General features: G+C 45.0%; 3 protein-coding genes, 1 long non-coding RNA gene and 1 pseudogene across 5 annotated transcripts; 1 reads left to right on the forward strand and 4 right to left on the reverse strand.

The window, feature by feature from the left end:
• Nucleotides 1-24,173: 24,173 nt before the first annotated feature.
• LOC123485343 lies at nt 24,174-26,127 on the forward strand (annotated as a pseudogene).
• Nucleotides 26,128-31,640: 5,513 nt separating this feature from the next.
• Nucleotides 31,641-33,713, reverse strand: LOC121559994 (F-box only protein 5-like). Of its 2 annotated transcripts, XM_045216257.1 has the most exons (4): nt 33,096-33,713; nt 32,880-32,967; nt 32,529-32,618; nt 31,641-32,226 (listed from the first exon to the last, which is right to left on the reverse strand). In XM_045216257.1, exons 1-4 carry the CDS (start codon nt 33,689-33,691, stop codon nt 31,981-31,983), a joined length of 1,020 nt encoding a protein of 339 aa, XP_045072192.1. In that variant the 5' UTR covers nt 33,692-33,713; the 3' UTR covers nt 31,641-31,980. The 2 variants fall into 2 exon arrangements, with proteins under 2 accessions (XP_045072192.1, XP_045072193.1); XM_045216258.1 differs by lacking the exon at nt 32,529-32,618.
• Nucleotides 33,714-48,156: 14,443 nt separating this feature from the next.
• LOC121559999 (protein piccolo-like) lies at nt 48,157-68,992 on the reverse strand. Its single transcript, XM_045216255.1, has 8 exons — nt 68,917-68,992; nt 68,120-68,638; nt 67,192-67,966; nt 64,975-65,045; nt 61,172-61,375; nt 60,938-61,098; nt 51,440-51,530; nt 48,157-48,328 (listed from the first exon to the last, which is right to left on the reverse strand). The coding sequence occupies exons 1-8, from the start codon at nt 68,990-68,992 to the stop codon at nt 48,246-48,248; spliced, it is 1,980 nt and encodes a 659-aa protein (XP_045072190.1). The 3' UTR covers nt 48,157-48,245.
• A 15,030-nt stretch (nt 68,993-84,022) lies between these two features.
• Nucleotides 84,023-106,886, reverse strand: LOC123485342. Its single transcript, XR_006658967.1, has 3 exons — nt 106,728-106,886; nt 106,489-106,520; nt 84,023-84,114 (listed from the first exon to the last, which is right to left on the reverse strand). It is a non-coding gene; the product is annotated as an uncharacterized LOC123485342 (long non-coding RNA).
• A 3,442-nt stretch (nt 106,887-110,328) lies between these two features.
• LOC123485341 (sodium- and chloride-dependent GABA transporter 3-like) lies at nt 110,329-119,636 on the reverse strand. The gene is made up of 5 exons (XM_045216256.1): nt 119,503-119,636; nt 119,159-119,261; nt 118,787-118,888; nt 110,516-110,694; nt 110,329-110,352 (listed from the first exon to the last, which is right to left on the reverse strand). Exons 1-5 carry the CDS (start codon nt 119,602-119,604, stop codon nt 110,329-110,331), a joined length of 510 nt encoding a protein of 169 aa, XP_045072191.1. The 5' UTR covers nt 119,605-119,636.
• Between the last annotated feature and the right edge of the window lie 17,966 nt (nt 119,637-137,602).

Below are 137,602 nucleotides of genomic sequence, written 5' to 3' on the forward strand. Positions count from 1 at the left end.
ACTCCAGCGCTCGACCACGCAGCAACTCAATCACAAAGGCTATCCTAGCCTTGTCTGTGGCATAAGAGTAGGGCTGTAGATCGAACACTAATCCACACTGCATAAGGAAGGAACGGCATCTTCCCAGCTCCCCCTCATATTTATCCGGCGTCGGAACCTTGGGCTCACGGAAGGACACAGCTCCAGAAGCGGCAGGCGAGATGGGTGAAACCGGTAGTGGATCCTCCACCGGAAACTTGCGTTGGTTCTGGACCTCCGTCAGACCGGTAGAAAGGTTCCGAACTGACAACGCGATCTCCTGTAGTACCGTGCTATGATGGCCCAACATCTTCTCCTGCTGGGTAATGGCATGGCGAACAGAGTCCAGGTCCGCTGGGTTCATTACTGGCCGGATCGTTCTGTCACGAGTTGCAAAGCCAGAACCCAGAAGCAGACCAGGACAAGGTAAGTTGAAACGAAGGTGAGTGTTTATTTACAATTCAAGAGTGATGCTGAATAATCCAGGGAACAGAGCGGAAGGCGTTGATTAGTTGTTGGGGGTGCAGTGGTTGATCCCATCATGGGTCGGCAGCCGCCGACCACCAGGCAGAGGTTGGATGAAGGTTCCGGACGGGTGACTGCAGATGGAACAAAACGGAGGTAAGTAAACAACAAGGTGCAAAAACAACAAAACTAACGCTAGGCTCTAAGACTGATACTCTGGTAAACCTACTGTTCATGGCTAACGATCCGGCAGGGAATGGATGTTAGGCCAGAGCCTAAGAAGGGTGATGATCAGGACCAGGTGTGCAGATTGCTGATGGGATGCAGGTGCGGAAATCAAGAGAGCTCCCCGGAGCGTTCCAGAACCCTCGGGAAACTGGAGATCACGAGCAGAAAAAACTAGTCCACAGACAGGACCCGACTCAGACTGCCGGGATCGTTACAAATGATGCTGTATACTGCTGTAACTAATGATGCTGTATACTGCTGTAACTAATGATGCTGTATACTGCTGTAACTAATGATGCTGTAACTAATGATGCTGTATACTGCTGTAACTAATGATGCTGTATACTGCTGTAACTACTGATGCTGTATACTGCTGTAACTAATGATGCTGTATACTGCTGTAACTACTGAGGCTTTATACTGCTGTAACTAATGATGCTGCTGTAACTAATGATGCTGTATATTGCTTTAACTAATGATGCTGTATACTGCTGTAACTAATGATGCTGTATACTGCTGTAACTAATGATGCTGTATACTGCTGTAACTAATGATGCTGTAACTAATGATGCTGTATACTGCTGTAACTAATGATGCTGTAACTAATGATGCTGTATACTGCTGTAACTAATGATGCTGTATACTGCTGTAACTAATTATGCTGTATACTGCTGTAACTAATGATGCTGTATACTGCTGTAACTAATGATGCTGTATACTGCTGTAACTAATGATGCTGTATACTGCTGTAACTAATGATGCTGTATACTGCTGTAACTAATGATGCTGTAACTAATGATGCTGTATACTGCTGTAACTAATGATGCTGTAACTAATTATGCTGTATACTGATGTAACTAATGATGCTTTATACTGCTGTAACTAATGATGCTCAATACTGCTGTAACTAATGATGCTGTATAATGCTGTAACTAATGATGCTGTATACTGCTGCAACTAATGATGCTGGATACTGCTGCAACTAATAATGCTGTATACCGTTGTAACTAATGATGCTGTATACCGCTGTAACTAATGATGCTGCATACCGCTGTAACTAATGATGCTGTATACCGCTGAAACTAAAGATGCTGTATACCACTGTAACTACTGATGCTGTATACCGCTGAAACTAAAGATGCTGTATATCGCCCAGCCTGCAGTCATACTGTACATCACCCTGTTGTCTGGTATCGTCCCAGCCTGCAGTCATACTGTACATCACCCTGTTGTCTGGTATCGTCCCAGCCTGCAGTCATACTGTACATCACCCTGTTGTCTGGTATCGTCCCAGCCTGCAGTCATACTGTACATCACCCTGTTGTCTGGTATCGTCCCAGCCTGCAGTCATACTGTACATCACCCTGTTGTCTGGTATCGTCCCAGCCTGCAGTCATACTGTACATCACCCTGTTGTCTGGTATCTGTAGCTACAGTGCATTCAGAAAGTATTCAGACCCCTTGACTTTTTCCACATTTTGTCACGTTACAGCCTTATTCTGAAATGGATAAGCAATCTACACACAATACCCCATAATGACAAAGTGAAAACAGGTTGTTAGTTCTAGTTATGAGTCTGTCTGGTGCTTCCTGAGGGGGAAGAGGCGTTGTCGTGCCCTTTTTCACGACTGTGTTTGTGTGTTTGGACCATGATAGTTTGTTGGTGATGTGGACACCAAGGAACTTGAAGCTCTCAACCAGCTCCAAAACAGCCCAGTCGATGTGAAAGGGGGGGCGTGCTCGGCCCTCCGTTTCTTGTAGTCCACGATCAGCTCCTTTGTCTTGCTGACGTTGAGGGAGAAGTTGTAGTCCTTGCACCACACGGCCAGGTCTCTGACCTCTTCCCTATAGGCTGTCTCATCATTGTCGGTGATCAGGCCTACCACCGTCGTGCCGTCGGCAAACTTAATGATGGTGTTGGAGTCATGCGCGGCCACGCAGTCATGGGTGAACAGGGAGTACAGGAGGGGACTAAGCACACACCCCTGAGGGGCCCCCGTGTTGAGGATCAGCGTGGAAGATGTGTTGTTGCCTACCCTCACCACCTGGGGGCGGCCCGTCAGGAAGTCCAGGATCCATTTGCAGAGGGAGGTGTTTAGTTCCAGGGTCCTTAGCTTAGTGATGAGCATTGTGGGCACTATGGTAGTCAATGAACAGCATTCTCACGTAGGTGTTCCTTTTGTCCAGGTGGGAAAGGGCAGTGTGGAGTGCGATTGAGATTGCGTCATCGGTGGATCTGTTGGGGCGGTATGCGAATTGGAGTGGGTCCAGGGTGTCTGGGATGGTGTTGTTGTGAGCCATGACCAGCCTTTCAAAGCGTTTCATGGCTATAGAAGTGAGTGCTACGGGGCGATAGTTATGGCCCTCCTGTATGTCAGTTGGTAGAGCATGGCGCTTGCAATGCTTGGGTTGTGGGTTCGCTTCCCACGGGGGGCCAGTATGACAAATGTATGCACTCACTAATTGGAAGTCGCTCTGGATAAGAGCGTCTGCTAAATGACTAAAATGTAAAAGAAAATGTAAATGTTACCTTGGTGTTATTGGGCACAGGGACTATGGTGGTCTGCTTGAAACGTAGGTATTACAGACTGGGTCAGGGAGGGGTTGAAAATGTCGGTGAAGACACTTACCAGCTGGTCAGCGCATGCTCTGAGTACGCGTCCTGGTAATCCGTCTGGCCCTGCGGCCTTGTGAATGTTAACCTGGTCCGCTGGAAGTGGATGTAACATTTCAAGAACCCTCCCCCCACATGCCCGTTGCTTCTATGTGCTATGTTCGTCACTGTTTTCAGACCTGGTAGGACACATTCTGCAGAGAGTTATTCGATATGCTAGTTTGCAAAATTGCATAAAATGTAAGAAATACTGGAGGAAAAACTGCATTGTGTTCTGCCAAAAGTGTTCTCTTGACACTAAATCCACAGACTAGATCCAGGCTACCAGCAGGCTAGATCCAGGCTACAAGCAGGTTAGAACCAGGCTACCAGCAGGCTATATGCAGGCTACCAGAAGGCTAGAACCAGGCTACCAGCAGGCTAGAACCAGACTAGAACTAGGCTACCAGCAGGCTAGAACTAGGCTACCAGCAGGCTAGAACCAGTCTACCAGCTGGCTAGAACCAGACTATATCCAGGCTACCAGCAGGCTAGATCCAGGCTACCAGCAGGCTATATCCAGGCTACCAGAAGGCTAGAACCAGGCTACCAGCAGGCTAGAACCAGGCTACCTGTAACGATCCCGGCAGTCTGAGTCGGGTCCTGTCTGTGGACTAGTTTTTCGGCTCGTGATCTCCAGTTTCCCGAGGGTTCTGGAACGCTCCGGGGAGCTCTCTTGATTTCCGCACCTGCATCCCATCAGCAATCTGCACACCTGGTCCTGATCATCACCCTTCTTAGGCTCTGGCCTAACATCCATTCCCTGCCGGATCGTTAGCCATGAACAGTAGGTTTACCAGAGTATCAGTCTTAGAGCTTCTAGCGTTAGTTTTGTTGTTTTGCACCTTGTTGGTTTGTTGTTTACTTACCTCCGTTTTGTTCCATCTGCAGTCACTCGTCCGGAACCTTCATCCAACCTCTGCCTGGTGGTCGGCGGCTGCCGAGCCATGATTGGATCAACCACTGCACCCCCAACAACTAATCAACGCCGCCCGCTCTGTCCCCTGGATTATTCAGCATCACTCTTGAATTTGTAAATAAACACTCACCTTCGTTTCAACTTACCTTGTCCTGGTCTGCTTCTGGGTTCTGGCTTTGTAACTCGTGACAGAACGATCCGGCCAGTAATGAACCCAGTGGACCTGGACTCTGTTCGCCATGCCATTACCCATCAGGAGAAGATGTTGGGCCATCATAGCACGGAGCTACAGGAGATCGCGTTGGCAGTTCGGAACCTTTCTACCGGTCTGACGGAGGTCCAGAACCAGCGCAAGTTTCCGGTGGAGGATCCACTACCGGTTTCACCCATCTCGCCTGCCGCGTCTGGAGCTGTGTCCTTCCGTGAGCCCAAGGTTCCGACGCCGGATAAATATGAGGGGAGCTGGGAAGATGCCGTTTCTTTCCTTATGCAGTGTGGGTTAGTGTTCGATCTACAGCCCTACTCTTATGCCACAGACAAGGCTAGGATAGCCTTTGTGATTGAGTTGCTGCGTGGTCGAGCGCTGGAGTGGGCTTCAGCCGTTTGGGAACGACAAGACCCCTGCATGGCTTCATACCAGGGGTTCACGGCCGAGATGAGGAAGCTCTTCGACCATTCCGTCCGAGGGAGGGACGCAGCTAGGCGCCTGTTTTCGCTTCACCAAGGAACTCGCAGCGTGGCCGACTTCGTGATCGAGTTCAAGACGTTGGCTGTGGAGAGTGGGTGGAATGAGGAGTCTCTGCAAGCGGCCTTTACCAGGGTCTGTCGGAGCAGCTCAAGGATGAGTTGATCTCCTATCCGGAGCCTAGTGACCTGGACAGCTTGGTAGCCTTGTCTATTCGGGTGGATAATCGAGTCCGAGAGCAAAGGAGGGAGAAGCAATGGGGTCCGTCCAATCGATCAGCTTCTCAGGTTCCAGTCGGGTCGGGGATTGGACCAGAATACGTCGATCATCGTCCACCACACAGGATTAGTGGAGAGGTCCTGTCTCCCGATTCTGAACCAATGCAAGTAGGGCGGCACGGGTTAACCAAGGAGGAACGCCAACTCAGACGTAGGACTAACTGTTGCCTCTACTGTGGTGGTTCGGGACATTACCTCGCCACCTGTTCCCGGCGGTCGTCAAACTGCGCGGCTCGCTAAAGTTGGGAGGACTTTTAGCGAGCCAGTTTCGACCTCTCAATACCTCTATCAGACCCCGTTTCCCGGCTACCCTTGTGAACAGGAATCAGAGCTTAGCGATTAACGCTTTTATCGATTCAGGTGCCGATGGAAGCTTTCTTGATGCCGAGTTGGTGGAACAGCTGGGGCTTTCCAAGGAGCAATTGCCGGAAGCCATTGAAGCGACCACTCTGAACGGCAGTAGTCTGGCACGTATCACGATGAGGACTGAACCGGTTAAGCTGCTGTTGTCGGGGAATCATTCGGAGATGATTTCATTCTTCATTCTGCCGTCTTCCCATGTTCCTCTGGTCCTTGGATACCCCTGGCTGAAGGAACACAATCCCACGTTCGATTGGGTGACGGGCAAGGTAACGAGTTGGAGCCTTGATTGTCATGCTAACTGTCTCAAGACTGCCTGTCCCCATTCGGTTCCCAGTCAGGTGATTGAGGCTAAACCCCCAGATTTGTCCCTGGTTCCCGAGACATATCACGATTTGGGGGAAGTGTTCAGTAAGCAGAAGGCTCTGTCACTCCCTCCCCACCGACCATATGATTGTGCCATCAACCTGTTCCCTGGAGCTGTCTACCCCAAGGGAAGGTTATACAGTATCTCCCGCCCTGAACGTGAGGCTTTGGAGACCTACATCAAGGAGTCCCTAGCTGCTGGTCTCGTTCGTCCTCGTCATCACCCCTGGGGGCAGGATTCTTCTTTGTGGGTAAGAAGGATGGCTCTCTTCGACCGTGTATTGATTATCGGGGGTTGAATGACATCACGGTCAAGAACAAGTATCCCCTGCCCTTGATGAGTTCTGCCTTCGACTCCTTACAGGGTGCTACGGTGTTCACCAAGCTAGACCTACGCAATGCGTATCACATGGTCCGGATCAGAGAGGGAGACGAGTGGTTGACGGGTTTCAATACACCGATGGGTCGCTTCGAGTATCAGGTGATGCCGTTTGGACTGACCAATGCTCCAGCGGTATTCCAGAGTATGGTGAACGACGTCCTGAGAGATATGATCGGTCTCTTTGTGTTTGTTTACCTGGATGACATTCTGATCTTCTCGAAGGAACCTTCCGACCACGTCCAGCATGTCCGGCAGGTTCTGCAGCGATTGTTGGAGAATCGCCTGTTCGTGAAGGCCGAGAAGTGCGAGTTTCACGCCCACACGACATCCTTTCTCGGGTACATCATCTCCAGGGGAGAGATTAGGATGGACCAGGAGAAGGTTAGAGCGGTTCTGGAATGGGCCCAGCCCGGTACGAGATTGCAGCTCCAGAGATTTTTGGGGTTTGCGAATTTCTACCGCAGATTCATCCGGGGATTACAGCCGTGTGGCCGCTCCGTTAACTGCCTTGACTTCCAGTATCAGGAGCTTCAAGTGGAATCCGGAGGCGGATCGAGCGTTTCTGGATTTGAAGAGGCGATTCACCAACGCACCGATTCTCTCTCAACCGGACACGGCCCGTCAGTTCGCCGTTGAAGTGGACGCGTCTGATGTGGGAGTTGGCGCCATCCTGTCGCAGCGATGCTCCACGGACAGTAAACTCCATCCCTGCGCCTACTACTCTGTCGCCTTTCGCCTGCGGAGAGGAATTACGATGTGGGTAACCGGGAGCTTCTCGCGGTGAAACTTGCCTTGGAGGAGTGGCGCCACTGGTTGGAGGGGCGGAGCAACCGTTTATTGTCTGGACTGACCACAAGAATCTTGCTTACGTGCAATCGGCTAGACGTCTCAACTCCCGTCAGGCCAGGTGGTCCTTGTTTTTCGGACGATTCAATTTTTCCCTGACGTTCCGACCTGGATCTAAGAACGGCAAGGCGGACGCCTTGTCTCGGATGTTCTCCAAGACGGAGGAGAGTGGGTCCAAGACCGAGACAATTCTCCCCCGGAACTGCGTCGTGGGAGCTGTTAGGTGGAAGATTGAGGAGGAGGTGAAGGCGGCCCTTCGGACGCAGCCCGGTCCCGGTAACGGCCCACCCGGTCGGTTGTTTGTGCCTGAGTCGGTTCGTCCTGCGGTCCTCAAATGGTCCCACGCCAGCAAGATGGCTTGTCACCCTGGCGTGGCTCGGACGATGGCGTTTCTTCGCAGACGTTTTGGTGGCCTGCCATGGCCGAGGATACTCGGGGTTATGTTGCTGCCTGTCCAGTGTGTGCGCAGAATAAGAGTACCAATCGGCCCAGCTCTGGACTACTTCACCCCCTTCCTATTCCCCGGCGACCATGGTCGCATCTGGCCCTGGACTTTGTCACTGGGTTGCCCGCTTCTGAGGGGAACACGGTCGTTCTGACTATCGTGGACAGATTCAGCAAGTTCGCCCACTTTGTGCCAATTGCCAAGCTTCCCTCTGCCTCGGAGACGTCCGAGATCCTGGTTAGGGAGGTTTTCAGGGTCCACGGTTTGCCCAGTGATATCGTTTCCGACCGTGGTCCTCAGTTTACCTCTGCTGTCTGGAAGTCCTTCTGTTTGGCCATTGGAGCTACAGTCAGTCTCACATCTGGTTTTCACCCCCAATCTAATGGTCAGGCGGAGAGAGCCAACCAGAGGATGGAATCCACGCTACGCTGCCTGGCCTCTTCCAACCCCACCTCCTGGGTCTCTCAGTTGCCTTGGGTTGAGTATGCCCACAATACTCTCCCTATATCTGCCACTGGGATGTCTCCCTTCCAGTGCCTGTATGGCTACCAACCTCCCTTGTTCCCTTCTCAGGAGAAGGAGCTCTCAGTGCCTTCTGTTCAGGCCCATATTCGTCGTTGCCACCGGACCTGGCATCGGGCCAGAAAGGCACTCCTTAGAGTTTCGGACCGGTATCAGCTCCAGGCGAATCGTCGCCGGATCCCCGCTCCCACCTATACCATCGGAGATAGGGTCTGGTTGGCCACACGGGATCTTCCTCTACGGACTGAGTCTAGGAAGTTGTTACCGAAGTTCATTGGTCCGTTTGTGGTGGAGAAGGTGATCAATCCGGTGGCAGTTCGACTCAAACTCCCGAGGACGCTCAGAGTCCATCCCACCTTTCATGTCTCCTGCCTCAAGCCTGTTTTCCTCAGTCATCTGTTGCCTCCTCCGCCTCCTCCTCCTCCTCCTCGGATGATCGGAGGTGGTCCTGCCTACACGGTGCGACGCATCATGGATTCCAGACGGCGGGGCCGGGGTTTCCAGTATCTCGTGGACTGGGAGGGGTATGGTCCTGAAGAGAGGAGTTGGATTCCGCGGCGACAGATCCTAGATGCTGACCTCATTCGTGACTTCTACCGCCTCCATCCTGGCGCTCCGGGGAGTCCGCCCGGTGGCGTTCGGCCGGAGGGGGGGTACTGTAACGATCCCGGCAGTCTGAGTCGGGTCCTGTCTGTGGACTAGTTTTTCGGCTCGTGATCTCCAGTTTCCCGAGGGTTCTGGAACGCTCCGGGGAGCTCTCTTGATTTCCGCACCTGCATCCCATCAGCAATCTGCACACCTGGTCCTGATCATCACCCTTCTTAGGCTCTGGCCTAACATCCATTCCCTGCCGGATCGTTAGCCATGAACAGTAGGTTTACCAGAGTATCAGTCTTAGAGCTTCTAGCGTTAGTTTTGTTGTTTTGCACCTTGTTGGTTTGTTGTTTACTTACCTCCGTTTTGTTCCATCTGCAGTCACTCGTCCGGAACCTTCATCCAACCTCTGCCTGGTGGTCGGCGGCTGCCGAGCCATGATTGGATCAACCACTGCACCCCCAACAACTAATCAACGCCGCCCGCTCTGTCCCCTGGATTATTCAGCATCACTCTTGAATTTGTAAATAAACACTCACCTTCGTTTCAACTTACTGTTATGATTTAACTGGATAGAACCCAAATGCAGACAAGTACACCAAGCCAGAGAAGTTTTAACAGGTTTATTATAATGTTCAATAGTCCAGGTTTCCAATAAATGGGGAAGAGCAAGTCCAGGTTACAGGGAGGGTACAGATCCAGGTCAGGGCAGGTGTGGTACCGTAATGTCCTAGTGTCCGCGGTGAGTCCAAAGGAGAGGCCCGATAGTGGAGAGCAGGATGGTGGTGGCAGGAGTGAAGCGGAGGCAGGAGTCAGGTTCCAAATATCTGTGGCACAGGAGAAAAAGTAAATAAACAGTCCAAAAAACACAAGAGCGAAAACAGACAGGTTGAGTCGGCAGCGAGACTAACATGGTTGTCTTGACTATGATCTGACGATGAGTGGAAAGTTTGACCGGGTCTTAAAGGCTGAGGTGATTATGGTGAATGAGCTGCAGCTGGAACCCTGACTCCCGCACACCAGACTTCACTCCTGCAATCAAGGACAGACAGAGGGGAGGGGGAGAGCAGAGAGAGAGCTACCTAGCAGCAGTAGGCCTAACAGTACCCCCCTCTACGGACGCCACCTGGCGGCCGACAGGGTTTATCAGGATGTAACCATGAAACTCACGAACCAGAGCAGGATCCACAATGAAGCTCCTGGGCACCCAGGAACGTTCCTCAGGACCATAACCCTCCCAATCCACCAGGTACTGGAAACCACGACCCCGGCGGCGAACATCCAGAAGTCGCCGGACAGTGTAGACCGGACCCCCACCCACGATCTTGGGCGGAGGAGGGGGACGAGAGGGCGGGCACAAAGGGCTAACCGACACAGGCTTAATCTGGGAAACATGAAAGGTGGAATGAACCCGTAGGGGAGGCAGGAAGCTGTAGCTTAACCGCGCAGGGGTTAACAATAGACAGTATCTTGAACGGTCCTATAAAACGAGGCGCCATCTTCTTCGACTCCACCTTCAATGGAAGGTCCCGTGACTTCAGCCATACCTCTTGACCAGGAGAGTAACCGGGAGCCTGGGACCGGTGACGGTTGGCTTGCCTCTGCATGTACGCCGAAGCTCGGGACAGAGCTACCCTGGCCTTCCTCCAGACCTTGCAGCAGCGGCGCATGTGGGACTGCACCGAGGGTACCGCAAGTTCCCTCTCTTGGGAAGGGAACAGGGGAGGTTGATAACCCAGGAGCACACAGAAAAGGAGACAAACCAGAGGAAGCGTTAGTCAAGGTGTTATGAGCATATTCCACCCAGGGGAGCATGGAGCTCCATGACCCAGGGTTAGACCCAGTGACACAGCGAAGTGCGGTCTCCATCTCCTGGTTCGCTCTCTCTCGGCTTGCCCGTTGGTCTGGGGGTGATATCCAGAGGACAGGCTGGATGTAATGCCCAAAGCTTTACAGAAAGCTTTCCACACCTGGGAGACAAACTGGGGACCCTGTCAGAGACAATATCCGTGGGTAGACCATGAGAGCGGAACACATGTTCAACCAAAATATCAGCCGTCTCTCTGGCAGTGGGCAGTTTAGGTAGGGCCAAAAAATGAGCGAACTTAGAAAAACGATCAATCACCGTAAGAATGACAGTCTTACCAGATGAGGGGAAGTCCAGTGACAAAATCCATAGCGATATGCGACCAGGGCCGGCTGGGTATAGGTAGAGGTCGTAGATGACCAGCGCTGGCCTGGGTGGAGTTTTTACTTCGTGCACATACCGTACAAGCAGCAATGAAGGCTCGAGTGTCCGCCTCCATCGTGGCCCACCAGAACTTCCGTCGCACAAAGTCAAGGGTCCGCGAAACTCCAGGGTGACAGGTAAGGGAGACGAGTGAGCCCACTGAAGTACCTGGGAGCGAGCAGACTCAGGGACAAACATCCGGTTAGGAGGACCCCTCCCAGGGTCAGCTTGATGATGTTGAGCCTGTCTAACAATCCCCTCGATGTCACATGTGATGACTGCAATACTGCAGGTAGGAGGCAAAATGGGTTCAGGGTTACTACCAGTATCAACAGCCGAATGAACACGAGACAGGGCGTCAGGCTTGACGTTGCGTGACCCAGGACGGTAAGACAGAGAAAAATTGAATCTCCCAAAAAATAGTGCCCACCTGGCTTGACGGGGTTGAGCTGCTTCGCTGACTGGAGGTAAGCCAGATTCTTATGATCCGTCCAAACGATGAAGGGTTGTTCCGCCCCCTCCAACCAATGTCGCCACTCCTCGAGAGCCAGCTTAACGGCGAGCAGTTCACGATTTCCAACATCATAATTCCTCTCTGCCTGAGAAAGTTTCCTTGAGAGAAAAGCACAGGGATGCAGTTTGTTATCTTCAGGAGAATGTTGTGACAACACTGCACCTACCCCAGTGTCGGATGCATCCACCTCCACGACAAACTGGCGGTCGGGGTCCGGCTGCATCAGAATGGGAGCCGAGGCGAAGCGATGTTTCAGTTCTTCGAACGCTGATTCGGCCCCCTTCATTCCAAGCGAACGGTCGTGAGATGGAGGTGAGAGCGGTGAGTGGCGCCGCAATGCGGCTGTAGTCCTTGATGAACCTCCTATAGAAGTTCGCAAACCCCAGGAATCGTTGAAGTTGTTTGCGGGTAGAGGGAGCTGGCCAGTCCGTGACAGCAGAGATCTTAGCTGGGTCCATCCGCAGCTCCCCCTGAGCTATGATGTAACCCAAAAAGAGGTCTCAGACACGTGAAATTCACATTTCTCCATCTTCACAAACAGTTTGTTCTCCAACAACCTTTGCAACACCTGGCGCACATGCAGTTCATGTTCCTGGGAGGACTCTGAGAAAATCAAGATATCATCCAGATAGACAAAAACAAACCGATTCAACATGTCCCGAAGGACATCATTGACTAGTGCCTGAAAAACAGCAGGGGCATTAGACAACCCAAAAGGCATAACCCGATACTCAAAATGTCCCAAGGGTGTGTTGAAGGCAGTCTTCCATTCATCACCCTTACGAATGCGCACCAGGTGATACGCATTTCGTAGATCCAGTTTCGTAAAGATGGTAGCACCATGAAGGAGGGGAAAAGCAGAATTAATCAAAGGCAGAGAATACTTGTTCTTAATGGTGATGTTGTTAAGTCCACGGTAATCAATACAGGGTCTGAGGGTCTTATCCTTCTTAGCAACAAAAAAGAATCCCGCTCCTACAGGTGACGAGGAAGGACGCATAATACCTGCCGCCAAGGAGTCCCGAATGTAGTTCTCCATAGCCTCCGTCTCCGGCCGGGAGAGATTGTACAGGCGACTGCTGGGGGAGCGGGGCTCCTGGCTGGAGGTCAATGGGCGCAGTCGTAAGGCCGGTGAGGAGGAAGAGAAGTAGCTCTGTGTTTGCAGAAAACGGATGCCAGGTCATGATACACGTCAGGAACAGCAGAAAGATCCATGGACTCCAGTGGAGGTTGAGGCACAGTACTGGCAGGAGTCTGAGCAGAACACAAACAATTCACATGACAAAATGTGCTCCATGAAACAATGCTACCTGTCACCCAATCAATGTGTGGATTGTGTTTTATGAGCCAGGGGATACCAAGGACCAGGGGAGTCTGTGGGCAGTCGATAATATGGAATTGAATGTTCTCCTGATGATTTCCCGACACTCTAAGACAAACAGGAACAGTCTGATGGGTAATGCGGGTCAACAATTGTCCATTTAGACCCTTAGCCTGCAGCGGACAGTCCATAGGAACAGTCTCCAAATCCATTTGTTGAGCCCACTCTCTATCCAAAAAGCTTTAGTCGGCACCAGAGTCAATCAGCGCACTAACAGAGAAATTCTGGAACTGCCACTGGAGGGATGCCTGGAGCAGAATGCGGGGAGAAGAGGAAGAATCCGCTGCTCGGCTCACCAAAACTTCTCCCATAAATGATGAGCCGGCCCTTTTCCCGGACGAACTGGGCAGGAAGGAACGAAATGACCAGCTTCTCCACAATACAGGCAGACCCGAGCCTGAATACGACGTGCACGCTCCTCTGAGGACAACCGTGCACGACCCACCTCCATGGCTTCGGGTTCAGTGCTCCTCGTATCGACTCGGGAAGACACGGCTCTCTCCGTAGGGACGATGCAGGGAGGAGTTTGTTGATGACAGACAGGTTGCTTGGAACTAACACTCCTCTCCCGGCGGCGCTCCCGAATCCGATTATCCAACCTGATAGTGAGTGAAATAAGATTATCCAGCGTAGGCGATTCATCATATGACACCAATTCATCTTTAAAGTCTCAGACAAAGCATTGATGAACACTCCTTGTAATGCCTCGTCATTCCAACCACTCACTGCTGCTAAAGTCCGAAACTCCACTGCCATCTCCGCCACACTACGAGCCCCCCTGCCGAAGAGAAAACAACCGTTTAGCAGCCTCCCTTGCCTCGTACGGGGTGGTCAAAAACCTTCCTCATCTCCGTGGTGAAGGCCACGTAAGCGTTGCAAATGTCCGACTGACTCTCCCAGACCGCGGATCCCCAGGCACGAGCGGAACCGCTAGTAGAGTTGATAAGGTAGGCAATACGGGCTCTTTCTGAGGCGTAGGTGAGGGGCTGTTGTTCAAACACTAACGAGCATTGAGTCAAAAAATCGCCACAGGTTCCCATGTTCCCGTCATAGCGCTCTGGAGCAGGAACAAAAGGCTCTCTGATCTGGGCTGAAGGGGTAGTAAGGGCAGACACTTGATTGGTGAGTAATTGAACCTGATTAAGCAGCACCTGACTGTCCTCAGCAATCGTCTTAAACAGGGTATCATGTTGGCCAAGTAGAATGCCCTGATTGGCTATGGCAGTCCAAATTTGAGTGCACTCTGGGGTGGTATCCGAGCTACTGTCTGCTGGGTTCATGTTGGTCAGATCATACTGTTATGATTTAACTGGATAGAACCCAAATGCAGACAAGTACACCAAGCCAGAGAAGTTTTAACAGGTTTATTATAATGTTCAATAGTCCAGGTTTCCAATAAATGGGGAAGAGCAAGTCCAGGTTACAGGGAGGGTACAGATCCAGGTCAGGGCAGGTGTGGTACCGTAATGTCCTAGTGTCCGCGGTGAGTCCAAAGGAGAGGCCCGATAGTGGAGAGCAGGATGGTGGTGGCAGGAGTGAAGCGGAGGCAGGAGTCAGGTTCCAAATATCTGTGGCACAGGAGAAAAGTAAATAAACAGTCCAAAAAACACAAGAGCGAAAACAGACAGGTTGAGTCGGCAGCGAGACTAACATGGTTGTCTTGACTATGATCTGACGATGAGTGGAAAGTTTGACCGGGTCTTAAAGGCTGAGGTGATTATGGTGAATGAGCTGCAGCTGGAACCCTGACTCCCGCACACCAGACTTCACTCCTGCAATCAAGGACAGACAGAGGGGAGGGGGAGAGCAGAGAGAGAGCTACCTAGCAGCAGTAGGCCTAACACTTACCTTGTCCTGGTCTGCTTCTGGGTTCTGGCTTTGTAACTCGTGACACTACCAGCAGGTTAGAACCAGGCTACCAGCAGGCTAGAACCAGGCTACCAGCAGGTTCGAACCAGGCTTCCAGCAGGTTAGAACCAGGCTACTAGCAGGCTAGAACCAGGCTACCAGTAGGCTAGAACCAGACTACCAGCAGGCTAGAACCAGGCTACCAGCAGGCTAGAACCAGGCTACCAGCAGGTTCGAACCAGGCTTCCAGCAGGTTAGAACCAGGCTACCAGCAGGCTAGAACCAGACTACCAGCAGGCTAGAACCAGGCTACCAGCAGGCTAGAACCAGGGTACCAGCAGGTTAGAACCAGGCTACCAGCAGGCTAGAACCAATCTACCAGCAGGCTAGAACCAGGCTACCAGCAGGCTAGAACCAGACTACCAGCAGGCTATATCCAGACTAGAACCAGGCTACCAGCAGTCTAGCACCAGACTAGAACTAGGCTACCAACAGGCTAGAACTAGGCTACCAACAGGCTAGAACTAGGCTACCAGCAGGCTAGAACCAGGCTACCAGCAGGCTAGAACCAGACTAGATCCAGGCTACCAGCAGGCTAGATCCAGGCTACCAGCAGGTTAGAACCAGGCTACCAGCAGGCTAGAACCAGGCTACCAGCAGTCTAGAACCAGGCTACCAGCAGGCTAGAACCAGGCTACCAGCAGGCTAGAACCAGGCTACCAGCAGGCTAGAACCAGGCTACCAGCAGGCTAGAACCAGGCTACCAGCAGAATAGAACCAGACTACCAGCAGGCTATATCCAGACTAGAACCAGGCTACCAGCAGTCTAGCACCAGACTAGAACTAGGCTACCAGCAGGCTGGAGCCAGGCTATATTCAGGCTACCAGAAGGCTAGATCCAGGCTACCAGCAGGGTAACAGCATGCTAGAACCAGGCTACCAGCAGGTTAGAACCAGGCTACCAGCAGGCTAGAACCAGGCTACCAGCAGGTTAGAACCAGGCTACCAGCAGGTTAGAACCAGGCTACTAGCAGGTTAGAACCAGGCTACCAGCAGGCTAGAACCAGGCTACCAGCAGGCTAGAACTAGCAAAATACTCTGACAGAAAGCCTCCACCTCTTCTGTTGGCCAACCAGAACAAAGGACTGAGTGTGGTCCAGACTCCATTCAGCCAATCCGTTGGCGCAGGGGTTGGTCCCAACTCCTCGGCATTCCATTTGTTGCCAGGCATAAGTTGCTATCATTATAACCTGTGGAGTCAGCACCCAAAAGACACCATTCCACTGTACTCCATGTTCAAGGACAGTTTCACAGACATCAAAGAGAGAGTGTTCGTATCTGTAAGAAATACAAGTCTTATCTGTCCTACCCCTAACGTTCCTTACATGAATAACAGCCTGTTATGTGAAACAATCCATATCAGTACAGTGCTCCTCATTAATGCATTCCTTCCAAGCTATTCATCACATACAGATCCAATTATGAGAAAAATAAAACCCAACACCTGGTACCTACTACCATACCCCGTTCATAGGCACTTAAATTTTTTGTCTTGCCTATTCACCATCTGAATGGCACATTTACACGATCCATGTCTCAATTGTCTCAAGGCTTAAAAATCATTCATTAACCTGTCTCCTCCCCTTCATCTACACTGATTGAAGTTGATTTAACAACTTACATAAATAAGAGATCATATCTTTCACCTGGATTCACCTCATCAATCTATGTCACGGAAAAAGCAGGTGTTCATAATGTTTTCTACACTCAGTGTATTAAAATATATTACATAAACAAATAATTATAAGCAGATGCTTTACAGTATATACTCAGATACACAAAATACATCTGGTTTCAGATCTAGAAGATTCTCCTCTTCAATAGTAATATCATCAATTCTGACCAGTAACTTACCTAGGGTCAAAGGTCACTGGTCCATCACTAAAATGTATAGGACGATCCATAGAGAAGTCACTCTTCATGGACAGATGACTGGGTACTGGAGAGACTGATCTCCGAATTTGGTTGGAGATTCTGGAAAACATAATAAATCCCCATGAAACTACATTTTAAAATATTTCAAAACTATATTTCAATAGATAAAATACATTACATGAAGCAATAAAACATATGCCATTACATAAAGCAAAAAGCATACACTGAGTATACAAAACATTAAGAACACCCTCCTAATAATGAGTTGCACCTCCCCTCTCTTTTGCCCTCAGAACAGCCTCAACTCGACGGGGCATGGACTCTACAAGGTGTCGAAAGCGTCCCACAGGGATGCTGACCCATGTTGACTCCAATGCGGCCCACAGTTGTGTCAAAATGGCTGGATGTCCTTTGGGTAGTGGACCATTCTTGATACACACAGGAAACTTTTGAGCGTGAAAAACCCAGCAGCGTTGCAGTTCTTGACAAAAACCTGTGTGCCTGGTACCTACTACCATACCCCGTTCAAAGACACTTAAATCTTTTGTCTTGCCTATTCACCATCTGAATGGCACATTTACACGATCCATGTCTCAATTGTCTCAAGGCTTAAAAATCATTCATTAACCTGTCTCCTCCCCTTCATCTACACTAATTGAAGTTGATTTAACAACATACATAAATAAGAGATCATATCTTTCACCTGGATTCTCCTCATCAATCTATGTCACGGAAAAAGCAGGTGTTCATAATGTTTTGTACACTCAGAATATTAAAATATATTGAGGGGAACGGCACCTCCGTACCTTCAGGCTCTGATCAGTCCCTACACCCAGGCGAGGGCATTGCGTTCATCCACCTCTGGCCTGCTGGCTCCCCTTCCTCTGCGGAAGCATAGTTCCCGCTCAGCCCAGTCAAAACTGTTCGCTGCTCTGGCACCCCAATGGTGGAACAAGCTCCCTCACGACGCCAGGACAGCGGAGTCACTAACCACCTTCCGGAGACATTTGAAACCCCACCTCTTTAAGGAACGCCTGGGATAGGATAAAGTAATCCTTCTACCCCCCCAAAAAAAAATTAAAAATTTGTAGTCGCTGGATAAGAGCGTCTGCTAAATGACGTAAATGTGCCCTTGAGCAAGGCACTTAACCCTAATTGCTCCTGTAAGTCGCTCTGGATAAGAGCGTCTGCTAAATGACTAAAATGTAAAATGTAAACATAATTCTTTACCTGCAATATAGCAATTCTAGGATTCAGAACCGTGGACAGCATATAACCAATTTACACTATTGGTTAATCACGAACTGGACACCATCACCATGTAGGAGAATCTAGATGCTCTCAAACACACGCTGGTCCCAAAATCGTTCCCCAATTCAAGTCACTTGCAGATCTGTAGGGTCTGGATGGCTATAAGCAGTACAGTGGTAAAGCTTCCACCATATTGCTTTACGCCTTACAGATCTGCAGAAACGAAGGGTTACAGAGCCGAGGGGTAGGGAGCGATTTGGGAACAGCCACTGATTACATTTCCATCTTCCTTTTGTAGACTCCATTGCATTATCATAACTCAACCAGTCCTCACTACATTGTAGTCTATGACCTACAGGTAGTGGACAAAAAAAGGTCAATAAGTATGCAAACATGACTCAATCAAAAAGCTATGAGATTAATTGACTTCCACATGAGAGGTGCATTCCTCCCAACAGTATTCCAGACCCTGGTAGACTATTCAACCATGCATAGTTTATAGGCCCTGAAATGTTCCACTTATTTTAGTGTTAGTACCAAGAGGTATATCATGGCCTCTACATTGCAGTCTCCGTCCAGATATCGCAACACCTGGATAGGGGTTTACATATTAGCTAACCACATCATATTATATAGCAATCTCATGCCTGACTGTGTACATTCACGACGTTGCATGCAACCTTTGGTTGCTGCATGCGGCAGGACTGCAATATAAATCAGCCTGGAACGGGACCAGTATCTTCATAAGCTACTTGATATATAAATCATCACATCTTGCTAATAACCACTGGTGGTCCAGTTTGAGGGTAATCAATAGTCCAAACTGGCTAGATGCTGTCCATGGAGCTGAACCTCGATTAATGTATTTACTAGAAAACACTTACTGTATACACTATGGGACGGTTTCGCAGACACATATTAAGCCTTGTCCTGGACTAACAAGCATTCGCAATGGACATTCTCCACTGAAATCACTTTTAGTCCAGGACTAGGCTTTATCTGTGTCTGGAAAACCGGCACTGAGTGTACAAAACATTAAGGGCACCTGCTCTTTCCACGACAGAGTGACCAGGTGAAAGCTATGATCCCTTATTGATGTCACTTGTTAAATCCACTTTAAAATCAGTGTAGATGAAGGGGAGAAGACAGGTTAAAGAATTATTTTTAAACCTTGAGACATGGATTGTGTATGTGTGCTATTCAGAGGGTGAATGGGCAAGAAAACATATTTAAGTGCCTTTTAACAGTGTATGGTAGTAGGTGCACCGTTTAATTGTAATTCTTTACTTTTACCCCTTTTTCATCCCAATTTCGTGATATCCAATTGCTAGTTACAGTCTTGTCCATCGCTGTAACTCTCCTACGGACTCGGGAGAGGTGAAGGTCAAGAGCCATGCGTCCTCGAAACACGACCCTGCCAAGCCGCACTGCTTCTTGACACACTGCTCGCTTAACCCGGAAGCCAGTCGCACCAATGTGTCGGAGGAAACACCGTCCAGCTGGCGACAGAAATCAGCTTGCAGGTGCCCGGCCCACCACAATGAGTCGCTAGAGCGCGATGGGACAAGGAAATCCCGGCCGGCCAAACCCTCCCCTAACCCGGACAACGCAGGGCCAATTGTGCGCCGCCTCATGGGTCTCCCGGTCACGGGCGGCTGTGACCCAGCCTGGGACCTAACACCTCAAGCACTGCGATGCAGTAGGCCAGGTGCACCGGTTTGTGTCAAGAATGGCAATGCTGCTGGATTTTTCACGCTCAACAGTTTCCCATGTGTATAAACAATGGTCCACCACCCAAAGGACATCCAGCCAACTTGACAACTGTGGGAAGCATTGGAGTTAACATGGGCCAGCATCCCTGTGAAATGCTTTTTTTAGCTGCTGCGGCTTATACTCCGGTGCGCCTTATAGTGCGGAAAATACGGTATTACCAATCCCACAAGGTATGACTCCAAACACCCAGAAAAGGCTACTCTCCTTGAAGTTATCCTCACAAATAATCCTGATAAGTATCCGTCTGGTGTTTTCTGTAATGACCTTAGTGATCACTGTTTTACAGCCTGTGTTCGTAATGGCTGCTCAGTTAAACGACCTGTCCTGATTTGTCATAGGCGCTAAAAAACTTTAATGAGCAAGCCTTCCTTCATGACCTGGCCTCTGTAAATTGGTATAGAATCAGCTTGATCCCCTCTGTTGAAGACGCTTGGACCTTCTTTTTTTATATTTTCAGTGGTATTGTTAACAAACACAACCCCATAAACAAAATGAGAATTAAAAACAGGTTCAGCCCCTGGTTTGACCGTGATCTGGCAGAGTTACTCCACCTCAGGAATTCCATTTGGCGAAAGGCTCGGCACATGCATACTCAGGCTGACTGGCTCTCGTTCAGGCAAATGAGAAATAAGTGCACTCAGGCTATCCGGAAGGGTAAAGTTAGTTTCTTTATGGAGCAGTTCTCGCTCTGTGGGTCTAATCCCAAGAAGTTCTGGAAAACGGTTAAAGACCTGGAGAACCCTCTTCCTCACAGCTGCCCGTGGCCCTTAATGTTGATGATGTGGTTGTTACGGACAAGGAGCGCATGGCTGAGCTCTTTAATCACCACTTCATTATGTCAGGATTCCTATTTGACTCAGCCATGCCTCCTTGCTCGTCCAACATTTCCTCATCTTCCAGCCATTCTAATGGGACTAGCCTCAATGCTCCTTCCTCTTTTTCCCCTACCCCGCTACAAAGTTTCTCCCTGCAGGCGGTCACTGAGTCTGAGGTGCTGAAGGAACTCCTTAAACTTTATACCAAAAAAAACATCTGGGTCAGATGGTTTAGATCCTTTCTTCTTTAAGGTTGCAGCCCCTCATCATCGCCAAGCTTATCTGACCCTCTCTCCTCTCTGGGGGCGTTCCCATTGCTTGGAAAGCAGCCACGGTGCGTCCTTTATTTAAAGAAGGAGATCAAGCTGATCCTAACTGTTATAGGCCAATTTCTATTTTGCCCTGTTTATCAAAAGTGTTGGAAAAACTTATCAATAATCAACTGACTGGCTTTCTTGATGTCTGTAGTATTCTCTCTGGTATGCTATCTGGTTTCCGCTCAGGTTATGGATGTGTCACTGCAATGTCTGCAGCATTGAAGGTCCCCAAGAACACAGTGGCCTTCATCATTCTTTAAATGGAAGAACTTTGAACCACCAAGAGCTGGACGCCGGGCCAAACTGAGCAATCGGGGGTGAAGGGCCCGATGGTCACTCTGACAAAGCTCCAGAGTTCCTCTATTGAGATGGGAGAACCTTCCAGAAGAACAACCATTGCTGTAGCACTCCACCAATCAGGCCTTTATGGTAGAGTGGCCAGACAGAAGCCACTCCTCAGTAAAAAGGCACATGAAAGCGCGCTTGGAGTTTGCCAAAAGGCACCTAAAGGACTCTGACCATGAGAAACAAGATTCTCTGGTCTGATGAAACCAAGATTGAACTATTTGGCCTGAATGTCAAGTGTCACGTCTGGAGGAAACCTGGCACCATCCCTACGGTGAAGCATGGTGGTGGCAGCATCATGCTGTGGGGATGTTTTTCAGGTGCAGGACTGGGAGACTAGCCAGGATCTAGGGAAAGATGAATGGAGCAAAGTACAGAGATCCTTGTTGAAAACCTGCTCCAGAGCGCTCAAGACCTCAGACTGGGGCAAAGGTTCACCTTCCAATAGGACAACGACCCTAAGCACACAGCCAAGACAACGCAGGAGTGGCACAGCCAGAGCCCAGCCTTGAACATCTCTGGAGAGACCTGAAAATAGCTGTGCAGCGATGCTCCCCATCCAACCTGACAGAGCTTGAGAGGATCTGCAGAGAATGGGAGAAACTCCCCAAATACAGGTGTGCAAAGCTGTAATCGCTGCTAAAGGTGCTTCAACAAAGTACTGAGAAAAGGGTCTGAATACTTGTGTAAATGTTATTTCATTATTTTATTTTTTTAACAAACATTTCTAAAAACCTGTTTTTGCTTGTGTGTGGGGGGAAAAAACAATTTAGTACATTTTAGAATAAGGCTGTATTGTAACAAAACGTTGAAAAAGTCAAGGGGTCTGAATACTTTCCGAATGCACTGTGTGTGTGTATATATATATATTTAAATTAAGTGAGCTTTATGCGGAACCTTTCCATTTTTGCTAATCTAGATTCTTCGGTTTTACACACCAACCAAACTTTTTTGGAAGAGCGTGATGGTCTACCAAAAGACGTCAATCTTAATTGTATCTCTTGATTCTTCGCATAATTTCCTCCCCAAGAACATTTTCATCAAATGCGTTTGAGAAGGAGGCGAGGAGAGAGGATTTAAGGAATGCGGGAAGTATGATTGAGATTCCCTTTAGGCTCAGTACTCTAAAATGGCTTCTTCTCCTTATCTCCTTTTCTTTGTGAACACAGGGGTAAAAGGAAAAGATACGTTTCCACTATATTGCTTTCCCCTGCCATGTCCTGCCAGATCAGAAATCTGCAGAGGATAGGATACGATGAAAGGTTTAAACTTTGAGACAGAGCCATACATACCCGACAGATTCAAAGGAACTGGAACAGCTGCTCACCTGGAATTGTGCTACGCCTACTACTGGAAGTATTATCTGTTGAGGCCTAGGAGAGAAATGGAGGAAAAAACATTGACTGAATAGCTTTGTACAGTCTGTTGATTCAATGTTGCATCTCTTAACTAAATACAGTGGATGGATTGGTAGAGGATCATCTCAAACTGATAAATATCGCCTTAATATTCATTTAAAAAATACAATAATATAATATCCTGTTGAGATGTAACCACACTTAGCACTCCCAATAGCCTACCTGCTGAGAAACAGTGACTGCAGCATGTCCCGAAGCATCTGCTAGTGTTTTGCGTCTGGTGCTGGGTATGGCAGAGGAGGATGGCTTCGAGGGGGCTAAAGCGACAGGGGCTGGCTTGGTCTTTGGCAGGCCAGTCAGCGACGGAAGCTGGGACACAGATCTCGGTGGGGGTAGCAGTGATTTGGGATTGGAGGTGACACTCTGGGGCTGAAGGAAGGTCTTCCTATTAGTGACAAGTTTAGAGATAGCTGGTGGTTTGGCTGGTTTTGGCAGGAAGCCCGGAGATAACCTTTTCCGCACATCCGAGGGTCTCTCTGGTTTCCTAAAAGCCTTAGACGTAACCATGGGAGTGGATGTGACCAGCAAGTTGGGATCCAACTCAAGGGTGTTGTCAAAGGTGAAGGTGTCACTTAATTTGTTCTCCAAATCAACACTTTGATTACAAAGACTGTCAGAGCACCGATCTCTCCCAGACGGGCCTGGTTGGGATTGTACCGTGTGTTCACTGACATCGACTTCAGAGCTTTTTGTTGGTTCGGGGTCAGTTTGAAAATTGTTGCTCAGAGGGTGTGCATTGCCAACACTGGTCACTTGCTCAGTAGTTGCATTGAGCTTCAAACAAGGGTCAGTTTGAAAAGTATTGTTCAGAGGTTGTGTGGTACCATCACAGGTCTCTTGCTCAGTGGTTGCATTGAACTTCATAAGAGGGCAAGCTTCAAAAGTAACATTCAGGGGCCTACTGATCTCCTTGCTGTCTCCTCTTCCACTCTTCTACTTTCCCATCCTCTTCTTCTTTTTGCTAACTATGTTCTGTCTCTTCTCTCTCTCTGTCTCAGGTGTTCTCCAAAGATGAGCTGAGGAAGTTCCTTCAGAAGATGAGGGAGTCGTCTCTTCTCTTATTGGATAAGAGTCTGGACCCGCTGGGGTACGAGATCCAACCATAAATACACCCCACCTGGACATTTGTTTTCTTTTCTTTTTTGTGTTCTTTTTCTTTTTTTTGCCAAATTTTATGTAATGGAGTGAATGATTTTCTGCATTTTTGTATACAATAAAAGTGACTTGACTGAAATATTGTTTGTCTTTGGGCCGTGCACAGGCTGGATGCAAATCCGTATCTGAATCTAGAAGAGTATAAGGAAGGTTTGAGAGACCTTGTATATGTCTAGAATAAATAGTTTAGGTTATCGCCTTCAACTTTCCAAAGTCTCCACGGGGAGGCGCTGTAGGGCACTGACGTGGCTAGTTCTCTTCGCAGAAAAAACGGAAGTAAAGGTCTCTTCATCCGACGTCACTACTCCCGTTAAGTTGCAGCCAGGCTCTTTTTTTTCCCTATATGATCAACATGCGATGGGAAAAGTATGAAAGCGTTGCACAACTGGCAGAGGGTAGACATTTTTACTTGAATTTGTTGGTTTACATTAGCAAGCTAGCTTCATACTATACAGTACTACTGAACCCTATAGGTAGATTTTACAGGACGGTTATCAAGAGGACCATGGCTAACCGACTTTCACACCTTTTCTCGAACAGCCGCCTCGTCATTGGATTATTGGCCAATTTGCTGTCGTCGATATGCATCGTTTTCATCAACAAATGGATCTATGTTCACTATGGCTTCCCAAACATGACTCTAACGCTGATCCATTTCGTGGTGACATGGCTTGGACTATGGGTATGCCAGAAGATGGACATATTTGCGCCAAAGAGTCTCCAACCCACCAAAATTATCTGGCTCGCTCTCAGCTTCTGTGGCTTCGTGGCTTTCACCAATATGTCCTTACAAAACAACACCATTGGCACTTACCAGCTGGCCAAAGCGATGACAACTCCTGTGATCATTGTCATACAGACTGTGTTACAAGAAGACATTCTCCACCAAGATCAAATTGACTTTGGTATGTAGTGGTTACAATGTACCAATGCTGCTGCCTGCTACAATGTAGCTAGCATTCCATACAGAATGGTCAGATTGGCATTTATTGAGATGACTTTTTTTTGTTTAAAAATTAAATACTTTTCTAATTGTACAAACATATACCGAAGTTGAATTATACATTCAAAATGAACATTTAGCAAAGTACATAATCAAGCACACAGGTTTAAGAAAACAAACTTTTACAAACATCACAGAGGTCTTATATACATAAAATTAGACATATGTATGTTTCAAAGGTAGCAGTGAGTTTCCGGTCATGTTTGTTTTTAACCAATCTTAATGATTGCAAAAAAAATATCAAGCTGTCTTTCAAAAAAATAAATAAAGGGGGTAGCCTTCAAAAATCTGTATTTGTGTATAAAGAATTTGGTTAATACAAATACATTTTTGACCATCTTGGAATAAACCAAATTTGACGACCTATGTGAAATTGGCAATAATAATATAATTTGAAAATAATAAATCATAACCACCCAGAAATTGGTAATATGATCACAACTAAATAAATTATGTTCCGTAGTTCCAATGTCATTCCCACAAAAATGTACAGGGATTACGCTCTACAATGAATAGAGATGATCGATATAATAATTAATAATAATAATTAGTCATTTAGCAGACGCTCTTATCCAGAGCGACTTACAGGAGCAATTAGGGTTAAGTGCCTTGCTCAAGGGCACATCGACAGATTTTTCACCTAGTCGGCTCAGGGATTAGAACCAGTGACCTTTCGGTTACTGGCACAACGCTCTTAACCACTAAGCTACCTGCCGCCCCTGGTCCGGCAGGTAGCTTAGTATATACTGAATATACTGGAGGCAGCTCTGCAGAGTGGTCACTAGCTGGCAAAGTCAGAAAATCTCTGTGTCCAGTATGAAGGACATTAGAGGTACTTTCACGAGCAGATATCCATAGACTTCTAGTCATTGCGCTAATGCTAGCTAGCGACTTCCTTCAAACTGCATGCATTAGCCATACAAATGGTATCCACGAGTTCATCTGACTCAGGGGAAGTAGATAAAGGGCCTCATTGCCAACATCCCCAAGTATCCCTTTAACCCTAACCACACTAACCCTAATGCCTAACCCAAACTTTTTTCATGAATTTTTATGATTACAGTTACAGTAACGCTATTTACCTGATGTGTCTGTCTTTTCCCACTACTAGGTGCCCATAACATTAGGTGTGATCCTGAACTCCTACTATGATGTGAAGTTCAACCTCCTGGGGATGGTCTTTGCCACACTAGGGGTGTTGGTCACCTCCCTCTATCAGGTGGTAAGTAGTGATGCTTTGAAGTGCACTTGGGACCTGGTGAACCCGGGATTCAACAAACATGGCTGTCTCCCAAATGGCACCCTATTCCCTATGAGCCCTGGTCAAAAGTAGTGCACTAGAAAGGGAATAGGGTGCTAGTTGGAATGCAGACATAGACTAGAACACGTTATTTATTCCTCTTAAAGGGGATTCCTCACCTTTCAGCATGACAATGCCCCTGTGCACAAAGTGAGGTCCATTCAGAAATGGTTTGTCGAGATAGAACTTGACTGGCCTGCACAGAGCCCTGACCTCAACCCAATCGAACACCTTTGGGATTAATTGGAACACCGACTGCGAGCCAGGCCTAATCGCCCAACATCAGTGCCCGACCTCACCAATGCTCTTGTGGCTGAATGGAAGCAAGTCCCCGCAGCAATGTTCCAACATCTAGTGGAAAGCCTTCCCAGAAGAGTGGAGGCTGTTATAGCAGCAAAGGGGGAGACCAACTCCATGTTAATGCCCATGATTTTGGAATGAGATGCTTGACGAGCAGATATCCACATGCTTTTGGTCATGTAGTGTATCTTGGTAATTACTTAGCTGAGTGTTGGACCACTCTTCGTAGACCAGTTTCATACGCTAATGATACTGTCTGTGTGTGGTGATTCAGTACTGACTCTCAAAGGATCAGAGTGTTTGGTAAGGGGGGGGGGCTGCTGATGTCAGGGGGGAAAAGTGCTGCTTCCTGGCCACCCCACTCCTGTTTCTGTGAGAGCATGGGGTCTACCTTTGTCTGTGTGACATATGGCTGGGCGACAGGAGCCAGTCACTCCTTATCAGTGTCACATGGTCCAGAGCTTTGTCATACACCAACCCGCAGATTGTGTCTGTACATGTGCATGTGCAACAACCACTGTTTGTGATATATTATGTATATTATGTAAATGGTGTGTGTGTGTGTGTCACCATCTCATACTGAGAGATATGGGGTTGAGAGAAGCAGAGAAGAGTGAAAGGTAGTGAAATGGTTGCCTGACGAGAAAATGTGGGCCATTGTACAAAACAAAGTCATGAGCAATTGGATCGTCTCTAACCAATCAGAGTATACAAGCCAGTGACGTGATTTATGAATCATGTTGGCCCAACCTGTCGGTTTCTTGGACCAATCAGAATGGTCAGAATGTGATCGCTAGAAGACGTCGGAGAGGAAAACAAATCCAGACTTGTGGTAGAGAAGAAACGCAAGTGGGCGTGGCGTTGGGCCAGAGCCATGGTGGGTGGGTAGTCAGGCTAGCGAAATGGCTCTTTGATGGGAAAATGACCCAATCAAAGAGCCAGCATTACCAATGTTCTAGTAGAGTAGAAGATCTGTAGATCACAATGCTCCTTCAGCCACCCTACAGAGGCATATGTTCAGAATTCCTCTGGGACTCATGAAACTGTCCTTCAGGCTCATTGTATAAGCTGTTGTCTCTGGCCGCTGGGTTTCAGTGTCAAACTGCTCTAAAAGGCCATGGCAGACTTGAAGGTCATGGTCATAATGAATGATAGAGACATCTAGTGGCCAAAAGGCCGTCTTAGCATGTGCAGCGCCATTGAGGGCTTCCATCATTTTAATGTAGTCAACTGGGTGGGACTTCAGCTTCATTGGCTGATCCTTCCTGGTGACCCTGTTGGAGTCACGTCCAACCGGGTCATCAGGAGGGATCAGCCAATCGTGAAGAAGAAAATGTCCTACTTCAAAATGGAGATAGCCTCAATGGCACTTGCCATGCTGTCAAAGCCGCTATAATGGCACAGATACAAAGATGGTCACGACACATACATCATATCGACCTCTGCATCTTTGTGGACACAGGGAAGGTATTGCTGTTATCAGGTACAGAAGACACTCGCTGCAGATGTTGGCAAACACAATCATGGAACTTGCCTGATTTGGCATGGGAAAAAAGAGAATATCTGAAAATTGTCCGAATCAGATCAATTAAAGTAAGTTACTGTAGTATGCCTCGTATGACTCATACACGACCACTGTTGACCTAAACAGGGTAGGTAAACACCTGATTGTGTGAAAGTCTAATGACTTCAATTGTGAGGTTTCATTTGGAGAAGTGTCCCAGTGTTGCTGGAGTTCAATAAATCAGAGAAATAAATGACCAATGTGATAATCTGTCCTGGAAAGGGCAGCTAAAATATTATCATCTGGTGTGCTTAGAGCACAAAGGCCATCTGATACATACTCACAGTCAAAGGCTGTCTCCTTTCAACTCACAGTCATTCCTGTCCATGTTGGCTGGTTTCACAGAATTCCAACCCTTTTTTATACCCTGAGGTCACAAGATGCACTGAGAAAATTAAAGATGTGATTTTGGAAAATGTTCAAATTTAGGATGGGCGATACTCTATTCACTAAATCTAAATCTCTACAACTGACTTTAGTATAAGGACCGATCAGGAATACATCAGATGTGGGTCATACTCAAAATGTCACATTTAATGTCAGAACTATTTTTGGACTAATAAGTCAAATAACTGTTCACAACAAATAATGGAATGAGACAGATTCCTAGTTCATTTTTTCAGTATTTAGGCCATACAAATGTAAATAAATGTTTAACAGATTGTGTGGCAAGCAAATACAAATCAAAAAGTGGACCTTCTTGTTAAAATACTATAGTGACCTTAGTTCAACACCTGGCAACCAACTTTAAGAGATGATAGCCTCTTGGGGATGCTAAAAGAGGCATAATTCAGCCATAATCCAAGAGGAAGTTGTGTATCTCTTTACTGGAAGCATCCTCTAATCGTGCACTTTTTCAGTACAATGGGCCTCAGGATCACTTTTTCAGATATTAATTTTATTTTTGATTAAATTGAAGAGGGGAATCCGTTCAACATTTAAGTAAATGTGTATGGCCTTACTTTAAGAACCTATCTAGAATAAGAACGCTTCTGTGAAGGTGAGAAATAGTGACCATAATCCAATTGGACAGAAAATCCCAATCAACAGTTATCAGTCATTTGAGCGGCCAACATGTTGATTGTTTGACTCAGTGGTAGCCTAGGGCATCGCATCTTCTTCTTTGTATACTCTACATATATGAATAATATTTTTCTCCTTTACACTACAATCTATTATTGGAAGATATAAACAGGGGGCGGTTGAGAGGGGGAGGAAAAGTGCTAGTTACACTGAACAAAAATATAAACGCAACATTCAACAATTTCAACGATTTTACTGAGTTACAGTTCATATAAGGAAATCAGTCAATTGAAATAAATTAATTAGGCCCTAATCTATGGATTTCACATGACTGGCAATACAGATATGCATCTGTTAGTCACAGATACCTTTTTTTTAAAGGTAGGGGTGTGGATCAGAAAACAAGTCAGTATCTGGTGTGACCACCATTTGCCTCATGCAGCGACATCTCCTTCGCATAGAGTTGATCAGGCTGTTGATTGTGGCCTGTGGAATGTTGTCCCACTCCTTCTCAATGGCTGTGTGAAGTTGCTGGATATTGGCAGGAACTGGAACACGCTGTCATACACGTCAATCCAGAGCATCCCAAACATGCTCGATGGGTGACATGTATGGTGAGTATGCAGGCCATGGAAGAACTGGGACATTTTCAGCTTCTTGGAATTGTGGACAGATCCTTGCTACATGGGGATGTGCATTATCATGCTAAAACATGAGGGTTTTGCGGCAGATGAATGGCACAACAATGGGCCTCAGGATCTCGTCACGGTATCTCTGTGCATTCAAATTTCCATTGATAAAATGCAATTGTGTTCGTTGTCCGTAGCTTATACCTGCCCATACCATAACCCCACCACAGGGCACTCTGTTCACAAACGTTGACATCAGCAAACCGTCTGCCCACACAGGCGCAATACACGCTGTCTGCCATCTGTCCGGTACAGTTGAAAACTGCACATTTTAGAGTGGCCTTTTATTGTTCCCAGCACAAGGTGCACCTGTGTAATGATCATGCTGTTTAATCTACTTCTTGATATGCCAAACCTGTCAGGTGGATGGATTATCTTGGCAAAAGAGAAATGCTCATTAAGAGGGACGTAAACAAATTTGTGCACACATTTTGAGATAAGCTTTTTGTGCATATTGAACATTTCCGGGGTCTTTTATTTCAGCTCATTAAACATGGGACCAACACTTTACATGTTGCGTTGATATTTTTGTTCAGTGTAGTTCCACCCCCGAGGGCGTTGCCCAGAGCAGGAGGGGGAAGTCACAAAAATGGCTACTTGTCACCACGGCTGGCAGGACACATGCCGGAACGGTCAACTGCACATTGACATTTTGTGTAGCAGGCAGCAATAGAGAGCAACCCCAGGATAGAGGTGCACAGAGGGGAGCTGACACAACTGTGGCCAGACACCGATGGACTGGGAGGACGTGCACTGAGAGGAAGGCTAATTGGAAAAACCACTGATGTATTGGGTCTGCAGGAGAAAAACAAAGGCATCTCTTTTGAGTGACAGCAAAATGCTTTTAATGCACAGAGAGCATTATGTTTCACTATTGAAAGATGATACAATTGTGAAATAAGTTGGCCCGTTGCTTTACCATATAGACTTTGAGCAAGCACCACTGATTATTTCAGGCAGCAGATAAGGCCTATGAAATCAATTTTAGTGAGACTGGGGAGAAATTGTGTTTGTATTACCCAGAGACTTTTTAATTGAACGTACAGTATAGTATCGCTGTTACATTTCTCAATTATTAAATGCCCCCAATATGTGAAAAACACATGAACTTTACAGATAAGCCTACACATCCAATTTGATTTTATTGGAGAATACCAGTAATTTGTTTGACATGATGTAGCCTTTAGTCTGCATAAAAAATGAGGGTCGTCAACTTATCATGGACCTCATGAGTTGCTTTTAGACAGCTGTGATTTGGCTCCACTCCGATGGGCATACAGAGGAACCATAAAACAAATTGCACCTCATTCTAAACTGTTAGAATAATGGGTCTGTTGTCAGTCGGATATAGCACATTATCAAACCCTCAGTAGAGTAATCCACTGAGCGGCTATCCTGAGCAATGTACTGATGATATCTTAATTGCCTGAAATCATTGACCAGGAAGGGTGTATGAATCACTGGTGTCAATGTGTAAAGAATGTCCGTTTTCAGCTATGCCTAGTCTTCAACTCCTTAAGGTTAACAATGCATCTTTCCAGATAGTGAGTAATCGGAGGATTTCAGAGAAGCATATGAAATTCTGTGCAGTATGTGGGAGAGGAGCAAGAGGAGAGAGCCATAGTTGAGGTTAATCATTTGCAGCTTGGTGGAAATTCATTTGTAATTAAAAAGTAATGCATTTTCATGAATTCATTGGCATCAATGGCTTCATTACTCCTTTATAAAAGAGGTGACATGTTGAGGCCGAAGACCTTTGTTAAAGCCACAAGACTGGACTACCAATTACATTGGAAAATACATTGCAGTATGGCACCAATGGATGAATGGCTTAGTTTCACCAGTTGTCAGCTCTTTTGAAGCAAGTGGCATTGTGACATGCGCGGCTTGATTAAATTCTGAAAATAAGTTTGTGCATGCATGCGCGTTTTCTGGCGGTATGTAGCTTAGAAAAATAAATTGGGAGAAAAACAAAACAATTTAGAAAATCGCAAAATAAATTTATTTCAACAATATAAATATTTACATTTCACATTTAACAGACAAATATATTTACGGACGGATATTCCATTAAGAAATATAAAATGAATGTACAATTCAGGTAAACATTCTGTTTTTGGCTTCCAGTAAGATTGTCGCTTTCTGACGACAAATGCCGAACACCTGGCATCACGGGATTGTCACAGAATACAAATGTGTTCTAATACAGGGTATTCCAATAGCCGAGATCCCTTTGGTATGTGGAGAGGAGGCAGTGGGCTAAAAGGTCCATGAATAAAACTACTAAATAATAGTTAAAATTTAGTTGGTTTTTAAAAAAGGTGCGTTATTGAGTCTTCATCCAGGGCGGCGTTGATCTCACAGGCGCCTGACGTTCCTCTTGCTGCGAGCGCTGCCGATGAGGATGGCTCTGGAGCTGCTAGGCCCCCGGGCCAGCCCTGTGTGGCAGGCTGAGGAGCCATGAAAAGGGCCCTGGCACAGGGTGCAGAAGTCAAAGGCACAGCTGAGGCGGGTACAGGTGGCCCTCATGGCATCTGCGTTGGCAGGAGAGCCGCAGCGCTTACAGGGCTTCAGCGACTCGTGCTGCTTCAGCAAACTGGCAGCCTAGAGAACACAAGCAAAGAATGTATAAGGCTACGGAGCATAACTCACTCATTGTATCACTTGTAACATGAACATGTCAATTACTTTCTTAGAACTGATTGAAGGGTGACACCAACTCTCAATAAGTACACACACTGAGCACCATCATGTCCTCTGAACCTTTACATGCAAAGTGAATAGCGCAACCGTCACCGCTTGGTATTCTCTGAAGCGAGATTGCTGGGAGCAGTACAGCGACGGTGTGCCTTCTCTCTGGGAGAGCATCCTATAGCTAGACTTATGGATAAGGGGGTTGAAGCTACCCTCTGCATACAGGTCATTACAACCCGGGACAGGGCGGCGTCTCGTGTCAAAGAGCCGACATTCTCCAGTCCTACAGAAGTTCTTGGGTCCTACAACAAAAACGGACATTGCCATTTACCAAACAATATTCATGCAGTGGATTACCCTATGGTTAGGTAATTAAGATTGAAGTACTTGAAGGAGCCCCTGTAAATGAATCCAGATTAAGAACATATCAGCATAAGGGATTAGAAAAGTTTGGAGCCTCTGCAAGCTAAAAAAAACAAACCATCAATGTGGTTCAAAACCATTGACACCTGATAAAGGGTATACAATGACTAAAGGAACCCCCAGTTAAATGTTAGCGCTACCCTGAGTCTCTGTTTAGCCTGGTCGCATCTACGGAGTGCAGACTTGTCTTGGTAGATTTTTCTCCAGGTCTTGCTCACTTTTCTACAGCTGTGAAGAAAACCACCATGAATGAATACATGATAAGAGTATAAAAACATTTCCATGTTGAAAAACCTGTACAATTGTCATAGGACCAGTAAAGGTCACATGTTTACCTTATTACATTTGTCATTTACCTTATCAAGTCGACATCTCCTAGCAGACGCAGGATCCTGGTGAGGATGTGCTTCATGTCCCTCTCCAGCAGTGCTTTTAAAACAGCCATACATTCAAGGCCCATGTTCCCACCCAAAACCCTTTCAAGGCCGGAGTCCTCTGCTAGCCGGCTAATGACAGACCAGTCATAGCTATGGGTCCTCTTGAAACTGTTGGCGAGATCTTGGCATACAGCGTGTTGAAACTTCAGTATGGGGAGTTTTGAGGCAGTATGCTTAGCCTTGTGATAATCAGCAACTGGAGTACATGGGGAGAATATATCCTGTCCTGGAGACTGTTCTAGTTCCTTTATGTTATCAACGTCCTCTATCTGGCTGTTCTGTAAAGAGAGGAAACCGCTGTCCTCGAATGCTTCACAGCCTAGGTTTACCTCGTCAAGTACCCCATCATGTTGGTTGTTCTCCTTATTGTGAACACCTTTCACATCATCCTTGAGGCAAAAGTTGGCAGCGGTGGTGACACATGGTGAGAGCTGTGGTTTGACTACTACTTGGACGCATTCCTTTAGTGGGGAGGTTTTCAGGCCCGACTCCTTGTATGTGACATGTTTCTCCATGTTGCATGGAAACCGGGGTTCATCGTAGTTGGACGGACACTTCATTTTTAAATGACTGATTGTGGTCACAAAATGTAGCCCTGAGGAAGAGAAAATAAAACGGTGCATTAGCCAGTTTAATCTCAATCAAAACGCGACAAACTGGCTAGCTACAGTAGCTACATAACACATTGTATCAAACCACCGTGGATTGCACACTCATACTAGAGTTAGTTACATTCTCTAAAATGTAACATTAGCTAGATATTGTTTTGGTTGATCAAAAAGTTAGGACAATTTAGAGCTGCAATCCCTCCAAATCAAAGGGCGCCCTACCCTAGTTCCCCCCAATTTAGCTTGCAGCATAGCTAACTAGCTAGCCAGGTTAGCTAACCGGCTAGCCAACTAATTTAGAGTAAAATATTATAGTTAACTACTATTGGGGATTTATTATTCTCCTAAATTGATGGGATGACTAACTTAGAAAGAATGCATTCTTGACTGGGCTAATGTAGGCTGTGACACCTGGCAGGCTGTGATTGATGTGAAGAGCTGTTTTAGGGGGTAAAATAAGATAAGGATTGTGTCTTCAAATGCTAGACTATACTGGTTCTTTGTGATCTGTGAGCCTTCCTTGGACATAGGAATGATGTCTAAGGGAGCTGGCTCTTCTCACTATCAATCAATTTCAATCAATTTTATTTTATATAGCCCTTCTTACATCAGCTAATATCTCGAAGTGCTGTACAGAAACCCAGCCTAAAACCCCAAACAGCTAGTAATGCAGGTGTAGAAGCACGGTGGCTAGGAAAAACTCCCTAGAAAGGCGAAAACCTAGGAAGAAACCTAGAGAGGAACCAGGCTATGAGGGGTGGCCAGTCCTCTTCTGGCTGTGCCGGGTGGAGATTATAACAGAACCATGCCAAGATGTTCAAAAATGTTCATAAGTGACAAGCATGGTCAAATAATAATCAGGAATAAATCTCAGTTGGCTTTTCATAGCCGATCATTAAAGAGTTGAAAACAGCAGGTCTGGGACAGGTAGGGGTTTCGTAGCCGCAGGCAGAACAGTTGAAACTGGAATAGCAGCAAGGCCAGGCGGACTGGGGACAGCAAGGTGTCATCATGCCCGGTAGTCCTGACGTATGGTCCTAGGGCTCAGGTTTTCAGAGAGAAAGAGAGAACGAGAGAATTAGAGAGAGCATACTTACATTCACACAGGACACTGGATAAGACAGGAGAAGTACTCCAAGTATAACCAACTAACCCCAGCCCCCCGACACATAAACTACTGCAGCATAAATACTGGAGGCTGAGACAGGAGCGGTCCGGAGAGACTGTGGCCCCATCCGAAGAAACCCCGGACAGGGCCAAACAGGAAGGATATAACCCCACCCACTCCGCCAAAGCACAGCCCCCGCACCACTAGAGGGATATCCCCAACCACCAACTTACAATCCTGAGACAAGGCCGAGTATAGCCCACAGAGGTCTCCACCACAGCACAAACCAAGGGGGGCGCCAACCCAGACAGGAAGATCACGTCAGTAACTCAACCCACTCAAGTGACGCACCCCTCCCAGGGACGGCATGAAAGAGCACCAGCAAGCCAGTGACTCAGCCCCTGCAACAGGGTTAGAGGCAGAGAACCCCAGTGGAGAGGGGAACCGGCCCGGCAGAGACAGCAAGGGCTGTTCGTTGCTCCAGCCTTTCCGTTCACCTTCACACTCCTGGGCCAGACTACACTCAATCATATGACCTACTGAAGAGATAGGTCTTCAGTAAAGACTTAAAGGTTGAGACCGAGTCTGCGTCTCTCACATGGGTAGGCAGACTGTTCCATAAAAATGGAGATCTATAGGAGAAAGCCCTGCCTCCCGCTGTTTGCTTAGAAATTCTAGGGACAATTAGGAGGCCTGCGTCTTGTGACCGTAGCGTACGTATTGGTATGTACGGCAGGACCAACTCGGAAAGATAGGTAGGAGCAAGCCCATGTAACGCTTTATAGGTTAACAGTAAAACCTTGAAATCAGCCCTTGCCTTAACAGGAAGCCAGTGTAGGGAAGCTAGCACTGGAGTAATATGATCAAATTTCTTGGTTCTAGTCAGGATTCTAGCAGCCGTATTTAGCACTAACTGAAGTTTATTTAGTGCTTTATCCGGGTAGCCGGAAAATAGAGCATTGCAGTAGTCTAACCTAGAAGTAACAAATGCATGGATTAATTTTTCTGCATCATTTTTGGACAGAAAATTTCTGATTTTTGCAATGTTACGTAGATGGAAAAAAGCTGTCCTTGAAACAGTCTTGATATGTTCGTCAAAAGAGAGATCAGGGTCAAGAGTAACGCCTAGGTCCTTCACAGTTTTATTTGAGACGACTTTACAACCATCAAGATGAATTGTCAGATTTAACAGAAGATCTCTTTGTTTCTTGGGACCTAGAACAAGCATCTCTGTTTTGTCCGAGTTTAAAAGTAAAAAGTTTTCAGCCATCCACTTCCTTATGTCTGAAACACAGGCTTCTAGCGAGGGCAATTTTGGGGCTTCACCATGTTTCATTGAAATGTACAGCTGTGTGTCATCCGCATAGCAGTGAAAGTTAACATTATGTTTTCGAATAACATCCCCAAGAGGTAAAATATATAGTGAAAACAATAGTGGTCCTAAAACGGAACCTTGAGGAACACCGAAATGTACAGTTGATTTGTCGGAGGACAGACCATTCACAGAGACAAACTGATATCTTTCCGACAGGTAGGATCTAAACCAGGCCAGAACTTGTCCGTGTAGACCAATTTGGGTTTCCAGTCTCTCCAAAAGAATGTGGTGATCGATGGTGTCAAAGGCAGCACTAAGGTCTAGTAGCACGAGGACAGATGCAGAGCCTCGGTCTGACGCCATTAAAAGGTCATTTACCACCTTCACAAGTGCAGTCTCAGTGCTATGATGGGGTCTAAAACCAGACTGAAGCATTTCGTATACATTGTTTGTCTTCAGAAAGGCAGTGAGTTGCTGCGCAACAGCTTTTTCTAAAATGTTTGAGAGGAATGGAAGATTCGATATAGGCCGATAGTTTTTATATTTTCCGGGTCAAGGTTTGGCTTTTTCAAGAGAGGCTTTATCACTGCCACTTTTAGTGAGTTTGGTACACATCCGGTGGATAGAGAGCTGTTTATTATGTTCAACATAGGAGGGCCAAGCACAGGAAGCAGCTCCTTCAGCAGTTTAGTAGGAATAGGATCCAGTATGCAGCTTGAAGGTTTAGAGGCCATGATTATTTTCATCATTGTGTCAAGAGATATAGTACTAAAACACTTAAGTGTCTCTCCTGATCCCAGGCCCTCGCAGAGCTGTGCAGATCCAGGACAGCTAAGCCCTGGAGGAATACGCAGATTCAAAGAGGAGTCCGTAATTTGCTTTCTAATGGTCATGATCTTTTCCTCAAAGAAGTTCATGAATTTATCACTGCTGAAGTGAAAGCCATCCTCTCTTGGGGAATGCTGCTTTTTAGTTAGCTTTGCAACAGTATCAAAAATAAATTTTGGATTGTTCTTATTTTCCTCAATTAAGTTGGAAAAGTAGGATGATCGAGCAGCAGTGAGGGCTCTTCGGTACTGCACGGTACTGTCTTTCCAAGCTAGTCGGAAGACTTCCAGTTTGGTGTGGCGCCATTTCCGTTCCAATTTCCTGGAAGCTTGCTTCAAAGCTCGGGTATTTTCTGTATACCAGGGAGCTAGTTTCTTATGACAAATGTTTTTCGTTTTTAGGGGTGCAACTGCATCTAGGGTATTGCGCAAGGTTAAATTGAGTTCCTCAGTTAAGTGGTTAACTGATTTTTGTCCTCTGACGTCCTTGGGTAGGCAGAAGGAGTCTGGAAGGGCATCAATGAATTTTTGTGTTGTTTGAGAATTTATAGCACGACTTTTGATGCTCCTTGGTTGGGGTCTGAGCAGATTATTTGTTGCGATTGCAAATGTAATAAAATGGTGGTCCGATAGTCCAGGATTTTGTGGAAAAACATTAAGATCTACAACATTTATTCCATGGGACAAAACTAGGTCCAGAGTATGACTGTGGCAGTGAGTAGGTCCAGAGACATGTTGGACAAAACCCACTGAGTCGATAATGGCTCCGAAAGACTTTTGGAGTGGGTCTGTGGACTTCTCCATGTGAATATTAAAATCACCAAAAATTAGAATATGATCTGCTATGACTACAAGGTCTGATAGGAATTCAGGAAACTCAGAGAGGAACGCTGTATATGGCCCAGGAGGCCTGTAAACAGTAGCTATAAAAAGTGATTGAGTAGGCTGCATAGATTTCATGACTAGAAGCTCAAAAGATGAAAACGCCATTTTTTTTTTTGTAAATTGAAATTTGCTATCGTAGATGTTAGCAACACCTCCGCCTTTGCGGGATGCACGGGGAATATGGTCACTAGTGTAACCAGGAGGTGAGGCCTCATTTAACACAGCAAATTCATCAGGCTTAAGCCATGTTTCAGTCAGGCCAATCACATCAAGATTATGATCAGTGATTAGTTCATTGACTATGACTGCCTTTGAAGTGAGGGATCTAACATTAAGTAACCCTATTTTGAGATGTGAGGTATCACGATCTCTTTCAATAATGGCAGGAATGGAGGAGGTCTTTATCCTAATAAGATTGCTAGGGTGAACACCGCCATGTTTAGTTTTGCCCAACCTAGGTCGAGGCACAGACACAGTCTCAATGGGTATGGCTGAGCTGACTACACTGACTGTGCTATTGGCAGACTCCACTAAGCTGGCAGGTTGGCTAACAGCCTGCTGCCTGGCCTGCACCCTATTTCACTGTAGGGCTAGAGGAGTTAGAGCCCTATCTATGTTGGTAGATAAGAGGAGAGCACCCCTCCAGCTAGGATGGAGTCCGTCACTCCTCAGCAGGTCAGGCTTGATCCTGTTTGTGGGTGAGTCCCAGAAAGAGGGCCAATTATCCACAAATGTTATCTTTTGGGAGGGGCAGAAAACAGTTTTCAACCAGCGATTAAGTGCTGAGACTCTGCTGTAGAGCTCGTCACTTCCCCTAACTGGGAGGGGGCCAGAGACAATTACTCGATGCCGACACATCTTTCTAGCTGATTTACACGCTGAAGCTATGTTGCACTTGGTGACCTCTGACTGTTTCATCCTAACATCGTTGGTGCCGACGTGGATAACAATATCTCTATACTCTCTACACTCACCAGTTTTAGCTTTAGCCAGCACCATCTTTAGATTAGCCTTAACGTCGGTAGCCCTGCCCCCTGGTAAACAGTGTATGATCGCTGGGTGATTCGCTTTAAGTCTAATACTGCGGGTAATGGAGTCGCCAATGACTAGGGTTTTCAATTTGTCAGAGCTAATGGTGGGAGCCTTCGGCGTCTCAGACCCCGTAACGGGAGGAGTAGAGACTAGAGAAGACTCAGACTCAGACTCCGACTCGCTACATAATGGGGAAAACCGGTTGAAGGTTTCTGTCGGCTGAATGAGCGACACCGGTTGAGCATTCCAACAGTATTTCCCTCCAGAAGCCATGAGAAAGTTGTCCGGCTGCAGGGACTGTGCGGGGGGATTTATACTAACGTTACTGTCTGTACTTACTGGTGGCACAGACGCTGTTTCTTCCTTTCCTACACTGAGATTACCCTTGCCTAACGATTGCGTCTGAAGCTGGGCTTGTAGCACAGCTATTTTCACCGTAAGGGCGATCGTTCTCCTGTATATTATGAGTACAGCGACTGCAATTAGAAGACATCATGTTAATGTTACTACTTAGCTTCGGCTGTTGAAGATGTTGATGAACCATGTCCAGATAAAGCGTCCGGAGTGAAAAAGTTGAATAAGGGAAAAAAAGTTGCGATGGAAAAAAGGAAAATAACGTAAAGTTGGCAGCTAAAACGCACAGGAAAATGACTCTTCTGTCTCGGGATAAACGTCCGGGGTGAAAAAGTTTAACGAAAAAAGATGAGTGAGGACAAAACTAAAAAGTTGGTAAATTTGTTGAACACAAAGATTGATTAAACGTTTATTAAAAGTAAAACGTGAATAGTTTGGCAGGTAGCCAAGTAGCAACAAACAGCACAGCAGTACGGAGACAAACTATGATAGGTTGTTATGATAATCTTGTGCCTGGCTGAAGTGTGCAACAAATGGCGCCGAGGAGATGAGACCAACCCCTGAACCAACGGATTGGCTGAGAAAGTTTAAACCACGCTCAAGTCTTTACTCTAATTGGCCAGCAGAGAAGTGGGAAACTTTCTCTGTCGGAGTATTTGAGTATTGAATCTGGAACAATGTTTTTAGTTGTCTGGGGTGTCCTGCGAGACATCTCAGAGAGCCCGTATATACGAAACATCATATTTACCATCAGGGGCGGTGTGTTCATTAGGGCGATATGGGCGACGCACTGCCAAACGGGAAAAGGGATTTTTTTTCTAATCAATTATATCACGGCAACAGTAGTTATCAGTGTTCTAATCTAGACGTCTGATCTGCCACTAAATGTCCAATCAGGCTAAAGTCATGCTTCAAATGGCCCCGCCCCTTTTGGGGCGATTTCAGTCAGGTTGAAAATCGCCCCAGAAGTCTGTCATAGCCTCTCATGTAAAATCTTATTTTTTTCAAATATCAGAGCTTTCAATACAATCTCTATGGGTTTCTGAGGGCTTGCACTTACGCACTTTCCTCATACGTAACATAACCATGAACGTAACTAAGAAAAGAGCGGGTAGCAGCGTCAATCAATTCACGTACTACTATCAAAAGATGGCTAGCGTTCAGAGCTACTGGATTGTATGCTAGCGGTCATGAGGGAACATATTGTGGAGGAGGTGAAGTCGGCGAACTTCGTAGCTATCCAAGCTGACGAGACCACGGACGTTTCTACACAGACACAGCTGGTGCTTGTGCTGAGGTACATAGATAGCAACCACAAAGTGCAGGAGCGCTTTTTTGAGTTCCTTCCCATCTCGGAATCAACCTCAGTCTCAATCGCCAGTGTGCCTTTGGAGAGACTGAACGGTCTTTTTGCCGACGACGAGAAAGTCAAACCGTGGTGCACTGGCACTGTACCAGGTTCTCATGAGCTACAACCTCCAGGAGACGTTCTCTGAGACTGTGACTCTGTTGAACATCCTCATAACTACTCCCATGACAACAGCTGAAGCTGAGAGATGTTTCTCAACTTTGACACGAGTTAAGACATTCCTGCGAAATTCAATGGGCCAGGAACGTCTGAATGCACTGGCCATGCTTTCCATGGAGAGGGAACTAGTCCTCAGCATGCCTGATTTCAATGAGAAAGTCATTGAACGCTTTGCTGCATTGAAAGAGAGAAGAGAACAGTTTCAGTACAAGTAATGTAGCCTCTCTCTCTCTTTGTCCCTCCCTGTCTGTCTCTTTAACACACACACGCCCAAATCAGTTCACAGTTGATGTTGTTTAAAATAGTTATTTTTCATTTTTAAAAAAGTTTAAAAAAAATAATAATCTGTTCATGTTCATTTTTACAAATCTATACAATTGGCCAGAATATGGTTGTTCATATTTACAAATCTATACAATTGGCCAGAATATAGTTGTTCATTTTTACAAAGCCATACAGATAGCTGTGTTTACCTTTTCTAGAAATTATTTTCAAATTCTGTTTTCAGGCAAAATGTCTATCACTGTTCATTTTCACAAATCTATACAAGAGGGCAGAATATGGAAGTCTATAAAAATTTCTTATTACCAATAACTTGCATCAATGTTTTCAGTAGCCTCTATCAAAAGCTCCTGCTTGCTTGTTGTGAATTATGCTCAGGTGCACATATTTCAAATTCAACCATGAGGCAAAAAAATGTGGTAAAAGCTCTTGTTGATCCTGCAATCTGAACAAATACCAAGATGCTGTATTTTCAGCTGATATTTCATTTGTTTATGGAAATGCATATTGTTTATGCAGTGTTGAGGAATGTGAAAGAACACCCTTGATTATTTTTACTGTGATAACTTATTTTGCTTTTGTAAGCCAACACTTTTGAGATCAGTCAATAAATGCTTCTGGCATTGACTTATATGCTGCCCCTGTCTTCATGTTGTTGCTGGACATACAGTGGGGAAAAAAAGTATTTAGTCAGCCACCAATTGTGCAAGTTCTCCCACTTAAAAAGATGAGGGCTGTAATTTTCATCATAGGTACACGTCAACTATGACAGACAAAATGAGAAAAAAATTCCAGAAAATCACATTGTAGGATTTTTAATGAATTTATTTGCAAATTGTGGTGGAAAATAAGTATTTGGTCAATAACAAAAGTTTCTTAATACTTTGTTATATACCCTTTGTTGGCAATGACACAGGTCAAACGTTTTCTGTAAGTCTTCACAAGGTTTTCACACACTGTTGCTGGTATTTTGGCCCATTCCTCCATGCAGATCTCCTCTAGAGCAGTGATGTTTTGGGGCTGTCGCTGGGCAACACAGACTTTCAACTCCCCTCCAAAGATTTTCTATGGGGTTGAGATCTGGAGACTGGCTAGGCCACTCCAGGACCTTGAAATGCTTCTTACGAAGCCACTCCTTCGTTGCCCGGGCGGTGTGTTTGGGATCATTGTCATGCTGAAAGACCCAGCCACGTTTCATATTCAATGCCCTTGCTGATGGAAGGTTTTCACTCAAAATCTCACGATACATGGCCCCATTCATTCTTTCCTTTACACGGATCAGTCCTCCTCGTCCCTTTGCAGAAAAACAGCCCCAAAGCATGATGTTTCCGCCCCCATGCTTCACAGTAGGTATGGTGTTCTTTGGATGCAACTCAGTATTCTTTGTCCTCCAAACACGACGAGTTGAGTTTTTACCAAAAAGTTATATTTTGGTTTCATCTGACCATATGACATTCTCCCAATCCTCTTCTGGATCATCCAAATGCACTCTAGCAAACTTCAGACGGGCCTGGACATGTACTGGCTTAAGCAGGGGGACACGTCTGGCACTGCAGGATTTGAGTCCCTGGCGGCGTAGTGTGTTACTGATGGTAGGCTTTGTTACAGCTCTCTGCAGGTCATTCACTAGGTCCCCCGTGTGGTTCTGGGATTTTTGCTCACCGTTCTTGTGATCATTTTGACCCCACTGGGTGAGATCTTGCGTGGAGCCCCAGATCGAGGGAGATTATCAGTGGTCTTGTATGTCTTCCATTTCCTAATAATTGCTCCCACAGTTGATTTCTTCAAACCAAGCTGCTTACCTATTGCAGATTCAGTCTTCCCAGCCTGGTGCAGGTCTACAATTTTGTTTCTGGTGTCCTTTGACAGCTCTTTGGTCTTGGCCATAGTGGAGTTTGGAGTGTGACTGTTTGAGGTTGTGGACAGGTGTCTTTTATACTGATAACAAGTTCAAACAGGTGCCATTAATACAGGTAACGAGTGGAGGACAGAGGAGCCTCTTAAAGAAGAAGTTACAGGTCTGTGAGAGCCAGAAATCTTGCTTGTTTGTAGGTGACCAAACACTTATTTTCCACCATAATTTGCAAATAAATTCATAAAAAATCCTACAATGTGATTTTCAGGATATTTTTTTCTCAATTTGTCTGTCATAGTTGACGTGTACCTATGATGAAAATTACAGGCCTCTCTCATCTTTTTAAGTGGGAGAACTTGCACAATTGGTGGCTGACTAAATACTTTTTTCCCCCACTGTATCTTTTTTTAAATGTGTGTAGGTCACCTAAATCATCAGAAAAATTGCCCCCCCTGAGAATTTTTTCAGGAGCCTCCACTGTTTACCATTGAAGGTTTTTGCATTAATTAAAATAACTAGTATATCTTAGAAGTCGTGTTGACCTCTTTTGTTCCTAATACCAGATTTGAATTGACGCGACTTTGACACTACTAAACGATAATTGTTAACATTAATCGTAGGCAGCATCAGATCAGTCCAGTAACGTTAACCTTAACTATATTAAAGATAATAGTAATGTTAACTCTGTGGATATTATATTCATAGGATAGCCAACGCTAGCTAACCTCTAATTTTACGCGCGTACGTTTTGCGCTTAAAACGACAATATGTAATATTGACATTAACGTTATTGGAAAACGTATAGCTACTAAGCAGTTTAACTAGTTACCTATCGTTAAATGAATATTCAACTCCATTGCTAGTTAGCTAAGCCAGACAGTTATGGCTAGTTAGCTAGTCAAATTGGTTGACATTAACTAACGTTAGCTAACATTGCAACAAACTAGCCAGCCTGCATCAAATGAAATGCGACACATCATAGCCTAACACAATATCTAGTTATAATAGCAAGCTTAATTGAGGTAAAGTAACAAAATATTTCATACCTGTAACGTTAACTTTAAAAATGACTCCTTGTTTCCCACCTTTGTCTACTGTTTAACCTTTGCTAATGACATTAGCTAGCTAACCGGGGTTCCCCAAACTCCAGACCTACTTGAAACCCAGAGTAATTCCTGTTGGATTGACAGACGTCTGATTAAAGAGACATTTCATGTATCACTTACATCCCAAACAACAACAACAACAACAACAACGGCAGAACAGGACATTTCTAGGTATTTTCATGTCTCCTTATATACCAGCCTGCATTCAATTCATTTCCTATTAACATCTGCACAGGTATGATAATAACTGTTAACTTTTGTATGAATTAGCAGATGTTCCACTGTCATTAACTGAATCTATTATTGTAGAATAACCACGCTCGAAAAAAACACCTAGCAATGTAATAAACTCAATTACGTTCCCATTTTATAGAGCTTTTTTTATAGAGTTTCTTAGTAATATAGAACATTAGCAACTTAACTCTTCGATTTATATATGTGTTTAGGAACATCAATTAACCCTCTACACTCATGGGAATTGGCCTATATGGATAGGGCTAAATTGAAATGTTTCTTACAGAAGAAATATGAAACATATGCATAAACCTGGTAGCAATTGAAAGGGAACAGTTTGGAGATAACGGGAAATTATTAGACCAAAGTTGAGGACACAACAGTTCACCTGACACAAGACTGAATCCAAACATTACACTTGATTTTGTGTGCAGTTTACATTTACGGTACTTTTCGCAGCATTTGTTGATAACGAAATCTGAAAATACTCTGGATACATTCAGAAACATGATAAGAATATTCCTGGAAAATGTGGGGTAGGTGCAACATAAGACAAAAAAAATGACAAGGGCTTGAATGAGAGGACTAACTGGTGTCTCCAAGTGGCTACACAGTTCCTAAGTCATTTCAATGCACTTTTATGACTCAAAGAAGAGTCTTCAACTATAAGGTGTTTTTTTTTTAGCTCTCCTAGATGTGCTGTTGAGGAACTAAAGCAAGTACACTTGTAAATGTTTTGTTTAGAGCACAACCTTGCATCCCCGCCACCACACAATTAGTTGTTATTTACTCAATCCCAAAACGGACCATTATATATCGCAATCTGGGTCAGGTGGGCATCATTTGAAAGCTTGTTGTATTTCCAACACGACTAGCTACGTTATAAAATACGATCTTACAGTGTTAGGCTTTCACAAGGCAATTCAGAGAAACAGAACATAATGTTGGTGGGCATAGAAAGGAGGCATTAGTGCATTTAGGTGTGTGTTCCGCAGCAAAGTTTCTTCTCAATAGACAAACATAGGCTCATTCTGTTCAGAACAACTCAGGGTATGACGCCATGTCATCTTGTAACTGTACATCAAACATAGTGATCATAACGTTGACACTGTTTATGACATGAGTTTTATGATATGGAGACGTGATGCATTCACATTTCCATATCATAAACCTCATGTCATAAACAGTAAGAATAGCCTCCTGGTCTAAAGAGTGAAATGAGAAGTTATTTTTACATGCTGTGGATATTGACGAGGCCTCACTGTCTCTCTCTCTTTCTCTCTCTCTCTAACTCTGTCTCCCCACCCCTACGGCAGTGCAGTAAAAAAGAAACCTAACCTCAATATTTTCTCTCACAGTGCTGGGACTTGCTGGCCCATTAAATTATCCTTCCCATGTGTCATCTTGCACATTTCCTCCATGAAATGTTCGTATAATTAAACTTTCTTAATGATTTATAAGATATAATAATAGCCGTAAGTATTTCAGAGCAGGTTAAACTGACACCCTTTAAGTGCACGCGGGGGATGACCCTGTTTTAACATCGTTTCGGATGGGTGACTCCCGGCTGGAGAGAAGGAGGGATGGATGAAGGGAGAGAAGGAGGGAGGCAGGGAGAGAGAGGTAGAGACCCTGGTGTCGTAACTCAGGGTGATAGTGACATGTAGGAGAAGCCAGGGCCTCTTGAACCCAGGGAGGGAAGGAGGGTCACCCTCACACACACAGACAGAAAGTCAGACAGACACGGGCCAGTCTGCTACCAGTGGCACACACACACACACACACACACACACACACACACACACACACACACACACACACACACACACACACACACACACACACACACACACACACACACACACAAAGACACACAGATGTTTGCTCTCTGCTTCCTCTCTCACGGCGAGGCTGATATGATTGGCACTTAGGAAATCAGTGTGTTTTCACACCACACAACTCTGCCAAAGCTAACGTGTTAAATATCCACAACGCGGCAATGCTGCAGCAGCCCTGTCCATCTCCACTCACACAGACTCACTGCTCCCTTCACAAGAGAGAGCTGCAACATGTTGTCACTGAAATAAACAGTATCACTGTCAACTGTCAGTACACAAGTGTCCCAAACTATAAGCTCATGAGTTTATAAACGGTCTTATTAAACTATATTTCACCTCAGACAGTGTCGCTCCTAACCAGGGAGGAGTTACAAGATAATCACAGCTTGTTTCCCTTAAATCCAGAGACGCCATTCCCTGAGCACACTGGCAGGTCAGGTAAGTTTCAAGTTTTATTAGCCATACATACAGGATACACATGGTATACACCATGCAACAACAATAGAAAATCATCAAAGATAAGAATACGTGAAGGGAAAGGGGATACCTAGTCATTTGCACAACTGAATGCATTCAACAGCAATGTGTCTTAAGCATTTAACCCAACTCCTCTGAATCAGAGAGGTGCAGGGGGCTGCCTTAATCGACGTCCACATCATCGGCGCCCTGTCGCTGCCTTGCTCAAGAGCAGAACGGCTGATCTTTCCACTTTGCCCGGCTGGGGGAGTCGAACCAGCGACCTTTCGGTTACTGGAACAATGTTCTTAACCACTTAAGGGTAAGGTAAGTGTGTGTGTGTGTTTGTGTGACACCCCCCTAAAGGGCTTTCTGCGTTGGACTCTCAGGGGAGGCATTTTGTTTAAACTTTCAGGGGCACTCGGCCCATCTCTGAGACATGGCTCAAATGGAAAAAAAAGAAGAAGAAAACGATTGTGACGAAAGACTTCTCCCTCCCTTCAGTTATCAGCCATTCCTTCAGACACACTCGCCTCCTCAGCCCAGGGGCAGGGAGTCTGCAGCCCCCCCCAAATAAAAGTGACTCAGTGAACCCCCTGTCCTCCAAGGAGGGATAGTGAGCTGGAGAGAGCCAACTGAAATTAATTAATATATATAACAATCTGAAATTAACTTCCCATAGCCACCAGCCATCTTTTAACTGGCGTAAGAGACTGAGTGGTGAGACATGGAGGGAGAAAGGGAGAGAATAGAGAGATAGAGAGATAGTTACAAATATGCTGTAAGACTGCTAGAAGTATAATTGTCCCACAAAGTAAAACTTCTCAATTATCCCATCCTAAAGATAGTTTAGTCCACCACCCCTATATTGCTATATTGCCAATCTAAGAGAAAAAGTAGTTACTATTATTAAGAGGAAAGCATTCAATCGGCCAAACAAACAAACAAAATATATACAGTGAGCAACAACAACAACAAAAAATACTAATAGAATTGCTCAGAGAAGGAGATGTTGTTTAACAAGTAATAAATATTTTTCTCATAAAGATATGGGTCAAAATTATTGGCACCCCTGTTTTCAATACCTTGAGATGATAACGGCACTGATCCTTTTTCATAAATCTTTTATGAGATTTGGTACCACGTTGGGAGGGATCTTAGACCATTCCTCCATACAGAATCTTTCCAGATCTTTGATATCCTGTCTGCGCTTATGGACTGCCCTCTTCAAATCAAACCACAGGTTTTCAATGGGGTTGAAGTCTGGAGACTGAGATGGCCAATGCAAAATGTTGATTTTACGGTCAATTAACAATTTCTTTGTGGATTCTGATGTGTGCTTGGGGTAATTGTATTGCTGGATGATCCACTTGCAGCCAAGATTCAGAGGCAACCAAGTTTTTGGCTAAAATGTCCTGGTACTGGGTAAAGTTAATGATGCCATTGATCTTAACAAGGGCTCCAGGACCAGTGGAAGCAAAATAGCCCCAAAACATCAAAGATCCACCACCATATTTTATAGTAGGTATGGGGTAATTTTCTGCTGGTCTCACTCTGTTAAGTTGAGGTACCTGGTGGTCCTCTGTAAGGCTCCTTCACTTCTCTGTCCTGTACTGAACCCCTGGCTGTGGTCCCCAGGCCTCACTCTGAGCTCTCTGCCAGCATCCTGGTGAAGTGTAGAGCAGCAGGTTCCTGGGTCAGGTTGTGGAGGCTGTAGGCATGGCCTGTTGGACAACACAGGGAAGGGGTCAGAAGGCATGGCCTGTTGGACAACACAGGGAGGGGGTCAGAAGGCATGGCCTGTTGGACAACACAGGGAAGGGGTCAGAAGGCATGGCCTGTTGGACAACACAGGGAGGGGGTCAGAAGGCATGGCCTGTTGGACAACACAGGGAGGGGGTCAGAAGGCATGGCCTGTTGGACAACACAGGGAGGGGGTCAGAAGGCATGGCCTGTTGGACAACACAGGGAGGGGGTCAGAAGGCATGGCCTGTTGGACAACACAGGGAGGGGGGTCAGAAGGCATGGCCTGTTGGACAACACAGGGAGGGGGTCAGAAGGCATGGCCTGTTGGACAACACAGGGAGGGGGTCAGAAGGCATGGCCTGTTGGACAACACAGGGAAGGGGTCAGTAACCATGGCCTGTTGGACAACACAGGGAGGGGGTCAGAAGGCATGGCCTGTTGGACAACACAGGGAGGGGGTCAGAGGGCATGGCCTGTTGGACAACACAGGGAAGGGGTCAGAAGGCATGGCCTGTTGGACAACACAGGGAGGGGGTCAGAAGGCATGGCCTGTTGGACAACACAGGGAGGGGGTCAGAAGGCATGGCCTGTTGGACAACACAGGGAGGGGGGTCAGAAGGCATGGCCTGTTGGACAACACAGGGAGGGGGGTCAGAAGGCATGGCCTGTTGGACAACACAGGGAAGGGGTCAGTAACCATGGCCTGTTGGACAACACAGGGAGGGGGTCAGAAGGCATGGCCTGTTGGACAACACAGGGAGGGGGTCAGAAGGCATGGCCTGTTGGACAACACAGGGAGGGGGGTCAGAAGGCATGGCCTGTTGGACAACACAGGGAGGGGGTCAGAAGGCATGGCCTGTTGGACAACACAGGGAAGGGGTCAGTAACCATGGCCTGTTGGACAACACAGGGAGGGGTCAGAAGGCATGGCCTGTTGGACAACACAGGGAGGGGGTCAGAAGGCATGGCCTGTTGGACAACACAGGGAAGGGGTCAGAAGGCATGGCCTGTTGGACAACACAGGGAGGGGGTCAGAAGGCATGGCCTGTTGGACAACACAGGGAGGGGGTCAGAAGGCATGGCCTGTTGGACAACACAGGGAAGGGGTCAGTAACCATGGCCTGTTGGACAACACAGGGAAGGGGTCAGAAGGCATGGCCTGTTGGACAACACAGGGAGGGGGTCAGAAGGCATGGCCTGTTGGACAACACAGGGAGGGGGTCAGAAGGCATGGCCTGTTGGACAACACAGGGAGGGGGTCAGAAGGCATGGCCTGTTGGACAACACAGGGAGGGGGTCAGAAGGCATGGCCTGTTGGACAACACAGGGAGGGGGGTCAGAAGGCATGGCCTGTTGGACAACACAGGGAGGGGGTCAGAAGGCATGGCCTGTTGGACAACACAGGGAGGGGGTCAGAAGGCATGGCCTGTTGGACAACACAGGGAGGGGGTCAGAAGGCATGGCCTGTTGGACAACACAGGGAGGGGGTCAGTAACCATGGCCTGTTGAACAACACAGGGAGGGGGTCAGAAGGCATGGCCTGTTGGACAACACAGGGAGGGGGTCAGAAGGCATGGCCTGTTGGACAACACAGGGAGGGGGTCAGTAACCATGGCCTGTTGGACAACACAGGGAGGGGGGTCAGAAGGCATGGCCTGTTGGACAACACAGGGAGGGGGTCAGAAGGCATGGCCTGTTGGACAACACAGGGAGGGGGTCAGAAGGCATGGCCTGTTGGACAACACAGGGAGGGGGGTCAGAAGGCATGGCCTGTTGGACAACACAGGGAGGGGGTCAGAAGGCATGGCCTGTTGGACAACACAGGGAGGGGGGTCAGTAACCATGGCCTGTTGGACAACACAGGGAGGGGGTCAGAAGGCATGGCCTGTTGGACAACACAGGAGGGGGTCAGAAGGCATGGCCTGTTGGACAACACAGGGAGGGGGTCAGAAGGCATGGCCTGTTGGACAACACAGGGAAGGGGTCAGTAACCATGGCCTGTTGGACAACACAGGGAAGGGGGTCAGAAGGCATGGCCTGTTGGACAACACAGGGAGGGGGTCAGAAGGCATGGCCTGTTGGACAACACAGGGAGGGGGTCAGAAGGCATGGCCTGTTGGACAACACAGGGAGGGGGTCAGAAGGCATGGCCTGTTGGACAACACAGGGAGGGGGTCAGAAGGCATGGCCTGTTGGACAACACAGGGAGGGGGTCAGAAGGCATGGCCTGTTGGACAACACAGGGAGGGGGTCAGTAACCATGGCCTGTTGGACAACACAGGGAGGGGGTCAGAAGGCATGGCCTGTTGGACAACACAGGGAGGGGGTCAGAAGGCATGGCCTGTTGGACAACACAGGGAGGGGGTCAGTAACCATGGCCTGTTGGACAACACAGGGAGGGGGTCAGAAGGCATGGCCTGTTGGACAACACAGGGAGGGGGTCAGAAGGCATGGCCTGTTGGACAACACAGGGAGGGGGTCAGAAGGCATGGCCTGTTGGACAACACAGGGAGGGGGTCAGAAGGCATGGCCTGTTGGACAACACAGGGAGGGGGTCAGTAACCATGGCCTGTTGGACAACACAGGGAGGGGGGTCAGAAGGCATGGCCTGTTGGACAACACAGGGAGGGGGTCAGAAGGCATGGCCTGTTGGACAACACAGGTAGGGGGTCAGAAGGCATGGCCTGTTGGACAACACAGGGAGGGGGGTCAGTAACCATGGCCTGTTGGACAACACAGGGAGGGGGGTCAGAAGGCATGGCCTGTTGGACAACACAGGGAGGGGGGTCAGAAGGCATGGCCTGTTGGACAACACAGGGAGGGGGTCAGAAGGCATGGCCTGTTGGACAACACAGGGAGGGGGTCAGAAGGCATGGCCTGTTGGACAACACAGGGAGGGGGGTCAGAAGGCATGGCCTGTTGGACAACACAGGGAGGGGGTCAGAAGGCATGGCCTGTTGGACAACACAGGGAGGGGGTCAGAAGGCATGGCCTGTTGGACAACACAGGGAGGGGGTCAGAAGGCATGGCCTGTTGGACAACACAGGGAGGGGGTCAGAAGGCATGGCCTGTCCTGGGTTCTAACTCACCACATGGGACCATGAAGGTCTGTCCTGGGTTATAATGGTTCTCTTTGCCGTTGATCGTCACAGTCACTGAGCTGGTTAGGAGGTTATACACCTGGAACAACAGCACACAGATGGTTAGGAGGTTATATACTCTGGAACAACACCACACAGATGGTTAGGAGGTTATACACCTGGAACAACACCACACAGATGGTTAGGAGGTTATACACCTGGAACAACACCACACAGATGGTTAGGAGGTTATATACTCTGGAACAACAGCACACAGATGGTTAGGAGGTTATACACCTGGAACAACACCACACAGATGGTTAGGAGGTTATATACTCTGGAACAACAGCACACAGATGGTTAGGAGGTTATACACCTGGAACAACAACACACAGATGGTTAGGAGGTTATACACCTGGAACAACACCACACAGATGGTTAGGAGGTTATATACTCTGGAACAACAGCACACAGATGGTTAGGAGGTTATACACCTGGAACAACACCACACAGATGGTTAGGAGGTTATACACCTGGAACAACACCACACAGATGGTTAGGAGGTTATATACTCTGGAACAACAGCCTGCTGTTCGATCAACCTACTGATCCATCACAGCCTGCTATTCGATCAGCCTACTGATCCATCACAGCCTGCTGTTCGATCAGCCTACTGATCCATCACAGCCTGCTATTCGATCAGCCTACTGATCCATCACAGCCTGCTATTCGATCAGCCTACTGATCCATCACAGCCTGCTATTCGATCAGCCTACTGATCCATCACAGCCTGCTATTCGATCAGCCTACTGATCCATCACAGCCTGCTGTTCGATCAGCCTACTGATCCATCACAGCCTGCTGTTCGATCAACCTACTGATCCATCACAGCCTGCTATTCGATCAGCCTACTGATCCATCACAGCCTGCTATTTGATCAGCCTACTGATCCATCACAGCCTGCTATTCGATCAGCCTACTGATCCATCACAGCCTGCTGTTCGATCAACCTACTGATCCATCACAGCCTGCTATTCGATCAGCCTACTGATCCATCACAGCCTGCTATTTGATCAGCCTACTGATCCATCACAGCCTGCTATTCGATCAGCCTACTGATCCATCACAGCCTGCTATTCGATCAGCCTACTGATCCATCACAGCCTGCTATTCGATCAGCCTACTGATCCAATCTTATTGAGCAGAATAAAAACAAATTTAAAAAAGGGAGGACGGCCTAGCAGTGATGAATTTAAGAACTTCTTCCAAGAAAAGATCATGATCATTAGAAAACAAATTGTGGACTTACTTTAATATGCGTATTTCTGCAAAACGCTGTTGTCCTGAGTCTGCACAGAACTGCCTACAGGACCCTATTCCAACTAAACTACTGAAAGAGCTACTTCCTGTGCTTGGTCCGCCTATGTTGAACATAATAAATGTCTCCCTATCCACTGGATGTGAACCAAACTCACTAAAAGTGGCAGTAATAAAGCCTCCTGAAAAAGCCAAACCTGATTAATTAAAATATCAGCCCTCTATATTGAATATGGAATCCCTCTCTCCCTACCTCCCTCTCGCCCTCCCTCCCTCTCTTATCCAAAGCGACTTACAAAATGGTGCATTCACCTTATAGCCAGTGGGATAACCACTTTACAATGTTTTTTGTTTTTTTTTGGGGGTAAAGAGGGGTAGAAGGATTACTTTATCCTATCCCAGGTATTCCTTATAGAGGTAGGGTTTCAAGTGCCAGGCTCTGTCGCAGCCGGCCGCGACCGGGAGACTCATGGGCGGCGCACAATTGGCCCAGCGTCGTCCAGGGTAGGGGAGGGAATGGCCGGCAGGGATGTAGCTCAGTTGATAGAGCATGGCGTTTGCAACGCCAGGGTTGTGGGTTCGATTCCCACGGGGGGCCGGTATAAAAAAAAAATATATGTATTCACTAACTGTAAGTCGCTCTGGATAAGAGCGTCTGCTAAATGACTAAAATGTAAATGTAAATGTAAGTGTCTCCGGAAGGTGGTCAGTGACTCCGCTGTCCTGGCGTTGTGAAGAAGCTTGTTCCACCATTGGGGTGCCAGAGCAGCGAACAGTTTTGACTGGGCTGAGCGGGAACTGTGCTTCCGCAGATGTAGGGGGGCCAGCAGGCCAGAGGTGGATGAACGTAGTGCCCTCGTTTGGGTGTAGGGACTGATCAGAGCCTGAAGGTACGGAGGTGCCGTTCCCCTCACAGCTCCGTAGGCAAGCACCATGGTCTTGTAGCAGATGCGAGCTTCAACTGGAAGCCAGTGGAGTGTGCGGAGGAGCGGGGTGACGTGAGAGAACTTGGGAAGGTTGAACACCAGACGGGCTGCAGCGTTCTGGATAAGTTGTAGGGGTTTAATGGCACAGGCAGGGAGCCCAGCCAACAGCGAGTTGCAGTAATCCAGACGGGAGATGACAAGTGCCTGGATTAGGACCTGTGCCGCTTCCTGTGTAAGGCAGGGTCGTACTCTCCAAATGTTGTAGAGCATGAACCTACAGGATCGGGTCACCGCCTTGATGTTAGCGGAGAACGACAGGGTGTTGTCCAGGGTCACGCCAAGGCTCTTCGCACTCTGGGAGGAGGACACAACGGAGTTGTCAACCGTGATGGCGAGATCATGGAACGGGCAGTCCTTCCCCGGGAGGAAGAGCAGCTCCGTCTTGCCAAGGTTCAGCTTGAGGTGGTGATCCGTCATCCATACTGATATGTCTGCCAGACATGCAGAGATGCGATTCACCACCTGGTTATCAGAAGGGGGAAAGGAGAAGATTAGTTGTGTGTCGTCTGAGTAGCAATGATAGGAGAGGCCATGTGAGGATATGACAGAGCCAAGTGACTTGGTGTATAGCGAGAATAGGAGAGGGCCTAGAACTGAGCCCTGGGGGACACCAGTGGTGAGAGCACGTGGTGCGGAGAAAGATTCTCGCCACGCCACTTGGAAGGAGCGACCGGTCAGGTAGGACGCAATCCAAGAGTGAGCCGCGCCGGAGATGCCCAGCACGGAGAGGGTGGAGAGGGTGGAGAGGAGGATCTGATGGTTCACAGTATCAAAGGCAGCGGATAGGTCTAGAAGGATAAGAGCAGAGGAGAGAGAGTTAGCTTTAGCAGTGCGGACAGCCTCTGTGACACAGAGAAGAGCAGTCTCAGTTGAATGACCAGTCTTGAAACCTGACTGGTTTGGATCAAGAAGGTCATTCTGAGAGAGATAGCAAGAGAGTTGGCTAAAGACGGCACGCTCAAGAGTTTTGGAGAGAAAAGAAAGAAGGGATACTGGTCTGTAGTTGTTGACATCAGAGGGATCGAGTGTTGTTTTTTTGAGAAGGGGTGCAACTCTCGCTCTCTTGAAGACGGAAGGGACATAGCAAGCGGTCAAGGATGAGTTGATCAGCGAGGTGAGGTAAGGGAGAAGGTCACCGGAGATGGTCTGGAGAAGAGAGGAGGGGATAGGGTCAAGCGGGCAGGTTTTTGGGCGGCCGGCCGTCACAAGTTGCAAGATTTTATCTGGAGAGAGAGGGGAGAAAGAAGTCAAAGCATAGGGTAGGGCAGTGTGAGCAGGACCAGCAGTGTCATTAGATTTAACAAACGAGGATCGGATGTCGTCAACCTTCTTTTCAAAATGGTTGACGAAGTCATCCACAGAGAGGGAGGAGGGAGGGGGAGGAGGAGGAGGATTTAGCAGGGAGGAGAAGGTGGCAAAGAGCTTCCTAGGGTTAGAGGCAGATGCTTGGAATTTAGAGTGGTAGAAAGTGGCTTTAGCAGCAGAAACAGATGAAGAAAATGTAGAGAGGAGGGAGTGAAAAGATGCCAGGTCCGCAGGGAGTCTAGTTTTCCTCCATTTCCACTCAGCTGCCCGGAGCCCTGTTCTGTGAGCTCGCAATGAGTCATCAAGCCACGGAGCTGGAGGGGAGGACCGAGCCAGCCGGGAGGATAGGGGACATAGAGAGTCAAAGGATGCAGAAAGGGAGGAGAGGAGGCAGAATCAGGAAATTGGAGGGAGAAGGATTGAGCAGAGGGAAGAGATGATAGGATGGAAGAGGAGAGAGTAGCGGGAGAGAGCGAAGGTTGCGACGGCGCATTACCATCTGAGTAGGGGCAGAGTGAGTAGTGTTGGAGGAGAGCGAGAGAGAAAAGGATACAAAGTAGTGGTCGGAGACTTGGAGGGGAGTTGCAGTGAGATTAGAGGAAGAACAGCATCTAGTAAAGATGAGGTAAAGCGTATTGCCTGCCTTGTGAGTAGGGGGGGTGAGAGGGTGAGGTCAAAAGAGGAGAGGAGTGGAAAGGAGGCGGCAGAGAGAAATGAGTCAAATGTGGACGTAGGGAGGTTGAAGTCCCCCAGAACTGTGAGGGGTGAGCCATCCTCAGGAAAGGAACTTATCAAGGCGTCAAGCTAATTGATGAACTCTCCAAGGGAACCTGGAGGACGATAAATGACAAGGATGTTAAGCTTGAATGGGCTAGTGACTGTGACAGCATGGAATTCAAATGAGGAGATAGACAGATGAGTCAGGGGAAAAATAGAGAATGTCCACTTGGGAGAGATGAGGATTCCTGTGCCACCACCCCGCTGACCAGATGCTCTCGGGGTATGCGAGAACACATGGTCAGACGAGGAGAGAGCAGTAGGAGTAGCAGTGTTTTCAGTGGTAATCTATGTTTCCGTCAGCGCCAAGAAGTCAAGGGACTGGAGGGTAGCATAGACTGAGATGAACTCTGCCTTGTTGGCCACAGAACAGCAGTTCTAGAGGCTTCCTGAGACCTGGAACTCCACGTGGGTCGTGCGTGCAGGGACCACCAGGTTAGAGAGGCAGCAAAATTACATTTTATTAGCTGCTTCATTACATGAGTTGCATGTTCAATAATAGGCTATAGCCTTTTAACTGTAAGACTATAGGCTTGCTATTGTTGCATGTTTCCATTAAGCTGTTAACCTCTACGGGATCGGTGTCCCGTATACGGGACGGTTGAGCTAACATGCGCTAATGTGGTTAGCATGACTGTTGTAAGTAACAGCAAACTTTCCAGGACATAGACATGTCTTATATGGGCAGAAAGCTTAAATTATTGTTAATCTAACTGCACTGTCCAATTTACATTAGCCATTTCAGTGAAAAAATACTGAGGAGAGTGCACAACAACAAAAAACGTATCATGGCAACTGGTTTGATATATTCACCTCTGAAGGTAAATAATGTACTTACATTCAGTAATCTTGCTCTGATTTGTCATCCTAAGGGTCCCAGAGATAAAATGTAGCATAGTTTTGTTTGATAAAATCATTTTTTATATTCAAATGTAGGAACTGGGTTTTACAGTTTGAACCCCTGCTGTCTCTGGCTCCACACCCACCCCGCCCGGCCATCTAGATGTGTGAAAGTTAGTGTATAAGCTAATGATCCATCATGTATGACATTCCTGGGAGTGTGTAAACTTATAAAAATGATATGGTAATACAAAATATATATGTTCTCTATAGTTATGTACTTGGAAATGTATCAATTACATTTCCAAGTACATAATAGTCCAGTATTGCAATGCTTCACTGGATCAATCCGAAACTTCACACACTGCTGCCATCTGTTGGCAAAAATCTAAATTGCGCCTAAACTGCAATATTATATTGTGGCCTTTCTCTTGCATTTCAAAGATGGAACAAAAAACACAAAAATGCATATTTTTTTGTTTGTATTATCTTTTACCAGATCTAATGTGTTATATTCTCCTACATTAATTTCACAGTTACAAACTTCAAAGTGTTTCCTTTCAAATCATATCAAGAATATGCATAGCCTTGCTTCAGGTCCTGAGCTACAGGCAGTTAGATTTGGGTATGTCATTTTAGGTGAAAATTTAAAAAAAAGGGTCCGATCCATAAGAGGTTAATTAATGAAACATTTCCGTTCCTTGTATGCATGCATACTGTTAGGCAAATCAGTTTGTTGTCCGGTTAATGAGGGTAGGTTCGCCAGCAGCAAAATTTACCGAAATGTGCATCCCTATTTCAAACTTATGGGCGACTCACGATATACAGTGGGGAAAAAAAGTATTTAGTCAGCCACCAATTGTGCAAGTTCTCCCACTGAAAAAGATGAGAGAGGCCTGTAATTTTCATCATAGGTACACGTCAACTATGACAGACAAAATGAGAAAAAAAATCCAGAAATTCACATTGTAGGATTTTTTATGAATTTATTTGCAAATTATGGTGGAAAATAAGTATTTGGTCAATAACAAAAGTTTCTCAATACTTTGTTATATACCCTTTGTTGGCAATGACACAGGTCAAACGTTTTCTGTAAGTCTTCACAAGGTTTTCACACACTGTTGCTGGTATTTTGAGCCCATTCCTCCATGCAGATCTCCTCTAGAGCAGTGATGTTTTGGGGCTGTCGCTGGGCAACACAGACTTTCAACTCCCTCCAAAGATTTTCTATAGGGTTGAGATCTGGAGACTGGCTAGGCCACTCCAGGACCTTGAAATGCTTCTTACGAAGCCACTCCTTCGTTGCCCGGGCAGTGTGTTTGGGATCATTGTCATGCTGAAAGACCCAGCCACGTTTCATCTTCAATGCCCTTGCTGATGGAAGGAGGTTTTCACTCAAAATCTCACGATACATGGCCCCATTCATTCTTTCCTTTACACGGATCAGTCCTCCTGGTCCCTTTGCAGATAAACTGCCCCAAAGCATGATGTTTCCACCCCCATGCTTCACAGTAGGTATGGTGTTCTTTGGATGCAACTCAGCATTCTTTGTCCTCCAAACACGACGAGTTGAGTTTTTACCAAAAAGTTATATTTTGGTTTCATCTGACCATATGACATTCTCCCAATCCTCTTCTGGATCATCCAAATGCACTCTAGCAAACTTCAGACGGGCCTGGACATGTACTGGCTTAAGCAGGGGGACACGTCTGGCACTGCAGGATTTGAGTCCCTGGTGGCGTAGTGTGTTACTGATGGTAGGCTTTGTTACTTTGGTCCCAGCTCTCTGCAGGTCATTCACTAGGTCCCCCGTGTGGTTCTGGGATTTTTGCTCACCGTTCTTGTGATCATTTTGACCTCACGTTGTGAGATCTTGCGTGGAGCCCCAGATCGAGGGAGATTATCAGTGGTCTTGTATGTCTTCCATTTCCTAATAATTGCTCCCACAGTTGATTTCTTCAAACCAAGCTGCTTACCTATTGCAGATTCAGTCTTCCCAGCCTGGTGCAGGTCTACAATTTTGTTTCTGGTGTCCTTTGACAGCTCTTTGGTCTTGGCCATAGTGGAGTTTGGAGTGTGACTGTTTGAGGGTGTGGACAGGTGTCTTCTATACTGATAACAAGTTCAAACAGGTGCCATTAATACAGGTAACGAGTGGAGGACAGAGGAGCCTCTTAAAGAAGAAGTTACAGGTCTGTGAGAGCCAGAAATCTTGCTTGTTTGTAGGTGACCAAATACTTATTTTCCACCATAATTTGCAAATAAATTCATAAAAAATCCTACAATGTGATTTTCAGGATTTCTTTCTCTCAATTTGTCTGTCATAGTTGACGTGTACCTATGATGAAAATTACAGGCCTTTCTCATCTTTTTAAGTGGGAGAACTTGCACAATTGGTGGCTGACTAAATACTTTTTTTCCCCACTGTATCACTAGATTTTAAAAGTTCTCTGAATACGTTTTATTGCACAATTAAAAAGGTCAAAACACAAAATTAGAGAATTGTTTTTATAAATATTAACACGAGCCGGGGGAGGGGCTTGGTGTCTGTGGAGTGTTAAAGAGGAGGGGCTTGGTGTCTGTGGAGTGTTAAGGAGGAGGGGCTTGGTGTCTGTGGAGTGTTAAAGAGGAGGGGCTTGGTGTCTGTGGAGTGTTAAGGAGGAGGGGCTTGGTGTCTGTGGAGTGTTAAGGAGGAGGGGCTTGGTGTCTGTGGAGTGTTAAGGAGGAGGGGCTTGGTGTCTGTGGAGTGATAAGGAGGAGGGGCTTGGTGTCTGTGGAGTGTTAAGGAGGAGGGGCTTGGTGTCTGTGGAGTGTTAAGGAGGAGGGGCTTGGTGTCTGTGGAGTGATATAGGCATTTGGAACATCGCTCTAAAACATTCATTCGATATATTGCCCAGCCCTACACTCATTCTGATATGACGTATCTGACAACACTCTGAACTGATATTCTCATTCTGATATGATAAACACTATATATACAGCAGTATGTGGACACACTCATCAGAAATGGGTACAGATAGATACTTTTGTATATATAGTGTATGTTGACAGCCCTTCAAATTAGTGGATTCGGCTATTTCAGCCACACCTGTTGCTGACAGGTGTATAAAATCGAGCACACAGCCACACAATCTCCATAGACAACCATTGGCAGTAGAATGGCCTTACTGAAGAGCTCAGCGACTTTCAACGTGGCACCGTCATAGGATGCCACCTTTCCAACACGTCAGTTCGTCAAATTTCTGCCCTGCTAGAGCTGCCCCGGTCAACTGTAAGCGCTGTTATTATGAAGTGGAAACGTCTAGGAGCAACAACGGCTAAGCCGCAAGGTGGTAGGCCACACAAGCTCACAGAACGGGAACACGAGTGCTGAAGCACATAGCGCGTAAAAATGGTCTGTCCTCGGTTGCAACACTCACTACCGAGTTCCAAACTGCCTCCGGAAGCAACGTCAGAACAAGAACTGTTCGTCGGGAGTCTTCATGAAATGGGTTTCCATGGCCGAGCAGCCGCACACAAGCGTAAGGTCACCATTCGCAATGCCAAGCGCCAGCTGGAGTGGTGTAAAGCTCGCCACCATTGGACTCTGAAGCAGTGGAAACGCATTCTGTGGAGTGATGAATCACATTTCACCATCTGGTTGTCCGACGGACAAATCTGGGTTTGGCAGACGCCAGGAGAACGCTACCTGCCCGAATGCAGTGCCAACTGTAAAGTTTGGTGGAGGAGGAATAATGGTCTGGGGCTGTTTTTCGTGGTTCAGGCTAGGCCCCTTAGTTCCAGTGAAGGGAAATCTTAACGCTACAGCATACAATGACATTCTAGACGATTCTGTGCTTCCAACTTTGTGGCATCAGTTTGTGGAAGGCCCTTTCCTGTTTCTGCATCACAATGCCCCTGTGCACAAAGCGAGGTCCATACAGAAAAGGTTTGTCGAGATCGGTGTAGAAGAACTTGACTGGCCTGCACAGAGCCCTGACCTCAACCCCATCAAACACCTTTGGGATGAATTGGAACACCGACTGCGAGCCAGGCCTAATTGCCCAACATCAGTGCCCGACCTCACTAATGCTCTTGTGGCTGAATGGAAGCAAGTCCCCGCAGCAATGTTCCAACATCTAGTGGAAAGCCTTCCCAGAAGAGTGGAGGCTGTTATAGCAGCAAAGGGGGGACCAACTCTATATTAATGCCCATGATTTAGGAATAAGATGTTAGACTAGCAGGTGTCCACATACTTTTGGTCATGTAGCGCACCTAAAGGTTAGAGGTCAGGGTTACTCACAGTGGTAGCGCTGTGGTCCACCAGCAGAGGTATCTTCATGTAGGAGCCCAGCAGGATCTTTCCATTAGAGAAGGTTTCAGCCAGCAGGTCCATCTTGTAACCCAGAGCACTGTCTCGGTACGAGAACCACTGGAAATGATCTGGGCTGATCTGGCCTCCCTCTGACGACAACAACACAACACAACATTACACTATTGTTGACCTATTGCCCCATCTCTGTCTGTGTGTACGTACGTTTCCCGGTGGCAGGCCAGAGCAGAGCCAGCCAGTCGGCGAGGTTGGCCTTGTCCTCCAGCTGCAGTGTGATGGCTCTAAGAGGAGGAGCACAAACAGCCACAGTCACAGCCTCAGGATCTGACAGCACGATACCAGGAGGGACAGACGGATGGACAGACGGATGGATAGACAGATGGGGCGTCACTCTGGATGACGGGAGCCCTGTCATGGAGAGGTCAGGGTTAGAGGTCAGGGTTAGAGGTCAGAGGAATAACAAGATAGTATTATATAAATAAAAGATTGTAACGTTTCTGGGTTGGCTCTGCATTCATCTTGGAACCAGATCGGTCCAATGTTTCTAACTACAGTCCTTCAGAAAGGGTTAGTACACTCCTTCAGACAGTATTCACACTCCTTCAGACAGTATTCACACTCCTTCAGACAGTATTCACACTCCTTCAGACAGTATTCACACTCCTTCAGACAGTTTTCACACTCCTTCAGACAGTTTTCACACTCCTTCAGACAGTTTTCACACTCCTTCAGAAAGTATTCACACTCCTTCAGAAAGTATTCACACTCCTTCAGACAACTCCTTCAGACAGTATTCACACTCCTTCAGACAGTATTCACACTCCTTCAGACAGTATTCACACTCCTTCAGACAGTATTCACACTCCTTCAGACAGTATTCACACTCCTTCAGACAGTATTCACACTCCTTCAGACAGTTTTCACACTCCTTCAGAAAGTATTCACACTCCTTCAGACAACTCCTTCAGACAGTATTCACACTCCTTCAGACAGTATTCACACTCCTTCAGACAGTATTCACACTCCTTCAGACAGTATTCACACTCCTTCAGACAGTATTCACACTCCTTCAGACAGTATTCACACTCCTTCAGACAGTATTCACACTCCTTCAGACAGTATTCACACTCCTTCAGACAGTATTCACACTCCTTCAGACAGTATTCACACTCCTTCAGAAAGTATTCACACTCCTTCAGACAGTTTTCACACTCCTTCAGACAGTTTTCACACTCCTTCAGAAAGTATTCACACTCCTTCAGAAAGTATTCACACTCCTTCAGACAGTACTTCAGACAGTATTCACACTCCTTCAGAAAGTATTCACACTCCTTCAGAAAGTATTCACACTCCTTCAGAAAGTATTCACACTCCTTCAGAAAGTATTCACACTCCTTCAGAAAGTATTCACACTCCTTCAGACAGTATTCACACTCCTTCAGACAGTATTCACACTCCTTCAGACAGTATTCACACTCCTTCAGACAGTATTCACACTCCTTCAGAAAGTATTCACACTCCTTCAGAAAGTATTCACACTCCTTCAGACAGTACTTCAGACAGTATTCACACTCCTTCAGAAAGTATTCACACTCCTTCAAAAAGTATTCACACTCCTTCAGACAGTATTCACACTCCTTCAGACAGTATTCACACTCCTTCAGACAGTATTCACACTCCTTCAGACAGTATTCACACTCCTTCAGACAGTATTCACACTCCTTCAGACAGTATTCACACTCCTTCAGACAGTATTCACACTCCTTCAGACAGTATTCACACTCCTTCAGACAGTATTCACACTCCTTCAGAAAGTATTCACACTCCTTCAGAAAGTATTCACACTCCTTCAGAAAGTATTCACACTCCTTCAGAAAGTATTCACACTCCTTCAGACAGTATTCACACTCCTTCAGACAGTATTCACACTCCTTCAGACAGTATTCACACTCCTTCAGACAGTATTCACACTCCTTGACGTTTTCCACATTTAGTTGTTACAGCCTGATTTTAAAATGGATTCAATAGAGATTTTTTTTGTCACTGGCCTACACACAATAACCCATAATGTCAAAGTGGAATTATGTTTAACATTTTTTTACAAATAGATGAAAAGCTGAAATGTCTTGAGTCAATAAGTATTCAACCCCTTTGTTATGGCAAGCCTAAATAAGTTCAGGAGTAACAATTTGCTTAACGAGTCACATAAGTTGCGTGGACTCACTCTGTGTGCAATAATAGTGTTAACATGATTTTTGAATGACTACCTCATCTCTGTACCGGTCAGGGATTTCACCATGAGGCCATGGTGACTAAAACAGTTAGAGTTGAATGGACCAGACCAGACCATCTTAATACTATTTAATTGACCAGACCAGACCATCTTAATACTATTTAATTGACCAGACCAGACCATCTTAATACTATTTAATGGACCAGACCATCTTAATACTATTTAATTGACCAGACCAGACCATCTTAATACTATTTAATTGACCAGACCAGACCATCTTAATACCATTTAATTGACCAGACCATCTTAATACTATTTAATTGACCAGACCAGACCATCTTAATACCATTTAATTGACCAGACCAGACCATCTTAATACTATTTAATGGACCAGACCATCTTAATACTATTTAATGGACCAGACCATCTTAATACTATTTAATGGACCAGACCATCTTAATACTATTTAATGGACCAGACCAGACCATCTTAATACTATTTAATGGACCAGACCAGACCAGACCATCTTAATACTATTTAATGGACCAGACCATCTTAATATTATTTAAATGGACCAGACCAGACCATCTTAATACTATAATGGACCAGACCAGACCATCTTAATACTATTTAATGGACCAGACCATCTTAATACTATTTAATGGACCAGACCATCTTAATACTATTTAATGGACCAGACCAGACCATCTTAATACTATTTAATGGACCAGACCAGACCATCTTAATACTATTTAATGGACCAGACCATCTTAATATTATTTAATGGACCAGACCAGACCATCTTAATACTATTTAATGGACCAGACCAGACCATCTTAATACTATTTAATGGACCAGACCATCTTAATACTATTTAATGGCTGTGATAGGAGAAAACTGAGGATGGATCAACAACATTGTAGTTACTCCACAATACTAACCTAAATGACAGTGTGAAAAGAAGGAAGCCTGTACAGAATACAAATATTCTAAAACATGCATCCGGTTTGCAATAAGGCACTAAAGTAAAACTGCAAAAAATTTGGTAAAGTAATTAACTAGAGGAAAACCTGGTTCAGTCTGCTTTCCACCAGACACTGGGAGGTGAATTCACCTTTCAACAGGACAATAACCTAAAACACAAGGCCAAATCTACACTGGAGTTGCTTACCAAGAAGACAGTGAATGTTCCTGAGTGGCCTAGTTACAGTTTTGACTTAAATCTACTTAAATCTATGGCAAGACCTGAAAATGGCTGTCTAGCAATGATCAACAACTAACTTGACAGAGCTTGAAGATTTTTGAAAAGAATAATGGGCAAACGTTGTACAATCCAGGTGTGGAATGCTCTTAGAGACTTACCCAGAAAGACTCACAGCTGTAATCGCTGCCAAAGGTACTTCTACAAAGTATTGACTCAGAGGTGTGAATACTTATGTGAATTAGACATTTCAGTATTTCATTGTCAATAAATTAGCAACCATTTCTAAAAACATGTTTTCCCTTTGTCATTACGGGGTACTGTGTGTAGATGGGGGAGATTTAATTTGGATCCATTTTTAACTCAGGCTGTAGCACAACAAAATAAGTCAAGGGGTTTGAATACTTTCTGAAGGCACTGTAGTTTAAATGTGTTAAATTAAATCAAACTTTATTTAAAGTGCATTTAAAATCCCAACACACTTTAAATGAAAACAATCTAATTAAAAAAGTCAAAGCAAACAGGAAGCAGTAAGCAAACAGGAAGCAGTAAGGCACAATGCTCTGCACTTACAGATGTCCTCATGCTCTTCACAATCCTCCAGTTCAATCATGGAAGACGGTCCGCTTTCGAAACTTTCTAACCTGTTGACAAAAAGGAATGGATCTCCTGACATCACGTTGGACAACAGTCACTCATAACGTTGTTTAGAAGAGAAGCAACAGTAAGAAATACCCTATATATACACAGCAGTATGTGGAAACCCCTTCAAATTAGTGGATTCTGCTATTTCAGTCTCACCCGTTGCTGACAGGTGTATTAAATCGAGCACACAGCCATGCAATCTCCATAGACAAACATTGGCAGTAGAATGTCCTTAATGAAGAGCTCAGCGACTTTCAACGTGGCACCGTCATAGGATGACACCTTTCCAACAAGTCCGTTCGCCCTGCTAGAGCTGCCCCGGTCAACTGTCAGTGCTGTTATTGTGAAGAGGTCTAGGAGCAACAACAGCTCAGCCATGAAGTGGTAGGCCACAGAAGCTCACAGAACGGGACCGCCGAAGCGTGTAACACTTGTCTGTAAGAAAGATTTCTTTATACTATCCCAGGTGTTCCTTAAAGAGGTGGGGTTTCAAGTGTCTCTGGAAGGTGGTGAGTGACTCCGCTGTCCTGGCGTCGTGAGGGAGCTTGTTCCACCATTGGGGTGCCAGAGCAGCAAATAGCTTTGACCGGGCTGAGCGGGAACTGTGCTTCCGTAGAGGTAGGGGAGCTAGCAGGCCAGAGGTGGATGAACGTAGTGCCCTCGCCTGGGTGTAGGGACTGATCAGAGCCTGAATGTAAGGAGGTGCCGTTCCCCTCACAGCTCCATAGGCAAGCACCATGGTCTTGTAGTAGATGCGAGCTTCAACTGGAAGCCAGTGGAGTGTGCGGAGGAGCGGGGTGACGTGAGAGAACATGGGAAGGTTGAACACCAGACGGGCTGCAGCGTTCTGGATAAGTTGTAGGGGTTTAATGGCACAGGCAGGGAGCCCAGCCAACAGCGAGTTGCAGTAATCCAGACGGGAGATGACAAGTGCCTGGATTAGGACCTGTGCCGCTTTCTGTCTTTCAAGTCAGTTTATGAAAATGCCCTTTTTTGTTACAAATGTAACTTGAACCATGAATAAACACATTCACTAATAATGACTAACTTCTTGTAGCAGGCATTAGAGGCTATAGAACAATCTCTCAAGCCCACGTGCTAGTGAATAGCCAGCTAATCTTTACCTGGATGTATTTGCTTGCTAACAAGGTTCAACAGTTGAATTGTTACGACCACACCCTTCTGTCTGTCTCCAACTGTTTGAACAGCATGCTAGCCTGTCCACTTTGTTCAGATGTTGAAATCAAGTGGCCTACCTTATTTCTCAGAATGAGAACGAGTTGCCAATTCCTTATATAATTGTTTTATGCTTATGCACATTTATAAACAGACTAGACAGCTAGGATAACAGTCTTTGGCTAAAATGCTGCTAACGGTACGTGGTACCACAATGCCGCGCGCGACAAACTGAGCATTAATTTTCCAGAATCAATGTTCATTGATACTCTGGTTTTAGTAGTGTCTGCTCTGTGCGCAATTTGAGGAGTTGAGACATAAAAAGCGTATCGTTAAAAAAGGTAACTTCTCTATTATAGTAAAATGTCTCAATGTGTTTGTGTCCATATGACCGATTCTGTTGGACCAAACCTCAAAATGCAAATAGCGAGTTGAAACCGCTCGTCAGAGAGGAAGATGTGATATCACAACTTTGTTGGCGTGAGAGGCAGGGGGAGGGGCTTGGTGTGTAAACCATAGAGGAAGAGGCGAAGCGCTAGAATCTGTCCAAAAATAAGGGTAATGTGTTTATATGGGCTTATTTTGGACCTATTCTTTTGCCTGCCTTCCCACCTCTTGGATGACGACTCCCATTGTTAGGGAGGAGACGTGCATCTCGTCAGTATACAGATCTCTGAGCAAAAGAGACCAGAAAAAAACAATGAGAAAAAGCTGATAAAAACTAAAAACTAAACCATTATTCATGCGATGCAGGCATTTGGAATATCACTCAAAAACGCACATTCTAATTAATCAAATTCATTTGATATATCGCCTAGTCAGAAGTAACAGTGTTGAAAAGAGAAGCAACAGTCAGAAGTAACAGTGTTTAGAAGGAACATTTAGATGTAAAGGTTTTGAGAAGCAACAGTCAGAAGTAAGTGTTGAGAAGCAACAGTCAGAAGTAACAGTGTTTAGGAGTGTACTTACGTGTTGTCTGAGAGTCGGTTGTTGGTTTGGGAGAAGTCTCGGCATCTGGTCTTTTCCCCCAGCTTTCCAACAGGCTCTATATAGCAGACAGTACTGGCACTCAGATCCACAAGGCTGGAGCTCCTGTCACTGGCTGGGTCCTGGGAGGGGTCCTTAGCTGGACCAGGGCTGAGGCTGACGCTGGGACTCTGGGCTGACTGCTCTTCAGGGAATAGGGCTTTCCTCCCTGAAGTCTGCAACGTGCTTCTGACAGTGGCCACCGGGAGCGCTTCTCTGCCCGAGGAGAAGATGGCGCCAAAGGTGGCCAGAGAGCGCTTGACCGTCTTGGGAGTGGAGAGGTCCTTCCTCTTCACCAGGGTCTGACCTGCTCCAGGTCGAGGTGAGGAGGCGTTCTGAGGAGGTCGCAGGGACTTAGCAGGCCTGGTCCGGACTGGTCTGGGCTTGGACTTACTTCTCACCACCTTGCGTGTTTTTGGGTTAGGCTGGGGTTGTTGAGGGAAGGAAAAGGTGCGGCCAGCATTCTCTGGGGGGTTGTTGGTCTCCCACCAGTTCACTGGAGCTTTCCTCTTCCTGCTGCTGCGTTTCTCTGGAGCCTCCCTGGCCTGGTGCTGCTGCCTGCTGGGGGTAACGGTAGCCTCTGGAGCCTCCCTGGCCTGGTGCTGCTGCCTGCTGGGGGTAACAGTAGCAGAGTGGGGGGTAATGTTAGTGGGTGTGGCATCACTCTGGGGTTTACACTTGGGAGTGCGGTTGTAGAGCCAGTCAAACACCTTCTCACCTGAGAAGAGACACAAGCAGAACACAAATCACCACATATTTCAATAACAGCTGTTTGAGATGACAGTACATATTTTGTATATTACTAAGCTTGATTTATGAGTGAACTATATTCCCTTGAAGGAAAATGGATGGCGTTAATATGAAGCCTTACTTGAGGTGAGTGTATGCTGTCTGAGAGGGCTGGGCATGGCCTCCTGTTCCTCTTCTCTCTGACCTTCAGGCCTCGCTGGCTCCTCTTCGCTCTGACCTTCAGGCCTCGCTGGCTCCTCTGTACTGGCTATCGTCTGCTTCTTAGGTCTGCCCTTCTTGGGCTTCTCTGCTTTCTGCTCTGCAGTCTGATTGGACCACGGTTTCTTCTCTGTGGTCTGATTGGACGAGGGTTTATTTGCTGCTGACTGATTGGACGAGGGTTTCTTCTTTGCGTTCTGATTAAACAAGGGTTTTGATGGCCCGTCCTCCTGCCCTGACTCCACAGAGGAATGTCTTGCTGGTTTAGATGTAGTTGTCTTGTTATTCTGTTTGGACTTGTTGTCTGTCTCTGTGAGCTGTGTGTTGACAGGACTGATGAGCCACCAGGGACCAGGCTTGGTCCTCTTCCTCTTCCCTGCTAACTGGGAGGAGTCAGCCTCACCAGTAGGGGCGGGGCAGACCTCCTGGGCCTTACAATTGGCTGGAACCTTAGAGATGACTCATCTCTGTCCTGTTGGTGCCAACTGTAGAACTGTGGAGGAAAGACAACATTACATCTAGCCTAGTCTTTTATGTAAACTACATTTTTTCCCATTGATTGTTTTGTGAATGTTTTTTATATATTTTTTTATTTGTTGAGAGCTCTTACAAAACATATTCCTATACCTACAAATGGCATGATACAACTTGAACTTGTGATGAACGTTGTAGTCAGAAAAACCATCATGATGTGTGATGTCAGCTGTCAGGGGATATTACCTGGAGAAACATCCTGGTCTGCCGCCTGGTCTTCAGCTGATGATTGGTCTGCAGCCGCTTCACTCTCCTCCTCCATGGTGACGGGCTCCTCCCCAGCTCGACCTGACAGTCTCCTGGTCTTCCCAGACTGCCGGCCTCGTCCTCGGCTCGTCTTGGGGTTCACCTTGTCACCTTGGATACCAGCTTTGGATTTAGAGATTCTGGGAACTTTCTTTTCTGTTTTGGTGTGGCTAGGTTTAGGCTTGGCCCCTCCTCCTGGTGCCTCTTGTTCCAGGTCACCTGCTGTCGTTGGTTCAGATAACAGGTTGTTGACTTTCTTCTTGTCTTGTTCTATGTGGTCTGCCTCGAGGTCAACATGATTAACAGGCCCATCACCCTGAGGTCCTACCCCCTGGGGACTAGAGTCCCTCTCCTTCCTGGTTGTAGGATTCTTTCCCTTCTTCTCTTTAGTTGTCCGAGGTCTGTCTGTCCCTCCTGATCTCTGATTGGCTGTAGCCTTGGTGAGTATGTCTGCTGAGGCATTGTCACTACTGTGTGATTGGTTCTGCTGCTTTGGTCGTGGTTTGGCTGTGGTCCTGATGGGGTCAAACTTCCAGTGAAGGGAGAACCAGGGAGGCTCATAATCCTCCAGGATCAGGAAGTCATCCTCCAGCTCGGTGAGAGGAGGTTCTCTCACTGGAGACGCCAGGGCTTTCCTAGGACTGAACAGAAACAGGGCTTTAACCCTCTGACCTATAACCCTAGCCTCTAACCCTTTCCTAGGGCTGACCAGAAACACAGCATTGACCACAGCCTCTGACCTCTAACCCTTTCCTAGGGCTTATGAGTGAGAAAGTTAGACGCACAAATATCATACCCCAAAAACGCTAACCTCCCCTGTTATTGTAATGGTGAGAGGTTAGCATGTCTTGGTGGGATATTTGTGCGTCTAACTTTCTCACTCATCATTATTCATGATTCATTCAGGACTATCCGTAATCATGGTAGTATCCACATTAATGTAGTAGTGTTTCAAAACATATTCTCTTCTGATTTACAAAAGAAGTGTCTCCAAAATGACAATTATTTACCATAAAATGGGGGAACAACGTCAAAAGGGCAGTAATTTATAAACGGTCTAAACTCGATATGGATGAAAATACCCTCAAATTAAAGCTGACAGTCTGTACTTTAACCTCAGTCATTGTATCATTTCAAATCCAAAGTGCTGGAGTACAGAGCCAAGACAACTAAATAATTGTCACTGTCCCAATACTTTGAGCTCCCTGTATTCTGCCCTGTAGCAAAGAGAAAATGTTGCGGTTTTAAAGCTAATTTCCTGCAATTATATGCATTTAGCCATGCAGTGTTCTTTTGGTCACACATAAAATATAAACTGACAGTACAAAACATTAAGAACACCTTCCTAATATTGAGTTGCACCCCCTTTTGCCCTCAGAACAGCCTCAATTCGTTGGGGCATGGACTCTACAAGGTGTCGAAAGCGTTCCACAGGGATACTGGCCCATGTTGACTCCAATGCTTCCCACAGTTGTGTCAAGTTGTCTGGATGTCCTTTGGGGGGTGGACCATTATTGATACACACAGGAAACTACTGAGCATGAAAAACCCAGCAGCGTTGCAGTTCTTGACACAAACTGGTGTGCCTGGCATGACTCCGGTCTCCTCTCCTTCATCTACACTGACTGAAGTGGATTTAACAAGTGACATCAATAAGAGATCATAGCTTTCACCTGGATTCACCTGGTCCCTCTATGTCAGATGCCATACACGCCGTCTGCCCGTTTCAGTTGAAACCATGATTCATCGCTGAAGAGCACACTTCACCAGTGTGCCAGTGGCCATTGAAGGTGAGCATTTGCCCACTGAAGTCAGGTCAAGACCCTGGTGAGGACGACGAGCACGCAGATGAGCTTCCCTGAGACAATTTCTGACAGTTTGTGCAGAAATTATTCGGTTGCAGCATGTGTACACGCTGTGTCTGGAGTCGGTAGGGCAACAGGCCTGACAGAAGATGGGGGAGGAGCAGACTGGCCGAGAACAGAGGAGAGAAAATGGAAGGAAATAAAAAATGTTGGCAGCTGTACAGAGAACTCATCCAAAGGGCTTTGACCTCTCAAATACGGCAGAAAGCTACACAATAAGATACACCGTCACCTTATTAATTCAGAAACTTACCAAGATAACGTGACCCCTAAGTTTAACTTGCTAGTTAACGCAGAATTCCTCATTTTTATAATATAATATGCCATTTAGCAGACGCTTTTATCCAAAGCGACTTACAGTCATGCGTGCATACATTATAAAAAAAAAAAAGGTGTATGGGTGGTCCTGGGGATCAAACCCGTTACAAGCGCCGTGCTCTACCAGCTGAGCTACAGAGGACCACTTTTTCACGAAAGGAACAAATATAAAACGTGTAAGAAATCTCTAAATGCAGATCTAAAATGGTTCTTATTGTCATTTCTGCATCAGACTATTTTTGTGCTTCAATTGCACTTTGCACTGATGAGATTCAGGAACTGGCAGACAGCGCTCTGACTGATGTGGAGCTTTTTTCTCAGGTACTTTTCTCAGTGTAGACAGTCTACTTTTCTCCATAAAATTCAAGATTTACTTGAAACAAAACATTCGGAACTGTAGCTGGCTACATTATTTATATGATAAACATTAAATGCCTAACCCTTTCCTAGGGCTGAACAGAAACAAATCATTAACCTAACCTCTAACATGCTGACAAGACCGTCGCACGCATCCACACCAGACGCGATCAGGACACGCAGGTTGAAATATCAAAGCGAACTCTGAACCTACTATATTAATTTGGGGACAGGTCGAAACATGAAACATTCATCAACATTTAGCTAGTTAGCTTGCTGTTGCTAGCTAATTTGTCCTGGGATATACAGTGCCTTCGGAAAGTATTCAGACCCCTTGACTTTTTCCACATTTTGTTATGTTACAGCCTTATTCTAAAATTGATTAAATACAAAAGTTTCCTCAGAAATGTACACACAATACCCCATAATGACAAAGCAAAAAAGTTTTGAAATTTTTGCAAACAGAAATACCTCAATTTCGAGTCTCATAGCTAAGGGTCTGAATACTTATACAAATGTAATATCGGTTATTAATTTTTTATAAATTTGCAAATTTCTAAAAATGTGTTTTTGCTTTGTCATTATGGGGTAGGTGTGTAGATTGATGAGGAACATTTAAAATGTAATCCATACTACTAAAAACCAATGAGGAGCGAGTCAAGCGTCACAAATACAACCGAGTTCTATTTCAGCGCCTGGCTACGCAGACGCTCGTTGACGCGCTCGAGCAGATCAGATAAAATGATTGAATAACGTGTACATTTATTTTGCAACACTCACGCAACGCGGGCGGTGTGGTCAGCATGTAACTTTAATCTCTAACCCTTTCATAGGGCTGAACAGAAACACATCATTAACCCTAACCTCTAACCTCTAACCCTTTCATAGGGCTGAACAGAAACACATCATTAACCCTAACCTCTAACCTCTAACCCTTTCATAGAGCTGAACAGAAACACATCATTAACCCTAACCTCTAACCCCTAACCCTTTCATAGAGCTGAACAGAAACACATCATTAACCCTAACCCTTTCATAGGGCTGAACAGAAACACATCATTAACCCTAACCTCTAACCCCTAACCCCTAACCCTTTCATAGGGCTGAACAGAAACACATAATTAACCCTAACCTCTAACCCCTAACCCTTTCATAGAGCTGAACAGAAACACATAATTAACCCTAACCTCTAACCTCTAACCCTTTCATAGAGCTGAACAGAAACACATCATTAACCCTAACCCTTTCATAGGGCTGAACAGAAACACATCATTAACCCTAACCTCTAACCCCTAACCCTTTCATAGAGCTGAACAGAAACACATCATTAACCCTAACCCTTTCATAGGGCTGAACAGAAACACATCATTAACCCTAACCTCTAACCCCTAACCCCTAACCCTTTCATAGGGCTGAACAGAAACACATCATTAACCCTAGCCTCTAACCCCTAACCCTTTCATAAGGCTGAACAGAAACACATCATTAACCCTAGCATCTAACCCCTAACCCTTTCATAGGGCTGAACAGAAACACATAATTAACCCTAACCTCTAACCCCTAACCCTTTCATAGAGCTGAACAGAAACACATAATTAACCCTAACCTCTAACCCCTAACCCTTTCATAGAGCTGAACAGAAACACATAATTAACCCTAACCTCTAACCCCTTCATAGAGCTGAACAGAAACACATAATTAACCCTAACCTCTAACCTCTAACCCTTTCATAGAGCTGAACAGAAACACATAATTAACCCTAACCTCTAACCCCTAACCCTTTCATAGAGCTGAACAGAAACACATAATTAACCCTAGCCTCTAACCCCTAACCCTTTCATAGGGCTGAACAGAAACACATCATTAACCCTAGCCTCTAACCCCTAACCCTTTCATAGGGCTGAACAGAAACACATCATTAACCCTAGCCTCTAACCCCTAACCCTTTCATAGAGCTGAACAGAAACACATCATTAACCCTAGCCTCTAACCCCTTCATAGAGCTGAACAGAAACACATCATTACCCCTAACCTCTAACCCTTTCATAGAGCTGAACAGAAACACATCATTAACCCTAACCTCTAACCTCTAACCCTTTCATAGGGCTGAACAGAAACACATCATTACCCCTAACCTCTAACCTCTAACCCCTTCATAGAGCTGAACAGAAACACATCATTACCCCTAACCTCTAACCTCTAACCCTTTCATAGGGCTGAACAGAAACACATCATTAACCCTAGCATCTAACCCCTAACCCTTTCATAGGGCTGAACAGAAACACATCATTAACCCTAACCTCTAACCCTTTCATAGGGCTGAACAGAAACACATCATTAACCCTAGCATCTAACCTCTAACCCTTTCATAGAGCTGAACAGAAACACATAATTAACCCTAACCTCTAACCCCTAACCCTTTCATAGAGCTGAACAGAAACACATAATTAACCCTAGCCTCTAACCCCTAACCCTTTCATAGGGCTGAACAGAAACACATCATTAACCCTAGCCTCTAACCCCTAACCCTTTCATAGGGCTGAACAGAAACACATCATTAACCCTAGCCTCTAACCCTAACCCTTTCATAGAGCTGAACAGAAACACATCATTAACCCTAGCCTCTAACCCCTTCATAGAGCTGAACAGAAACACATCATTACCCCCTAACCTCTAACCCTTTCATAGAGCTGAACAGAAACACATCATTAACCCTAACCTCTAACCTCTAACCCTTTCATAGGGCTGAACAGAAACACATCATTACCCCTAACCTCTAACCTCTAACCCCTTCATAGAGCTGAACAGAAACACATCATTACCCCTAACCTCTAACCTCTAACCCTTTCATAGGGCTGAACAGAAACACATCATTAACCCTAGCATCTAACCCCTAACCCTTTCATAGGGCTGAACAGAAACACATCATTAACCCTAACCTCTAACCCTTTCATAGGGCTGAACAGAAACACATCATTAACCCTAGCATCTAACCCCTAACCCTTTCATAGGGCTGAACAGAAACACATCATTAACCCTAGCATCTAACCCCTAACCCTTTCATAGGGCTGAACAGAAACACATCATTAACCCTAACCTCTAACCCTTTCATAGGGCTGAACAGAAACACATCATTAACCCTAACCTCTAACCCTTTCATAGGGCTGAACAGAAACACATCATTAACCCTAACCTCTAACCCTTTCATAGGGCTGAACAGAAACACATCATTAACCCTAACCTCTAACCCTTTCATAGGGCTGAACAGAAACACATCATTAACCCTAACCTCTAACCCTTTCATAGGGCTGAACAGAAACACATCATTAACCCTAGCATCTAACCCCTATCCTCTAACCCTTTCATAGAGCTGAACAGAAACACGGCATTCAGGGTCCCCCCAGGAGTTTTAAACAAGGTGGTGCTGATAAGTCAGTCGAGGGGGAGGTGCTTTGAACACCTGTAACTGCCATTTCCTGCAATCTAAACACTTGAATTAAGTGATTAAGTGCAAATTAATTAATTTGGTAAACATCATTAATACTGGTTGTATTTTTTCTTGTTTTTTTACATAGTGGTGCAGTCAAGTCCACAAGGTGGTGCAGCGAACCCTGGTTTTAAACCCAACGCTCCCCAAACTAGGGGTCGCGACCCCATGTGGGGTCAACTGATTTGAAAATGGGGTGGTGAGAGAATTTTTTTCTCTCGGTAGTCTCTAAATGCTGTTGTAATAAACAGCGGTTTCCGTTTCCTTCCTACAAATATGGATTTATCTTTTGAACGGTTTAAGCTACAAAATATTATGACCCCATCACTGAAAGATATGACTATCAGGAACACACGTGTTCTGTTTCCCTCTCCAATGCCTACAAGCTGCGTAGGGCTCAGAACAGAGTGGCCAAGACCAGGCACTAAATCAGACTGGGGGGGACAGAACATCAATGATGGTGTTATTTTCTACACAGAAGATCATTCACAAGTATTGCCTGATGATCTTCTGAACTTCCCAATATCTTTCTGATTTCAGTCACTTCAAACCAGATTGAAATACTTTGGCCATATATTACATAACTGTTTTTCCATGGTGTGGTCCACATTTGTATATACAGTGCATCTGGAAAGTATTCAGACCACTTGCCCTCTTCCACATTTTGTTACGTTACAGCCTTATTCTAAAATTGATTAAATAAGACATTTAGGCTGTAACGTAACAAAATGTGGAAAAAGTCAAGGGGTCTGAATAATTTCTGAATGCACTGTATTTCAAAATGGGTTCGTGGGCCAATTTTCTGAGGGAACACCTGCATTAGCCCTAGCCACCATTAAACACTGTATACAGTATCAGAATTCACCACATCAACTAATAGCAAAGACAGTATGAAGATGGGCAGAAAATGCTTCTCCAATAGAAATGGACACCTTGATCAGCTCATTTCCTTTTCGGTCTCCCTCCCCTCCAACCTTAACCACTCAGCCCCTCCCAGATGGTCATGCTGTCTCCCTCCCCTCCAACCCTAACCACTCAGCCCCTCCCAGATGGTCATGCTGTCTCCCTCCCTCCAACCCTAACCACTCAGCCCCTCCCAGATGGTCATGCTGTCTCCCTCCCCTCCAACCCTAACCACTCAGCCCCTCCCAGATGGTCATGCTGTCTCCCTCCCCTCCAACCCTAACCACTCAGCCCCTCCCAGATGGTCATGCTGTCTCCCTCCTCCAACCCCTAACCACTCAGCCCCTCCCAGATGGTCATGCTGTCTCCCTCCCCTCCAACCCTAACCACTCAGCCCCTCCCAGATGGTCATGCTGTCTCCTCCCCTCCAACCCTAACCACTCAGCCCCTCCCAGATGGTCATGCTGTCTCCCTCCCCTCCAACCCTAACCACTCAGCCCCTCCCAGATGGTCATGCAGTGTCACAACCTTCGCTCTCTCTCCCCCCCACTACTCTCTTCTCTTCTATCATCTCTCCCTTCTGTCTCCTGATTCTGCCACATCAACCCTCCGGCCCACCCTTTCCGCATCCTATGATTCGCATTGTCACCTTTCCTCCTGGCCGGCTCGGCCCGCCCTCCTGCAACATGGCTGAGTGACTCATTGCGAGCTTACAGAACTGGGCTGCGGGCAGCTGAGAGAACATGGAGGAAAACCAAACTTCCAGAGAACCTGTCATCTTTTCACTCCCTCCTCTCTACATTCTCTTCCTCTGTATCCGCTGCTAAAGCCACTTTCTACCACTCTAAATTTCAAGCTTCTGCCTCTAACCCTAGGAAACTCTTTTCCACCATCACCTCCCTCCTTAATCCTCCACCCCCTTCCCCTCCCTCTCTGCAGACAACTTTGTTAACCACTTTAAAAAGAAGGTTGACGACATCTGCTCCTCATTCACTCAGCCTATTGAGTCCACTGGTCCCACTCACACAGAACTACCCTACGCCTTGACCTCTTTCTCACCTCTCTCTCCAGATGACATCCTGCGACTAGTGAGTTCTGCCCACTCGACCCCATCCCCTCCTCCAGACCATCTCTGGAGACCTTCTCCCATTCCTCACCCCTGACCACTGGCTGCGTCCCCTCTGACTTCAAATTGCCCCAGTCGCTCCCATCCTCAAGAAACAAACACTCGTCTCCTCTGACGTCAAAAACTATAGACCTGTATCCCTTCTTTTCTTTCCAAAACACTTGAGCGTGCTGTCTCTGATCAACTCTCTCATTATCTCTCTCAGAACAATCTTCTTGACCCTAACCAGTCAGGCTTCAAGACGGGTCACTCAACCGAGACTGCTCTTCTCTGTGTCACGGAGGCTCTCCGCACTGCCAAAGCTGACTCTCTGTCCTCATCCTCCTAGATCTATCTGCTGCCTTTGACACCGTGAACCACTAGATCCTCCTCTCCACCCTCTCAGGGCTGGGTGTCTCAGGCTCTGCCACCTCTAGGACTGCCCGAGTCGCTCCCCTCACACAGGAAGCGGTGCAGGTCCTAATCCAGGCACTAATCTCCCATCTGGATTACTGCAACTCGCTGTTGGCTGGGCTCCCTGCTTGTGCCATTAAACCCCTGCAACTAATCTAGAACGCTGCAGCCCGCCTGGTGTTCAACCTTCCCATGTTCTCTCATTTACCCCCTCCTCCACACACTCCACTGGCTTCCAGTTGAAGCTCGCATCCACTACAAGACCATGGTGTTTACCTACGGAGCAGCAAGAGAAACTGCCCCTCCCTACCTTCAGGCTATGCTCAAACCCTACACCCCAACCCGAGCACTCAGTTCTGCCACCTCTGGTCTCTTGGCCCTCCCACCCCTACGGGAGGGCAGCTCCCGCTCAGCCCAGTCCAAGCTCTTCTCTGTCCTGGCACCCCAACGGTGGAACCAACAATCCCCCCTCCAACCCCTTTCTAGGAAAAGTATACATACTATGCCTGTGATGCCTCTTATCGAGAACAGCGCCGGGAAGATGGCTGCCGTTTTACAGCCCTCTAACCAATTGTACTATTATGTGTGTTTTTCCGCGTTATTTGTAATTTATTTTGTACATAATGTTTCTGCCATCGTCTCTTATAACCAAAAAGAGCTTCTGGATATCAGGACAGCGATTACTCACCTCGCATTGACGAAGATTTTTTCTTCAACGAGCGGTCGCGAAGGATATCCTACAGACACCCGACAAGGCCCGGATCCCCGTCATTCGCGTGAGGAAGAGACGGAGATATCGCGGACGAGATCCGGTGCCTTGTAAGGATCCGACGGCGAGCGAGTAAACTGCCTCTCCCATCAATCCTACTAGCCAACGTTCAATCTTTTGAGAATAAAATGGACGAGTTAAGATTACGGTTATCCTACCAACGGGACATTAAAAACTGTAATATCTTATGTTTCACGGAGTCGTGGCTGAACGACAACAATGAGTAACATTCAGCTAGCAGGCTATACGCTTACATCGGCAGGACAGAACGTCTGACTCTGGTAAGACAAGGGGTGGCGGTCTGTGTATATTTGTAAACAACAGCTGGTGCACAAAACCAAATACTAAGGAAGTCTCGAGGTTTTGCTCGCCTGAGGTAGAGTATCTTATGATAAGCTGTAGACCACACTATTTACCAAGAGAGTTTTCATCTATATTTTTCATAGCTGTCTATTTACCACCACAAACCAATGCTGGCATTAAGATTGCTCTGAATGAGTTTTACAAGGCCATTAATCAACAGGAAAACGCTCATCCAGATGCAGCGCTCCTAGTGGCCGGGGACTTTAATGCAGGGAAACTTAAATCCGTTCTACCTAATTTCTACCAGCATGTTAAATGTGCAACCAGAGGGAAAAAAACTCTAGACCACCTTTACTCCACACACAGAGACGCATACAAAGCTCTCCCTCGCCCTCCATTTGGCAAATCTGACCATAACTCTATCCTCCTGATTCCTGCTTATAAGCAAAAACTGAAGCAGGAAGCACCAGTGATTCGTTTAATAAGGAAGTGGTCAGATGACGAGATGCTAAGCTACAGGACTGTTTTGCTAGCACAGACTGGAACATGTTCGGGATTCTTCAGACAGCATTGAGGAGTACACCACATCAGTCACTGGCTTCATCAATAAGTGCATCGATGATGTCATCCCCACAGTGACCGTACGTACATACCCCAACCAGAAGCCATGGATTACAGGAAACATCCGCACTGAGCTAAAGGGTAGAGCTGCCGCTTTCAAGGAACGGGACTCTAACCCGGACGCTTATAAGAAATCCGCTATGACCTCCGGACGAACCATCAAACAGGCAAAGAGTCAATACAGGTCTAAGATTGAATCATACTACACTAGCTCTGATGCTCGTCGGATGTGGCAGGGCTTGAAAACTATTACAGACTACAAAGGGAAGCACAGCCGCGAGCTGCCCAGTGACACAAGCCTACCAGACGAGCTAAACCACTTCTATGCTCGCTTCGAGGCAAGCAACACTGAAGCATGCATGAGAGCACCAGCTGTTCGGATGACTATGTGATCACGCTCTCCGTAGCCGATGTGAGTAAGACTTTTAAGCAGGTCAACATTCACAAGGCCAGACGGATTACCAGGACGTGTACTCCGAGCATGTGCTGACCAACTGGCAAGTGTCTTCACTGACATTTTCAACATGTCCCTGACTGAGTCTGTAATACCAACATGTTTCAAGCAGACCACCATAGTCCCCGTGCCCAAGAACTCTAAGACAACCTGCCTAAATGACTACCGACCCGTAGCACTGACGTCTGTAGCCATGAAGTGCTTTGAAAGACTGGTCATGGCTCACATCAACAGCATTATCCCAGAAACCCTAGACCCACTCCAATTTGCATACCGCCCCAACAGATCCACAGATGATGCAATCTCTATCGCACTCCACACTGCCCTTTCCCACCTGGACAAGAGGAACACCTACGTGAGAATGCTATTCATTGACTACAGCTCAGCATTCAACACCATAGTGCCCTCTAAGCTCATCACTAAGCTAAGGATCCTGGGACTAAACACCTCCCTCTGCAACTGGATCCTGGACTTCCTGGACGGGCCGCCCCCAGGTGGTAAGGGTAGGTAACAACACATCTGCCACACTGATCCTCAACACCGGGGGCCCCTCAGGGGTGCGTGCTCAGTCCCCCTCCTGTACTCTCTGTTCACCCATGACTGCATGGCCAGGCACGACTCCAACACCATCATTAAGTTTGCCGACGACACAACAGTGGTAGGCCTGATCACCGACAACGATGAGACAGCCTATAGGGAGGAGGTCAGAGATCTGGCCGTGTGGTGCCAGGACAACAACCTCTCCCTCAACGTGACCAAGACAAAGGAGATGATTGTGGACTACAGGAAAAAAAAGAGGACTGAGCACGCCCCCATTCTCATCGACGGGGCTGTAGTGGAACAGGTTGAGAGCTTCAAGTTCCTTGGTGTCCACATCACCAACGAACTATCATGGTCCAAACACACCAAGACAGTCGTGAAGAGGGCACGACAAAGCCTATTCCCCCTCAGGAGACTAAAAAGATTTGGCATGGGTCCTCAGATCCTCAAAAGATTCTACAGCTGCACCATCGAGAGCATCCTGACTGGTTGCATGACCGCCTGGTATGGCAACTGCTTGGCCTCTGACCGCAAGGCACTACAGAGGGTAGTGTGTACGGCCCAGTACATCACTGGGGCAAAGCTCCCTGCCATCCAGGACCTCTATACCAGGCGGTGTCAGAGGAAGGCCCTCAAAATTGTCAAAGACTCCAGCCACCCTAGTCATAGACTGTTCTCTCTGCTACCGCACGGCAAGCGGTACCGGAGTGCCAAGTCTAGGTCCAAAAGACTTCTCAACAGCTTCTACCCCCAAGCCATAAGACTCCTGAACAGCTAATCATGGCTACTCGGACTATTTGCACTGCCCCCCCCACCCCATCCTTTTTACGCTGCTGCTACTCTGTTAAGTATTTATGCATAGTCACTTTAACTCTACCCACATGTACATATTACCTCAACTAGCCAGTGCCCCCGCACATTGACTCTGCAACGGTAGCCCCCTGTATATATAGCCTCCCTACTGTCACTTTATTTTACTGTATATATAGCCTCCCTACTGTCACTTTATTTTTACTTCTGCAATTTTTTTCTCAACACTTTTTTTGTTGTTGTTTTATTCTTACTTTTTTTTTTGTTTAAAATAAATGCACTGTTGGTTAAGGGCTGTAAGTATGCATTTCACTGTAATGTCTGCACCTGTTGTATTCGGCGCATGTGACCAATAAAATTTGATTTGATTTTATTTGATATGTGGTTGTCCCACCTAGCTACAGTGAGGGAAAAAAGTATTTGATCTCCTTCTGATTTTGTACGTTTGCCCACTGACAAAGAAATGATCAGTCTATAATTTTAATGGAAGGTTTATTTGAACAGTGAGAGACAGAATAACAAAAAATCCAGAAAAACGCATGTCAAAAAAATGTTATAAATTGATTTGCATTTTAAATGAGGGAAATAAGTATTTGACCCCCTCTTAATAAGAAAGATTTCTGGCCCAAGGTGCTTTTATACAGGTAACTGAGCTGAGATTAGGAGCACACTCTTTAAGGGAGTGCTCCTAATCTCATCTTGTTACCTGTATAAAAGACACCTGTCCACAGAAGCAATCAATCAGATTCCAAACTCTCCACCATGGCCAAGACCAAAGAGCTCTCCAAGGATGTCAGGGACAAGATTGTAGACCTACACAAGGCTGGAATGGGTTACAAGACCATCGCCAAGCAGCTTGGTGAGAAGGTGACAACAGTTGGTGCGATTATTCGCAAATGGAAGAAACACAAAAGAACTGTCAATCTCCCTCGGCCTGGGACTCCATGCAAGAGCTCACCTCATGGAGTTGCAATGATCATGAGAACGGTGAGGAATCAGCCCAGAACTACACGGGAGGATCTTGTCAATGATCTCAAGGCAGCTGGGACCATAGACACCAAGAAAACAATTGATAACACACTACGCTGCTCAAAAAAGCACATATACAGGACCGTCTGAAGTTTGCCAATGAACATCTGAATGATTCAGAGGATAACTGGGTGTTGTGGTGAGATGAGACCAAAATCGAGCTCTTTGGCATCAACTCAACTCGCCGTGTTTGGACGAGGAGGAATGCTGCCTATGACCCCAAGAACACCATCCCCACCGTCAAACATGGAGGTGGAAACATTATGCTTTGGGGGTGTTTTTCTGCTAAGGGGACAGGACAACTTCACCGCATCAAAGGGACGATGGACGGCGCCATGTACCGTCAAATCTTGGGTGAGAACTTCCTTCCCTCAGCCAGGGCATTGAAAATGGGTCGTGGATGGGTATTCCAGCATGACAATGACCCAAAACACACGGCCAAGGCAACAAAGGAGTGGCTCAAGAAGAAGCACATTAAGGTCCTGGAGTGGCCTAGCCAGTCTCCAGACCTTAATCCCATAGAAAATCTGTGGAGGGAGCTGAAGGTTCGAGTTGCCAAACGTCAGCCTCGAAACCTTAATGACTTGGAGAAGATCTGCAAAGAGGAGTGGGACAAAATCCCTCCTGAGATGTGTGCAAACCTGGTGGCCAACTACAAGAAACGTCTGACCTCTGATTGCCAACAAGGGTTTTGCCACCGAGTACTAAGTCATGTTTTGCAGAGGGGTCAAATACTTATTTCCCTCATTAAAATGCAAATCAATTTATAACATTTTTGACATGCGTTTTTCTGGATTTTGTTGTTGTTATTCTGTCTCTCACTGTTCAAATAAACCTACCATTAAAATGATAGACTGATCATGTCTTTGTCAGTGTTCAAACGTACAAAATCAGCAGGGGATCAAATACTTTTTTCCCTCACTGTATCTGAAGATGAATGCACTGACTAAGTCACCCTGTGATATGTGGTTGTCCCACCTAGCTATCTGAAGATGAATGCACTGACTAAGTCACCCTGTGATATGTGGTTGTCCCACCTAGCTATCTGAAGATGAATGCACTGACTAAGTCACCCTGTGATATGTGGTTGTCCCACTTAGCTATCTGAAGATGAATGCACTGACTAAGTCACCCTGTGATATGTGGTTGTCCCACCTAGCTATCTGAAGATGAATGCACTGACTAAGTCACCCTGTGATATGTGGTTGTCCCACCTAGCTAACTAAGTCGCTCTGGATAAGAGCGTCGGCTAAATGACTAAAATGTAAATCCCCAATCACGCTTGTAGACGACATTGGCTACGTGTCAGTTTGTCACTTTCAGGAAGTTGGAGTAATACCATGATCAATTACTGAAGACATTGGCTCTAATCCAGGTTGTGCCTTTATCTTTCGAGACAATTAACAACTAAGGAAGAATATTTCACTTCTCTCATTGACTTCTCAAACCCCAAACTCCAGCCAGGTATACTTCGCAAACATTCCCCGGAAGTATTGCGATGTTGGGCATCTGGGTTTAGAAACTCAGGGAGGGGCCTTCCGAGTGGCACAGTGGTCAAAGGCAATTAACTGTGAGATCCTGGTTCGAGTCCAGGCTTGACCGGGAGACCCATTGGGCGGCGCACAATGGTCAAGCGCCGTCCGGGGTAGGGGAGGGTTTGGCCGGCAGTGCACGCTGACTCAGTCGCCAGGTGTACAGTGTTTCCTCCGGCACATTGGTGCGGCTGGCTTCCGGGTTAAGTGGGCATTGTGTCAAGAAGCAGTGCGGCTCGGTTGTGTTGTGTTTCGGAGGACGCACTACTTTCGACCTTCGCCTCTCCAGTGTCCGTACGGGAGTTGCAGCGATGGGACAAGACTGTAACTACCAATTGGATACCCTGAAATTGGGTAGAAGAAAAGGGGTAAAATACAAAAATACAAAAAAAAAAAAGAGACTCAGGGAGGGCCACTACTGTGGATATTGTAAACAGGACAGTTCTAATCATTCATTCGGTTAAATGAAAACAGATGTGGACTCACCAGGCAGGCTTTGACTGACCAGCCTCTCGGCTTCTGGAGAAAGGGGTGTGTGGCTTTCCTTTCCTGTGTTGCCTCCTTCTCTGGTGGTTGGGCCAGACTCCTCTTCTCTGGTGCTGGTTGTTCTTTGGGTTCCACTTTCTCTGTGCTGCAGAGGGACAGTCTCAACTTCATGGAGAATTAACACAATAGGGATGTGTCAAATTCTTAACATTTAAACTGCCATTTTTGTCCAGTTTCCTTTAGAACAATAAGAACAAGTGATACAATTCCACATCAACTTTCCCCTTATTGAATCAATATAACACATCTACAACAAGACTAAAAACAACAAACTCCTTGTTAGGCGTTCCATATCAGTATTGAGTTGGGATCCATCTTACCCGTCTGCTGCCTGTTCGTTGCACTGTTGTGTCAGGGCAGTGAAAGGCTGCTTTACAGGGCAGTGGTCATATTCATCATCATCATCATCATCATAGCTCAAGAGCAATGCAGTGTATCTTTCCTCCCCCTCCTGCCACTCTAAGGGGCTGGAGGTCTTCATGGGAGCACTTCTCCGACCTTCGCCCCTGTGGAGGAGAAGGTGGAGAGAGAACCATCACCAGTTCCAGAGACTCAGAGTGGGGAAGTGGTAAAACACATTATTCTGCAATGGAATTAAATTAAATGCCAGAATGGACACTTATGATCTGTTGTTGACACTATGTGCCCAAGGGAGAAGAGATGCACAAAGAGGGAAGAGCAGAGATCACTTTGCTGTATAAATGGTAGGATATGACTATTGATAACTGATAGCTAGTGACTGTGGCAGTATATCTGGGCATATGCTAATGTCACCAGCCCACCTCTGTATGACATCAGCAAGTTATCAGTAGAAATGTCTTGTCTTGAGTGTCAACCCTTTTCCCTTTTTTTTCCTTGGCTGAGGTAGAGAGCCCGTTTAAAGAGCGTAGACAGAGAGGGAAGCTCAAATCTGCAGGACATATTAAGTCACATGAGTTATTGGTGGTCCAGAGACAAGGTAACATACAGGACAGATGACAGGTCACAGGGATGGGTATTTGAAATAATTTCTCTATTCCATTAAAACATAGCTCTACTCTGACCAACCAGAATGACACAAAATGCCACAACAGCAGACTAATCATTGTACAATTTCTCCACCAAGGCCATCATGGTTTTTCAACATGGCATCTGGTAGTCTGGTTCTGGATATGCCATCAGGGTATTGAAGTCAACATCCTCTACCATTGACAATGGCTGCATTACAGCTGCAGTCATTTCTGGAATCAGCGCTGTGATTTTCTCACTCCCTTATCACACTTCAATAGTGTGAAGCAGTCTAGGGCCTGTGCTGCCGCCAGCAACGGTTTGTTCACCCTTTCAGATGGTGAAGCATTGCATCTGTACTAACATTACCGTACCTCAATTCCACCTCGCAAAGTTTGCATTTCACCACCTACTCATTTAACTCCTCAAAGTGTTGCTATACATACAGGACTTCCTCAGTGTTGCTATACATACAGGACTTCCTCAGTGTTGCTATACATACAGGACTTCCTCAGTGTTGCTATACATACAGGACTTCCTCAGTGTTGCTATACATACAGGACTTCCTCAGTGTTGCTATACATACAGGACTTCCTCAGTGTTGCTATACATACAGGACTTCCTCAGTGTTGCTATACATACAGGACTTCCTCAGTGTTGCTATACATACAGGACTTCCTCAGTGTTGCTATACATACAGGACTTCCTCAGTGTTGCTATACATACAGGACTTCCTCAGTGTTGCTATACATACAGGACTTCCTCAGTGTTGCTATACATACAGGACTTCCTCAGTGTTGCTATACATACAGGACTTCCTCAGTGTTGCTATACATACAGGACTTCCTCAGTGTTGCTATACATACAGGACTTCCTCAGTGTTGCTATACATACAGGACTTCCTCAGTGTTGCTATACATACAGGACTTCCTCAGTGTTGCTATACATACAGGACTTCCTCAGTGTTGCTATACATACAGGACTTCCTCAGTGTTGCTATACATACAGGACTTCTTCAGTGTTGCTATACATACAGGACTTCCTCAGTGTTGCTATACATACAGGACTTCCTCAGTGTTGCTATACATACAGGACTTCCTCAGTGTTGCTATACATACAGGACTTCCTCAGTGTTGCTATACATACAGGACTTCCTCAGTGTTGCTATACATACAGGACTTCCTCAGTGTTGCTATACATACAGGACTTCCTCAGTGTTGCTATACATACAGGACTTCTTCAGTGTTGCTATACATACAGGACTTCCTCAGTGTTGCTATACATACAGGACTTCCTCAGTGTTGCTATACATACAGGACTTCCTCAGTGTTGCTATACATACAGGACTTCCTCAGTGTTGCTATACATACAGGACTTCCTCAGTGTTGCTATACATACAGGACTTCCTCAGTGTTGCTATACATACAGGACTTCCTCAGTGTTGCTATACATACAGGACTTCCTCAGTGTTGCTATACATACAGGACTTCCTCAGTGTTGCTATACATACAGGACTTCCTCAGTGTTGCTATACATACAGGACTTCCTCAGTGTTGCTATACATACAGGACTTCCTCAGTGTTGCTATACATACAGGACTTCCTCAGTGTTGCTATACATACAGGACTTCCTCAGTGTTGCTATACATACAGGACTTCCTCAGTGTTGCTATACATACAGGACTTCCTCAGTGTTGCTATACATACAGGACTTCCTCAGTGTTGCTATACATACAGGACTTCCTCAGTGTTGCTATACATACAGGACTTCCTCAGTGTTGCTATACATACAGGACTTCCTCAGTGTTGCTATACATACAGGACTTCCTCAGTGTTGCTATACATACAGGACTTCCTCAGTGTTGCTATACATACAGGACTTCCTCAGTGTTGCTATACATACAGGACTTCCTCAGTGTTGCTATACATACAGGACTTCCTCAGTGTTGCTATACATACAGGACTTCCTCAGTGTTGCTCATACAGGACTTCCTCAGTGTTGCTATACATACAGGACTTCCTCAGTGTTGCTATACATACAGGACTTCCTCAGTGTTGCTATACATACAGGACTTCCTCAGTGTTGCTATACATACAGGACTTCCTCAGTGTTGCTATACATACAGGACTTCCTCAGTGTTGCTATACATACAGGACTTCCTCAGTGTTGCTATACATACAGGACTTCCTCAGTGTTGCTCATACAGGACTTCCTCAGTGTTGCTATACATACAGGACTTCCTCAGTGTTGCTATACATACAGGACTTCCTCAGTGTTGCTATACATACAGGACTTCCTCAGTGTTGCTATACATACAGGACTTCCTCAGTGTTGCTATACATACAGGACTTCCTCAGTGTTGCTATACATACAGGACTTCCTCAGTGTTGCTATACATACAGGACTTCCTCAGTGTTGCTATACATACAGGACTTCCTCAGTGTTGCTATACATACAGGACTTCCTCAGTGTTGCTATACATACAGGACTTCCTCAGTGTTGCTATACATACAGGACTTCCTCAGTGTTGCTATACACACAGGACTTCCTCAGTGTTGCTATACATACAGGACTTCCTCAGTGTTGCTATACATACAGGACTTCCTCAGTGTTGCTATACATACAGGACTTCCTCAGTGTTGCTATACATACAGGACTTCCTCAGTGTTGCTATACATACAGGACTTCCTCAGTGTTGCTATACATACAGGACTTCCTCAGTGTTGCTATACATACAGGACTTCCTCAGTGTTGCTATACATACAGGACTTCCTCAGTGTTGCTATACATACAGGACTTCCTCAGTGTTGCTATACATACAGGACTTCCTCAGTGTTGCTCATACAGGACTTCCTCAGTGTTGCCATACAGGACTTCCTCAGTGTTGCTATACATACAGGACTTCCTCAGTGTTGCTATACATACAGGACTTCCTCAGTGTTGCTATACATACAGGACTTCCTCAGTGTTGCTATACATACAGGACTTCCTCAGTGTTGCTATACATACAGGACTTCCTCAGTGTTGCTATACATACAGGACTTCCTCAGTGTTGCCATACAGGACTTCCTCAGTGTTGCTATACATACAGGACTTCCTCAGTGTTGCTATACATACAGGACTTCCTCAGTGTTGCTATACATACAGGACTTCCTCAGTGTTGCTATACATACAGGACTTCCTCAGTGTTGCTATACATACAGGACTTCCTCAGTGTTGCTATACATACAGGACTTCCTCAGTGTTGCTATACATACAGGACTTCCTCAGTGTTGCTATACATACAGGACTTCCTCAGTGTTGCTATACATACAGGACTTCCTCAGTGTTGCTATACATACAGGACTTCCTCAGTGTTGCTATACATACAGGACTTCCTCAGTGTTGCTATACATACAGGACTTCCTCAGTGTTGCTATACATACAGGACTTCCTCAGTGTTGCTATACATACAGGACTTCCTCAGTGTTGCTATACATACAGGACTTCCTCAGTGTTGCTATACATACAGGACTTCCTCAGTGTTGCTATACATACAGGACTTCCTCAGTGTTGCTATACATACAGGACTTCCTCAGTGTTGCTATACATACAGGACTTCCTCAGTGTTGCTATACATACAGGACTTCCTCAGTGTTGCTATACATACAGGACTTCCTCAGTGTTGCTATACATACAGGACTTCTCAGTGTTGCTATACATACAGGACTTCCTCAGTGTTGCTATACATACAGGACTTCCTCAGTGTTGCTATACATACAGGACTTCCTCAGTGTTGCTATACATACAGGACTTCCTCAGTGTTTGCTACATACAGGACTTCCTCAGTGTTGCTATACATACAGGACTTCCTCAGTGTTGCTATACATACAGGACTTCCTCAGTGTTGCTATACATACAGGACTTCCTCAGTGTTGCTATACATACAGGACTTCCTCAGTGTTGCTATACATACAGGACTTCCTCAGTGTTGCTCATACAGGACTTCCTCAGTGTTGCTATACATACAGGACTTCCTCAGTGTTGCTATACATACAGGACTTCCTCAGTGTTGCTATACATACAGGACTTCCTCAGTGTTGCTATACATACAGGACTTCCTCAGTGTTGCTATACATACAGGACTTCCCTCAGTGTTGCTATACATACAGGACTTCCTCAGTGTTGCTATACATACAGGACTTCCTCAGTGTTGCTATACATACAGGACTTCCTCAGTGTTGCTATACATACAGGACTTCCTCAGTGTTGCTATACATACAGGACTTCCTCAGTGTTGCTATCATACAGGACTTCCTCAGTGTTGCTATACATACAGGACTTCCTCAGTGTTGCTATACATACAGGACTTCCTCAGTGTTGCTATACATACAGGACTTCCTCAGTGTTGCTATACATACAGGACTTCCTCAGTGTTGCTATACATACAGGACTTCCTCAGTGTTGCTATACATACAGGACTTCCTCAGTGTTGCTATACATACAGGACTTCCTCAGTGTTGCTATACATACAGGACTTCCTCAGTGTTGCTATACATACAGGACTTCCCTCAGTGTTGCTATACATACAGGACTTCCTCAGTGTTGCTATACATACAGGACTTCCTCAGTGTTGCTATACATACAGGACTTCCAGACTCAGTGTTGCTATACATACAGGACTTCCTCAGTGTTCTATAATACAGGACTTCCTCAGTGTTGCTATACATACAGGACTTCCTCAGTGTTGCTATACATACAGGACTTCCTCAGTGTTGCTATACATACAGGACTTCCCTCAGTGTTGCTATACATACAGGGACTTCCTCAGTGTTGCTATACATACAGGACTTCCTCAGTGTTCGCTTTACATACAGGACTTCCCTCAGTGTTGCTATACATACAGGACTTCCTCAGTGTTGCTATACATACAGGACTTCCTCAGTGTTGCTATACATACAGGACTTCCTCAGTGTTGCTATACATACAGGGACTTCCTCAGTGTTGCTATACATACAGGACTTCGAGACTCAGTGTTGCTATACATACAGGACTTCCCCTCAGTGTTAGCTACATACAGGACTTCTTCAGTGTTGCTATACATACAGACAGGAAAGACTTCCTCAGTGTTGCTTATACATACAGGACTTCCTCAGTGTTGCTATACATACAGGACTTCCTCAGTGTTGCTATACATACAGGACTTCCTCAGTGTTGCTATACATACAGGACTTCTCAGTGTTGCTATACATACAGGACTTCCTCAGTGTTGCTATACATACAGGACTTCCTCAGTGTTCGCATACATACAGGACTTCCTCAGTGTTGCTATACATACAGGACTTCCTCAGTGTTGCTATACATACAGGACTTCCTCAGTGTTGCTATACATACAGGACTTCCTAGTGTTGCCATACATACAGGACTTCCTCCAGGTGTTGCTATACACACAGGACTTCCTCAAAGTGTTGCTATACATACAGGACTTCCTTCCAAGTGTTGCTATACATACAAGGACTTCCTCAGTGTTGCTATACATACAGGACTTCCTCCAGTGTTGCTATGGCATACAGGACTTCTCAGTGTTGCTATACACAGGACTTCCTCAGTGTTGCTACATACAGGGACTTCCTCAGTGGTTAGCTATACATACAGGACTTCCTCCCAGTGTTGCTAACAACATGGGACTTCCTCAGTGTTGCTTACACAGGACTTCCTCAGTGTTGCTATACATACAGGACTTCCTCAGTGTTGCTATACATACAGGACTTCCTCAGTGTTGCTATACATACAGGACTTCCTCAGTGTTGCTATACATACAGGACTTCCTCAGTGTTGCTATACATACAGGACTTCCTCAGTGTTGCTATACATACAGGACTTCCTCAGTGTTGCTATACATACAGGACTTCCTCAGTGTTGCTATACATACAGGACTTCCTCAGTGTTGCCATACACACAGGACTTCCTCAGTGTTGCTATACACACAGGACTTCCTCAGTGTTGCTATACATACAGGACTTCCTCAGTGTTGCTATACATACAGGACTTCCTCAGTGTTGCTATACATACAGGACTTCCTCAGTGTTGCTATACATACAGGACTTCCTCAGTGTTGCTATACATACAGGACTTCCTCAGTGTTGCCATACAGGACTTCACTACTATCGCTTGCCTTTGATGGTTGATGGTGTGCGGAGCTCTTTATATCTGTGGCAAATCATTTGAAAGATGCATATCACCCTCACACCATAACACCTCCTCCTCCATGCATTACGTGGAAAATACACATGCGGAGATCATCCATTCACTCGCACCGCGTCTCACAAAGACACAGCGGTTGGAACCAAAAATCTCAAATTTGGACTCCAGACCAAAGTACACATTTCCACCATTGCTTTGCTGTTGACGATGTCTGTGATTTTATTTAGAATTCAAGGCACACTTAACCAGCATAGCTACCACAGCATTCTGCAGCGATACGCCATCCCATCTGGTTTGGGCTTAGTGGGACTATCATTTGTTTTTCTACAGGACAATGACCCAACACACCTCCAGGTTGTGTAAGGGCTATTTGACCAAGGAGGAGAGTGATGGAGTGCTGCATCAGATTACCTGGCCTTTCCATCCCCGACCTCAAACAAATTGAGATGGTTTGGGATGAGTTGGGCCGCAGAGTGAAGGAAAAGCAGCCAACAAGTGCTCAGCATATGTGGGAACTCTTTCAAGACTGTTGGAAAAGCATTCCAGGTGAAACTGGTTGAGATAATGCCAGGGGTGTGCAAAGCTGTCATCAAGGCAAAGGGTGGATATTTGAAGAATCCTCAAATATAAAATATATTTTGATTTGATTCACACTTTTTGGTTACTACATGATTCCATGTTATTTCATAGTGTTGATGTCTTCACTATTATTCTACAATGTAGAAAATAGTAAAAATAAAAGACAAACCCTTGAATGAGTAGGTGTTCTAAAACCTTTGACTGGTAGTGTATATATTACCTAAATTACCCCGACACACCTGTACCCCCGTACATTGACTCTGTACCGGTACCCCCTGTATATAGCCCATACATTGACTCTGTACCGGTAACCCCTGTATATAGCCTGTATATTGACTCGGTACCGGTACCCCCTGTATATAGCCTGTATATTGACTCGGTACCAGTAACCCCTGTATATAGCCTGTATATTGACTCGGTACCGGTACCCCCTGTATATAGCCTGTATATTAACTCTGTACCGGTACCCCTGTATATTGACTCGGTACCGTAACCCCTGTATATAGACTTGGTACCGGTACCCCCTGTATATAGCCTCGTTATTGTTATTTTATTGTTGCTCTTTTATATTTTACTTTTAGTTTATTTTTCTTAACTGCATAGTTGGTTAAGGGCTTGTCAGTAAGCATTTCACTGTTAGTCTACACCTGTTATATTCGGGCGCAGGTGACAAATAAAATGTGATTTTATTTCTATTTTTCTTTCAAAGCATTTAGAAATGTTTATCCCAATGTCACACATTGGCCCCATTTATTTATAGAAAGACCCTTAAACGAAATTGGGATCATTAACGTTAAGAAAAAATCCCTACCCGAAATAAAACCTGTTCTCACAAATTAAAATCACAGTACAGTTATCACTCAACTACCACTAATAGGGTTAGGGTTAGCCTGACCACTAATAGGTCATCATCAGAAAACAAAAAATTTAACAAATACCTGCTGTAACGTTAGTAGGAGATATACATATTCATAATTGTTATATACAGTACAGTTAAATTAGATCTTTAAGCTAAACCAGCTTTTTTAAAATTCATTTTCTTTATTTTATTTTTTCATTCCACGATGACATGGCTCTATACATCACTGAGTATCCTCTGGTGGCAGAGCATTCCATGATGACATGGCTCTATACATCACTGAGTATCCTCTGGTGGCAGAGCATTCCACGATGACATGGCTCTATACATCACTGAGTATCCTCTGGTGGCAGAGCATTCCACGATGACATGGCTCTATACATCACTGAGTATCCTCTGGTGGCAGAGCATTCCACGCATGACATGGCTCTATACATAACTGAGTATCCTCTGGTGGCAGAGCATTCCACGATGACATGGCTCTATACATAACTGAGTATCCTCTGGTGGCAGAGCATTCCACGATGACATGGCTCTATACATAACTGAGTATCCTCTGGTGGCAGAGCATTCCACGATGACATGGCTCTATACATCACTGAGTATCCTCTGGTGGCAGAGCATTCCACGATGACATGGCTCTATACATAACTGAGCAACACATGAAATCTGTTTTTGGTTTGGGTACAGTGAAGAAACCCATAGCGCATGTCTGGTTGAAGAGTCTGGTGGGGGTGTGTCTGTCTGGTTGAAGAGTCTGGTGGGGGTGTGTCTGTCTGGTTGAAGAGTCTGGTGGGGGTGTGTCTGTCTGGTTGAAGAGTCTGGTGGGGTGTGTCTGTCTGGTTGAAGAGTCTGGTGGGGTGTGTCTGTCTGGTTGAAGAGTCTGGTGGGGGTGTGTCTGTCTGGTTGAAGAGTCTGGTGGGGGTGTGTCTGTCTGGTTGAAGAGTCTGGTGGGGTGTGTCTGTCTGGTTGAAGAGTCTGGTGGGGGTGTGTCTGTCTGGTTGAAGAGTCTGGTGGGGTGTGTCTGTCTGGTTGAAGAGTCTGGTGGGGTGTGTCTGTCTGGTTGAAGAGTCTGGTGGGGTGTGTCTGTCTGGTTGAAGAGTCTGGTGGGGGTGTGTCTGTCTGGTTGAAGAGTCTGGTGGGGTGTGTCTGTCTGGTTGGAAGAGTCTGGTGGGGTGTGTCTGTCTGGTTGAAGAGTCTGGTGGTGTGTGTCTGTCTGGTTGAAGAGTCTGGTGGGGTGTGTCTGTCTGGTTGAAGAGTCTGGTGGGGGTGTGTCTGTCTGGTTGAAGAGTCTGGTGGGGGTGTGTCTGTCTGGTTGAAGAGTCTGGTGGGGTGTGTCTGTCTGGTTGAAGAGTCTGGTGGGGTGTGTCTGTCTGGTTGAAGAGTCTGGTGGGGTGTGTCTGTCTGGTTGAAGAGTCTGGTGGGGGTGTGTCTGTCTGGTTGAAGAGTCTGGTGGGGTGTGTCTGTCTGGTTGAAGAGTCTGGTGGGGTGTGTCTGTCTGGTTGAAGAGTCTGGTGGGGTGTGTCTGTCTGGTTGAAGAGTCTGGTGGGGTGTGTCTGTCTGGTTGAAGAGTCTGGTGGGGTGTGTCTGTCTGGTTGAAGAGTCTGGTGGGGTGTGTCTGTCTGGTTGAAGAGTCTGGTGGGGTGTGTCTGTCTGGTTGAAGAGTCTGGTGGGGTGTGCTGTCTGGTTGAAGAGTCTGGTGGGGGTGTGTCTGTCTGGTTGAAGAGTCTGGTGGGGTGTGTCTGTCTGGTTGAAGAGTCTGGTGGGGGTGTGTCTGTCTGGTTGAAGAGTCTGGTGGGGTGTGTCTGTCTGGTTGAAGAGTCTGGTGGGGTGTGTCTGTCTGGTTGAAGAGTCTGGTGGGGTGTGTCTGTCTGGTTGAAGAGTCTGGTGGGGTGTGTCTGTCTGGTTGAAGAGTCTGGTGGGGTGTGTCTGTCTTGGTTGAAGAGTCTGGTGGGGGTGTGTCTGTCTGGTTGAAGAGTCTGGTGGGGGTGTGTCTGTCTGGTTGAAGAGTCTGGTGGGGTGTGTCTGTCTGGTTGAAGAGTCTGGTGGGGTGTGTCTGTCTGGTTGAAGAGTCTGGTGGGGTGTGTGTCTGTCTGGTTGAAGAGTCTGGTGGGGTGTGTCTGTCTGGTTGAAGAGTCTGGTGGGGTGTGTCTGTCTGGTTGAAGAGTCTGGTGGGGTGTGTCTGTCTGGTTGAAGAGTCTGGTGGGGTGTGTCTGTCTGGTTGAAGAGTCTGGTGGGGTGTGTCTGTCTGGTTGAAGAGTCTGGTGGGGTGTGTCTGTCTTGTTGAAGAGTCTAGTGGGGTGTGTCTGTCTTGTTGAAGAGTCTGGTGGGGTGTGTCTGTCTGGTTGAAGAGTCTGGTGGGGTGTGTCTGTCTGGTTGAAGAGTCTGGTGGGGTGTGTCTGTCTGGTTGAAGAGTCTGGTGGGGTGTGTCTGTCTTGTTGAAGAGTCTGGTGGGGTGTGTCTGTCTTGTTGAAGAGTCTGGTGGGGTGTGTCTGTCTTGTTGAAGAGTCTGGGTGGGGTGTGTCTGTCTGGTTGAAGAGTCTGGTGGGGTGTGTCTGTCTGGTTGAAGAGTCTGGTGGGGTGTGTCTGTCTGGTTGAAGAGTCTGGTGGGGTATGTCTGTCTGGTTGAAGAGTCTGGTGGGGTGTGTCTGTCTGGTTGAAGAGTCTGGTGGGGTGTGTCTGTCTGGTTGAAGAGTCTGGTGGTGTGTGTCTGTCTGGTTGAAGTGTATGCAAATAGATTATACATGTGGTTAGGCAAGACCAAAGAGCTGTCAAAGGACACCAGAAACAAAATTGTAGACCTGCACCAGGCTGGAAAGACTGAATCTGCAATAGGTAAGCAGATTGGTTTGAAGAAATCAACTGTGGGAGCAATTATTAGGAAATGGAAGACATACAAGACCACTGATAATCTCCCCTCGACGCAAGATCTCACCCCGTGGGAGCAAAAATCCCAGAACCACATGGGGGGACCTAGTGAATGACCTGCAGAGAGCTGGGACCAAAGTAACAAAGCCTACCATCAGTAACACTGATACACCCACCTGGTGTACTCCTGAGTGGCGCAGTGGTCTAAGGCACTGCATCGCAGTGCTAACTGTGCCACTAGAGATCCTGGTTCGAATCCAGGCTCTGTCGCAGCCGGCCGCGACCGGGAGACTCATGGGCGGCGCACAATTGGCCCAGCGTCGTCCAGGGTAGGGGAGGGAATGGCCGGCAGGGATGTAGCTCAGTTGATAGAGCATGGCGTTTGCAACGCCAGGGTTGTGGGTTCGATTCCCACGGGGGGCCAGTATAAAAAAATTAAAATAATAATGTATTCACTAACTGTAAGTCGCTCTGGATAAGAGCGTCTGCTAAATGACTAAAATGTAAATGTTTAGAGCTAGCATGCAGCAGGATAGTAGACTATAACTCTAGTTAGAGTAGCAGATGCCATAGACCAGGGGTGTCAAACTATGGCCCGCGGGCCGGATCAGGCCCGCATAAACGGGTTTAATCCGGCCCGCGAGATGATTTTGAATTAAAAAAAATATATATATATATATATATATATATATATTTATTTATTTTTAAGTATAAAAATGCGCTGCAATTTTTCAATAAAATAAACTGCTGTTCCAATTGAGTCCACTGGATGGCGCAATATCAATTGTGTTAAGCAAGCAAACTGTTTATACCGGGGCAGAGCATTGCCCCAATATGTCTCTGTCAACGCAGAGTGTTCCAAGAAAAATGGTCATCCTATTTAATCACGGAATTGAATGGGAAAGCTGTATGTTTGGTGTGTTCAGAGCATGTTGCAGTGCTGAAAGAATATAACCTTCGTTGCCACTATGTGAGTCTTCATGCCGACAAATATGACAACTTTCAAGGACAGCGGAGATGAGAGAAGGTGAATGAACTGTTGGCGGGTCTGAAGAAACAGCAGTCTGTGTTTACTCACAGCCGAGACATCAGTGACGCTGCAGTGAAAGCTAGACTACCTCATTGCTAATGAAATCGCAGTGGCTTCAAAACCATTTAGTGAGGGTGAATTTGTAAAAACATGCATGATGAAGGCAGCGGAGATTGTGTGCCCTGAAAAGCGGCAGGCTTTTGCAAATATCAGCCTGACAAGAAACACAGTTGCAGACAGGATTTCCGATCTTTCAGTGGATTTGGACAGCCAGTTGAAGCAAAAAGTAAAGTCATTTATTGCGTTTTCGGTTGCAATTGATGAAAGCACGGACATTACAGATGTTGCACAACTGTTGACCGTCACCGAGGAGTTCGTGGAGTTGGTGCCGATGACAGATACAACGACAGCAGCTGATATTTTTTACCGCGACTCGTCGGGCGCGCTGGACAGGGTCGGAGTGGACTGGTCCCGCGCTGTCAGCCTGGCTACAGATGGTGCGCCCTCAATGATCGGGAAAAAAAGCAGGCGTTGTGACAAAGTTCCGAGAGAAAGTGCAATCTGCAAATGGAGGACGTGATTTTTTGACTTTTCACTGTATTTTGCACCAGGAGGCTTTGTGTTGCAAGTCATTAAAGATGGATAACGTCATGAAGGTGGTCATCCAAACTGTTAATTTCATCCGATCCAGAAGCCTGAATCACCGTCAGTTTGACAGCCTTCTCAGAGAGAAAGACCACATCTATGGCCTGCCATACCACACTGAGGTAAGATGGTTAAGCCGAGGTGCTGTGCTGAGGCGTTTCTTTGATTTACGAGAAGAAATTGAACAGTTCATGGAAGAAAAGGGCAAACCAGTGTTAGAATTTCATTCCGCAGAATGGATGCAGGACCTTGCATTTATGGTGGATGTTACAGAGCACCTGAATAACTTGAACAAACAGCTGCAAGGGCGCAACAAAGTTGTCACGCAGTATTATGACAGCATGATTTTATTTTAATATTTAACCTATTCTTGACTCTGTGGTTCTTGCACTTGTTTGGGGAACAGGATTTCATTATTTTATCTACATTTCTGCCTGAGAAATGACACCCTGATATAGTTCTGTCATCTGTGAAACAGTTCTGTTAATCACTGAGGCATTGTGTGTTCTTTTTTCTTTAGAATTTTCAAATAAACTTGACGTGTTTTATGATTAATAGTGATGTTGTGCTTGTACTATTTTGGACACACTGTCCTCAGGCTCCAGCTTTATGTTGTATGTTGATGGTATTAAAACAAAGAAAACAATCTGAAGTTGTTGTTTTTAAGTTATATATATATACCATGATTTTTCCGGTCCGGCCCACTTGGGAATAGATTTTCCTCCATGTGGCCCCTGAGCTAAAATGAGTTTGACACCCCTGTTGTAGATCCATGAAATGGGGTATCAATCTACTCAGTGACACCCACAGAACACAACTGGACCATTTCATTGATCCACAATCCATAGGTAAGGCTGTACTCCTTAAGGCACGACAGGGACTGAAGAGAGACACAGAAATTATTTGAGATGTGGTTTGGATACGACTGTGATATGTGTTTGGGATACGACTATGATATGTGGTTGTCTCTTAAGATGAAGGCACTAGCTGTGGGTCTCTCTGGATGGGAGCGTTTGTTGAATGGATCAATTGTAAATGTAGTGTTACAGTATGAAGTGCAATCAGAGAGTATACAGACCCCTTTCCTTTTTCCACATTGTTACGTTTATTATAAAATGTATTAAATAAATACAAATCCTCATCAATCTACAAACAATACCCCCATAATGACAAAGCAAAAACAGCAAATTTATAAAAGAACACCAATTTATCATTTACTTAAGTATTCAGACCCTTTACTCAGTACTTTGTTGAAGCACATTTGGCAGCGATTACAGCCTCAAGTCTTCTTGGGTATGACGCTACAAGCTTGGCATACCTGTATTTGGGGAGTTTCTCCCATTCTTCTCTGCAGATCCTTTCAAGCTCTGTCAGGTCTCCAGAGATGTTCGATCGGGTTCAAGTCCAGGCTCTGGCTGGGCCACTCAAGGACATTCAGAGACTTGTTCCGAAGCCACTCCTGCATTGTCTTGGCTGTGTGCTTGGGGTCGTTGTCCTGTTGGAAGGTGAACCTTCTCCCCAGTCTGAGGTCCTGAGCGCTCTGGAGCAGGTTTTCATCAAGGATCTCTCTGCACTTTGCTCCGTTCATATTTCCCTCAATCCTGAATAGTCTCCCAGTCCTTGCAGCAGAAAAACATCCCCACCGCATGATGCTGCCACCACCATGCTTCACCGTAGGGATGGTGCCAGTTTTTCTCCAGACGTGACACTTCGCATTCAGGCCAAAGAATTGAATCGTGGTTTCATCAGACCAGAGAATCTTGTTTCTCATGGACAGAGTCCTTTAGGTGCCTTTTGGCAAACTCCAAGCGGGCTGTCATGTGCCTTTTACAGAAGAGTGGCTTCCGTCTGGCCACTACCATAAAGGCCTGATTATTGGAGTGCTGCAAAGATGGTTGCCCTTCTGGAAGGTTCTCCCATCTCCACAGAGGAACTCTAGAGCTCTGTCAGAGTGACCATCGGGTTCTTGGTCACCTCCCTGACCAAGGCCCTTCTCCCCGATTGTTCAGTTTGGCCGGGCGGCCAGCTCTTAGGAAGAGTCTTGGTGTTTTAAAACTTCTTCCATTTAAGAATGATTGAGGCCACTGTGTTCGTAGGGACCTTCAATGCTGCAGAAATGTATTGTTACCCTTCCCCAGATCTGTGCCTAGAAACAATCCTGTCTCTGAGCTCTATGGACAATTCCTTCGACCTCATGGCTTGGTTTTTGCTCTGACATGCACTGTCAACTGTGGGACCTTATATAGACAGGTCTGTGCCTTTCCAGATCACGTCCAATCAATTGAATATACCACAGGTGGACTCCAATCAAGTTGAAGAAACATCAAGGATGATCAATGGTAACAGGATGCACCTGAGCTCAATTTCAAGTCTCATAGCAAAGGGTCTGAATACTTATGTAAATAATGTATTTCTGTTTTTTTATTTGTAATACATTTGCAAAAATTTATAAAAACCTGTTTTCGGGTGGATCACGTGACCCTTGAACGAGATGGCCGCATGAACTAGGAGCTCCGCACAAGTAGTTTCCAATTCCTAATCTTACCTCCACTTCAAGTTTAAACTCATTTAGCTTTAGTCAAAAAGTCATGGCGGCTTCAAAAGGCAACACTACAGGGGACATTTTTACCCGGACTCGAGTACTAGCGACGGAAAAAGCCTCCAAGAAGCAGCTAGCTTCAGAAAAAGCTAGCGCCATTAGCCAGGAGAAAGAGGACCCGTCCCCCCCCGAGGCCCAACGAATGCCAACCTCGCACTCTGTCGAAGACATCTTTTCTGAGCTGAGATCCCAACGTACAGAACTCAACACTAAACTAGATGCCATTAACGCTCAGCTCAGTGCGATAGGGGGCAAGGTGACAATCCTGGAAAATGCCTTGCCTGACATAAACAACAAGAACCATAAACGCGGGCGCCTGGACGAGGCAGAGGGGCGAATCCTATCCACGGAAAACTTATTGACAGACGCCATGGAAACAATAGCATATGCTAAAAAAAAAATAGAGCAGCTGGAAGAGAAAACAGAGGACCTGGAAAACAGGGGGCGAAGGAATAATTGTGTTCTATTAAATCTGGGCGAAAAAGAAGAGGGAAACATGCCACTGATCCGCTACCTGCAAGACAAACTTCCCGAGTGGCTCCACCTGTCCACCGACATGCCCATAGAACTCGAGAGAGCTCACCGAGCACTGAGGCCCCCACCAGCAGCCAGACAACCACCGCGCCCAATCACCATACGTTTCCTGAGATTCACCGACAAGGAACGAGTCCTACAGGCGGCAAAAACCAACACCATTACAGTGGGAAACGCCAAACTCACCTTACTCCAGGACCTGTCAGCTGGAATACGCCGAAAGCGCCGAGAGTTTGACGAGGTGAAGAAATGCTCCATTGACCGAGGCATCTTTAGGGGATTCAAATACCCAAACGAGATCAGGATTCTTCACCAAGGAGCCCTGCGACACTTCAAAACTCCCGAAGAGGCAAAACGTTTTTTGAAAGACAACCCTGGTCAATGAGAAATGGACCATTGACTAAATGCGATTAATGCGATTACTGTTATTACTAAAGGAGGTAAGACAACATATAGCCGATATCCAAAGACCCACCGCCCTGCTAAATTTCATTATAGCCGTCCAATCTATATTTATGTTCCTTTAGCGGAGAGGGATAGGCCCCATATTATAACTTAGGCCTACTGTATGTAGGCTGGGCTATTGATTTTATTTTCTCCCTTTCTTAATGTGGTCTGGACGGGGGCTACGGTGTCAGTTACTCAATGCGGGCGGAGAGGATGAGGCATTTCTTTGGTGGGGAGGGGGAGACGTTGTGCGTTGCTAACTGTTCCCGGTCTTTTTTGTTTGTTTGTTGGAACACAGAATGGTGACTGAGCGGGGAGGTAATAGATCCAACGGGATATGTCGAGTTGTTTGGGAACTCGGCTGGGGTGTTCAGAGATTGTTATTTTATGTAAACCATTTATTTTCCTTTTATGTGAACGCAGCTGTAACTACGATCCACCTTTACCCAGAGATGACTTGCACTAAAGTTCGATTACTGTTCGATGACGATGACTAGTACCTTAAATCTATTGACATGGAACTGCCACGGTCTAGGCCATGCAATAAAACGGGAAAAAGATACTATGTGCTCTAAAAAAGGAAAAAGCAGACATCGCGCTATTGCAAGAGACACACCTCTGTGATGCTGAACATGCCAAACTCCGCAGAGCTTGGGTGGGACAGGTGTATTTCTCATCTTTCAAATCCAACAGTAGAGGTACAGCAATACTTATCCATAAGAATGTTCCATTCATAATTGACAAAAACATATCTGATCCGGAGGGGAGATTTATCTTGATAACTGGGTCACTGTATGGGCAACCAATTACTATCTTAAACATATACGCCCCTAACACAGATACTCCTGCTTTTATGTCGAAAATGATAACTCTGTTCAATGAGCACTGTGTTTCCTTTGGAGTGTTGGCCGGAGATTTTAATTGTACCCTGAACCCAACCCTAGACAAATCATCTCAAATCACCACCACAAATCCTAGATCTGCAAAGATGTTGAACTCTCTTACTAAAGAGATGGGACTGATAGATATCTGGAGAGAGACTAATAGCTCAGCTATGGACTATACATACTACTCTAATGTCCATAACACCTACTCCCGTATAGATTACATTTTTATTCCAAAGAGTTTCATAAACTCAGCCACGTGTACAATCGGACCCATAGCGCTTTCGAATCACGCCTTTGTCCACCTCCGCTTTGACCTCTGCAAAAACATCCCGAGATCAAAGAGCTGGAAATTCAACACCTCCATGCTATCAAACGAAGCATTCCATACATTGGTAACTACATGGATAGACAACTACACACAAGACAACAAAGATTCTCCTGTTTCTCCGGCCACAATGTGGGACGCTGCTAAAGCCACAGTAAGAGGTCATCTAATTGCATATGCTTCCTCTAAGAAAAAAGCAATGGAAGCACACAGGCTAGATCTGGAGAGGGAGCTGGAACGCTGTGAAAAAGTACATAAACAATCCCCAGACAGCACCTCCTGGAGTCAACTTAAAGCAGCCAAAGCCAAACTGAATTTGGACTATACTGGGAGATTAAAAAAAAAGTTTTCTTTACTAAACAGAAATACCATGAGTATAGCAATAGGCCTAGTAGATTGCTTGCTTATCAATTAAAAAAAGAGCAGTCAGAGCGTACAATTATGGCTATCCGAACAGCAGAGGATGAGGTCACATATGATCCAAAAAAGATCAATTTAACTTTTCATGATTTTTACTGCAAACTATATACCTCTGAGAGAAAACACACGGAGGCAGAACTCCACTCCTTCCTAGAGGGAATCTCGCTACCTAAACTATCAGAGACCGACCAAGAAGATCTCAACTCCCCCTTCACTCCTGAGGAGATCCTGGAGGCAATTACCTCCATGCCACCTAACAAGTCCCCAGGCCCAGATGGATTCCCCAGAGAGTTCTACAAAGCTTTTTGGCCCCAGCTTAGCCCTATTTTCATGCCAATGCTGGAGGATTTTTGCAAAAACTGAGTTCTCCCAGACTCAATGCACACAGCTCGCATTACAGTGTTGCTCAAAAAAGACAAGGATCCCCTATCCTGCTCCTCCTTCCGGCCCATAAGCTTGTTGGATTTCGACTACAAAATAATCACCAAATTGCTCGCCAAAAGACTAAACACTCTTCTTCCCAAAATAATAAAAGCGGACCAGACGGGATTTATTAGAGACAGATACTCTTCTGATAACATTCGCCGTCTTTTTGATATTATTGATCAAGTAAACGCACAGAAGACCCCTGTCCTGCTGGCTTCACTGGATGCTGAGAAGGCGTTCGACAGGATGGAGTGGAGCTTTCTGTTCTCAGTCTTAGAGAAGTTCAACATGGGCCCAAACTTTATTAAATGGATCAAATCACTATACTCTCATCCAAATGCCATGGTGACTACTAACGGACTGAACTCTGACAGATTCCCTTTGGGACGGGGCACAAGACAAGGGTGCTCGCTGTCCCCCCTGCTCTACTTGTTGGGGGCGGAGCCTCTGGCAGAGTTGATAAGGAGCAATCCAAGTATTATGGGTGTTCCTGCAGGCGGCCTGCAGCACAAGATTTCGCTTTACGCGGATGATGTCTTGCTCTACATATCCAACCCTGAGAAATCCCTTCCTCCCATCTTAGATACAATTGCTCAGTATGGCACGTTTTCAGGTTATAAGATTAATTTTAACAAATCCACTGTCTGCCCTCTCAATATTATACTCACCAGTTCTATGAAGACACTATGCCCATTCCAATGGAAGACACAGGGGTTTCAATACCTTGGGATATTCATAACACCAGATCTGAATAAGCTTTTCAAAGAGAATTATCTTCCACTCCTGGATCAAATCAAGAACAACCTCCAAACCTGGATCTCCCTCCCAATTAGCTTAGTAGGAAGAATTAATGTAATCCGTATGAACATCCTCCCTAGACTGAACTATTTATTTCAGATGCTCCCATGCTATCTCCCAGCTTCCTTTTTCAAAACAATTAACCAAAGCATCACCAAATTTATATGGGGCAATAAAAAACCTAGGATCAAGCTTTCCACTCTATCGAAACCTGAATCTAAGGGTGGTCTTGCCCTTCCCTCCCTCCAACTGTACTACTGGTCTGCCCAAATCCGCAACATGCTAACATGGATCACAAACAGACAAGAGTCAACGTGGAGCCAGATAGAAGCCCAATCTTGTGGTTCATTGCCACTAAGCTCAACTATATTCATTGATAACTTTAGTGAAGTGGGCAACATAGCCAAAACATTTGTGATTTACAGTACCCTACGAGCGTGGAGAGACTGTAAGAAATACTTGGGCATCTCCTCCCAAATATGTTCTTACTCGCCTATAGTAGGCAACCCAGACTTGCCAAAAGCCCTGAGAGATGCCAACTTTAATCTTTGGCATACTCTAGGAATCAGGACCTTTTCAGACCTATTTCATCAGAAGACCACTACACTGAAATCCTTTCAAGAGCTCTGCAATGAATTCCATGTGCCAAGATCCCATTTTTTTAAATATCTACAAATTAGACATGTCATCTCCTCATTTACTTCCAAGAGGAGGTTTAGAACTCAGTTGAATGAAGTTGAAACCCTTCTTGTCACAGCACAATCCATTAAAGGCAAAATATCCTATATCTATAGACTCCTTTCTGAGAAAGGAGGATCCTCCTTTACTCCTTTGAAAATAATATGGGAAAAGGACCTTGGTCTGACTATCAGTGACGAGTTATGGTCGGAGGTTTGCGACAGGGTATACTGCTCCTCTACTAATGTAAAAATGAAAGAATCTAATTACAAATTTTTTTACAAATTTTATTACACTCCCCTGAGACTCCATAAAATGAAAACAGACATTTCTCCTAATTGTAATAGATGTACCTCTGAAAGTGGAACCTATATGCATGTATTTTGGAGCTGCAGAGAGATTGCCAGATTTTGGCAATCTATACATACTGCTGCACAGAAAATACTAGATGTACAGTTTGATATGACCCCGTGTCTCTATCTTCTTAATGCCCAGCAGGACTTTGTTCTTGATCCTGACAGAGAAAATTTGCTCATGACCATTACATACTTTGCTAAGAAATGTATTCTTCTATTGTGGGCCTCTAATACTTCTCCTACATTTAAAATGTGGATTGACCAGATTGTTGACTTTCTCCCCCTTGAAAAGCTCACTTATGACCTCCACAAGAGACAGCCCAAGTTTGATAGACTCTGGTCTCCACTACTCAACTATATTTCAAATTGGACAGAGTGAATGGGGGAATCAGGGAGATGGGCAGATGCGTGTTGTGTAAGGTGCTGTAAAACCTAAAAACTAATTATTGGCTCGTCATCTCAGCTAAGGCTGGAAATAGCTAATAAGAACCTTGATAGTGCTGCTGCAAGTTCTATAATTTAAATTTTGTTATAATTATTATTTGTGTGTGTATGTATGTATGTATGTATGTGTATATATGTATGTATGTATATATATATATACATATATAAAACAATTTTTTATTATTATAATTTTTTTTTAATTCACATCTGTGAATGTGGAATGTGTTTGGTTGGTTGATTGAAAACTTAATAAAACTTTAAATTGAAAAAAAAAAAACCTGTTTTCGCTTTCTCATTATGGGGTATTGTGTGTAGATGGATGACTAAAACATTTAATACATTTTAGAATAAGGGTGTAACGTAAGAACATTTGGAACCCAGGAAGAGTAGCCGCTGCCTTGACAACAGCTAATTGGGGATCCTAATAAATACTAAAAATGTACTTGTCAATATGCACAATAAGCTGACAGGGAGGTGATTTCCCACAGTCAAAGCCCGGAAATAAGAGCTACGACACTGATAGTTGTGTGTCACTGAGTAGACTGATACCTAAGGATTGTTGATCCATGAAATGGGGTAAGACTGTATAGTGCAATATAAATGTAGACGTCAGTATGCCCCCAATGCAATTCTTAAGTCTAATGCATCCAGTGCAATTTCAACTGATTTATTTATTTTTGTCAAATTAACAAAATGTTATATTTTTGTTGAATTTATATAACATTCCAACCTTGTCAAGCATTATCTAGTCCACTATTTGTATACATTTGCATCACATTCAATTAAATTCCACTATTGTGGCTCATCCTTATTGTGGCCAACTTCACATAGGTGCTAGATAGATACCTAACTCCATTATAAACTGGGTGGTTCGAGCCCTGAATGCTGATTGCCTGAAAACCGTGATATCAGACCGTATAACATGGGTACAGCCAAAACAGATTTGTACTGCTCTAATTACGTTGGTAAACAGTTTATAATAGCAATAAGGCACCTCTGGGGTTTGTGGTATTTGGCCAATATACCACGGCTAAGGGCTGTGTCCAGGCACTACGGTCTGAGGTTAACACAGGTTTAGGAGATTTTATACGTTTTATTCTATGCGAACATTAGCTGTATTAATTACGAAGCCATCGTGATTTTAATGATTACATAAATTCAATGTAACTCACAAAAAGTGACGTCAGCTGATGAAGATTATCTCATAGAACCAAACGTATTATATCTCCTAAACTTGTGTTTAACACAGACCTGATTTTCGGCGTTAATCCAAAAACGCATTTATTTTCCTCATAGGCTTTGTCCAACGAACGAACCATGGCAGAGTTAGTGCCTACAAAAGTTCGCCATTACTATTTATCACTATACCAAGTTCCCTAGAAGAGGTTTCTTACCTCACTTTACGGAGCTTCTTCTGAGGTCTCGCCTGTGAAAAAGATAGATTGACATTTTGCATGAGTGATTGTCAGCTGGGATAGCTAACAAGTTAGCTAACTAAAGTCAGTCAGGTAGCTAACGTTAGCTAGTTTTTCACTGCATACGGTACATTATTATGTAACGTTTGTTTGCTAGCAAAACGTAGCTTCTTCGTTCCTTAGCTAGCTAGTTAGTTACAACGAAAATACATAGTTACCAGATGTGGGTATTTGGAGTCCATTTCTGTCCGTGTACACTCAGCTATCGGAGAAAATAAATAAATATATATATAGCTAATGTTCACAAGGCCGCTAACGTTAGCAAAACAAAGACCTTGACATAACATATTTTTTCCCGCGCATCTTTAGTAGATGGAACCCTCCAATGGGCCCTTTTCACGTGACGTCAGACAACTTCCGTTCTGCCGCGATGCAGGTTATGTTTACATCCGGTGTCGCTTAGGAACGCTTAGCTAGTAGCACATCATTATGGAGTTCACCCAGTCCCTTTCACATCTGCCACCAATACGACTTAACGACGTAGAACGACTTGCTGACAAGTGGTCCCTTACTTCAAGATCGAAGCTTGATAAAGGCTACAAGTTCTTCGTTGAAGGTTACCTGTTTGATTATGAAGGTACGTGTTTATCTTTATTTAGCTTAAATTAGCCCTATGCTAGCGAAGGTTATGAGCTGACGAGTTTCTGTTTTGCAGCCTCTTTTTAATATTACTGCTGTTTGTATCGACCGTAAGATAAGAGTCAGTAATGTATTAATGGCTAATGCTGCGCCCTTTCTCCCAATCACTGTATTGAAACAGTCTCAAGTGTAGTTAACGGTGAGGTGACAGTGAGAGGGCGATGTTACAGGTCCATGAAGAAAAATGAGGAGGCTCATCGGCTTCAGGTTTCTCAGATAAACAGTTCTCTAACATTATGATAAGATAGGTTAAGATAGATAAGTTTTCTTTTTGTTGTGTTTTGCTGCGGTTGCAGATTTAATAAGAATGATTCCACAAAGTTCCACTGTGGATCAGTTTGTTTCTCAGTCTGAGCTCTGATTTTGTATCATTAAACTTAATACACAACGAAATTCTTACAAACCGATGTGGGTTGTTGACGGCAATAAAGACTGGGAAAGATTCTGTGATAACTCAAAATGTTCAAATTTTCGATAAGTGTTGGCACTACTTGTCAAAGGTTTCAGAACAGCCAATTTTTCTTAATTAAAAAAAAGAAATTGGGTTTTGAAAATTGTGTACAGTAGTTTATAATGAAACGCAGAAAAAATGTTTTGTAAGTACAGCACTAATTGTTATGTCTCTATGAACAGGTTACACTAGACTCTGCAGAGGTTCCTGTGGTACTCAATCACATGTCATGTTCCTGCTCTGCTGGGAAAGCACTATGTAATCACATAGTAGCACTTCTTTTTCAAAGTGCTCACTATGTTACCATGGGCTTTAAGACAGTGCCATTGCCTCTGTCATGCACCAGCGCACTGCAGACCTGGCACCGGCCTAGGACACAGGTCAGATATTATTTGTTACACTGATGCAGAACTTTGCAGTTTGTATTGACTTTTGACAATGTATTGTTCATCATTATTATATCACAGGGAATTGTACCAGAGGCCACCAATGATATGGCGGTGTGTAAACCAGCGGCTAAGAAAAAAACAAGTGTCAGAGCTGGAGTGAAGTGCACACTGTACCGAGCCTATGATGGTGAGTCTGAATGAGCCCCCCGCCTGTACTAGAGCACAAAGACTTTAGTGCATTTCTAAAATAATACAAACATAAAAGTGATTATTATTTGTTACTTTTTATATAGACTTTCAGTGGATATTTTTTTATTTGTATTAGAAGCATGTACGAGACTGGATGAGTGTGGTTGTCTTTTTTAGTGAAAAGATAAGGTGGCATTTAATGAAATCTAAACTTGACATATCTCACTTTCATGCCAGGGCCTATTCCGGATCCTCACGTCATGGCCAGTGCTGAGAAACTGAAAGACATCCGTCCACAACCAGGGATTTGCAAATTGCTGCACGGGCTTGAGGGCCTTAATTTGGTGGACTCTAAATTTGGCCCTGTGCCATTTGGGTCTGTGCTTTCTTACCAGTGCCCTCTAGAATTAAGTAGAGATATTATTAAACACCCTGGTGCCAGTGAGTTTCCTCAGTTGCCTATTGAAGGTTACAACTTTAAATTTCCCATTGATTTTGAGCCCAACTACATACAACAATGTCATTTGGACAGCCTGATTGTGTCAGAGGAGATGTCTGCTGCTATTGAAGCAGAAACAAGAATGCAGTCAGAATGCCAGCTGTGGAGCCAGGTACGCAAACCCCGACTGACAGCCAGCAGATTCCGTGAAATATGCCATGTTCGTGGGGAGTTGTCTGCCAAGGCTTTGGCAACCCGCATTCTGAGAGGAACTCCTCAGACAGCTGCTATGAGAAGAGGGTTGGATCTGGAACCTGAGATACTGAGGCAATATTCTGATTTTTGTGATGTCTCTCTGAAACAATGCGGGGTCATCATCCACCCTGATTCACCTCACCTTGCAGCCAGCCCGGATGCTAAAGTCTTCTGCCCAACAGAAGCACCACCATTTGGTCTTGCTGAGGTTAAGAGTTGCGATGTTGAAAATGTTACCCAAGTTAAACACCTGATCACAGTTAAAGGCCAGGCCTGCCTTAAGAAGAGCCACAAATACTACTATCAGGTTCAAGGCCAACTCGCCTTAAGCGGACTTCAGTGGTGTGACTTCATTACAGATACCCGCACTGACTTCACAGTTGAGAGAATCTTTAGGGATGAGGAGATTATCCACTCAATGCGACAGAAGCTTGATCATTTCTATTATAACATCTACATGGATGTCTTCTTAAGTTATAAAACATAAGGCAGAATTTTATGTGTAAATAGTGTTAAGGTAAATGTGGAAGGTGAACCTTTGACATTTTTTTCTTTAACTGCAAATTAACTTGTCATATACTGTATATCTCCTATGTACTGAAACACACATTTTGAAAAGGATTGTGATGTAAATGTCGACATGTTTTTCTTTAACTGCAAATGAACTTAATTGTGTTATATACTGTATATCTATGTATTGAAATACAAATTTTGAAAAGGATTGCGATGTTGTAAATGCTCTTACCAAAATCAAAAAGGATTGGAAGCAGTTGCTTGCAAACATATATTTAATAGTTCCATCAGTGCCATGACACATAAGCACATAACATGGTTAATAGTTGGATATTTTTACAATATATCACATTAGGTTCATTAATAGCTATGAAAAAGTTATTACCCTTAACAAAAACATACAGTATAACATTAGATCAATTAAATTACCAACAAAGTTAATTCATATTTAAAATTTTTTGTACATACAATACAGTAATATAAAAGTACTTCTATTTACAGCCCATCTAGCTTATAGGAATATACAACTTCCAGTTGAAAAAAATCAGACGGTTTGTCCTTAATGTCAAGAGGTCCCTGATAGTTCGACATGAGGCAGCAGATGGCCCACAGCTGATTCACTGAACCCACTGTGGAAAGAGGAACAAGCCCATCCCAGATATGGTACTCCTTCACCCTCCGTATGGCCCTCTCGACTAAAATCCTCAGCCGGGCGATGGCCTGGGTCTTAAGAGTGTCCTCCCTGCTGAGCTGAGGAGATTTTTTCAGTGGAGGGATGACGAGTGTTGCCCCCACTTCTGACAACATCCTCTCGATCAGGAAACCCTTGTCCGCCATTAATTCATCTCCGGGCTGAAGTAAATGCAAGATCTGACATTTCCGTGTTATTTCCATGTCGGAGATGGAGCCTGTGTAGAGCTTTGATACAAATGTGATAACACCACATGGAGCTACACCAATCAGCCCTTTAAAGGTGGTGTGATTTTTGTAGCTCGAAAAGGTTTCTGACTGTAGTGAGAGGGAGGATGGTGTTTCACAGCGGATCTCGGTGCAGTCTACTATAACTCTCACCTGAGGGCAGTAGAGCTTGAACTTATCAGGCATTGTGGCCTGCACCTGCTCTCTTGTCATCCACACCGGCAGTGAGCCAAGAACCTGGTAAAGGTAGCTAGTCCATGTTAAAATGATGCGGCTAACTGTGGACAGGCTGACCTCAAAGATGGTAGACAAGGTTTTCTCCTGAAGCCCAGCTGCAACACGACACAGAAACATAAATAGTTCATCAATAAGTGGAAGTTTTCGGTGAGGGCTAGGTGTCACATGTGCCGTTTGCTGTGCCTTAGACCAGTATACAAGCCGTGAAGCAGAGGGATAAACAGAATCCCAAAACACAGTGAAGACCTCCTTTGAGCTGAATCGTGTGTAGTAGCGATAGTCCTCATCTGTGACACAAAAATTAAAAAGGAGTGGATGCTGCTTCTTAACTGTCAGGTGCTGGATCTCAATTTCTAGGGACAACACTTGCAGCTCCAACTCTCGAATTCTTTGAGTAGCACTGTCCAGTTTACCTTAAGGGGAAGAAAAAGCATACATGTTGGTAGGTTAGTTATTACTCATCTATCCCATCCCATTTTCAATAAATAAAACTGAAGAAGCTTCTAAGATGGATGAGGTTTAAAACGCCAAGTCTTTTTCACAGAGAGACCAGTTACTCCAAATCGTAGTATAAAATAGTATTTTTACTTAACTGCCATATACTTTTACTTTTTTTGCCAAACAGATACATGGTTACTCTTATTTGTAATACTAACCAGGAGAAGGACGGCAGGCATAGTCGTGATCGTTTGTCACTGCAGGCAAAGCACCCTCTGTGCTGTCAGGCATCTCATGATCAGAATCATCCAGGACAGCAACACCAAGACGCTTTCTTGCTCGCTGGTAAACTGACTCCCGAGCTTGTGAGCCGCCTCCTATATGTGTGAAATTAACCATATGCTTGTCATGATACATTTTGGTAATCACTTTTCAGTCCCTAAAATGACAAAATGTAGCAGCTATATTGCATCAGGATTAAATTATTAAACATTTTGTACAAGTAATATATTATTGGATTACAGTAGTATTACGTTTAACGCTGTCTACCTATCCTTACCCCAATCATTCCAGTGGAATCTAGACGGCACTGATCCCTGTTTAATACGGATCCGTCCACTGGCCGATGTGTATCTATCCTCAGGGGGAAAGTGCTGACTGCAAACAAAGGTGCTCCCACGAAGAATCTTAAAACTTGGTCCCTCATCTCTCCTGATCGCCCTCACCCAACGGGCACGTATTTCTCCATCAACAGGGAAATCGTGAAAACTCAGATACGGGAATTTCTGTTTGTTGTTTGAACAAAATGGTACACTGCAATAGCATCTTCTCGAAGATTGTGCCATGCTTCGGTGTTGGATGGGATACTGTTGCGATACAGACACCGAGAGAAAATAAACAGCTAAATTAACATTCAGCTTTGACCAGGAATCAATATTTATCTAGCTATCATGCACAACAGTATTTGAATAGGTGAGTTACTATACATTCATGAATAAACTAACTGCCTAACAAAGGGTTAGATAGCTAGCTAAGTAAACTTGTTACATTACAGCCAGGCAGCAATGTAACGCTACCTTTTAACGTTATCGGTATCTGGTACTAAGTTGTTGTTAGCTAACGTTAGCCCACTTTTAAGTAACTAAGGCAGTGAACAATTATGAATTAACAATAACGTTAGCAAGTTACAAACCATTGCATATACGTAAACATTATTACTCTTAACTTTACTAATTTAACTTAAACGTACCTTTTGGAATTTCTTCAAGTAGCTAGCTTGCTAGTTAGTGGTCAACAGTTGTATTTTCGTTGAGAAGTCTCAGGTTACGGGCGAACGGAAGTGAAGTTAACCTGCTACGCGGAAAGGCGGAAGTTAGATGACGTCATCGTGAAAAGGGCCTATGACAATCAAGAAGATGCCAGCACCAAAGTAAGTGAAAGAGCTTCAAACCTTCTTAGGAATGACAAACTATTACTTGAAGTTCATTCCGGACTACGCAACAACGACGGAACCCCTAAGACAGTTGCTACACCAGGACCCAGAATGGAAATGGATGTCCGCACAAGACCAAGCCTTCGCTGAACTGAAACATGCAATAGCAGAACCACCTGTTCTGGCTTACTTCCACCCAGATCATACAACGTTCCTTACCTGCGACGCTTCGGCAGTTGGATTAGGAGCAGTCTTAATCAGATCGTGGATGGAGAAGAATGACCAGTTGCTTACGCATCGAAGACTCTGTCAGGCTCTGAACAGAGATACTCAGTCGGTGAAAGAGAAGCACTGGCTTGTGAATGGAGCATGGAGAAATGGCATGTGTACTTGTTGGGACGACCGTTTACACTAAGAACAGATCATCAGGCCTTGACCACTCTTCTGTTGGCCTCAGGAACAGGAAGACGGCCCATGAGAATCTCCAGCTAGTCAGATCGGCTTGCCCAGTACATGTACAAAACAGAGGTTTGCCCAGGAAAGTTAAACAATGTTCCTGATACGTTTTCAAGACTGGTTCCACAAGACGATAGCACAGAGGAGTCTTACTTTGACGAGGAAGTAGATGAGCTATTCATTCCACAGACCTTAATTGATGAGCTACAAGGAGCCATCACACCGGAAGAGCTAGCAAGAGAAACACTACAAGATCCAAGCAAAGTGCAAACCTACATGAAAGCAGGATGGAAAGGTCCAACGAGACATACTGCTCAGTCCATACTACATGGTACGAGACAAACTTTTCAGTTGTAAAAAATCATGTGTTGGAAGAGGAGATCGTACCATTGCACCAATCACTCTGACACAGAGTCCTCACCCAAGCTCATGAAGGACACCCAGGAACAAGAAAGATGAAGCAGTTCCTTCGCAGCAAAGTATGGTGGCCAAAGATGGACAATGTTGTCACCAACTTAGTGCGCAGGGCACACAGTTTTTCACAAAGTGAAAATTCCCTCATACCAGAAAGAAACCCACTACAACCTACACCATGCCTTAAATGACCTTGGGAGAAGATCCAAGTGGACATCTTTGGAGAACTACAAGCAGCTCCAGCTCATCAGAAGTACCTGATCATTGTGACAGACCTGTACAGCAAATGGCCTGAAGTCTTAGCCACAAGCAATGTGACCACAGCAACAATGATCAATGGACTTTAAGATCTGTTCACATAATGGGGCCAGCCTCAAGTTCTAGTGACTGATTATGGCCTGCAATTCACAAGCTGACTTTACGTCTTACTTGGAGAAGAAAGGAATCGTGCACCAGAAGACCCCATTGTACCATCCACTAGCCAACGCAGGTGTGGAAAGGTTTGACAAAGTCCTGAAGTATGGTCTTCGTGCCCTGATGCAAGATAGAAAACAGTTCTCTGATGCATTGAAAACACTACTGTTGAGCTACAGATCAATGCCTCACAAGGTGACAGGAAAATCACCCGCCGAGCTCATGATTGGAAGAACCTTCAGAGTCCCACTGGATACAGTCCATCCACTTTTTGCAGCTGATAAGTCACCTGACGACGCAAAGTTACGGGTAGAAGTACAGAAATGTCAGGATGCTCAAAATAAGTATTACGACTAAAGAAACAATGTAAAAGAGGATTCCTCACTGCAAGTTGGAGACTGTGTCTTGGTAAAGAGACCACTGAGAGGACACAAGCTGAAAACCAGTTTGTCTGGACCTTATCGAATCATCGATCGACCTGGCAGATAGACATTCCAGCTTTAAGATGGAACCTTCTGGATCACAAAAAGACTGTTTCGTACTAGCCAGCCCGCCGAAGAAGAAATTGATGTTGAGGTGTTCATTCCACAACCTGACCATATTCAAGGTCAACAGCAGAACATTCAAGGTCAAAGACAAGAAGTTGCTCATGGAGATGTGCCAGAAGCAAGAGCACAAGAAGAACATCAAACAGAGCCATGACCAGCTCGTAAACTAAGGCTAACTGCTAGACTCAATGACTTTTTCATGACTTAGGGTCTTAGTTAAAGAAGGGGGGAAATGTAAGACCTGACTGATTACGTACTTCATAGTTTAGTTATAGGGCTATAATTACACATTTTCAATAACACAAGTAATGTTAACATCCGGACTGAGAAGGATAGGCTAGTTTAATAGATAGCTTAGCTGACAGCAATGGGAACTAACCATGTAACTTTCTAATACTTATTCAACCTTGTTAAACAATAACACAAGCTGTTCCGGATGGCTATGTGATCACGCTCTGAGTAAGACTATGTGATCACGATGTGAGTAAGACTTTTAAGCAGGTCAACATTCACAAGGACGCAGGGCCAGACGGATTACCAGGACGTGTACTCCGAGCATGTGCTGACCAACTGGCAAATGTCTTCACTGACATTTTCAACATGTCCCTGACTGAGTCTGTAATACCTACATGTTTCAAGCAGACCACCATAGTCCCTGTGCCCAAGGACACTAAGATAACCTGCCTAAATGACTACCGACCCGTAGCACTCACATCTGTAGCCATGAAGTGCTTTGAAAGGCTGGTCATGGCTCACATCAACACCATTATCCCAGAAACCCTAGACCCACTCCAATTTGCATACCGCCCCAACAGATCCACAGATGATGCATTCTCTATTGCGCTCCACACTGCCCTTTCCCACCTGGACAAGAGGAACACCTACGTGAGAATGCTGTTCATTGACTACAACCCAGCGTTCAACACCATAGTGCCCTCAAAGCTCATCACTAAGCTAAGGATCCTGGGACTAAACACCTCCCTCTGCAACTGGATCCTGGACTTCCTGACGGGCCGCCCCCAGGTGGTAAGGGTAGGTAACAACACATCTGCCACGCTGATCCTCAACATGGGGGCCCCTCAGGGGTGCGTGCTCAGTCCCCTCCTGTACTCCCTGTTCACCCATGACTGCATGGCCAGGCACGACTCCAACACCATCATTAAGTTTGCTGATGACACAACAGTGGTAGGTCTGATCACCGACAACGATGAGACAGCTTATAGGGAGGAGGTCCGAGACCTGGCCGTGTGGTGCCAGGATAACAACCTCTCCCTCAACGGGATCAAGACAAAGGAGATGATTGTGGACTACAGGAACAAGAAGAGGACTGAGCACACCCCCATTCTCATCGACGGGGCTGTAGTGGAACAGGTTGAGAGCTTAAAGTTCCTTGGTGTGCACATCACCAACGAACTATCATGGTCCAAACACACCAAGACAGTCGTGAAAAGGGCACGACAAAGCCTATTCCCCCTCAGGAGACTGAAAATATTCGGCATGGGTCCTCAGATCCTCAAAAAGTTCTACAGCTGCACCATCGAGAGCATCCTGACTGGTTCCATCATCGCCTGGTATGGCAACTGCTCGGCCTCCGACTGCAAGGCACTACAGAGGGTAGTGCGTACAGCCCAGTACATCACTGGGACCAAGCTTCCTGCCATCCAGGACCTCTATACCAGGCGATGTCAGAGGAAGACCCTTAAAATTGTCAGACTCCAGCCACCCTAGTCATAGACTGTTCTCTCTGCTACCGCACGGCAAACGGTACCAGAGCGTCAAGTCTACGTCCAAAAAGCTTCTCAACAGCTTCTACCCCCAAGCCATAAGACTCTTGAACAGCTAGCTAATCATTGCTACCCGGACTATTTGCACTGCCCCCCCAACCCCACCCCCTCTTTTACGCTGCTGCTACTCTGTTTATTATTTATGCATAGTCACTTTGACTCTACCCACATGTACATATTACCTCGACTAGCCGGTGCCCCGCACATTGACTCTGCACCGGTACCCTCTGTATATAGCCTCCCTACTGTTATTTTATTTTGCTGCTGCTCTTTAGTTATTTGCTTTAAAAAAAAATTACTTAAGACTTTTGTTAAAAAATATATTTTAAAAATGCATTGTTGGTTAAGGGCTTGTAAGTAAGCATTTCACTGTAATTTCTACACCTGTTGTATTCGGCACATGTGGCAAATAAAATTTGATTTGATAATTGAAACAATGCCCTAATGTTGATGACTTTTGCAAATCCAATCAGTTTTCCACGTTGATTCAACTAAATGTTTTGGGTTGAAATGACTTGGAAACAACGTTGATTCAACCAGTTGTTGCTCAGTGGGTAGAATGTATGCAAGAAGGCTTTGTATTAAAGTACACTTTCACTCTTAGAAGATGTTTAGACATTCAAGTGCTGGAACTCTATTGTATTTGTGTATTGGAATATTGGTCCTTTTTTGTGAGAAGAATTTTAAAAAATGATTATTTAAGGTAAAAGAGCAGTACAATAGTAAAGTGTATTACCTCTTCCACTGTATATACTGTAATAACAGATACACTACCAGTCAAAAGTTTTAGAACACCTACTCATTCAAGAGTTTTTCTTTATTTTTACTATTTTCTACATTGTAGAATAATAGTGAAGCCATCAAAACTATGAAATAACACAGATGGAATCATGTAGTAACCAAAAAAGTGTTAAACAAATCAAAATATATTTGAGATTCTTCAAACAGCCACCCTTTGCCTTGACAGCTTTGCACACTCTTGGCATTCTCTCAACCAACTCCATGAGGTAGTCACCTGGAATGCATTTCAATTAACAGGTGTGACTTATTAAAAGTTAATTTGTGGATTTTCTTTCCTTAATGTGTTTGAGCCAATCAGTTGTGGCGTTACAAGGTGGGGGATATACAGAAGATAGCCCTATTTGGTAAAAGACTAAGTCCATATTATGGCAAGAACAGCTCAAACATTTACATTTTAGTCATTTAGCAGACGCTCTTATCCAGAGCGACTTACAGTTAGTGAATACATATTTATTTTTTTGTAATGTTTTATTTTTATTTTTATACTGGCCCCCCGTGGGAATCGAACCCACAACCCTGGCGTTGCAAACGCCACGCTCTATCAACTGAGCTACATCCCTGCCGGCCATTCCCTCCACTACCCTGGACCAATTGTGCGCCGCCCATGAGTCTCCCGGTCGCAGCCGGCTGCGACAGAGCCTGGATTCAAACCAGGATCTCTAGTGGCACAGTTAGCACTGCGATGCAGTGCCTTAGACCACTACGCCACTCAGGAGAAACAATCATCAATAATCGTGCAGAGAGAAATGACAGTCCATCATTACTTTAAGACATGAAGGTCAGTCAATACGGACAATTTCAAGAACTTTGAATGTTTCTTCAAGTGCAGTCGCAAAAACTATAAAACGCTATGATGAAACTGGCTCTCATGAGGACTGCCACAGGAATGGAAGACCCAGAGTTACCTCTGCTGCAGACGATAAGTTCATTACAGTTACCAGCCTCAGAATTTGCAGCCCAAATAAATGCTTCACATGGTTCAAGTAACAGACACATCTCAACATCAACTGTTCAGAGGAGACTGTGTGAATCAGGCCTTCATGGTCAAAATGCTGCAAAGAAACCACTATAAAGGAAACCAATAAGTAGAAGAGACTTGCTTGGGCCAAGAAACACGAGCAATGGAAATTAGACTGGTGAAAATGTGTCCTTTGGTCTGGAGTCCAAATTGGAGATTTTTGGTTCCAACCGCTGTGTCTTTGTGAGACGCGGTGTGGGTGAACGGATGATCTCCACATGTGTATTTCCCACCGTAAAGCATGGAGGAAGAGGTGATGTGGTGTGGGGGTGCTTTGATGGTGACACTGTCTGTGATTTATTTAGGATTCAAGGGCACACTTAACCAGCATGGCTACCACAGCATTCTGCAGCGATACGCCATCCCATCTGGTTTGGGCTTAGTGGGACTATCATTTGTTTTTCAACAGGACAATGACCACACCTCCAGGCTGTGTAAGGGCTATTTTACCAAGAAGGAGAGTGATTGAGTGCTGCATCAGCCACCGACCTCAACCAAATTGAGATGGTTTGGGATGAGTCGGACCGCAGAGTGAAGGAAAATCAGCCAACAAGTGCTCAGCATATGTGGGAACTCCTTCAAGACTGTTGGAAAAGCATTCCAGATGAAGCTGGTTGAGATAATGCTAATAGTGTGCAAAGCTGTCATCAAGGTAAAGGGTGGCTATTTGAAGAATCTCAAATATAAAATATATTTTTTGGTTACTACATGATTCCATTTGTGTTATCTCATAGTTTTGATGTCTTCACTATTATTCTACAATGTAGAAAATAGTAAAAATAAAGAAAACTCTTGAATGAGTAGGTGTTCTAAAACCTTTGACCGGTAGTGTGTGTTAACTAATGACATAGAGACACTTGTTTCAGCTAGCAAGATACTTACTGTGCATATGACCGGTGTGATGTACATCCAACAGTACTTCATGAATGGCCAAGGGACGATAGCCAATCATGTCCTCAATATTAACATACAGTCGCTCCGCACCTTGAGGGCATAAAATATATTCACTTTAGTAATGATTCACAGATGATTCGTGATTGAAGTTTTAGGCAGTTGTAAAATATATCTGATTTAGAGTAACTTAACGCAACCCAGTGTTATCAACATAACTTTATTGGTACAATGATGAAATGTACTGTTTCGACTCATACATTCAGTATGTTCCCTCAAATGGCATTAAACTAGTTACTGTTGACTTTAAATGTTTTGTATGGAAATGTTTGTGCATTTGTGGTTAACCCTGATGCTTCTCACCATAACACCACCCAACACAGACGGCCTGGAGAATAGCAAAGACCAGGAGAGTCATCCCACTGCAGGCATAGTAATCAAACAGCTGAAACACATACAGGCCACCCTACAGAGAGGGGGAGAGGGGGGTGGTAGGCAGAATAATTACTAAACAATCTTTCTAAATAAGAAAATTGGATTTAAAGTACTGTGAGTAGCAGGCAACACACGTGACTTTCACTGCAAATCATCTGATATCTGTGGGAACAGAGAGGTTCAAATGCCCATTCTTCTTCCTATAAAAGCTACCTGATCATATTACTAATCTGTTGTGGTAAACCCGTTCGACCAGTATTGTCGACTCTCACCTCTGTGACCATTAGCAGGCCAACCAGGAAGCTGCACACACTGATGCCAAGCAGGAGAAGTTTTTTCCGCAGATGGCCCACGTGGAAGAAAGAGGGGTACATGTCTGAGATCGCTGTGACCAAGGCCTCGTGATATACAAACTGAGGGGCAAAAAGGTTGTTCTAGTGAGGATGTAGGCCTATCAATTAAACAAACAATCATTCAATCAATCAAATGTATTTATGAAGCCCCTTCTACATCAAGAGTTGTCACAATGTGCTTTACAGTAACTCGGCCTAGACACCAATGAGCAGTGATAAACATGCATTTGGTACATTCATTTGACAGAGATCATCAGAATCATAACAGGTATCACCTTATGAATTGCCTAATATAATAACGCAAACCATAACTACCTGAGTATAGCTTATACAACTCAAAAAGCCTACACAGCTTCTAGTGTTGTAACTTGTTCATCAAAACAGTCTGAAACAGAGCACAGATCAAACAAGCAACATCTTGCTAGATCTGGAGCATGAATCAGTAGCAAACACCAGAACGTCCACATTAATCTGATCAAAAACACTGCAGCTCAATACCACAAAGCAGAACAGACATGCAGGGATTGATTTAAGGTCTGAAAGGCACTTGCGCAACAGGCAAGTTGGGTATTTTTTGGTTATTAATGTTAGCTGATTTCCACGCAAAAATTACCTAACTTTCTCTAAAGGGAGTGGCTCCTGCTCTATTTCTCACAGGACCTTAGGGACTTATGTTAATTTGAACCTGGACCTGGTTAACTGCATAGTTAAATGCCAAAAAGAAGAAATGTGCAACGTTACTAAGCAAAACCAAACAAACAAAACAAGAATAGCCAGTACAAATTGTCATAAACGTAATTTACTTGCGTGGTTTTGCAGTTTGCACTACACCACGACAAGCAACTGGTCATGTTGTCATTAGCTAGCTCATTATAGCGACGCCAGCTAGTGAATTAGCAAGCTAACGATAGTTAGCTAGCTAGTTAGCAGGCCATTGAATCTCGCTAGCCAACAAGTTAGCATCAGTTAGGCATTGGACTAAAGACTTTGTTAGGGGGCTACTTAGCTAGCTAATGTTAGCTTGTTCTATATGGAGCCTAAGCTAATTCGCTAGCTAGCATCAATAACAACGTAGCTAGCTAGCATCGCTAAATCGACATAGCTAGCTAATGACAATGAGCGCTGTTTGTAGTTGTGGATAGTGCAAACTGCAAACCATGTACGTAAATAACATTTTTCACAGTTGTAGTGGCTATTGTCATTTTGTTTGTTTGGTTTTGCTTAGTTACATTGCTAAATTCTTATTTTGGGCAATTAACTAATGCAGCTAGGTTATATTTATTTTCTTAAGTCACAAATTCCTGCGAGAATTTGTGGACTCACAGATATGTAGCCTCAGAAATAAAAGATCCGGTCATGGATCAGGAACCAATCCCTTCACTAAAACAATTGAGAGGAACCAGAAAGATGGAATGATTTGCAGTTTGGTTGTATTTAGTATAAAATGTATCCCATGCCCAATGTGGCAACCACAGAGCATGCTCAACTTGCTCAACTGCCATAAATTGTCTGTCTTTCACCTAAACAATGGGGAGGAATTAAAAATATCAGTTTTAGGCTACTGGAATTCTTCACAGATTGATTGTTTTTAGTATTCAAACCAGGCTCCATTTGCCTGACGGCTCAGTTCACTTCCCCCGGGCAATAGGGCAACCCTTCATGAACAACCGACAGCTATAGGCCTGCTAAATGTTTATTCAAGCTGAATTGGAACTCAATGATTTGATACAGTTCTTGAAACTGAACTGGAGCAGCAGATCTTTCCAATTTCACCCATAGTTGATTTTCTTTATTTTTTTTACAATTTATACATTTAAAAAACGTGCAGAACCATCAGTCAAATTATGAAAAATACAGAGGTCATGAGACAGGTCAGCTGTACAATCCTATAGCACCCAGTGGAATGTATTCATGGATGCCAAGGGAAGCCGGACTTCCCCAAATATTTGACAAATAAAAATGTATATTTTGTCTCTGTGTACAAAACGGAGGGCACTGTGATAGACTACATCCAATTTGCTGAGTAGTGTTGGAGGCTGTTTTGTAAATGACATCGCCGAAGTCAAGGATCGGTAGGATAGTCAGTTTTACGAGGGCATGTTTGGCAGTATGAGTGAAGGAGGCTTTGTTGCGAAATAGGAAGCCGATTCTAGATTTCCCTTTGGATGCTTAATGTGAGTCTGGAAGGAGAGTTTACAGTCTAACCAGACACCTAGGTATTTGTAGTTGTCCACATACTCTAGGTCAGACCCGTCGAGAGTAGTGATTCTAGTTGGGTGGGCGGGTGCCAGCAGTGTTCGATTGAAGAGCATGCATTTAATTTTACTAGTGTTTAAGAGCAGTTGGAGGCTATGGAAGGAGTGTTGTATGGCATTGAAGCTCATTTGGAGGTTTGTTAACACAGTGTCCAATGAAGGGCCAGATGTATACAAAATGGTGTCATCTGCGTAGAGGTGGATCTGAGAGTCACCAGCAGCAAGAACATCATTGCATGGGCAAGTTGCAGCGGAGGGTGCAGAGCTGGTGGCCATGGTAGTGGTAGCCAGGTGGAAAGCATGGCCAGCCTAAGCAAAATGCTTGTTGAAATTCTCTTATTGTAGATTTATCGGTGGTGATAGTGTTTCTATCCTCAGTGCAGTGGGTAGCTGGGAGGATGTGCTCTTATTCTCCATGGACTTTACAGTGTCCCAAAACATTTTGGAGTTAGAGCTACAGGATGCAAATTTCTGTTTGAAAAAGTTAGCCTTCGCTTTCCTAACTGCTTGTGTATATTGGTTCCTAACTTCCCTGAAAAGTTGCATATCGCGGGGGCTATTCAATGCTAATGCAGTACGCCACAGGATGTTTTTGTGCTGGTCAAGGGCAGTCAAGTCTGAGGAGAACCAGGGGCTATGTCAAATCAAATCAAAATCAAATCAAATTTTATTGGTCACATGCGCCGAATACAACAGGTCTCCTGCCAAATCTTTTTAGTCTCCTGAGGGGGAATAGGCTTTGTCGTGCCCTCTTCACGACTGTCTTGGTGTGTTTGGACCATGATAGTTCGTTGGTGATGTGGACACCAAGGAACTTGAAGCTCTCAACCTGTTCCACTACAGCCCCGTTGATGAGAATGGGGGCATGCTCAGTCCTCTTTTTTTTCCTGTAGTCCACAATCATCTCCTTTGTCTTGGTCACGTTGAGGGAGAGGTTGTTGTCCTGGCACCACATGGCCAGATCTCTGACCTCCTCCCCTATAGGCTGTCTCATCGTTGTCGGTGATCAGGCCTACCACGGTTGTGTCGTCGGCAAACTTAATGATGGTGTTGGAGTCGTGCCTGGCCATGCAGTCATGGGTGAACAGAGAGTACAGGAGGGGGACTGAGCACGCACCCCTGAGGAGCCCCGTGTAGAGGATCAGTGTGGCAGATGTGTTGTTACCTACCCTTACCACCTGGGGGGCGGCCCGTCAGGAAGTCCAGGATCCAATTGCAGAGGGAGGTGTTTAGTCCCAAGATCCTTAGCTTAGTGATGAGCTTAGAGGGCACTATGGTGTTGAATGTTGAGCTGTAGTCAATGAATAGCATTCTCATGTAGGTGTTCCTCTTGTCCAGGTGGGAAAGGGCAGTGTGGAGTGCGATAGAGATTGCATCATCTGTGGATCTGTCGCACAGTCTCAAATGGCTCCAGAGTAGGGGCAGAGTGCCACGTCCCACGTTGTCCTTCCTTTTATTTCAACGCCTCAGGCAAGTAAAACGTGCAATACGTAGCTTTTAGACGGGTTAGTTAACAACATACATGGTGAGAAATGTAGAGGTGCGCGTATATAATAAGCCATTTAACAGATGCTTTTTATCCAAAGCGACATACAGTCATGTGCGCATACATTTTTTACGTCCGGATCGAACCCACTACCATGGTATACAAAGCAGCCATGCTATCTAATTTAGCTACAGAGGACCACGAATAAATAGATCAATTGTGCCTTTTTGATGGAAATATGGAGGTGGGATTTTGGAGATCAAGTCATACTTTACACGCGCTCTCTGCCAATAAGGCGGGCCAGCTGGATGTCCTAGGACACGATGGTCACCCTCTTTGCGTGGATGGCACACAGTTTGGTGTCCTCGAACAGACCGACCAGGTAAGTCTCGCTAGCCTCCTGCAGGGATATCACGGCGGAGCTCTGGAAGTGCAGGTGCGATTTTTTCTCCACAGGCGCTGGAAGGGCACAATGCGGATGAGCAGCTCAGTGGCCCTTTGGTAACGACGGATCTCTCTGAGACACGGTGCCGGGCCTATAACTGGGAGGCGCTCCTGCGTGCAGACTTGGCGTTGAGCTGCTTCCTGTAGGCTTTTGCCAAGGGTGGATTTGCAGTCGGAGTATAGCCTCGAAATGCCCATGTGAAATGTATAAAGACGGCAGTGGCATCTGCTGATTGGACACCATCTCCCCACCACCCCGATTGGCCCATTGCGGAGGACTCCTCTGTCGGTTACTGGAAGGGATGCTTTGCTTCTTTTTTTAGGACATGCGCCCAACACAATACACTGGGCGCCAAAACAATAGTCCACTAAGCGCTTGTACAACAGCACACTGCTGGCCCTTTGCGCTGCAATAATAGTCGTCAAAGTCGAAGAGTGAAATCGATTAGTTACCGGAGTGTAACTCCAGTTCTATGAGTGGGCCGGAGCCCCATAGGGAGCTCTGCTCTAGTGTTTTTTTTTTAATTGTTTTTTTATTTCACCTTTATTTAACCAGGTAAGCCAGTTGAGAACAGGTTCTCATTTACAACTGCGACCTGGCCAAGATAAAGTAAAGTAGTGCAATAAAAACAACACAGAGTTACATATGGGGTAAAAAACATAAAGTCAGAAATACAACAGAAAATATATATACAGTGTGTGTGCAAATGTAGCAAGTTATGGAGGTAAGGCAATAAATAGGCTATAGTGCAGAATAATTACAATAGTATTAACACTGGAATGCTAGATGTGCAAGAGATTATGTGCAAATAGAGATACTGGGGTGCAAAGAGCAAAATAAATAACAATATAGGGATGAGGTAGTTGGGTGTGCTAATTTCAGATGGGCTGTGTACAGGTGCAGTGATCGGTAAGGTGCTCGGACAACTGATGCTTAAAGTTATTGAGGGAGATAAGAGTCTCCATCTTCAGAGATTTTTGCAATTCGTTCCAGTCATTGGCAGCAGAGAACTGGAAGGAATGGCGCCAAAGGAGGTGTTGGCTTTGGGAATGACCAGTGAGATATACATGCTGGAGCGCAGACTACGGGTGGGTGCTGCTATGGTGACCAATGAGCTAAGATAAGGCGGGGATTTGCCTAGCAGTGATTTATAGATGGCCTGGAGCCAGTGGGTTTGATCGACGAACATGTAGTGAGGACCAGCCAAAGTAAAAAAGTACTTAGGTGAAAAAACTACTCAAGTACTGAGTAACTGTTGAGTTACTTGAGTTTATTTTAACACAAGGCAACAATCAGACAGACAAAAATACAAAATAATCATCTTTAGGCAAATTATAGTTCATCCAACAATAAAATAAATTAAAATGAATTACAAAATAGCTTAAATTAAAATAATTCCGGTAAATTCAAGTACTTATCAAATAAAATAATAATAATAAAAAAATAAGTACAAGTAACACACATTTCCAAACCTTTATACTTTTTTACCAGGCAGAACTAGAATGAGGCAGCCCATAAACTCTCATAAACTGTGTATGTGTGTGTCTCCACAGTGACAGAACAACAGAAGGAAACACACAAACATTTCATACCAGGTATGCTGAACAGAAAACTGCACACCAGAAGGAAGCGGTCAACATAAAATAATCAATAGGTGTTGATTAGGCCTACTCAGTACCTTTGTATTGCATGGCAAGCAACAGCCCTTTTTCTGTGTGCCTAGAAATTAATACTCTGATCTGTGATTAGGCCACACTGCACATCTCACTGAGCAGAGGAAAAGAGCAGCAATACACATAAACTGAAAAAGCACCAGTCCATGATAGATGGCCAAATAAAACAATATTGCAGGCTTAGTATCCCAGAACACAAATTAAGCTGAATGCATGTTTCTAAAAGGTATCAGAGGAGAGTGATGTAGTTGTAGATGGGGCATTATGTTTACTTCCAGCTCCAATATCTAACAAGAAAAGTCAGCAAAAAAAAAGTCACACTTGTCCCCACCCCCCAAGATAAGCAGCATAAAGCATGTATGATGTGTCTTTACAATGGAGTTATACATTAATAGCTCTGTGCTCTCTAGCACAACCATTACACAGTTAAGGGGATTACACGCTTTGCTCAAAAGCAGCTGAGAGAGGAGCAGCTTCCCCCATCTAGACTCCCACAGACAGACAACAGATTTGGCAATATTGTAACCTTTAGGCTGACACTGGCCCTTTGACTGGTTGACTTCAGTCAACACTCCAGGAACTCTTTGGCACAGTAACATGAAAACCCTTTTATATTGAAGGCCCCACTGGGAGTTTGTGTGTGTGTGTCAAAACATGCAGAAACAAACTATTTCACCAAAGAATCGCTCAGTGATGTCACTATTAAGCTTCAACAGTAGCTGGCTCTCCAAGGTTCTTGCTGTGAAGCTGTGATCGTTTAGCAGTGAACAGGAGTCCTGCATGACTGAAAAGTCTCTCACAGGCTGCAGATGCAGGAAGATCTGTGTTGACTTTGAGTGACAGCTTCTTGATGCGAGGAAAGGTGTGGAGTAGATCCATACCTGCAGGGGACAGACATGAAAGGTACCTCTCCAGCTCTCCTACTTGTGATTTTCCCAACTCCATGGATGCAAAGAAGTCGTCTTCATCAGAGAGGCCGCTGTTTGCGCTGGTGACATCATCCAAGTCAGTGTTGAGGTGATTTCTGATGTAGTCAAGGCCTGTGGGTTTTAGGGCAAGATAAATCGTTTTTCAAACGAATTAAGTCTGCACATTATTCTTACCCTTCTACTGTATAGGCTGTCAAGCTGCTGATGTTTGACATTAAAAGCTACCTGAGCTTCTAACTATATTGCCACCCTGTGGTTTGTCACTGACACACTATAATCCTAAATTACAGTAATATTATACAGAGTTATATAGGTCAATGTCTACTGGTTCACATTTGAATTGATAAACAATTATATTTACCAGCATTTAAGATGTTCTCCTCTGTGGTCCAGGATGTTCTGAATCTTGGTAAGAGTATTGCTGCTGCAATCAGCTCAGGCTCTTTCATGACGTCTCCAAAACGTTTCTGGATCCCTTGCTGCAGGGCATGAACAAGAGGTGTACACATTTTGCAAGTTGACTCCATTCTCTTCAGCTTGTCCCGCAACTGGTAAGGTGTTGGCAGCAGGAGGCCCATATGCACAGATGATTCCCCTTGGAAGATATTAAGGACCATGGCAACAGGCTTCATCAAGCAGCATACTCAACCAAAACCCAATTTCAGCTGGATTGAACCTATAAAAGATGTAACGATAAAAAAATTACTTATAGCTATTTCTGGTACAATGTGTTTATTATGCATTGTACATGTTAAATGCACAAATAAATAAAAATAAAATAAATTAGTTAAATTATTTCATTCAAGTCATCCACAATTGTCACACCACCATGCAAAGAAAACTTAGTTACTTGAGACAAGTGGAATCACCCATTAATCAGCAAGGCTTATTTATTTTTATTATTCTTTTAAAACAAAATATACATTTTGACAACTTACATCTTTATCTTTAATGCTGTGCAGACATTGGAATTGCTTGTTCTCCTTGCTCTCGGTGAATGCGCACAATCCTTTCTACAGCGAGGAACAGGGAGCTCCAGCGTGTCTGATTGGGTCGGAGAAACAGCAGCTTGCATTCACGTTCCACTGTTTCATGAGCCATGGTTGACCTGCTGGTTTTATTCCAAAGAGCATGACACTTTGCAAAAGCAGACCGAGACAGCCTCTTGTAGGTTTCGTTTGCAGCTCCTCCTGCAGCAGTGGCATCAACTGTGGATATAAGATTGAGGAGATGGCATGCACACTTTTGGTGCCTTGGAAGTTGGTACTCAAGGCCTGTGTTGTCATCCAGAATAGCAGACACATCTTGACACTCAACCTCTGACTCACTCTGATCTTCTGTTGCATCATCATCATATTTATTAATGAAGATAAACACTTGACAAAACAACAAAGTAACGTGAAGTCCTCTGGGCTATACTCACAACAAGCCCAACAGGAACACAAACAAGATCCCACAACTAAGGTAGGCAACCAGGCTACCTGCAGTATGATCCAATCAGAGACAACGAGCGACAGCTGCCTCTGATTGGGACTCACACCCGCCAAACATAGAAATATCAACCTAGATCTACAAAAAACAAGCACACATAAAACTTGAAAAAGACATACATGCACATGAGTAAAATCATGGAGGATAACACACAATAAAGGGACTTATTTCCATTGTGGTCCTCTTGAGAACATGGTTGAACACAGTATGGTAGCGAGATAATAAAACATAAAAACAAAGAAGAAGAACATCTATCTCATCATTGCAGTTACATCGTAGGGTACATTCAAATGGGCACTGAAGACATCAGTTTTTACTTTATTTTTTAAAGCTGCCCAGAGAGGACGCTGCTTTTTGGGGCAGAGACAATGCTGAGTCAATGGTTTGGGATTCAACTGTGGGCTTTCACACTGCTTGTTCTCCACAAATACTCAATAACTACCCACATATACAGTCATACACAGAGACATGCAATAGTCCTACACATGCATGCACACACAAAGACGCACGCACGCACGACACACACACACACACACACACACACACACACACACACACACACACACACACACACACACGTGAAGTGAAGACAAAGCAGACCTTGATCAGGAAGGAGTTGGTGACCATCTGTTTGGAGTCAACTATGTCCACCAGGGGCTCCTTCATTGCCACGTTACGGATACAGGTCATGTCAAAGCCATACACGTTCTCCCACCCTGTGGACGCTACAGTGCATTATGGAACACCTTTGTGGAAGAAGGGCAATTAAATAAATCAGCCTTAGAGAAGGAGGAATTCATTGTGTTTGTCCAAAATGGCACCCTACTCCCTATGTAGTTGACCAGGGCCCAAGATATCTGGTCAAAAGTAGTGGACTAAATAGGGAATTGGGGCCATTTCAGACGCAGTGTCGGCTAACCATCACTGTTAGTCAGTAAACAGAGAGAGTGCCTAATCTCTTTCTCTCCTCAGGCTAACTGATCATGTATTATGCATGGCTACAGTACTTAATATCGTGTGTTTAAGATCCAGTCCATTTAAAAGACTGGAGGCCTCTTACACTTCAATGTTGTGATGCAAAGATCCTGGCAAAATGCATAGCACATAGAATAAAAAAGATTTTACCAGATTGTTCATCCTGATCAGACAGGTGTTTTACAAGGATGATATATTGGAGATAATGTACAACATTTACTTGAAACAGTTGAACACTATGAAACGTCAAAGACACCAGGCCTGGTCTTCATAGCAGATTTTGAAAAGGCGTTTGATAAAGTACGACTAGAATTTATATATAAATGCCTGGACTACTTTAATTTCAGTCAATCTCTTATACAATGGGTTAAAAGTTATGTAAAGCAACCCCAGGTGTAAAATAGTAAATAATGGTTACTTCTCAGAAAGTATTGAGCTGTTAAGAAGAGTAAGACAAGTCTGTCTGTTGTCTCCATATCTATTTATTATGGCCATCGAAATGCTAGCTATTAAAATCAGATCCAACAAGAACATCAAGGGGTTAGAAATCCAGGGGTTAAAAACAAAAGTGTCAATGTATTGCGATGACTCAGTCTGCAATCTGGATCCCAGCACAGTCTCATTGAAGATCTTGATCACTTTTCTAGCCTCTCTAAAACCTAATTATGATAACGAGGTATATAGCCTGGTTATTGTCATTTCATTGTGTTACTTTTTATTATTTTTTACCTTAGTTTATTTAGTAAATATTTTCTTAACTCTTTCTTGAATTGCATTGTTGGTTAAGGGCTTGTAAGTAAGCATTTCACGGTAAGGTCTACAGCGGTTGTATTCAGGTAATGTGACTAATAACATTTGATTTGTACCATATTACGTGTTGGATCGTTAAAAGACAATGTTTACACTACCTTGTAGTTTACCAATAAAATGGGTGGATGGTGAAGTAGACATACTTGGTATTCATATCTCAAAAAATATAAATTAACTTACCACAATCAATTTTAATAGAAAGTTTGCAAAAATAGATGAGATTAAATCATTGGTCCTATCACAGTTTACTTACTTACTTATGGCGCTGCCTACTCCAGATGACTCGTTTTGTAAATCATAAGAGCAAAAAAATATTTTACTTTATTTGAAATGCTAAGCCAGACAAAATTAAACGTGGATATTTATATAATGAATAGGAGTTTGGGAGGCTAAAATTATTAAATATTAAAGCATTAAACCTCTCACTAAAAGCTTCACTCATACATAAGTTATACTTCAACCCGAACTGGTTCTCCAATAGATTATTAAGAAAGGCTCATCATTTGTTCAAAGATTGCCTTTTTGCCTTTATACAGTGCATTCGGAAAGTATTCAGACCCCTTGACTTTTTCCACATTTTGTTACATTACAGCCTTATTCCAAAATGGATTAAATAAAACAATTTCCTCATCAATCTACACACCCATAATGTCAAAGCGAAAACAGGTTATAATGTTTTACTAATTTATTCAAAATAAAAACAGAAATACCTTATTTATATAAGTATTCAGACCATTTGTTATAAGACTCGAAATTGAGCTCAGGTGCATCCTGTTCCCATTGATAATTCTTGAGATGTTTCTACAGCGTCATTGGAGTCCATATGTGGTCAATTCAATTGATTGGACTTGATTTGGAAAGGCACACACCTGTCTATATAAGGTCCCACTGTTGACAGTGCATGTCAGAGTTAAAACCAAGCCATGAGGTCGAAGGAATTGTCCGTACAGCTCAGAGACAGGATTGTGTCGAGACACAGATCTGGGGAAGGGTACCAAAACATTTCTGCAGCATTGAAGGTCCCCAAGAACACAGTGGCCTCCGTTATTTTTAAACAGAAAAAGTTTGGAACCACCAAGACTCTTCCTAGAGCTGCCGCCCGGCCAAACTGAGCAATCGGGGGAGAAGGGCCTTGGTCAGGGAGGTGACCAAGAACCCGATGGTCACTCTGACAGAGCTCCAGAGTTCCTCTGTGGAGATGGGAGAACCTTCCAGAAGGACAACCATCTCTGCAGCACTCCACCAATCAGGCCTTCGTGGCAGAGTGGCCAGACGGAAGCCACTCTTCAGTAAAAGGCACATGACAGCCCACTTGGAGTTTGCCAAAAGGCACCTAAAGGACTCTCAGACCATGACAAACAAGAGTCTCTGGTCTGATGAAACCAAGATTGAACTCTTTGGCCTGAATGCCAAGCGTCACGTCTGGAGGAAACCTGGCACCATCCCTACGGTGAAGCATTGTGGTGGCAGCATCATGCTGTGGGTATGTTTTTCATCCGCAGGGACTGGGAGACTAGTCAGGATCGAGGGAAAGATGAACGGAGCAAAGTACAGAGAGATCCTTGATGAAAACCTGCTCCAGAGCGCTCAGGACCTCAGACTGGGGCGAAGGTTCACCTTCCAACAGGACAACCCCCCTAAGCACACAGCCAAGACAATGGAGGAGTGGCTTCGGGACAAGTCTCTGAATGTCCTTGAGTGGCCCAGCCAGAGCCCGGACTTGAACCCGATCGAACATCTCCGGAGAGAACTGAAAATAGCTGTGCACCCCATCCAACCTGACAGAGCTTGAGAGGATCTGCAGAGAAGAATGGGAGAAACTCCTCATATACAGGTGCGCCAAGCTTGTAGCATCATACCCAAGAAGACTCGAGACTGTAATCGCTGCCAAAGGTGCTTCAACAAAGTACTGAGTAAAGGGTTCGAATACTTATGTAAATGTTATATTTCAGTTTTCTTTTTGTTATACATTTGCAAACATTTCTAAAAACCAGTTTTTGCTTAGTCATTATGGGGTATTGATGAGGGTAAAAAACAATTGAATCCATTTTAGAATAAGGCTGTAACGTAAAAAGTCAAGGGGTCTGAATACTTTCCGAATGCCCTGTACATACATTTTACATATCACACTTTACATATACATTTTATACATACATTTTACATACATGGTACTTATACACACAGCAATCACATAACAATAATACATTACTGAACAAAAAGCTCTTAATCTCACCCTCAGCCACTCTCAGCCCATCCCACCTATCACCGTTGACCACCCTCGCTTGGTTTCCATGCGCCATGTATTTTTCAATTGTGCTGTTTTACATTATTTTGAACCTTTCTAATCGCATAGTATCCACAGATCGTGAGTTAATGATGAAAACCTTATCTACAAGTATTATTATATTATTGGTTGATTAACTATGGCTTTCCAAATCGCCTAACACTGCTATCTGTAAGGTTAATTTTAAGTAAATGTTGTGATTTTTTTACCATTACTGAACCTGTGACCAGAAACAAGCTACATAGGAGCAATACCAAAATAAATGATCTCGTGATTCTGTCTCTTCACAGCAAAATCTACAGAGCTGAGATTGTTGTATGCCCCATATATATAGCATTCTGTTGATGGCAACAATTTTGTATAATAATTCAAATTGAAAAACTCAAGTGTTGAATCAAGTGTTGTTTTTCGTATCAGTTCATAAACCATATGCTATGGAATCAGTATATCGAAAATCTCTTCCCATTTCTTTTGCAACCTGTATGGCGCAGCTGTAAAAAAAAAGAAGAAATCCTCAAATGAAACTGGTATGTTTTTCTATTTATGCCAATCCTTTTCAGCCAAGTTGTATCTTTAATATATGGCAGACAAACAAGTTCTCTACCTTCTCCCCCTTCCACGTGCCTCCTTCATTTTTGCGGTAATGCTGCAATCAGTTGGTTGTAACTTTGGATTGAGCATTCCCATATATTTTCGATAGCTGCATATGTGACATAACTCCACCATTTCTATTCAAAATAGAATTAATAAATATAATACTTAAACATTTTTTCCCATGAATAACATTTTTTTATCAATATATTTTAGTTTAACCATAATATTTCTTATGATATTTGTTCTATCTTTTCTGGAGGATAAAATGGAAATTGTAACCAGCTTTGTATGGCTTGTTTAAGAAAAGGGTGATACTTTAAACTAAGTTTCATTTTCAATTTGTTAGAAATTAGAAGTTGTAATATGTACAGTGCAATATAACAGTGCATTCGGAAAGTATTCAGACCTTAACTTTTTCCACATTTTGTTACGTTATAGCCTTATACTAAAATTGATTTTAAAAAATCCCCCCTCAATCTACACACAATACCCTATAATGACAAAGCAAAATCAGGTTTTTAAACATTTTTGCAAATCTATTCAAAATAAAAAACGGAAATATCACATTTACATAAGTATTCAGACCTTTTACTCAGTACTTTGTTGAAGCACCTTTGGCAGCGATTACAGCCTTGAGTCTTCTTGGGTATGACGCTACAAGCTTGGTACACCTGTATATGAGGAGTTTCTCCCATTCTTCTCTTTAGATCCTCTCAATCTCTGTCAGGTTAGATAGGGAGCATCGCTGCACAGCTTTTTCAGTTCTCTCCAGAAATGTTCGATCGGGTTCAAGTCCGGGCTCTGGCTGGGCCACCAAGGACATTCAGAGACTTGTCCCGAAGCCACTCCTCCATTGTCTTGGCTGTGGGCTTAGGGGGTTGTCCTGTTGGAAGGTGAACCGTCGCCCCAGTCTGAGGTCCTGAGCGCTCTGGAGCAGATTTTCATCAAGGATCTCTCTGTACTTTGCTCCGTTCATCTTTCCCTCGATCCTGACTAGTCTCCCAGTCCCTGCCGCTGAAAAACATTCCCAAAGCATGATGCTGCCACCACCATGCTTCACCGTAGGGATTATGCCAGGTTTCCTCCAGACGTGACGCTTGGCATTCAGGCCAGAGAGTTCAATCTTGGTTTCATCAGACCAGACTCTTGTTTGTCATGGTCTGAGAGTCCTTTAGGTGCCTTTTGGCAAACTCCAAGTGGGCTGTCATGTGCCTTTTACTGAGGAGTGGCTTCTGTCTGGCCACTCTACCATAAAGGCCTGATTGGTGGAGTGCTGCAGAGATGGTTGTCCTTCTGGAAGGTTCTCCCATCTCCACAGAGGAACTCAGTCAGACTGGCCATCGGGTTCTTGGGGACCCTTCAGTGCTGCAGACTTTTTTAGTACCCTTCCCCAGATCTGTGCCTCGACACAATCCTGTCTCGGAGCTCTACGGACAATTCCATCGACCTCATGGCTTGGTTTTTGCTCTGACATGCACTGTCAACTGTGGGATCTTATATCGGACAGGTGTGTGTGCCTTTCCAAATCATGCCCAATCAATTACATTTACCACAAGTGGACTCCAAGTTGTAGAAACATCACAAGGATGATCAATGTTAACAGGATGCACCTGAGCTCAATTTCAAATCTCATTGTAAAGGGTGTGAATCCTTACGTAAATAAGGTATCTGTTGTTGTTTTATAAAATAAATTTGCGAAGTTTTCTAAAAACCTGTTCTCGCTTTGTCATTATGGGGTATTGTGTGTAGATTGATGAGGATTTGTATTTATTTAATCCATTTTAGCATAAGGCTGTAACGTAACAAAATGTGGAAAAAGTCAAGGGGTCTGAATACTTTCCGAATGCACTGTATACGTAGCAAAAAAGCAGTAAAAAGAAAATAAGATATTTGTGTCCTCCAAAGAGGGGTCGTATTCATTAGGGCATGTGTTAATATTTTTTTAAATAATAATTTTTAAAAAGATAGCGTGTGTGTAAGCATCTTTATGTGTCATTTTAAAGTGGAACCACTTAAGTGTGACAACAGGATGAGGAGGGAATAATGAGCAGGTCGCACCTCAGCTGTGCATCATTAGGCCATAAAACTGAAGTAGTTAAGTCCTGGTTAGTATTCCAGCAAATGTAAGAACATGGACTGAAACAGGGAGGGACTATCTGACTTTGCGCCAATAACAAATGCTAATTTCCATTTTCAGTTTCAAAATGTTTTGCTATGATATGCCCTAATGAATACGACCTGTTTTCATAATGACAGAACATAATTTTATAGCACTAAGTGATCAGGCATGCCATCCTTTCCCCAAAAAGACATCAACAGCCATCTGTCTGTTGGAACCAGACTTGGCCAAATATGGACACTGTCCCCCACTCATCCTCTACCTCTACCTCTGCTTTCACCAAAACCTCTCACTGCACACGGCTGAGAAAGAGAAACAGCACTGGCTGGACGACTACTCAGCACTCAGTCATGTGGTCTGGGTTTCTGGAAGCCTAAGGAGCTCGCTGTCTCAGAGTATTGTGTTGGTGTGTAATTCCCTAATGGTGGTGTATGTGTGTGTGTGTATGTACAGTTGAAGTCGGAAGTTTACATACATCTTAGCCAAATACATTTAAACTAAGTTTTTCACAATTCCTGACATTTAATCCTAGTAAGAAATCCCTGTCTTAGGTCAATTAGGATCACCACTTTATTTTAAGATTGTGATAGGTCAAAATAATAGTAGAGAGAATGATTTATTTAAGCTTTTATTTATTTCATCACATTCCCAGTGAGTCAGAAGTTTACGCACATTCAATTAGTATTTGGTAGCATTGCCATTAAATTGTTTAACTTGGGTCAAACGGTTCGGGTAGCCTTCCACAAGCTTCCCACAATAAGTTGGGTGAATTTTGGCCCATTCCTCCTGACAGAGCTGGTGTAACTGAGTCAGGTTTGCAGGCCTCCTTGCTCGCACACGCTTTTCAGTTCTGCCCACAAATTCTCTATAGGATTGAGGTCAGGGCTTTGTGATGGCCACTCCAATACCTTGACTTTGTTGTCCTTAAGCCATTTTGCCACAACTTTGGAAGTATGCTTGGGGTCATTGTCCATTTGGAAGACCCATTTGTGACCAAGCTTTAACTTCCTGACTGATGTCTTGAGATGTTGCTTCAATATATATATATCCACATAATTTTCCTTCCTCATGATGCCATCTATTTTGTGAAGTTGCAAACCGTAGTCTGGCTTTTTTATGGCGGTTTTGGAGCAGTGGCTTCTTCCTTGCTGAGCGGCCTTTCAGGTTATGTTGATATAGGACTCGTTTTACAGTGGATATAGATACTTTTGTACCTGTTTCCTCCAGCATCTTCACAAGGTCCTTTGCAAGGGCACAGGGGATTAGAACCAGCGACCTTTCGGTTACTGGCACAACGCTCTTAACCACTAAGCTACCTGCCCCCACTAGATCTACACATTCCAGGCATTTTGGGAGGTGAAGTCTGTTTCCGACTCTCAAAAACACAGGGAAGGGAAATTATTTGATGTAGCCATTGTTTGCTTATAGCTTAGATTACTTTGTCCTTATAACTGAACTGAAAATGTAGCCAATTTCTCAAAGTAGGCCTGCTTTCGTAGTTTAGTTATGCCTGCCTATATTATACGTTTCTACAATAAAATATATGCAGGCAATAAAGTATACTATAATATCATATCATATCATAAAGAATCATGATCAACATTACATTTTGTCATATGAAATAATGTAAGCAGGCAGATAAACTGAGGTTAGCCAAAAGTATTTCAAAATTTGAACTTTTTCTTTTGGACCCTCTTCATCTATCCCACCCACTACGCTAGGTGGCGGTGAATAATTATTGTTAGCAGCACTGCCCTCACAAGTAGAAAATGGTTGCTCTGTTGTAGTTTTGGGTGTGTAGCTAGCTAGCTAAAGTACATTTACATTTACATTTTAGTCATTTAGCAGACGCTCTTATCCAGAGTGACTTACAGTTAGTGAGTGCATACATTTTTTCATACTGGCCCCCATATTTTTATTCTAATAGCTAGCTAATTCATCACAAAGTTTGGGGATACACAATTGCGTCAACATTTTCTTTCTTTCACGTACAAGGTTGGAATTGTACTTGTCGTTGTAGTTTTGTGTGCACTTTAATATATTTGTTGAGGCTAAACGTTAGATGGTCTGCAGCAGTACAGCTAACATTAGCTAGCATCAATCCGACTTTTCGTCAACTCCTTTCGTTACGTAATTCAGTTGGCCACAATTGATCCAAAAATCCTGAAAAGAATATCATATAGTGGCCACTGTTTTTGATATTAGGACGGTTTGTTCAACCTTTGAAAGCCGAAGTTACGTTAAAGACCTCGTACTGTTAAACAAATGCGACGACATGTTGCCGGAAGTTGTGTTCCTAGACTGGAAGTGGCATTTCCGGCGGTTGAAAAGGGTATTTTTATTGGCCCTAGGTACGGAGGAGAACGAGGCACTGGAGATCTAATGCAGGAGAATGATAACACAGGTCAACAATCAACTTAACCCAGAATCGGGAGGAGAGAGAGCAGCCCCAGAGGGAGGGGGAGGCTGGAATTGCAGAGTGAGACCTGTAGGATGATGATCATACAACTACACAGAAAACAGAACACAGAAACTACAGCAGCGAAAGCGAGTGAGAGGAGAGAGAGGCAGAGGGTAAAGAGGGGGGTGGAGACAGAGGGAGTGTGAGGACCTTGCAGGAGAGCCCCAGCTTCCAACCTGAGCATGTCCCTTTACAGCTAATTTCTGCCCTGAAGATGAAGACTTTCACAGAGGAGATGGGAGACGGGTGAGACATACACTTTGTCTGGGCATAGGAATTGTATCTGTTCTGGTGGGTCTACTGTGGCTTAGTCTCATTGTATCGCTCAGCCGTATTGCTCTATGAGGGTGAGGCTAACTCTGGCTGCAGCAATTACTGACACACAATAACAGTGTGTGTGTCTCTGTGTGTGTGTGTTAAGACTGTGGACACAGAGCTGCATGACCCATCAGTGTGTGGAGTGTGTGTGCAGCAGCAGGAAGCCCAACAGGGTACAA

This window comes from Coregonus clupeaformis, unplaced genomic scaffold, assembly GCF_020615455.1.
Source record: "Coregonus clupeaformis isolate EN_2021a unplaced genomic scaffold, ASM2061545v1 scaf0652, whole genome shotgun sequence".
In the NCBI taxonomy this organism is placed as follows: domain Eukaryota; kingdom Metazoa; phylum Chordata; class Actinopteri; order Salmoniformes; family Salmonidae; genus Coregonus; species Coregonus clupeaformis.

Coding starts and splice junctions, on each gene's coding strand:
- LOC121559999 (XM_045216255.1), bottom strand. CDS start 68,992: ATGGAGGAGGAGAGTGAAGCGGCTGCAGACCAATCATCAGCTGAAGAC. Junction 61,376..64,974: donor TGAAGAGCATGAGGACATCT/GTAAGTGCAGAG, acceptor TCTCCATGACAG/GGCTCCCGTCATCCAGAGTG. Junction 51,531..60,937: donor TGGACCACAGCGCTACCACT/GTGAGTAACCCT, acceptor CTGTTGTTCCAG/GTGTATAACCTCCTAACCAG.
- LOC123485341 (XM_045216256.1), bottom strand. CDS start 119,604: ATGTACCCCTCTTTCTTCCACGTGGGCCATCTGCGGAAAAAACTTCTC. Junction 119,262..119,502: donor GCCTGCTAATGGTCACAGAG/GTGAGAGTCGAC, acceptor CCCTCTCTGTAG/GGTGGCCTGTATGTGTTTCA. Junction 110,695..118,786: donor TCACACCGGTCATATGCACA/GTAAGTATCTTG, acceptor GTCGTGTTGCAG/CTGGGCTTCAGGAGAAAACC.
- LOC121559994 (XM_045216257.1), bottom strand. CDS start 33,691: ATGGAGAAACATGTCACATACAAGGAGTCGGGCCTGAAAACCTCCCCA. Junction 32,619..32,879: donor AGGCTAAACAGAGACTCAGG/GTAGCGCTAACA, acceptor TTTTTGTTGTAG/GACCCAAGAACTTCTGTAGG. Junction 32,227..32,528: donor TAATGACCTGTATGCAGAGG/GTAGCTTCAACC, acceptor TGTGTTCTCTAG/GCTGCCAGTTTGCTGAAGCA.